The 141,233-nt window shown below is 53.1% G+C and overlaps 2 protein-coding genes across 2 annotated transcripts; one reads left to right on the top strand and one right to left on the bottom strand.

Annotated features, from left to right (window-relative positions):
- Positions 1 to 29,462: 29,462 nt before the first annotated feature.
- PWWP2B (PWWP domain containing 2B) lies at positions 29,463 to 47,364 on the bottom strand. The gene is made up of 3 exons (XM_084210206.1): positions 47,138 to 47,364; positions 40,757 to 42,404; positions 29,463 to 29,936 (listed from the first exon to the last, which is right to left on the bottom strand). The coding sequence occupies exons 1-2, from the start codon at positions 47,302 to 47,304 to the stop codon at positions 40,775 to 40,777; spliced, it is 1,797 nt and encodes a 598-aa protein (XP_084066332.1). The 5' UTR covers positions 47,305 to 47,364; the 3' UTR covers positions 29,463 to 29,936; positions 40,757 to 40,774.
- A 26,475-nt stretch (positions 47,365 to 73,839) lies between these two features.
- On the top strand, positions 73,840 to 139,343 carry STK32C (serine/threonine kinase 32C). Its single transcript, XM_084210438.1, has 12 exons — positions 73,840 to 73,969; positions 113,435 to 113,490; positions 130,933 to 131,084; positions 132,984 to 133,157; positions 133,592 to 133,629; positions 134,312 to 134,401; positions 134,956 to 135,059; positions 135,151 to 135,267; positions 136,657 to 136,782; positions 136,923 to 137,054; positions 137,646 to 137,713; positions 138,515 to 139,343. Exons 1-12 carry the CDS (start codon positions 73,885 to 73,887, stop codon positions 138,636 to 138,638), a joined length of 1,266 nt encoding a protein of 421 aa, XP_084066564.1. The 5' UTR covers positions 73,840 to 73,884; the 3' UTR covers positions 138,639 to 139,343.
- Positions 139,344 to 141,233: the final 1,890 nt, after the last annotated feature.

Genomic DNA, 141,233 nt, shown 5'->3' with positions numbered 1-141,233 from the left:
AGATCCCAGGATCTGCTCCTGGGGTGCCAGTCTCCCTGCAGTGCAGGACAATCTGTCCTGTCTGTGCCGCTCTCCCATCCCTTCCCTCTGCACTGGGACCAAACCATCACCAGTGGAACAGCTCTTTAACAAAGTCCTTGGCATTCCCCTCACTGCTGAGAGCAGGCTGGTGTGTGGGCCTGAAGTGCTTTTTGTGAGGAGCCACAGCTCTCAGGACAGCACATTCCTGAGCACAGGGAACGTTTCAACCCACCAGCCTCTCACAGGTTGGGTATGATGAACCACTGCAGCAGAACTGTGTTTCTTCAGACACTATGGTGTGCAACTCAAATCCAGCAGGATGGACTTGCCAAGGAATCAAAGCTGAGATTGCAGAGAGCCCTGAAGACTTGCTGTGAGATCTGCAATGTGTTGGTGGCAGCTTTGTACCTCTCCTCGCTGGTCCTGGGGAAAGCAGGGTCAGGCAGGTGATGCACAGCCTGGCAGGGCTGTTCTGGCAGCCAGGCACCCAGAGCACTCTGATTTATGCCTTCAGGCCACACCAAAGCAAACCTGAAGCTGAGCAGCCTCCTGTCACTCCAGCATCAAGGAGGAGCCCAGCACAAACGCACCGCAACCCATCCTGCTCCCAGACAGGCTGGAAACCTTCCAGTGATCCAGCTGAAAGGAAAAACAGGATGTTTTTCTGCACCAGAAACCTCTGACTGACCCAAATGAGCTCTGGGAAATGGTGACAGTGACAGAGTGGATGACAGGATTGAAGGGGTTTGCCATGTATCCCATGAGAAAGAGCCTTTTAGTATATTTAGCATTTCACTGCATCAAATTGGAGAGAGAGCCCAATTTGATCCAGGCTTTAATCCCAAGGGCCGGCCTGCCTTCCCAGCCAAAGAGCACCATGAATTTAGGGAGACAAGTTCTCCCTCTACAGATCTTTTTGGTAGTGATAAAAACCTGTAATAACCAGCCATGTGCCTTTGCCACAGTCCCTCAATTTCAGACATCTGCAAAAGCTGAATACCCACAGAAAACTCAAGGAAGAGGCAGGTTCTTCATGATGCCGTAAAAACGGAGTCCTTTCCTTGCACCCTTTATAGAATCCAGCAGTAAAATACCAGCACTAAGCTACTAACAGCTGCTCTGAAATTTTGGGGTGTTTTGGTTTCTTTCTTTGTTTTCCTCCCTCCCATTGTCTCCATCCCATCCTGAGAGCTAAAACACCGCAAAAAGCAGCCCCATTCAGTGTCAGAACATTGTCAGGTGCATGAAACACTAATCCCTGTTTCAGAAAGGTGCCCCTGAAATCCATGGAGTATTTTATCCATCAGTGGCCATTGTCAGCGTTTCACAGTGCAGCAGTCACCCCCGTTGAGGGGAGAGAGGGCTCGGTGCTCAGGAGGTGGGAGCTGGGGGGGGACATTGGCTGCCTCAGGTCACACAGAGCCTCTTGCTGGGACACCGGCCAGGGTTCCAGCACTTTCCAGTTCATCAGCAGATTCAGAATATTCTCCGGCAGGAAGGATATGCAGACAGCAGCACTTCAGGCACGGCACTGCTGCAGCATGAGCTGTGCGCTGGGCGGGGAGCGCCGGCATGCTGGGGCGTGGAGGGGCTGTCCCTGCTCCATCCCAGCACTGCCGTCCCACTGCTCCCTTCCCATCCCATCCCATCCCATCCCATCCCATCCCATCCCATCCCATCCCATCCCATCCCATCCCATCCCATCCCATCCCATCCCATTCCACCTCTCCATCCCACAGCTCCCATCCCACAGCTCCCATCCCACCGCTCCCTTCCCATTCCATCCCATTCCACCTCTCCATCCCACAGCTCCCATCCCACAGCTCCCATCCCACCGCTCCCGTCCCATCCCATCCCATCCCATCCCATCCCATCCCATCCCATCCCATCCCATCCATCCCATCCCATCCCATCCCACTGCTCCATCCCAACCACAGCGACAGGGACCGGGCGTGGCTGAGGGACTGTCCCCACTCCACCTTCCCTGCTCGGGAAGGCCTCAGGTCGCCCAAGGGATTGCTCGGGACACAGGGCCAGTACCACAGAGTGAGCAGTACCACAGCCATGTCCCATCTCTGTCCCATCTGTGTCCCATCCATGTCCCACCCATATCCCACCCATGTCCCATCCATGTCCCACCCATGTCCCATCCATGTCCCACCCATGTCCCACCCATGTCCCACCCATGCCCCATCCATGTCCCACCCATGTCCCATCCATGTCCCACCCATGTCCCATCCATGTCCCATCCATGTCCCATCCGTGCCCCAGCCGTGCCCCATCCATGTCCCATCCATATCCCACCCATGTCCCACCCATGTCCCACCCGTGCCCCATCCATGTCCCATCCATGTCCCATCCATGCCCTACCCATATCCCATCCATGTCCCACCCATATCCCATCCATGCCCCACCCATGTCCCACCCATGTCCCACCCGTGCCCCATCCATGTCCCATCCATGTCCCATCCATGTCCCACCCATGTCCCATCCATGTCCCTGTCCCATCCATGCCCCACCCATGTCCCATCCATGCCCCACCCATGCCCCATCCATGCCGGGAATCGCCCCCAGGGCCGGCAGTCTGGGCTGTGACTCGGGGGGTGCGGGACACACGCGGAGCTGTGCTCGTCCCGCCCGGGGACGGTCAGGACAGTGCCTGTGCAGTGACACGAGGGTGGCACTGGCCCGGGCAGCTCTGTGGATCACTGCCCTCTCCTTTGCCTTCGGCAGGGCAGCTCTGGGCCGTGGTGCCAGCGGCAGGTCCAGCGCAGCTCGGCTGCTCCCTGGGCACTCCCTGGGCAGGCAAACCCAAGGGAGCACCGGGAGGATGAGAAGGGCTCCAGCCTCCCTCGGCAGTGCTGACTCTGAGCAGTGATACCAAGAACCATTGGACCACTTTGATGGAGCTAAAGAAAAGAAAAGTATTTATTAGGTAAACTCAGTCTTCCAGTGGAAAAGCAACGAGCATAGAAACAAAGTAAAAGGAAATGAACACACGTGCAAAAGCTGCTCAGCACCTGCGTCACAGCCTGGCCATGCACAGCCCAGCATTCTTCGTGTTTTCTCTTCTATTCCTAGGAAATAGTTTAAATTTTATTTGGTGATTTTCAGAAATCAATACAGCTGTTCATATGAAGGCTCAGTGTGTTAATAAATAAACCAGACAAAGGAAACCCAAAAATGGGCCTTCTCAGTTGCATAAATTCACCTCTGTAGACCGCACTGGTTCCAGTCCATCCCAACCCCAGGCATGCATTCTGTAACTGGAGTCTGAGCCCTGTTTCCAGAGGTGGCTTCAATTCCTGGGAACCCCTCTGAGATGCCTCCCTGGAAGCCTTAATGATTTCTGAATAGAAACATGCCTCTCAAGAGCTTCCTTATAACCCTGAGCCCTTCCAAGAAGGTGCTGGACTCCAGTGCAGCCTGAAAGCAAAAGGAGATTTTTCTTGTAAGGTTCCAGAGAACTTGAATTCTTGCACTTGTATTTCCTGATTTGTTATTTTCATTATTATTTCGTTAATTTGATGGTAGATAAAGAAGAACCTACCAGCAGCTCTGCCTTCTGCAGCCCAGGTTTTGGAAGGCACAAACCCCTGGATTTACAACCTGTGGTGGGAGTGACCTGCATCTTAAAGGCAGGAGCCATTCTCCAGCAGCACAGACTGCATGCACAGCCAGCAAGAGCTGACACAGCTCAGTGGAAACCAGCCTGGAAACACTGGGATCCCCAGCTGGGCACGGCGGGGACAGATGATAAACTCTGAAGTGCAGCAGTGCTGTGCTCAGCTTACCTGGGTAAAGATGCACCCAACTGCCTGCAGAACCTTGTCTGTGACAGCTGGGTCAGCCACCTCTCGCAGGCTGTGGGACAGAGCCCTGGGCTGGGCTGGATTGGGCTCCTGAGGATGCTGGAGAGGGCCCACGTGGGGCTGGCCAGGGGCATTTGGCTCAGCAGTGCTCACTTCCCCAGGGTCAGGCAGCCTGGAGAGGTTGTTTTACTTCCTGATTATTTCTGCTAATTCAGCCATCAGTGTGTGCTGTGCCTGGTGCTCTCTGGGCAGGGAAGGGTGGGAGTCCTACATGCTGTGCTGGCAGGAGGTGTCACCTGCTTGGGGACACAGGGCCGCCCAAGTGTCTGCTGACATGTGCTGGAGATAGGAGAGGTGCTGGAAGGGCTGGAGGGGTTGGAAGCACTGGAGGATGGACTGGAGGCTGGTGCTGTTGGCCTGCACAGTGCTAAGGGCCCTGCTCCTGCCTCAGTTTCTGTCTGCAGCTGCATTGCTGGAAGGATTACTGTCATTTTCTTCACTGGCATGGTGACTGGCCTTCAGCAGCGTGGCAAGGAATTAACCCAGCCAGAGGGGAATCTCCTGTGGGAAATGCTGCTGTTGTGACCTTCAATTTTATCCAAAATGAGGGTGGGAAGTGGAAACACAGGGCAGTTTCACAAGACTTCAGCTCAACAACAGCTAAACGAGCTGTCCCAGCAGTTGGAAGTCTCAGCATGAAACTCTGATTTAAAATCTTTCATTTCAAATTACTGTTTTAGAAGCACAATTTAGTGAAAGATTCACCCTCCCACTGAAACTATTCCAGGGAGAAATGTTCCACTGACTTTAATACTGAACATAAAGGAGCTTAATATGCAACAACCAACGTGACTGTGCTCGTGTGTGCTGTTCTGCACTGGGAGAGCAGCTATTTCTTACCTGTTTTCCATGAAGTCCTATATAGAATAAAGTAAATTTAAAGGAAATATGGATGGATGTTATCAGAGAAACCCAATGTGAAACTCAGATGGACAACTGACTTTGTCCCTTTAATCAACTCCCATTCCAACCTAATTTGCATTGATCATGAATGTGGAGATGGGTTTTGGACTCACTGTGCTGCTCCTGTTTGCTAACAGCCACTTTGCACTTACAAATTGCTGGATTTTCATGTCCTCCAGGGTAAAAAAAAAAAAAATCTGGGAATAAATTCTGATATATGGATGCTGCAGAATAATCTGGAATAGAATTCTGGAGCAAATAGGCTCCCTACATCCCTCTTGGCTTGGTTTCTTAGTGAGCACCAAACCCACATTTACTACGATTTAAATTGCTGTTCTTTTAAAGCTGATCCAGCATGGAAGCCAATAATTCCTCACATTAGCTTCTCTACCATTTTGTAAAAGTTGTGGTGACAAAACTGTGCCTTAGGATCTTCTCCATGTCAGCCAGAGGGTGGCCAGCAGGTGATAGAAGCCTGGAGAGTGTTGGAAGTGTCCGGAGCACGCCGGGGCTAGCAGGGCATCGTCCACAGGCTGGAGCAGTGCACGGGCAGGAGCTGTGGGGCCGACCCCAAACCCAGGCCATGGGACTGACCCCTGCCTTGGGAAGGCTGTCCCCAGGTGCTGTGCCCTGGCAGTGCCCTCGGGCAAGCTGGGGCCTGGCTCTCCCACCCAGCCGGTTTGCAGCCAGCAGGGCAGTGCTGGAAGTGCTCCTGCAGGTGAGCTCACCTGGCATCCCTTGGAACAACCACTGCCAGTGTTTGATGTTTGCTCCTCACATCCTCACTCCTCAAAGCCGTCCAAAAAAGGGCTATTTGCTTTCTTTATGCTCAAACCCAGCAGAAACAAGAGCACTGAAGCAAAAGGGTGCCCAGACAAACCAATGCCTGCGATCTGCACCAGAGCCCTGAGCTCTCTGCAGGATGGATGGACAGACTGTCCCACCGAGCCTCTGCGGCTGGGGGCTGCAGCTGGGTCACTGTCCTGAGCTCAGGGGCTGTGCCCCCAGGGCTGGGTCACTGTCCTGAGCTCAGGGGCTGCAGCTGGGTCACTCTCCTGAGCTCAGGGGCTGTGCCCCCAGGGCTGGGTCACTGTCCTGAGCTCAGGGGCTGTGCCCCCAGGGCTGGGTCACTGTCCTGAGCTCAGGGAGGCTGTGTTCAGTGCTGAGCCTCAGCCCAGGACATGGCAGGCAGGAATCACAGCCATGGGGATGTGCCACTGTCACACTAATAAGGAGATTTCCACAGTCCACTGGAAATGCAGTCAGACAAGGATCAATCCATCTGCGAGCATGGTGCCATGGGAACCTTGGGCTCTGGGTAAGAAGTCACAACCCATGAGCCAAAGACAGGGCCTGAACCCTCAGGTTTTATTGCCTGTCATGAGGTACCCTGCAGGCCCTGGAGGCAGCAGCACTGATAGCACAGCAGGACAGGGCTCTGACAGGGAGGGGGTCTCTGCAGGGAAAAAGTGGGGCTGTCTGGGGGTGCAGGGACACAACTGTGTCCCCAAAATGGGCACACGCTGCTGGTATGCCACCAAATCACTGTCCTTAAGGCACTTCTCTGGTAAGAGATGTTTCAATAATTCATTACCTGTCATAATTTTAAAACCCCACTCTGAATATGGGGCTGTCTTCCTCTTGTTCAGCTTTTCCACCAAAAGAGAAAAAAAATCACTGTTCTTTTAATTTCAAACACAATCAATATCAGTCTATACAGTCCAAGGTTCATTGCTTTCAGGCAACCACTCATAAATATTCATTAGAGAATTAAAGAGCTATTAACAAGGGTAACTGTTGAGGAGCATTTTTTAACTGTCTCCCGCAAGAAATGAAATTTGCATTTCTCGATGTAGAAACCCACAATGAGCAATGGCTCCTTGCATGACAATAAACCATCAGGTAAAAGCCGGTGGGAAGGCAAGAACCCGCCCTAGTCCTCACAGAGAGGATGGAGCAGATACCTAGATAAGCGGAGGGAGCCGATGGAAGAGCACTCGGGGTGACCGTGGCTCGCTGCATCCCGGCAGCCCCGCAGCGCCCGGCCCTGCCCCCTGTACCTCCGCTCCCTGCGCTGCAGCAGCACAGAACTCATCGCTCCCCGCTCTGATTCATCCTGATTTGCATGTCATGGTCACTGCCTCCACATTCCCTCTAATTAACTCCCCAGGAGGACACTCCACCCTGCCAGCTGTGTGGTGCTAAGTTCTGCTGGTATTTCTGCAGCCCAGGGCTGGTGTCCGTGTGGGACCGGGGCGGCAGTGAGGGGATCAGGCACCTGGCACCCCCAGACGTGGCTTTGCTCTGGGGCTCTGTGCTGCTCCCCCTTGCACACAGGGACCTTTACAATCCCCTCACACTGACCTGGCAGCTCCATCACCTGCCAACACCCCGGGTACCTGGAGTCACCCTGCAGCGGGGTAGGGGCTCCAGGGATTTTAGCTAAGAACCCAGGCGAGGCTTTCTTAGCTAAAACCAGGGGTCTTGGTGGGAGCAGGAGGAAAATGATCATTTTGGGGGCAATGAAGGTGGATCAGCAGGCGGTCTGAGCCGGGGGGCTGCCACCAGCCCCACGAGTGAGAATTCCCCACGTGCTGGTTCTGGGGCTGTGCAGCACCACCGAGGCTGTGGAGCTGCTGGGTTTTCCTGCAGCTGCAGCAAATGGAAATGCATCAGTGAATCCCAGGGGAGGATCTGTTATGTGAAGCAATTACTTCTCAACCTGAAGGACAAGGCAGGAATCACCTCCTTTTGCGTCTCTTATAAAGCACAATTCCATAATTAATATCAGTTCCTTGGCATTTGTAAAGTCAGGGTGTCTGGAAACAGGGAGGTTCCCCTCAGCTAGGGTCATCATGATACTTTAGATTTTCCCCAATGGATGGGCAGTTACTGGATTTTGCTCTGGGATTCCCAGATCCTGTGGGTCCAAGGCTCCCACAAAATGCAGGAGAGTTCTCAGCAGCCTGAATTCATTTGGCTCCAATGGAGAATTTCTAGGGCTCTGCATGAGGGAAGAAATACTGACAACCACCAATAGAAGAAGTGCCCTTGCTTTAGGGGTTATTTGATGCTGCAGCCTGTGGCCTTGGGAAGGAGAGAGACCCTAGGCTGGTGCCCAAGTTCCCACTGGTGATTTCTCCTTTGCAAGTCTGAGCCATCTCAGTGTGGATTGCAGGGGAGGAATAGACCCACTGAGCCAATCTTGACTCCCAGAACTCCTGTAGGAAACTGAAGTCCCATTCTGCTCCCATCAAATTAATCATAAGTTATTTCCTCCATCTCTGAACAGGTATATTTGAAATTGCAAAGTCACTGTGGCCAGGAGCTCTCACATTTTTCTGTAAAACCACAGTGAGCTAGGTATACATGTAGATATGCATACACATGCACACAAACACTGCTGTGTCTATCTGTGTATATATATGTACACACATAAAAATACATGTACAAGTAAGCTCACCCCATGTCTGGCAGTGGGGATCATGCTGAGGTGTGGAGTGCCCAGTGAGTACCTGCTGCTCCACACTGGTGCTGTGCCAACCTCAGCAGCCACGTGGCAGGGCCCTAGGAAATAAGGGGATGGATATTCCTCCCTCTCCCAGACGAGTGACAGGCAAGCAGCAGCACACACATACACTTTGGAAAAAACCCTGTCTCCCCTTGGAGAGTTTTTCAAAGCTAAGCTTTGTGCCTCCATACTCTTGGGGTGACTCTCCCCATGGATCCTGAGTCACAGCCCTGGAACAAAGGCCAGTGGCAAACAGGATGCTGAGGGCTGTCTGAAGTCATACAAGTTAGGAAACATTTTCTGACTTTCAGGAATGATTCATGACTTTTACATTTCTGGGTTGGACATTTTCCTTAGTCACCGGCAGGGTTTCAGTGACAGATGAGCCTCGCAGAGCCTTCAGCTCTCATTTTCACATCCAGATTTTGAAACTTCATCCCTGAATTATATGTTATGCAGCTCCTTTTTTTCCCTCTCTGTGAAGATGTTGGTAATCTGTCTGCTTTTAGCTTGCAGAAAAATCTGAGACTTGCTGTGACTTTCTCCTCTGTCTCAGGAGGTGGCCAGTGGCCCTTGCAGGGATGCTGTGTCAGGGCAGAGAGGCAGCTCCTGCTGCTGGATGCTGGATATTTCCTCCAGGCATTGTCCTCCTGCAGCCCTTCTCCTGCAAGTGAGGTAACTACAAAACACAAAGCTAAAAGTAGAAATTAAATTAAACCCAAGGAAAGGTAACACTTAGAGTTAGCTTGATGAAATATAAAGATTTTAAGAAATATGCATCCAAGAGGTTGAAACTAAAGACTAAATATTTGCAAATGTGAGTCACAACTCCTTCAGTCAGCACAGGGACACTGGGAACCGGAATGGGATTGGGATGGGATTGGGATGGAATTGGGATGGAAGCGGGATGGGATTGGGATGGGATCGGGATGGGATAGGGATAGGATAGGGATGCGATTGGGATGGAAGCAGGATGGGATCGGGATGGGATAGGGATGGGATAGGGATGCGATTGGGATGGAAGCAGGATGGGATCGGGATGGGATAGGGATGGGATCGGGATGGGATTGGGATGGAATCGGGATGGGATTGGGATGGGATTGGGATGGGATCGGGATGGAATTGGGATGGAAGCGGGATGGGATCGGGATGGGATTGGGATGGGATCGGGATGGGATTGGGATAGGGATTAGGATGGAATCGGGATGGAATTGGGATGGGATTGGGATGGAATTGGGATGGGATTGGGATGGGATCGGGATGGGATCGGGATGGGATTGGGATGGGATCGGGATGGGATTGAGATGGAATCGGGATGGGATCGGGATGGAATGGGGATGGGATTGGGATGGAATCGGGATGGGATTGGGATGGGATTGGGATGGGATTGGGATGGGATCGGGATGGGATTGGGATGGGATTGGGATGGGATCGGGATGGGATTGAGATGGAATCGGGATGGGATTGGGATGGGATCGGGATGGGATTGGGATGGGATCGAATTGGGATCGGGATGGGATTGGGATGGGATAGGGATGGGATTGGGATGGGATTGGGATGGAATCGGGATGGGATTGGGATGGAATTGAGATGGAATCGGGATGGGATTGGGATGGGATTGGGATGGAATCGGGATGGGATTGGGATGGGATTGGGATGGAATTGGGATGGGATTGGGATGGAATTGGGATGGAATCGGGATGGAATTGGGATGGAATCGGGATGGGATTGGGATGGGTGCCTGCCCGGTGCCTGCCAGTCCCCAGCAGCATTCGAGCAGGTGGCCCCAGGGCTCGGGAGCACTGACTGTTGCCCTCCTGCCCACCAGTGCCTGCTATGCTCGGAGGGTAAATTTCACATCAAAAGTGACTAAAAACAACCATGGCACAAAACGTGGATTTTGCCACTGTGCTGCGTGGAAATGTGACAGAGCTGTGAGGAGTCAGTGCTGTCATGGGAAGTCAGGGTGCTCAGTGTGAGCTCATCTGCTCTGTGGCTGCACAGGGAGCAATGGCAGGGATAACTCACACTCTCAAGGGCAGGGTACCTGAGAAAGCTGGGTTGGCTGGGCAAATCTGAAGGGATAAATTAAATTATTAAAGAAAAACTCAAGACATCACCAGACAATGCAGACACCAGACAGCCTGAGAGAGCTGTGGCTATTCAGCCTGGAGAGTAGAAGGCTCCAGGGAGACCTTAGAGCTCCTTCTAGTGCTTAAAAAGGGCTCCAAGAGACCAGGAGAACAACTTAAAAATTCCCCCAGGAAACACTTCCTTAGTTTTCCTAAGACTCACCACATTTAAAAGTTTCCATTTCCCCATATGTCACACAGTGTCCCTCAACAAACTCCTGGATGTTAGTAAAGCCAAAGCCTTTATTTGTGAAACATTTGTGCCAAGCTGTAGCCGAACAGATCACCTCTCTTCCTGTGAATAAGTGCGAATGGAAAGCTTTTCAGGGTGACTCATGGCAGGTGTGTTTGACACCACACGTTCAGTGACAGCTGTAGGAATAGGTGGGCCCCTCGGTGGGCCCTGGGGTTTTCTCCTCCCTCGTGCTGCTGGGATTTGCAAAAATGGTTCATGAGTCACGGAGGGAGGGAGGTGGCAGGGAAGTGGCAGGGAGGTGGCAGGGAGGTGGCAGCCAGGTGCAGGTGAGTGCAGTGGGGAGGCAAAGGGCTGGCAGTGCCAGGACGTGCATGCTGAACGTGGGTCTGTTTCCAGGAGGGAGCAGGCAGTGCAAACACATCAGTGGTGCTTACACACACACCCGAGAGGGAGGGGAATATCTCCATTATCAACAGTCATTTCTGCAGACAAAGGAGTCTGTTCACAGAGCCCTAATCCGCCCGTGCCCCCCGCCCCGTCCATAAACGACACTTCCCAAAGATCCACCTCCAGCAGCCCAAGGTTATTTCTTGTCAAGCAGGTTTTCGAGCCAGTGTGCCCGCTCTCCACATTTTCCATGACTCCACCCTTACGTGTTCCTAATCCCCGACAGGGAATTACCCACATGCTAATTCCCTACCCGGGCCTGTCCAAGCGGCTCCCCCGCCCAGCAGCACCGACCAGCCAGAATTCCTCTGCCCTACTCAGGCATGGCCCTATGTGCAGGAATCAGCGTCGGCCTCCTCCGCTCTGGGATTTTTCCATTTCCTCGTGGCACCTCCTGCCCAGTGACCCCACAGTGGCTCCCTCTGTGTGCCAGGGTCTGCACTGTCCAAGCCCTCCCAGGTGCTTGGGGGCAGAGGCCAGCAGGAAGGCAGAAGATGCAGACCAGCAGCCACCAAAGCCACAGCACCTGCTTTCACCTGAGCTCCAGCTGCACCTGCTCAGGGTGGGTTTGTAGCCCCCAGAGCCTCCTGCCTGGGCTGGAGGTCAGAGCAGGTTTGATTCAGCGCTGCAGAGCTGCCAGCGAGCAGTCTGTGTGCCTGGAGGGCCAGCAGTGTCCTGGAGGTGCTGCCAGATGCAGGGACCCTGCACGTCCCATCTGCCACCAGCGGCAATCACGTTACCGTCACAGCCCGCGCTGCCCTGTGCATTGCTGCTGCACAGGGGTTATTTTTAGACACATTTCTACATCTCTCTGTTTAATCTCCGTGTATTTAATCTGGTTTTGCACTCCCTTCTGACACCAGCAATAGGCAAAACCCCATCAGGTTTAAAACCCCATCCCCAAACCCCAACTCTGCCTGTCAGTGACCACAGCGAGAGCAAATGCAGACACGGGAAAACTATTTATAGCTCAGATAAACAAGGCAGAGGCTTTGCTTAATGAGAGGGAATGGAAGAACAGTGCTCACACACAGACCTTGAATGTGCTGCCCTTGCCTGGCTCGGGAGGGCGGATGGGCTCCTGCTGTCCCTGCCAGCCCACGGCGCGGGGCTGGGGATCAGTCCCACCAGTGGGGCTGGAAATGGAGATGTGGTGCAGCCAGCCCCGGGCACCCCATGGGGGCTTGGCTGTCAAGGACAATCCTGGTTTCACACACATCTGACTGGGAATTCTGATTCTGCCCCAAAACAGCCAGGAGTGGAGAGTGATGCCCTGTGCCAGCCCACAGAGGGTGTGTGCTGTGCCCTGGGGCAGGGGGCTTGGGCTGCCCTTGGCAGGGTGTGCAGGGGGATGTGCAGGGGGATGTGCAGGGTGTGCAGGGGGATGTGCAGGGGGATGTGCAGGGTGTGCAGGGGGATGTGCAGGGGGATGTGCAGGGTCTGCAGGGTGTGCAGGGTGTGCAGGGGGATGTGCAGGGGGATGTGCAGGGTCTGCAGGGGGCTCAGGCCGCCCTCGGCAGGGTTTGCCGGGGGATGCTCAGGGCCTGGCTTGGAGCAGTGGTGCATTCGTGATCGCTCTGGTGTTCTGGCCTTGGGGAGCTCTAAGCCAACTACACTCCTGTTTCCTTGGCCTGCTTGAAGCCAGCAGGAATCAGTCAGAGGGTTAATCCCTCATTCCAGGCCCAGGGAGTGGGGCCATGCTAATTCTTTCCTGTAGATTTGCTAATTTGATTTTTCTTTTCCTGAGACATCAAAGCCAACCTCCAGAGGAGAGCTTCCTAATCAGCAAGGAGAGAAGGAAATCACTTATTTAGTGGGAAGGATGTAGATGTACCAAAGGGAAACATTTCCATTTTCTTTTTATAGCTATCAAAAACAACTTTACACAGCAAGTCCCCTAAATTCTATTTTTATTGCAAGGAACTGGAGTTTTGGGACCCTTCCATGCAGCCGTCTTGTCTCTGTACTTGTAAACAACAACTTCACTGAGATGAGGTGAACTGGATCATCTTTTCCTTCTTCAAAAGATTTGATGTTATGGATCGGAAGAGGAGGCAGGAGGCCAGGAGGAAATAGAGTGCAAAGCCAACCCCTCAATCTAATCTGGGCTCTGAGTCCACCCTGCCCTTTCCACGTGGCCCGTGAGCAGTTTTTGCACTCCCTGATTCCACAGAAATGCCGGTTTAGGCCTTCAGCTGGGTGCTTATTGCAAACCCAAAACACAGCCGTATCAATCACACACGATTCATGACTCACAGGACACGCTGGTCGGCGAGGGGTGGCTGAGACAATAAATCAGCAGACTGGAAGCAGCACCCGATGCTCTAGGTGGGAAGCTGAAGGCCCAACACGAACCTCAGCACCCCAGGGCTCCTGCAGGGGTGGGGGGCACTGGCTGTGGGTCTGTGTGTGCTGTGGGGCACAGGCAGCACCAGGGACACTGCAGGGCCCCCTCCGTCCCCTCTGCCACCACCCAGGGCTGGGGGCGCTGCCAGCTGGAGGCACAAGGAGCATTTCACTGTTTGAAGCCCCAAGTGTGTTTAATTTCAGAAATGTTATGCCAGTCTGGCAACAGTGACAGTGCCAGGCTGGGTGTAGGGTAGGGACAGCACTGTGCCCTGTCCTGGTGAGTCCAGCTGGGCACTTGGGCAGCGCTGACCTGGTCACCCTGGGAAGCCTGTGGATTTCCCAAGCTTTTCTTTCTGTTTATCAAAATTTCTTGAAACTTGACATGAGCTGAAGCTTCCTGTGTGCCTTGTGGGTGTCTGTCTCCCCTCACAACAGGGCTAAAGAAACCTGAGAGGCCAAGGAGCTGACAGGGCTGTGGGCAGCCCTCGGATCACCTGTCCTTTCCCAAAGGGGGTTTGATGTGTCACACAGCTCTGGACATGTTAAGCCATATTTTCTTATATATCAGTTGGATATTTTTATGGCATGGACTGTGGGCAAAAGCAGAACAGCAGATTTATTCCTTTTTTTTGTAACAAAACCAATGACTTCACTGAAAGTACCACCCTCCTTGGGGAAGGACCAGTCAGGCTCCCTCCTGCTCCACAGCACTCGATGTACCCGGCAGGAGCGGCTCACGGGGAGGAGGAGGAGGAGAGGAGGAGAGGAGGAGGATCAGGATGGTGAAGATGATGATGCTGATGCTCCCGTGGGCGGGGGCAGAGGCTGTGCTGGGATGTGCTTGGCCGTGCGGCCGTTCCCAGGCTGCAAATGCCACGGAGGTGAGCGACCAGAAATAACGCAGTTGGGTTTTTTCCTTTTTCTCTTTTCACCCTTACCAAAAAGCCATGCCCAACGATTTTCCTGGTCTTTAACCTACACCTTCCCTGTGGATAGGCTGTGTTTCCAAGTGAGCCCATGATCTGAGCTGCCCAGTCAGATTTGGCTCCCTGCCCACCCCGCTCCCATGCCCTGCCCATCCTGTTCGTCCCGGTGTGGACTCTTTGGTTATGCAGATACAACTGGCCAGAGCCTGCACAGCCCCAGATGCTATAAATGGACACATAGTGATCCTGCCAAAGACTTTATTTTCATTCTAGCCAAGCTATGTGCTTAAATCTTCTCTGTACGTGAATTCCAAAGGGATACAATACTCTATGAGAAGAACATTTCTTCTACGAGTTCTAAACATACTGACCCTTCCATTTGTATGTGGCCTTTCAATAAAAACTGCTGGGTACTATTATTATTATTATTATTACTATTACTACTGCCACCAGCACAGATGTGCAGTATGGGGAGGCTGTGCTGGCACAGGCTGCTTCTGCCCCAGCACTGGGTCTCCAGCACTGAGTCTCCAGCACTGAGTCTCCAGCACTGAGTCTCCAGCACTGAGTCTCTGCCCAGACAGGAGGGTCTGGTGCACAACTCTGCCGCACAGCCAGTGTCACATGTGGGTGATCAGCTTCAGGGCTCATAAATACCAACTTCCCATGCCTTTTGGGTTATTCTATAACTTTATGCACACCGGTGGCTTGGCATGAAGCAGATCCCAAGCTGAGTGTGCAGAGCACACGTGTGCTCAGCAGTGGGATGCTCACACTTGTGCAGTGCGTGGCCCAGATGCCTGGTATGTCTGTTTACACATCCTACCAGTATGGAAAACTAATCCTAAGGAAAGCAAACACTCCAGTCTCACATTCCTGGCACTGTGGAGAGGGATGGTTACTCTGGTTTTTAATGCTAGAAAAATCACTCTTTTGATGTCCTTTGAAAGTGTGGCCTTTGAACCCCAGCAGCCAAGCAACATCAGGTCCAGTTCCAGGCTGCTCAGGAATTGCTATGGCAGATCACTGAGCCTCGAGCAAGAGACGTGGAAACTCCCTAGTGAAAGGCAGAGCTGCAGCTTTCCCCCAGACCACAGTATTTCCAATACTCTCATACCTCTCCAGGGTCTGTGGTATTTAGAAACAGTACTTGCCACTGCTGGAAGCAGTAGCCACAGTGTATTTGCCATCACATACGAGTGGCTAAATATAACACCTGGTGGCAAATGGCAACAAACAGGGTGGTTATGGCCTGGGATAAACCCAGGAGACAAATAAACCTCATGTATGAATAAACAAACAACTACATAAAAGACAGTCCCTTTCCCTTTCCAAGTGCCCACAGCCTATTTTGAAATAGACATTTCTGTGTGTGACTGATGGATTTGCAGAGAAAATGAGTCAGACTTCAGGGCCCCTATTCTGCAGCGGAGGGGTGAGCCACGGCTGAGCACCCTGGCCACGCTTCCCATCCTGCCGGGCTCACTGCAGGGCCAGATGGGCAAAGAGCAGAGCACAGGGCAGGGGCTGTGCCCGGGCACCAGGAGGATCCCGTGGGCGCTCAGGGCTCCTTCCAGCAGCCGTCCCTCCATGGGAAACAAAGCACAGGCTGTGCAGCGGGCAGTGCACACGTGTGACAGGCACAAAACTTGTCCCCAGCAGGCCGAACAAGAGATGTCAAAGCTACTCTTGATCTCTGGATGCTGGAGGACGAGTACTGGGAATGGTGGCCTGTCCCCCACTTTTCACAAGTGGCGAAGGAGCAAGCTTGAGTGTCAGTGTGTGGTTTCTCCCTGGACTGCACCCCTGGAGCTGCACAGAATGCAGCTCCTGCTGGATGACTTTGCAGCACTGCAATACAGGCAGTGCTTACAAGCAGCCAAGGGTTTAACCATTAATCTCCTCTGCTTTCCTCGCTCAGCTTTCAGACCCTGTCACAGCTATTTATAGTTTCCATACTGAGTTCCTGGACAGATGAAACCTCAAATCTCAAGAAAAAAAAAACAAGCAGGGGCAAAATAAAAGGACACAGAATATTAAAAAAATCCTTGAATTCTCGAGCTGCCTCATCCAGATGCAGAACAAGCACAGGCTTATTCCTGTCACCCTGGCACTCACCCTGCCTGGTCAGCAAACTCTCCTTTTCTCTCCCCATTCACACAGGGGTTACCACCTCCTGTTTGTCCTTTTAATTCCCTTTGTCTGTTGCAGTGCAGCCATGAGTCACCCAAAGCACACAGGGTGCTGTGAGACAGCCCCAGATAAGAACACCACCAAATAAAAAAACGGGCTCCCTATTCCAGCAGCCCATAGAAGCGTGCTCCATGTGTGAGGGTCAGTCCTGGGGACCCCAGCTGGAAGCAGCAGCATGGCCACTGAGGGGAGAGCTGCTGTGATGGCCCTGAGACCCCCAGCCAGACACGGTGGCCTGCCCTCAGGGTGGTGGTGGGAGCCGTGGGATCTACTGCTTGCTTGACGAAGGAAAACTTCCCTTTCAAAGCAGGAGACAGGCCACTGCCTGGATTCTTTCAAAGGAAAACTTTGCATTGTTGATGCATAGAAATGTCTTTTTTTTTCTTCTCCAATTCCTTTTCTTAAGCCTAAGACCTGTGCTTCCCACAGATGACAGGGAACATAGCACAGCTAGCAATGAACTAGCGGCCAGGAACATATTGCCCATCAGATTCAGATCCAGCAGAGATCAGCTCTCATATGTGGTCCTCAACTTCATGAAACCTCTCCTCTAACGACTCAAGGAACTAAAGAGAGTAACACTTTCCCCCTTGGAAACTTCCAGGCCAAGATTCCCAGGGCCAAGTCCCAAGCAGGAGCATGGACCTTGGTAGATACTGTGTTCTTGGCTAGAGCTTTATGGAGCCTTTAGCTCAGGTGGCTCATCCCTGATCTTCCTGTCACACACAGCTGGTGCTTTTCTGTTCGCCATGAATTCCCTGTTTGTAAACAGTTTGCCTTTCTAGATTAGCTGGTCTCTGCTGAGCTGTGTTCGCTCTGTGGTGCCATTGACTGTTTGGACACAAACTCCCAGGGTTCTTCCCCGTGCCCCTCCCACAGCCCACCTGTCTCCAGCCCCACAGCCAGGGGCCTCTGCTGCAGACCCCGGGGTGCAGCATCCCACCCACCCTGAGGCGAGTGCCCCAACCCGGCTCCCATGGGCACCATTCAGCTGCCTCCAGCCACACAACCCCTTCTCTGCCCTTCTCACTGCCAGTCAGGGCAACAGGACTTGTCTGTGCAAAGCGTGAAGAGGTTAAGACTGGTGGGAGAAGAACTCTGTTCCCTCTGGGTGAGGTTTGATTGCTCTGGGAGGGGTCAGGGCCCAGATCCCAGAGCTGCACCTGGTGTGACTCAGCGGCGACTCCGTGGCTGTGCAGTCTGGCATGAGTGCAGCCACTCCATCCTCCTGTCTAGCCCCACATGTCACCAGTGGGGTTTAAAGCACGGAGATGTCCTGGGGTGCTACCAACCAGTGCTCCCAAGGGGCTCAGACTGACAGAAGAAGAGTGCCCTGGGAGCCAGCTACCAAGGTGTCGTGTGGACACGTGATGGATGGACAGCCACAGCTGCTCAAACCCCACTCATTCCACTTCTCCAGGCTGAAAACCAAGGCCACTATTAGGAGACCCATCCCTGCTAGCAAAGCCAGATTACACTGGAGCAAGTGGATTTCCAATCATGGCACATCAGGAAGGATGTCCTGCTAGCAGCTTATGCACCTCTCATCAGCCTGGCCTATCAGCACGTTCCACCTCATTACTGCTGGAGCAGTGCTCAGGTGGGCCGGACTGAGAGAGGAGATTTTCTTTTCCCTTTCAAAAGACTCCTGTGCCTGCAACACCTGTCATCACTGACTCCATCACAGACTGTGTTCATGTGGGGATTGTGGGGCATTCCTGCTGGAGCTGCCCGAGTTGGTCCAGGACAGCTGCACTGCACCCCTGCGCTGCTGGGTGTGGCACAACCCTCCTGGCCAGAAAACTACCTAGAAAACATGACCAGGTCATGAAACAGATCCTGTGTGTGCTTCAGCTCAAAGACTGCTTGATTCACAGCCCCCAAACCCCGGCCAGCTGCAATCAGCCTGTTCAGCGAGTGGCAAATGAGGCAAAAGAAACAGAAGCACAAGAAAGGCAGGGAATCATTTGCTCAAGCTAAGAAGGTTTCCTGGTTAGGACCTCAGAAAGTGTTGGGACCAAGGTCGAGCTCCCAGCTGGCCTGGAGCACAGCCAGCTGGCAGCCTCATTTGTTAATTCCCGAAACTACACATATACTGTCCGTGTTCCTGGCCAGGGAGAACCACCCAGCCCAGCCCTTGTGCTGGCCCCGCCCGGCCGGCCGCTGCCTGCGGAGCCCGCGGGTCACCGAGAGCGAGCCCGGCACGGGCACGGGCACGGGCACGGGCACGGCACTAGCACGGGCACGGCACTAGCACGGGCACGGGCACGGCACTAGCACGGGCACGGGCACGGCACTAGCACGGGCACGGGCACGGGCACGGGCACGGGCACGGGCACGGGCACGGGCACGGGCACGGGCACGGCACGGACACGGGCACGGCACGGGCACAGGCACGGCACGGGCACAGGCACGGCACGGGCACGGGCACGGGCACGGGCACGGGCACGGGCACGGGCACGGGCACGTCACGGCACGGCACGGGCACGGCACTAGCACGGGCACGGCACTAGCACGGGCACGGCACGGCACGGCACGGGCACAGGCACGGCACGGGCACGGGCACGGGCACGGCACTAGCACGGGCACGGCACTAGCACGGCACGGGCACAGGCACGGCACGGGCACGGGCACGGGCACGGGCACGGGCACGGGCACGGGCACGGGCACGGGCACGTCACGGCACGGCACGGGCACGGCACTAGCACAGGCACGGCACGGCACGGCACGGCACGGCAGCTCCCTGGGCTCTGCTCTCCCTAGCCCCCTGATTCACGGGAGCTCCATCTGGGCCGCCGCTCGTGTCACCCCGACGGTTCCAGCGGGATTTCCCGCTGGCTGCCGGCCGCAGAGCTGCCCCCGGGAGGAGCCCGGCACGGGGTGCACGGGGAGCAGCGGCTCACTGCTGTCATTTACCACGCTCCCCAAGCAACAGCATCTAAATTTAGTTCTCCACCTAATTCCCTCTCTGAGGAAGCGTCAGGTTTCCTTCACCGGGCACAGGTTGCCGCGGCTGGCAGCTCGCTCGGAGCCTGACCGCGGCGCCCTGACGCCCTGCAGCAGCGCCCTGTGCTCGGGCACGTCTCACCGACAGCCTCCCGGGAAGGGGCTCCTGGCCACATCCTTCAGACCTCACAAAAAGATCCGAGGGTCGAGGGGAGCCCAGCTCAGCACCCCGCAGGACCCCTTTCCCTCCCTGCACTCGGAGGAGCTCCAGCAAACAACGCAGGCAAGGGGTTCTGCAGCACAGGTACTTTCTGTGCTGCCTGAGTCCCCTCAGAACGTGACATGAGGGAACCAGCACTGAAGGGGCTCAGAATTCCAATATCTCACTGAATTCTTCCCCTCAGTCCTGGTACCCACAGCAAAACCACCCAGCTAAAACCTGTGTCTCAAAGAGACATTCACTTCCCATCTTCATGCCTGAGAAGGCGAGACAAGTCCATCAAAGGGAAACTCAAAGGGCATATAAAACCCATCATTTGGTCTCCTCCCTGGAGAAGCACACCCTGCTGCCCTCCAGTTTCTCCAGCTCCCTTTTTCTCTCCCTCCACCTATCAGGTCTCCTCTGGGGTGAGATCGAACCTGTGGACAGGGGGCTGTTCTGCCTCTGCAGCTGGACCTGGCCAGAACACTCTGATAGAGACAACTGCAAACATTGCAACAAATTATTGCCAGTACATGGATTTAGTTAACAAGGCCTAATAACTGAAATTGAAAGGCCAAAACAAAGTGTCTGAAATGCCCAATTTTTACAGCATAAACTAGATTTCTAGTTCATTTATTTCCTTTCAGTCAGACATCCTCATCACTGGAACAACAGGCTCCCTGTGTTTGTATGGCTTTTCAGTTCTGCTGCAAACAAATGTTTATTGACCTAAGTGGCACTTCCTCTCCAAGACATCAGGAATGTGATGGCTTGCCGTTGTATTTTGAAGCAATTCAGGGCAAGGAGGGTATGTTGACACTGTAGACATTAATATTTGCAATACTGCAGCATTGCTTTCAATGTCTCAGGGACAAAGAAGTTTCTAAGAGATCCTGTCTGATCCCTTCTGGCAGTGCGTTTTTGCTGAAGATGTGATGTGACACGGCCCCTGTGTGATGTGACACAGCCCCGAATCTGCTGTGGGCTCTCTGGAAAGAGCTGAGGCCCTGAGCTGAGCTCTCCATGCTTCCTGAATTCTGTGCCAGCCCCGGCACAGAGGGCACGGCTGGGACCCGTGCTGGCAGCAGGGACAACGCTCCTGCCAGCCCCAGCAGCGGATGGGAGCAGCAAGAACATATTTTCTAGACAGGAAAACAGCACAATTGGTCAGGGATGTGTCTCGCATGACCTCACTTCTCTTTATGGCCGGTTTCTGCAGCCCAGGCTGCACCTTCGGCTCCGTCAGCCCCAGCCCTTCCCCCGCAGGCCCCGCGGCTGCTGCAGCTCCCGGCCCGTCCGTGTCCCTCCCACCTGGGCTGGCCGCAGCCACCAGCCCTGCCGCTCCCTGTGCACTGACAGCGACAGCGACAGCGACAGCCAGCTGAGCTGGGCACGGGGCTGGGGCTGTGCGTCCCCCTGCCCAGAGCATTGCACATTCCGCGTTCTGCTTCACCAAACCCAGCAGGAACAGCAGTCTGGGTAACCCATTTTGGGGTGAAATGCGTCTGGGTTTTTCTTCTGCAGCAGATGCAAAGTACTTCCAGAAGGAATGATTACTGCGCCCATAAATTCCCAAAGGATGGAGGCTCTGACATCTGGCCACAGCCACTTGAACCCCCACGCAGAGGGCTGCAGGTCCTGTTTTGCAAGGGCAGCACTGGTAAACAGTTTTGTTTGCTGACTTGTAGCAAAGGGAAAAGCCCAAAGCCCTGCACAAAAAATGCTTTTCAAACAGAATGCTGCTCCACACTTCCCAGAGAGACATTGTGGTTCCTAATAAAGGAAACTGGTGGCACCACCAAGAAAGAGCATCCATCACCACCGTGCAGGAGCTGCTCTGAACTGCTGGTCATAATTCAGCCCCAGTATTTGTAGTGGAAGGGGCTGGAAAGCCATTAATTACAGCTGATAATTAACATCTGTCACAGGAAGAAGAGTTTAACCTTGGAACAAAGATGCATTAAATTGGGGTGCGAAGCTGCCCTGGTGAGAGCAGCAGCAGGCTCCTGGCACAGGCATGAGGCTGGGACAGGCACAGCAGGGAACGACGTTATGGAACAGGTTTAATTCAGCCAAGCACCAGCTTCCTCCAGGCCCTTCTGCAGCCTGCTGGAAGGAGGGGACACCAGTTTGTGTGCAGGAGCTGCTGGTGTTCTCCCCACACAGGGAGCACACACAGGGAGCCGGGGCAGGGGGGTTCCCCTGCCTCACTGCCCCTCCCCACTGCAGCACACAGCCAAATTTGGCTCCTCTGCTCCTCTGTGCTGGCTCTGCCTGGCATGGCAGCCTGACCAGAGCCGCCTGGGGCCTGCAGAGCAGAGATGGAGTTGGGCCCTGTCCATGCAGCATGGCCTTCCCTTGGGAATGTCGTGGATTTCAGGTCTCTGAACCCAAGAAACCTGGGGCAGCTACAGCTCCATGACACTCAGAAATTGGTGTTACCAGGCTGCGAGCAGAGGGTGGCAGACACAGGCTGGAGAGTTCTCCTAGAATCCCCGAGGCTGGAAAAGAGCTCCAACACCATCGAGTCCAACCTGTGACCAATGCCCTCGTTGGCACTCAGCCCAAAGCCCTGAGTGCCATGCCCACCCACTCCTTGGACACCTCCAGGGATGGAGACTCCAAACCTCCCTGGGCAGTGCCTGCCAAAGCCTGATCCTCTTCCCACCATTTGCACAGGAGAAGTTGCACTTGCGTAGCTCTCACAGCCATTTGTGAGTCACTCCAAGAATGGGTTATACTGAACAAGCTTTTTTTTTAATTGAAAAGATGCTTTCAGAAAGAGGTCATAGACAGAAAGGTGAAACAGATGTTCCCAAAGGCAATTCCTGCCCAGACCCCTACTCCTGTTTCTTGAAATTGCTGCAATTATCATACCAAGAGCTGTTTCATGTGTCAGGGACCATCCCCTGAGGCTGAGCTGGCAGCACAAATCAGCAGCTGACAGCGTCTGGCACCAGGGAGAAAAATTACCTGTAATAAACTTAGTTAGTTCAAACCATGGTGGAACAACCGCTTGGGAAAATGTTGATGAAATTTTTGGTACACACACACATAAGCCATAATAAAAAGAAAGATAAAAATAATTATAGTAGCAGGAATAATTCCCTGCTGCTCCCCCAGGAAATGCCTCCCACCACCCCAAAGGGTCCTGAAAGGTCCTGCAGTTTGACAGCTGCCCACGGGCATTGCCCTGTGGCTGCCAGAGCCTGGCAGGTGCTGCCCACAGGGACGTGTGCCTGGCCAGGGAGCACTTAGGGATTTCAGGTTCATGATCCCATCATGTTTTCCAGGGAGAACACAGACATTTCACAGAGAACATGTGTGATATTGCTTCCTCAGACACCTTTTTGGGAGACTTTGAAAGAAAACATCAACTCCAGAGAAAAGCTAAAAACTAGAGAATCCATAGAATCATAGAATCTCCTACAGTGGATGGGAGCCACAAGGATCATCGAGTCCATCTCCAGGCCCTGCATAGGACACCCCCACGAATCCCACCCCAAACTCACTTTTGTGCTCCCCCATTACCAACTTCAACATTTAATGTTCCCAGAATAAACCCTGTCCTCTCCAAACCTCTCTCACTAGGGCCATTACCCCAACTACCTGACCCATCTAATTCAGCACGGACTCACAGTGTGTTATTTCCAAATTTAAAACATCCTCACACACTGAAATTCACCCATGGATCTGACTGGAGAAAGCAGCCCAGGCTCTGAGTTTTTAAGTGCTAGGATCCCCTTGGGAGACCAGCATGCACCCACATAATGGCTTTGAACCCCCGCACACTCACACCCTCTCCTGCCAGGGAAGAGACCCAAATTCCAAAATTATCCACTCCAAATGAGCATTTTCTCAGCCTACTCTGTATCAGCAGCCAGTGAGTAATTCACAGTGGCTCTAAGATTAGCTAACGAAGCGCCGTGACTCATCAGCCAAGCCTCCATTTGCCGCTGGGAAAATTCAATTTTTCTTTAGCAACAGAGGTTCAACTGTGGAAATTATAAATAATTAGGGTTTGCAGAGGCTGCAGTAACATGAGGATTCCTATTTAAAACTCGCCAATACAGATATTGGTGCCTGTTGTGCCTGTGTGCCAACAGCACCACGGGTGACCGGTCCCAGGCAGGCTCAGTGGCACAGCTATGGGTCACCTGTCCCAGGCAGGCTCGGTGGCACAGCCATGGGTCACCGGTCCCAGGCAGGCTCGGTGGCACAGCCATGGGTCACCGGTCCCAGGCAGGCTCGGTGGCACAGCCACGGGTCACCGGTCCCAGGCAGGCTGTGCGGGCTCGGTGGCACAGCCATGGGTCACCGGTCCCAGGCAGGCTCGGTGGCACAGCCATGGGTCACCGGTCCCAGGCAGGCTGTGCGGGCTCGGTGGCACAGCCATGGGTCACCTGTCCCAGGCAGGGCTGTGCGGGCTCGGTGGCACAGCCGGGTGCTGCCGCGCGGTGCCGGCGCTCGGACCAGCAGAGCCTGATCCCCAGCTGCTCATTAGCTCACACCCAGCTGCAACCCCAACCACGCAGAGCCATTATAGCTCCTGCAACGACGCCGTGCAGCAAAATGATGGGGTGGGGGAAGAGTCATCAGCAGAATCAAAGCAGGCAGGATCCCCACCCCAGCCAGCCGGGAGCCGCAGAACCAAACCAAGCTCCCCTCTGCAGAGAACCCGAGCTCTGGGGCCTGGTGCCCTGTGCCCGTGAAGGGCCACAGGGTGGGCACCCTTCATGAGACTCTGCTCCCCTGTGCCCGTGTGGGGCCGCAGGGCTGGCACCCCTCACTGTGCCCTGGTCCCTGTGCCCGTGTGGGGCCGCAGGGCTGGCACTCCTCACTGTGCCCTGGTCCCTGTGCCCGTGTAGGGCTGCAGGGCTGGCACCCCTCACTGTGCCCTGGTCCCTGTGCCCGTGTGGGGCCGCAGGGCTGGCACCCCTCACGGTGCCCTGTGCCCGTGTAGGGGCCGCAGGGCTGGCACCCCTCACTCCAGGTCCCACCCCAGGGCTGCCCTGCCTGTCCCCTCCACTCTCCTCCCCACCAGCCCTGCTGCCCAGCCCAAGCCTGTCCAGCAGGAGAGCCACCTTCACCTTCAGCAGCCACCACACGTGGCCCGAGTGAGCCGGTGTCACCATCCCCATGCCGGCTTTGCCAGCAGCAGCAGCGCAGCCCCATTCCAGCCAAGGGTGTGCCAGTGTCCCCCCTGCCTGGCCTGGCAAGCCCCTGGGACACTCCTTCACCGAACGGGGGGCAAAAGCCCACAGGAAGATGCTGCATTTCAGGGGATTTGCCCCCAAAGGGTTCCCGGCTCCAGGCAGACACCGGGAAATCTGGCACAGAGGGATGGGCTCTGCTGGCTGAGCCCTGGCACGGCCGGGCCCCCCGCTCCCCCTCGCCCCTCGGACCCCCTGTGCCACCTCCACCCACTGAAGGTGGCTTCAGCGTTACTGCAGTGGCACCAAGGACTTCCCCAGGGAAAACCAGCCCCTTCCCTGCCTGGGGCTGCTGCACAGGCAGCTCAGCTGCCCTCAGCATTCCTGCTTCAGCTACGTTCTGCTTCAAGCCACACTGGGCCTCACTTATCAAAGCCAAATGCTCCAGGTTTTGGTGTCTAATGCAAACCGGCTTGCAGTTTATGTGCTTTCCCTCAGAAATCTACTTTAAAAACAACTTGCCCAACTTTGTGTTTTATGAGATGCACTTAAGAAAAAAGAATTTAGGAGAAAGGAAATATTTTCCATACACGACAGACGTTTGAGTAGATTAAAGCAAGCTGCCCTTTAATGGTGCTTGTCTGAGCCACCCTGGAGAGGTGGGCAGCCAGACCTAATTCCCTGCAATGCTCGGGGACACATTCCCTGTGTCCAGGCTGGTCTCTCCTGTGCAGCCAGAGCTCAGGTTCAGGCACAGGCACGTGGATCAGCTGGAGCCCGGCAGGACCAGGCAGGGATGGACAGGCTGGGATGAGGGAGCCAGGGCAGTCACAGTCATGGCCACAGACATGGTCCAGGCGCCCTGGCTCGGGCTCCCTGCCGAGGGATGAGAAAGGTGTGGGGCAGGGGACCCCAGGTCCCACCTGGCTACTGCTGCTTGAGGTCGATCCCTGGCCTAACAGCAGAGCTGTAAGTCCTGAGACACAGAGAAAAACACACTGAGGCTGCTTGGATGTCCTCTGCTACAGGCAGGAATAAAAAAATGGACAGTATATAATCTGAAGATCTAGTAAAATAAGAAAATTCACACATTCCAGAAGAGCAGGTTTCTCTTTTGCCAGGATAAAGCTATTTTCACATTTAAAGCGCTATTTCTTCATGAAGGAACACTTCAGCCCCAGGAAGGATTACTGCAGTGAGGCTACAGCCAGGTGAGCAGGACAGATCAATGCAAAACTGCTTCCCAGGACCCCTGGGAAGTGCCCAAAGAGGGAACAGAGAACAGTAATCTTGAAGCTGGAAGAGAGGCAAGGGAAGCTTTAGGGAAACAACACAGGTTAAGACAAGCAGGTTCTACGATGGTTTGCCCACCACAACTCCAAAATTTTATCTATAGATTTAGAATATTAGCAAAAAGCCTTATTACAAAACATCCTGATAGGTTTGAATAATGGTAAGGGACTTTGTACAAGGGCCTGGAGGGACAGGATGAGGGAGAATGGCTTTATACTGACAGAGGGCAGGGTCAGATGGGATACTGGAAATTCTGCCCTGTGAGGGAGGTGAGGCCCTGGCAAGGGCCGCCCAGGGAAACTGTGGCTGCCCCATCCCTGGAAGTGTTCCATGCCAAGCTGATGGGATTTGCAGCAACCTGGTCTAGAGGAAGTGTCCCTGCCCGTGGCAGGGGGTGGGACTGGATGGGAAGCACAGAGAATGCTACAGACCACTCACTATTCCTGAATGTTACATCCAGGTTTTTAACCCTGTGCAGCTTTTACTCTGACACAGTGAAAGAATGAATTAAGCCATTCCAACCTCACATTATTAAAAGTGATATTTAGAATATTCCACATTAGGTTTTCTAAACCAGTTAAGAAATGAAGCATCACTGTACTCTTGGCTTACGCATTTGCACTTGCTGAGAAATTATTTTCATTTATCTGCATAATGGCCAAGGCAAAGAAGCAATTTGCTACGAGATTCATCCTTTCAGCCTTGCCAAAACCTGAGTCATCTTTTCACCGAGGAGCAGTGGGGCAGCTCTGGCAGCCCCCACACAGCCCCACAGCTGGGCTGTGGTTTGGTGCTGTGTAAGGCAGGGGTTTAACCCACCTCTGGCACTGAGCTGCTGAGTCCTGGCAGGACCTGCACTCCCCTGCCTCCCAAGCACCATTTTCTGTTACCATGTTTGTACTGGAACTGTCTGTGGCAGGTCTTAGTCAAGTGTCAAAAATCCAGTGACTCACCTGCAGCACTGAAATGTCACTCCTCTTTTTTATTCTTTAAGCTGGCGTTAGGACAGACAGACAGCTGTCAGACCAATGGGCATCACAAGGGACACAGGAAAACAAGGAGACCTGGCACACCAATTTTCAGTGCTCTCTGGAGGAGGCTGCCTGCCCAGCCCATGGCACAAAGGGCAGCAAACCAGCTTTGGAACCTCCCGTCTGCTGGCACTGGCATTTCACCTCAGCTCTCAGCAGCAGAGCCCAGGGCAGGAACAGCCCATTGTTTGCTCTCCACAGGGCACAGCAATGTCAGGAATGTCACACACCCAGGTGCAAGGACAGCAGGACCCCTGCCTGGCCACAGCAGCCTGAAGGGAGGACAGGGAAGGTTTCTGGCACAGACACAGGCACTCAGTCCCCCTCAGCCGCAGGAGCAGGGCACTGCCAGAGGGCACGAGCTGCCAGTGCCAATCTGCGCCCTTCCATGGGGGAGCGGGCAAGGCTAGCAGCTCCCACCGTGCTGTGACACAGCTGGCAGGGCTGATCTGCACCAGGGGCTTTACTGCAGAGACTGTGGGCAAAGCTGGACATCCCCTAAACAACTCCACCCTGGGGACCACCCCAGCATTTCAGGATGGACACTGGCCCTGAGCAAACCCTCCCAAGCCATCCCGTAACCCAAGCCCAGAGAAAATCAATGGCCCCACGTGTGAGGTATCACACAGTTTGCTCACACCCAGCAGAGAATGAACAGCTGGTCTGAAGAATGCTCCTGCCTGCTCATGAGACCCAAGTGCCGTGGGCTGCCTGCTCAGGAATGTGGCCAGCACTCACCTACTGTCCTTGGCATCTCCTTCAACCTTGGAGTAGCCTTTCCACATGTGTGATGGAGCAGCCCTTCACTGGAGATGGAAGCAGACAAGTGCTTTTCCTGGGAGTAGTGAGGAGTAGGGTTCTGGTTATTCTTGTTTGCATTTTAAAATTATTTTTTAAGTGAACAGAAGGCTGCTTGTACCTCCCTGCAGCTCCCTGCTGTAATGCTACAGCCAAACGCTTGGCAGCACTTTTGGGCAGGAATTTTGTACAGTGCACAACTGTGTGAGCAGAAAACACAAAAACCACCTCACAGCCATCAGGTCAGCCCAGGCCCAGCTCAAGAAGATGCTAGAAAAAACCTCACAAAGAGCCCCTAAGGTCAGACAGGCAGGAGCTAAGAAAGGCAAGGCTGTTCCTCCTGGAGCAGGGGCACTCCCAGCACAGGAGCACCTCTGCCAGCCTGCGTAAACACCCACTGCACAAAGGCTTCACACAAGGTGCAGGAACACATCTCCTGCTAGATACTGCTGTCCTTCTTGCACTTCTTTTTGGAAAACAGGAAGCTTAATGATTTGTTTGCAGAGGTGACCAAAATGGGCCTTGGGAAACAGCTGTCCTGGTTCAACACCTCGTGTTGTACACCACAGCCTGCCCGCGGTTCTGATGCAGATTTCCCCTAGAGAGTGCCGGGCTGAGGCTCAGCAGAAGGGGTTTGGTGCCGAGCTCTCCTTGTCACACTGTTGCTGAAACGGGAAGCTCTGAGCTCTCTTGCTGACAGTCAAAGACCACAGTGTGAAGCAGCACAAACCAGGAAAACACGAGCCTGTGTGATTTCTGACTCGCTGGCTCTAACTCAGCAAGAGTTCATCCCGTGTTTGCTGCAGCAGGTCCAGCTGACAGGAACAGGATCAGTGCAGAGATCCTGCAGCTCCAAGGCAACCTCCCACAGCCAGACACTGCACTGAGCAGGGACACTCTGAACTGTTTTCTCCAGCACCAGAAGCAACTGACCACCTCAAATGAATGTCTCTGGACTGAGGGAATCCAAGGAAAGGGTAGACTAACACAAACCCAAAAAATGAACTGTTACAGTTCCAAAATCCTGTCTGTATGTCACTTCAGTTTGTGAACCGTTTGAATTTGGCAAAAAAAGCTGTTTGGTTGCTGGCTCAGAATCGTGCATCACCTTTTGGTCATAGGTAAGGAGAGGACTCTTCTGTCCAACATGTTCAAAGGACCTTAAATCCCACTCACGGAGTGTGAACATACAACTTCATGCTTATATGCATGTTCATGTTCAGTTCAGAACATGGATTCCCTCCCTGGCTGGAGGGAACCCTCTGCATGCAGCAAGGGCAGGGCCAGGCTGTGCTGCTCCTCCAGGTGACTTGGGAAAGCACAGGAGTAGGACCCGAGGACACCCATGTCCCCAGCACTGCTTTTCATGTACCCGGCACCACTGATTCTCCTGCTCTGCAGTAAATGACACGAGAAAGCTTTAACATGCAATGAGAGCCATACTGTTGTGTGTTGCACATCTTCCAAGGTTTAATAGACACAAAGTGAGTCCATTGTACTTAAGACACTACAACGATTTCATTCTATTGCATGTCCTGACCCAATTACATTTCTCAGGGTACAGTATTGAATAAAAGTTCGGTAGCTTTAAAATTAACAAGTGTGTGAAATCTGTAAGTAAAATAAGCAGCAGCAATAATCTGGGGAGTTTTATCAAGAATAGCTAACTTTTAAGTAATAAATACATTCCGAGTTGTGGTTTTTGCTGTTCTCCTAGTTCATTGCCGTCCGACTGGTCAAATTCTCATTCTAGGGTAAGATATCCTTAAGCCTTCCCTGCCTCACACCAGAAGAGCCTCCCAGCTCTGTGTCCTGTCACCTGTCCCGTGGCACGCGGAGCGCTCTGCCCAGGAGCCTCATCCTCGTGCCGTGCGCACGGCGGCCGCCCCCTTCCTCTGGGAGCACTCGGGCGGGACAGACGTGGTGACCCTCTAGGAGAACAGCTGTGCTCGTCTTCTGTTACCTTGAAGAAAGCCAGAGAGGGAGAGGTTACTGTGACAGAGCGGCAAGGCACACGCTGCGGCTTACCTCTAAATATAGCCAGGAATTCTCCTGCTCCCAGCTGGCCCAGCAGGCGCAACCAGCAGCGGCTGAGCTTGGGAAGAAAGCTGTCAGGCTAACAAACCCAAAGTAAGAGTGGGATTTTCCCCAAGACCGACACGATATGAATTTCAGTGATGATAATAAATCTCTGGTCTGGCTTAAAGACTCTGGAGTCCCTGTTCGGGTGGGTTACTGTAGGTTAATCCGCCACAAGTCCCCATGGAGCACGCCACGTGAAGAACATCTGCCTCCACTTTCTGAACACAATCTACAAAATAGGATTATTCTCCCCTTGAGAGCAGCCATACAGAAGCTTTTCTAAGTACCTGCAAGTGCTCAAGCTGCTGACTGTGACTGCAGTGCCCCAGCCGCAGTGCCCCGCTGCAGTGCCTGGCTGCAGTAACCAAGCTGCAGTGCCTGGCTGCAGTGCCTGGCTGTAGTGCTTGGCTGCAGTAACCCAGCTGCAGTAACCCAGCTGCAGTGCCTGGCCGCAGTAACCCAGCTGCAGTAACCCAGCTGCAGTGCCCTGCTGCAGTGCCCAGCTGCAGTGCCCGGCTGCAGTGCCCAGCTGCAGTAACCCAGCTGCAGTGCCCGGCTGCAGTGCCCAGCTGCAGTAACCCAGCTGCAGTGCCCGGCTGCAGTGCCCAGCTGCAGTAACCCAGCTGCAGTGCCCAGCTGCAGTAACCCAGCCACAGTGCCTGGCTGCAGTAACCCAGCTGCAGTGCCCCGCTGCAGTGCCTGGCCACAGTGCCTGGCTGCAGTACTTGGCTGCAGTAACCCAGCTGCAGTGCCCTGCTGCAGTGCCCTGCTGCAGTGCCTGGCTGCAGTGCCCGGCTGCAGTGCCCAGCTGCAGTAACCCAGCTGCAGTGCCCGGCTGCAGTGCCCAGCTGCAGTAACCCAGCTGCAGTGCCCAGCTGCAGTAACCCAGCCACAGTGCCTGGCTGCAGTAACCCAGCTGCAGTGCCCCGCTGCAGTGCCTGGCCACAGTGCCTGGCTGCAGTACTTGGCTGCAGTAACCCAGCTGCAGTGCCCTGCTGCAGTGCCCTGCTGCAGTGCCTGGCTGTAGTGCTTGGCTGCAGTAACCCATCTGCAGTGCCTGGCTGTAGTGCTTGGCTGCAGTAACCCAGCTGCAGTGCCTGGCCGCAGTAACCCAGATGCAGTGCCCGGCTGCAGTGCCCAGCTGCAGTGCCCAGCTGCAGTGCCTGGCTGCAGTAACCCAGCTGCAGTGCCCAGCTGCAGTGCCCAGCTGCAGTAACCCAGCTGCAGTAACCCAGCCGCAGTGCCCAGCTGCAGTGCCCAGCTGCAGTAACCCAGCTGCAGTGCCCAGCCACAGTGCCCAGCCGCAGTGCCCGGCTGCAGTGCCCAGCCACAGTGCCCGGCTGCAGTGCCTGGCTGCAGTAACCCAGCCGCAGTGCCCAGCTGCAGTACAGAGCAGCTGCCCCTGGCGCTGCTGCCCCATGGGGCCCCACAGCACTGGCCCTTGGGACAGCCAACATCCCTCCCCAGCCTCATGTGCCACACGGCTGGCACCAGCCCTCGCAGCAGCCACCAGTGCCCTGGGCTCAGGGCTGATGACCTGGAAAGGAGCAACTCCTGGAGAACAACATGCCTAACAAAAACTAGGGGTGTCCTAACCTGTACCCCTGCGTGCAGAAGGGACTCATGCTGGCCCTGGAAGCCAGGCTACAGAGTGGAAGCCCTAGAAGAGTTCAAGGGGAAAATCCACTTGCCTTCAAGTGAAGAAGCCAGAAGACACATGGAACAACTCGGTGATACAGACCCAAGGGAGAGAAGGGCACGGACACCTCCACTCACTCTGACCAGCTGCAGAAGCATCACTGCACCTTGGGCCCAGGGCAATGCAGCTCCAGCAGCACAAGAATATGACCAGCCCTAAGGCTGTGCCACACCAACCATGTCACCTCCAGCTGAGTAGGAAGTGCAGGAGACACCAGCTTGGATCTGTGTTCATGTTCCTGATATACAACATTAACACCATAGAAGAGCAGCTCAGAAACCTTCAAACTACCCCCAGCTGAGGTTTGTGACTTAGCACAATGAACCAAGAACACCAAACACAGGAAGAGGATCACATCTCCAAAGCTGCTGATGTGGCAGCAGCACTGCTTCTGCAGGCAGGGGACCCAAAGTGACACTGATTCCCTCAGACTCAGCACCCAGAATGATCCTCAGCATTGCCCACACAATGCAGAATGCAAAGAGCTGATTCAATACCCAGGAACATCTGTCCCAAAAGCTGTATTCCAGAGAAGAGCTGCAATCAGGTTTCACACACTTTCAGTATTTGGCAGAAACTGGGAGGTCTCCCCCCAGGGCTCTGTTACCTGCAGTCAATAGAGTATAAAATTCATACCTAATCTGGCAGGGGAATCTATTTGTCTTCTGATGAACAGAGAGACTTTCAAGAACACACAACAATCTCACTTGCAGGTTTATCACCTTACACTTAGGAAAACCTTAAACCTTCCTGAGGCCCAGGGACCTGGAACAATATCCCTCAAGTGGCTTTGAAAGCACTGACACTTTAGAGACATTACAGAGTGAGAAGATCTTGTCTAAACAGGAAAAAATGCATTTCCTGGCTGAGGAGGTAACAGCAAGCCCTCGGGTGGTTGGATTCTTTGGGATTCCTCACTGGGAGGAAGAAGGAATCACACCAGAAGTACGATGCCAGGGAAGGGTCCTGCCACTGCCAGGGCAGATGGGGCTCCTCCATGGGGACAGGGGCAAAACCTCAGCTGCTCCAGGAACTACTAGAGGGCAAACATCAGGGATTCTGTCCTGTGGGAGCAGAAAGCTGGGGCTGCCAGCAACAGAGCAAGCAGCTTTAAAACAGCTGGATGCTCCTCAGCTTGGAATGCTGGAGCCTTGGCATGCAGCTTGGTCCCTGTGCCTGGGTGGGCACCTGTACCTGCAGAGCTCTGCAGCCAGTCTCGAGGGGCATGGGCACCCCATGACAGAGCCCTGGTGCCTGTGCACGCACAGGAGTTCTCACGTGTCCAAGAGGAGCCACAGTGACAGCCCCTTGTATGCTCTCACTTCATCCATGGAAAGCTTCAGAAATTTATGTTTAAAAACCCACTTCCAGCATGGAGCAGCAGGCTAATGCTGCTGTCTTGGCCCGTGTGTAACTAACACAACACCTGTGGGCTGACTCAGGACAGGCTGGGTGCTAAGATGGATGTCCAAAGGAGGGCCAAGGCAGCTCCCCTGAAGCCAAGTGCTTGTTCATAATTAAAAAATGAAGTTTTGGATCAAATAAAGCCATTCATAAATCCAGATTGAGCAACAGCAGAATGCAGAAGACAATTTATCTTTGGAAGCTGCAGCACCCCAAGTGTGCCCAAGCAGCTTATTCTGAGGATTATTTCTAATCATAAAGCAATTAACAGCAGGCTGTAATTGAGCATCACCAAATCAGTGTTTCTCCAGCCATCTCTCTCCTTGGGAGAAATGCAGAGAGGCTGCTGCTAGCAGCCAGCTGGTAAAATCCTTCCTTCCCGTGCCTTCCTCTCGCAGGAGGAAGGAAAGGGTGGCAGCTGGGATCCCCATCTCTGGCCCGCTGCATGAGCTTTTGGAACTGTCTCCAGCTCTCAAGGCACCAGAATCCAGCTGACTTGAGCAGGCTGGCAGCTACATTCTCCAACACTGGAGCTCTCAAACTCCATCATCCAAGCATCCCTATGACAAATCCTGCACTGAGGGTTTCTGCCTTTGGAAGGGACTGTTTTTCACATGAGTAAATGGCTCAGGTTATTGGCGTGCATCAAAACAGAGCAAGTCATCACTCACATGGGAAGTCACACCAGTAATTTGCTACAATTCATTTCTCTGGGTGCTGAGAGCACACAGGAAATGTACTTCATCAAGAAACCCAGGCTGGCTGATCGTGCACTAGCACGGACTATTGCAGATGAAACAGGAACCGGTAGGTCAGTGAAGGCATTCACTCCTTTAGAAATTCATCAGCTTAATGGGAAGAGCTTCATTACCACCTGCCCAGCTCCTCCCTGCCAGAGCCATGAAGGCAGTGACAGGTCAGGAGGACACAGCTAATGTGGGGCACAACAGGCTCCTGTGGAACAGCTCTGGCACTAGGGAACCTTCCACTCAGATGAGGGCACCTTCACCTGCACGGGCATACCCAGGGAGGAAACCCTTCTGTTGCCCATGGGCACCTTGGGTTGGGTAGAAGCCACAGCCACAACCCTCAGACACCAGAGGGACATTGTCACCTGTGCCCGTGGCAGGGTCCTGCTGCTCCTGCTCCTGCTCAGTCAGAGAAAGCCCCGGGAGAAGCAAGAGAGCACTGGCAGCTGACTGAAGAGCTGCAGCCCTGGGGCACAGGGCAGTAGATGGGAAGAGCACAAGCCCTCCAGGAGCTGAGGTATTAAGCTCCATCTGTGCCCTTGCTGCCGGACACCAGAAACCTATTTCAGCTGCACGTAATCTCAGGATGTGCAGAGTTCATTATCTGGCTAATGCAGAGCCCATGTGTTCTGTACAGGTAGAGACACTACACAGAACAGCTGCAGCAAGCAGATTTAAATAAAAAAAAGCAGGCCCCATGGGGTGGTATAGCCCCATCCAGCAGCCAGGAAACTTGCAGCCGCCTGCTCCCTTCCCAACCAGCAGGACTGGGGAGAGAACTGGAAGCACAAAAGCTGGAGAACTCATGAGTTGAGACAGACAACTTAATAGAGAAGGCAAAAGCTGCACACACAAACAAAGCAAAACAAGAAATTAAATCCCTGCTTCCATGGGCAGGCAGGTGTTCAGCCACCTCCAGGAGAACAGGGCCCTATCACATCTAATCTTGAGTTTGGAAAACAAATGTCATCACCCCAAATGTCCTCCTTTCCCTCTTTTTCCCCCCACTTTATATACTAAGTATGATATCATATGGACTGGAATAGCCCCTGGGCCAGTTGGGGTCTCCTGTCCTACCTGTGTCACCTCCCTACCTCCCACATACCCTCAGCCCCCTCCCCAGCATGGCTGTACAAGGGGCAGGAACAGCCTTGGCTCTGTGCAAGTCCTGTTCAGCAATACTGAAAACATCTCTATTTTATCAACCCTGTGTTAGCACAAATCCAAAACACAGCCCCAAATCAGTCACTGTGGAAAAAGCTAATTGTACCCCGACCAAAACCAGCACATCCCAGCTGGTGCTCACCTCGTCTCACAGGTGAGCAGCTCTGTAAGCCTTCTACAGGCAGGAGCAGAGCTTGTCACTCAGCCCACTCACTCCTGCTCACCTTGGTGCCAGCACCACTGATGGCAACTTACGGATAAAACAGAACACATCAAGGCTGAAAAACAACCTTGTAGGTTTTTCAACATTAAGAGCCATCACATCAGTTTTTGGGATCAAAGTCCTACTTTTCACACCTGAACATGAAAATGAGAAATATTCAATTGTTCAACACCAGGCTGGATGTGGCTTGCAGCAACCTGGGATAGTGGAAGGTGTCCCCAGCCATGGCAGGGGGTGGAAAAAAATGATCTTTAAGGTATCTTGTGATTGTACAATTTGTGTCACCCATTGTGTCAGGCAGCCCCATGAGCCAAGCAGTTGCATGTGCCATTAGCTGTGTGAAGATCCTGTTTGTTCCTCACCTGCAGAGCACAGGCACCCTTCCCTACACAGAGCTACCACAAAGTTTCCCAAAATCCCCTATTCCTTTTAGGCTCGAAGTAGCCTTTCTGTAAATGCACCTTGGAGGTGCTCAATACTGTACAAATACCTGCTTATGAACCACAGGGGCAGGACAAGCTCCAAGCCCTGCCTGGGAGATCAGAGAACTCCCTTGTGTGCCCCTTGGCTCCCACCCTGCTGCTCTCCAAGTTTGCTGGGAAAAGGGGAATTGCAGCTGCAACTTGAACACCTCCACTTGAGTTCAAAAACCAAACAAGTAAATAAACATAATTCAGAAAAACATACAGAAACTCTGTTTTTACTTTATTTGTAAGTTTTCAGAGAAACCAATTTCCAGTTTCTTTGTCCACACATCTCTCCCATTTCCTGCCCTGAGACCCTGGCACAGCCCTTGATCCTGTGTGGCTCCTACAGGCACTGGGTGCACTGTGGGCTGGTGACACTGCTGGGGGACACCCGACGCGCTGCCCACTGCGGGCACGCTAGGCCAGCACAACCAGCACAGGCCTGCAGCTCCAGCTGGAGCTTGGAGACCCTCAGCCCCGGGAGCAGCTCAGGGTGCTCCCAAGGGAGCTGCTAAGCCCTTGGGGAATACAATCTCCTGCAGCAGCTGAAGTTGCAGCTCTGAAAGCCGATCGCATTCCGGGGCACCGGCGCGGCGCAGGTGCAGTTAGAAATAGCACAATGCATGGCCCGCTGGCATTTCCAAAGAATACGTCTGGGAGCAGAGCGGATGGAGAGCGGCCACAGCTCCCAGGACAGGGCAGCACAGGCCTGGGTGTATCCAAAGGCAGCCCCTGGACACAATGGGCAAGTGCTTCTGGAACGGGCACATCAGCAGCATGGCACCCAACGTGCAGCTCCAACCATCAGCGCTGGGCACACAAAAATGCAGCACAGCCTATTCTGGACTTGCTCTCCCACCTTGTATTAGCATGCAGAGACGCTGATGTCCGAGCAGGAAGACTGCGAAACAGTAATTAAGTTGGATGCCTGGTTTTAGTGGACTGAAGCATTTAGAAAGCAGGGCAAGAAAAATCCTAAGCATTCATCTTCTGCGCTGAAATATTCCATGTGACTGGGCAGGTGTGTTAGAAAATACAGCTGTGGAGTGATTTATGCTGTTTCACTGGCAGCAGCACTGGCTGCATGGACACACAGAGCCCTGAACACCTTTGAAGGTGAAGTCACGATGTGATATTCCAGGTTCTACACTGGTGGTTTCTATAGACAGTGAGCATGCAGCCAGCTCTGAGTTTGCTACACACAGGAGCGGGCTGATGGGTGGCTTGATGTACTGACACTGAGGGTCTGTTAAGCTCAGAGCCGTTACAATGAAAGCCTTCAGCATCTGCAAGTTTAATGGTTCCACAGTCACAGCTTGGGGACAGGGGAGAGACAGGAAGAATATAAGATTTTCCAGACTGAAAAAGCAAAGGAATATACATCTTGTAAACTTGTTTTATGCAGAGATGTGGATGAAATCCTACCAGCAGTTTTTACTGGAGGTTTACTGCATGTCTGCGTGCAGGGAGGGGACGTCTGCCATGAGGAGCTGTTCAGGAGGATCACAGAGCAGCAGACCCAGCCCTGCCAAGGGCCTGTCCCTGCAGGGACACCCTTCCCACACAGCAGGGTTGGAGCAACATGTGCTCCTTGTAAAGCCCCTGATCCCCCCACACGATGCATTCCTCGTGCAGGGAAGGGGGGCCTTTGGAAACACAAGTCTCCCTCCCTCCTGTGCCCCAGCCCAAGGCACAGCTGGAGCAGCAGCCACAGCCATGGCTCATTCCCAATAAAATGTGTGTGACACCAGCCCAAGGGTCCTGGCTCCCCTTCCCTCCCTCAGGTGGGCTTTCCTTAAGGGAGAGGCAAGCATCTATCACTCCAAGCCAGGGGCACTGCCTTCCTTGTGCCTTGGGCTGGCTCAATGGTGCCACACACCAGGGAAGCTACAGAGCAGCTCCAGAAGATGGTGAGCAGACATGTCTCTCCTGGCACTACTCTAAACCAAGTCTTACAAGTTTGAGTACCACAGGCTGCTATTCTGCCTGTTGTTTTTCCAGAAACTTGTTTTACTTAATTAAAGCCCTGTCATTACCTGACTAGTACTTTCCTCACAAAGAAACCCCAAGGACAAAGCAGTAACAAGAAGTGATCCTACCAGCTTTTCCAACTCAAACCAAGTTAAAAGAAAAAAAAAAATCAATTTTTTTCAGTTTTGTGCATCCACAAGTGACCTGCAGTGTTGTATATTTTTCCAGTAGCTACCCTCTGCAGAACACATCACATGCCAGAAGACAGAAAGTTTCACAATATAAAGTGTCACCAGTGACAAACTTTTGCTGTGGCCAGGATTAGCATGAGCGGTGTCAGGGTTGAAGCCACTTTATGGACTCCTGATGACAAAAATCTTTGTCCCACTACTGGTGAAGGCCCAGCATGATGGATTTTACAGTGCTCCCATGCAATATTACCAGGTTACCCAGAGAAACTGTGTCCCTGCATCCCTGGAAGTGTCCAAGGCCAGGCTGGATGGGGCTTGGAGCCACCTGGGATAGTGGAAGGTGCACCTCCCCATGGCAGGGGGTGGAATGGGATGGACTTCAGGGTCCCTTCCAACCCAAACCCTTTCATGCCATCCTTCAGGAAAGGACAGTGAAAGAGCAGCTGAAGGAAACATTTCAGGTCTACCTTATGGAAAATCAAGGAAAACAACAAAATTCAATGCTCCTGCAAGGAGAGAATTCGATACAGACAATTCTCTGAAATAATGAGCAGTTTTATAAGTGATGTACCAAAACTCCAGACAGGCTGGTCTAACTGGGAAACTAGGTAAATGTGACATGTGGAACACAGGCAGTTGTGTTGTTCTGCTTTTCTAGTTTTGCAGTTCTTTATCCAACAGTCATGTAGTCTTCAGCTGGGCAGACTGTGCTGGCAGCTCAACTCAGACATGTAAGCAGGAAATCCCTGTGGAAAGCCAGCTGAAGGAGGCTAACAAAACCGTGGTATCTGCTAAATGTATATACCCATATACACATGCAGAGGTTTGGCTGAAGAGCACAGAGGGAAGGAAAGTTTTGGTCTAATCCAGGCCATCCCATCATTTTCTTATCCTCATGTTATCCAGATGTTCATCTTTCCTCCCATTTACAGACCTGCTATGTACCTGTAGCTCAGATCCCATCGTGTCTCTGGAGCAAGGTCTCTTCTCCTCCTGGAGGCCCTGCCCTGCAGCCTGTGCCCCCCTCCTGGCCAGGTCCTTCTGGGGCCAGCAGCCAGCATTCTCCGTGGGCTGCCATGTGGGGGGCAAGCATCCTCCAGCTCTGGGCTTGGGACTCCTCTTGGCCACAGCTTTCCCACTCCCCGTGGGACAGATATAGCCAATCTGTCTGATCTGAGCATTAGGTGCTTCCTCAAGTCGTCCCTTCTGCAGCTGGGCCATGCCAGCCTGCCCAGGACCCACAAGGGCAAGGACAGATGTCAGAAACCATGGTGACATTCCTGACCTTTGTCCCAAACTGCTCACACACACAGTGAAGACAGCTCAGAGGATGAAGTTTGCTGCTCCTTTAACCAGAGCACTGTCCAGACAGGAGCCATGGATTGGCCAGGACTCTTACACTGGCAAGGACAGTACATTCTGGGCAGCAGGTTTATTTATACTCCTGATCTAGCTAATAGGAATTTGGGTCCAATCCAAACACTCCTGATATAATAAAGTCCTTAGCCAGAGTTAAGCAGCAGTTCTACGGGCAAGATCAAGAAGGAAGCTGAAATGTTGCTGCTGCAGTTGTCCCTGAGTACACAGCATGAATATGTCATGCTCTGGTTATTTACTCCCGCCAGGCTTGCTGAGATGGAGTCATAACCCAAGCAAAGCAAGTCCTTCATCACACTCAAGGAAGGAGTGAAGTCCTATGAACAGAGAGTATGAAAAAAATCCCATTTTCCCATCAGGATTACATGAGCACTGACCGTCCCAGTCCCACTGCATTATGACAGTTCAGATAATGAAAAGAGTCCAGAGGAGCAGCCCTGGCTTGCTCACAGAGTCCTTCAAGCATGAAACAGAGCAGAGCATTCAGGGGACAACATAACAATCCACACTGCATAAAGCATGGCCTTTGACACAAGGCTCTTCCCAGTGGTACCTCTGGTTTTTGACAAAAGTTAACCCCCCCCTTGTCTAATACCATCACAGCTGAGGTCTTATCTGGACAGTGACAACTGAAAGGTTGTGAAATGATTTCAGGTTTCGTCCACGTCGCTGGATTTTCCCTGAATTTGTACTGCCAGTCATGTCACATCCTGTATTTTTAGGTACCAAATTTTCATCCCAGGCAGACTGTTTGATGAGAAAGGGAAACTCATCCATTACAAAGAATCAGCTCTCACATTTCCATTCCCACCTAATGTCCTCACACAGACGTGAAGCCCAAAGGAATTTCATTTGATCCAGGCCATTCCCCAGAGAAACACTGAAAATTTAGGTACAAACCAAACCCCAAGTACTGTGAGAGATATTGAAATACTGTTCCACAAAGACAGTTTTTGGTACAATCATTCTGAGGAGCCGTAAAGGACCTTCATAAGAAATCCAAACCAGAGGGATCAGAAGGAGGGGAGCAAAGGGATCCTAGACTGTTAGGGGTAACTGCTGGGCATCAGCACATACATATGATAAATGTCATCTTAATTCCAGTGAAAGTTTTAGTTCTTTGACCCAAGGAAACTGAAAGCCTAGGAGCTGTTAGGCTTCCAGGCACACAGCTACAGATTTATCAGTTCTTTGAACAGGCTGCTTCCTCACAGTGTCCTGCCTGGCCAGCATTTCCCTCTGGGAATAGGGGCTCCAATTCTCATGGTCCCCAAAAGTTTGGAATTAAGCTTCTCACCACCTCTGAAATTACCCCCACCAACTAACAGCCAAGTGTAAATGTCAAAATTGCTAATCTCAGATTTAATGGAAAAACAAATGCAAACAAGTAGTGGAATACAGATTTAAAAAGACCAGGAGGCTTTTCATGGCAAGCGTTAGTGTAGCAATCACTCACCTGATACTGGAGGCAAAGTTATGTCTCAAACTGTGTTAAGAGATCTCGTATTTCTGGAGTCAGGTGCTTGACTGCCTTTGCAGCTTCCGTGATGGCTTTCCGGTACATGCCCTTCTTCTTGCGATTAAACCTCAGTTTGAAAAATTCCGAGAAAGGAGAGAGTTTTGAAACAGATAAGAACGAGGTCGTCGGAGAGCCAAACCATGACACTTTAGCTTCTCGCCACGAAGGTTCCCCGTTTTCCTTCTGGCTGAGGTTTATGTCAAGAACACGTGCTGGCCACCACGGAAACCCGTGAATTTTACCCCAGACAATATCCCCCACTGAAACAGTCCTTCCATCTTCTGTAACACATTTAGACACACTCTGGGTGTGCAGTCTAACTGTCAGTGGTGGCACAATTTTACGCTCATCTTTTGAAGATGAAGAGACAGAGGCATCATCACCAGGCAAAAAGTCACACAGTTCTGGTGATGTCACTTCTGAACTAGAAGACTTGGATTCATCTAGACTGTCATTGCTACACACCGACAAACTAGAAGAATCTGCTTTTCTTTTACGGTAATTCATGAGGAAAGCCAAGTTATCATGTCCATCTTTACCCTGGGGAAACCTTTTGAAGTCATCATCTTCACCTGAACTGCCTGAAGACATCTCAGCTAAACTTCTGTCAGCGGACTCATCATTGTAAAACGCTCTGGGATTGGACTCCCTGCTGTTCTGGAGGACATTGATTTCGTCAATCAGTTCTGCCTTATAGATTGAAACACTCTGACCATCGTTGATGCGATGGGGCTTCAGCCGTATCTTTGGGGGTGGGACATCCACGCTGGAATGCACTGGCCGTGTGAGCTTCAGTTTTGGAATGGAAGCAAGCTGGCTGCCTGCTGACTTGTCCATTAAACATTTGGTTTGTCGACACCGTTCAGAGATCCCGCTCTCCTCTTGGTCCCCGGCTCCATTCTGCAACACTGGCTCCGGACAGAACGGTTTGACTGAGCCATGAACCCGGGAAGGGATTTTTACCACTTCACCTTTCCCTTGCGGAGTACTGTAGGATATTTTTATAACTGGCGTTCGATGCACCAGTTCCCCAGAAAACTTGTCATCCTCCCTCTTCTCTCTTTTGTTTCTTTTCTCCACGTAGTCGGAGTCGCCGTGCTTTTTCTGCTCCTTGTCCTGAATGCTCAGCTTCCTCCTGGTCTTGGCATTCTGCCGCGGCGCGTTCGCGTCCTCGGGGTTCAGCGTGTTCTTGCACTTCTCGCAGAGCACCTGCCGGGGCCGCAGCCTGATGGTGCTCATGATGAGCCTGCCCGGGTCCCTGTTGCGCGACAAACGCCTCCTCGTCCTCTTTATAGTCCGCGGCGGCGGCTGCGGGACCCACTGGTTGTAGGTGTGCCGCAGCCACAGGGGCCGGGGGAACGGGGCTCCCTCGAAGTAGGGCGGGAAGGGCGGGAGGCTGCCCGGCGCCGGCAGCAGCGGCGGCACCGGCTCCTCAGCGCTGCCGTCGGCGGGCGGCCGGGCGGCGGGCCGCGGCTCCGGCTCGCCCTGCGCGGAACCCCCGCCCTCAGCGGCTCCGGGAGCGCAGGCGCCGGCGGGGGGGTCCTCGTGCTTCGGGAAGGAGGATGGCAGACAGAACAATCCAGACCTAAATTGGGGCGAGAAGACAGGGAGGGAAAGAAACAGAGTCAGGAGCTTTGAAAGGTGCTTCTCTGGGAACCCAAAAGATCCTGCCGTCCCACAGCTTCAGTACTGAGAATCCAACACTATGATCAGGCAGACAATTCTGCCACTGAAAAAAATAACAGCAGTGCAGAAATCTGGCAAGGTGTCTTTACTCTCCTCCCAGAAAGGCAGAGGGATCAAAACCTCTATGTCTATGAACTCTTTGCACAAAGTTTTGCTCTAAGAAGTTGTAAGTTTTATCCCACAAAGCAGTTTACTGCATCAGCAGGCTGGCAAGGCCAGAGGATGGATGTGATCTGGATTAGCCTAGGCAGCTATGAAACTGCCCTTCTTCTCACTGTAGATGCATGGCTGATTTTCCAGTTTTTCATTCTAAACCTGAACACCCTGATTTGGGTGGATAATTTGCACAGGTTCAGCAAGACACAGCTCTGCTCCTCTTCCTTGGTCTCTCCATATTCAGCTGTGTTTGGTAACATAAGGCACCCATGGCTCCTCCAGAATGGCAGAGTTAACAATGATGACACTCTGTCCTTCAATGCCAAGTCTCATTACAGCCCACCAAGGCCTGGACAAAGTATCTTGCCTGGATATTGGCAAAAGCAAATCCTGAAATGCTGAAAGTCACAACTGCAATTGGTGTCTCCAAAATGTATGAATTTATGCCCTTGGCCTGGCATTAGAAATATTATGCTAACACAGCACTGGGACAGATTCTGCCCTAAAGCACTGACTCTGACTGGGCAAAGCTCCCTGCCTTGGCTTTCCAGAGACACTTGTGCAGAGAACACACCATCAGTGAAGCATGTGGGCCTTCTTAGTAATAACAAAATGTTGTATAGGAGAGCCACAAAGAGGAGACAAAGGAATGGAGAACAGGTACAGACAAAATACCAGTGGGTTTTGGATGCTACATTCCCATTCCCCTCCTTGCCAGCCATTGCTTTCTTTCCAACCACCAGAAGGAAGGACCCCTCCTGAGGCAAGGGAGGAATGTCTTGGTGGTGTCACAGAGGGGGACACTTTGGTGAGCGCTAGCAGAGTGCACTGAAGAGGAGCTGAAGGCATCCACTTAGTGCCACACCTCTCACCAAGAGCAGCACAAAGCCAGTGCTGTGGGTTTCCTGATAGAGAGGAACCTCCAAAGTCCTTCCCCATTAGTGAAAAAGTGCAACAACCTGCTGCTAAATGATAGTTTAACTGGGAAAGCATTAAGCTGTTGAAATCACATAATTTGGAACAAAATATTTTTGTTCAACGAGGCTTTTTTTAAATAGAGGCAACCAAGAATGTAGGTGTCTTTAAATGACAACCCAGAAAGCCAGCACAGTCTGTACAGCCAGACAGAGATGTCGGCACCATTCATACTCCAAAGTGAGACCATTTCTGAATGAAATGATACTGTAAATTATGGTTATTTTATGCAGTGAGATTGCGTGACTTGGTCACAACAGAAAATTGCTCCAGATATAGACACAAGCCCACTCGCCCTGTTCAGGTCACTGAACCCTCCAGAATGGCATGGAGCTCCTTGCCTGGCAGAAGTGGAGCACCCAAAGGTTCACTCACAGGATGGTTTGTGCGTGTAGCATTAATGTAGCAGCAGCCTGTAAGCCCACTGGGCTGGACACAGCCTCTGTGCCTTGGAACCTGCCTACAGACCCCAGGCCCCTGCCCTCCCCAGCTGTCAGCCTGTGCCAGGCACCAGTTCAGCGGGGAGGCCTGTTAGAAAGACGGGGACAAACTTCTTAGTAGGGCCTGTTGGGACAGGACAGGGGGTGATGGCTTCCACTGCCAGAGGGCAGGGTTAGATGGGAATACTGGGAAGGAATTGTTCCCTGGCAGGGTGGGCAGCCCTGGCACAGGCGCCCAGAGCAGCTGGGGCTGCCCCTGGATCCCTGGCAGTGCCCAAGGCCAGGCTGGACACTGGGGTTCAGAGCAGTCTGGGACAGTGGAAAGTGTCCCTGCCATGGCAGGGGTTGAAACAGGATGAGCTTTAAGGTCCCTTGCAATCCAAGCCATTCTGGGATTCTGTGATTAAAGCAGCAGGAAATACTGCTGATGGGATTTCACCCTGCTTGTAATCCCCCTTTCTGGGGCAGCTGCAGCCAGCTGGACTTGGGTACCTCAATCCAGTCTCTGCTTGGTACAGGAGATGCCATCCTCCTTTACTCATACCCCTGCATAATTAAAACCCAACTTTTAAAGTAAGTTCAATTGCAGCAAAACTACCAAATCTTGTTATCAGAAACACTGTAGCAGCATTTAAATCTATACTTGAGCATGTACACTATGGAGATCACTTTGAGCAGAGACAGTTTATGGGAAGCAAATAACTGCCAGTCACTGGGCAGACCCTGATGCTGCTGCATCGTCCAGGCTGGGGCAGGAAGGGACACGCACAGGAGGGACACGAGCACTTTTTCTGCAAATAATTCCCCAGCAGCTGGAAGGTCAAGCATGACTGCTCCCTACATCCCCTCATTCCTAAAGGTGCAGGGGACAGAAAGGGCACAGGCAGGGCACAGGCACAGGCAGGCACGGGCAGGGGACAGGGACAGGCAGGGCACAGTGCGGGCAGGGCACGGGCATGGCGCAGGCAGTTCGGCTGCCCATGGCCTGAGCCACTGCACACCCAAGCAGGCAGTTTAGGGTTCAAACCTGCACCTGCCTTTTTGGCAAAACACCACAGGTGTCCAGCCGGGACCTGGATGGCCAGGAGTGCCCTGGGTGCTCAGGGTGGCAGGCCTTCCTCCTGCTCAGCTCCCCACAGCAGTCACTACAGCTTAGGAGAAGTAAACAAGGCATTACAGGTTGTGTTGTTAGAAGGGACCTTAAAAATCATCCAGGAGTTCCAATTCTCCTGCCCTGAGCTGGGATGGCATTCATTAGACAAGCTGCTCCAAGCCCTGTCCAAGCTGACCTTGAACACTTTCAGAGACAGAGCAACCACAACTAAGTAAAACAGATTCATCTACTGTGTGATGCTGAAACCACTTTAAACCACAAAAGAAAGCTGAACAATCACCATATAGGCCCTCCTTCCTTTTTGGGGTAATCTCCTCTTTCTATGCAGGTCTAACAACCTGCCCTGGTGGCCCCTCTCCTACCAGTCCCATCTCCCAGGGGGGTACAGGCAGAGCATGGGTGACCCCTGCACAGGGACAAGCTGGTGGGACACAGCTCCATCAGCCAGGCAGCAGCAGGAGGAGAAACAGCTCTGTCACACACCCACTGCAGGCACTCCAAGCTCAGCACCAAGTGGATAAATTCCTGCTGCCTTTGGGACACATCCTGACCTTCACCTTCCAGCCACTGCCAGGCCGACTCCGGGGTTCTGCTGTAGGATGAACAAGATCTCTCCTCCCCTCCACACCCCAAACCTGGGATGACTGCAGTGCTTGCTCCAAGTCCCCAGGGTCCTGCCTCACTCACAGAGTCCCCTCCTGAGAGACACGGGCAGAGGCCGTGGCTCTCCCTTTGCGCTGGCCACCACCCCTCCCTGCCTGCCACGGTCAGCACAGGCCAGCCAGCGCTCGGCACCAACACGGGCAGGATGTGGTGCCAGGGGACGGCCACAGTGCTCAGAGGGCATCCACTGCCTCCCACCCAGCACACATCAGTGCCACCACCCACCACAGAACGAGCACTGACCCTCGGGGACAGCCCCAGTGCTCAGAGGGCATCCACTGCCTCCCACCCAGTGTCACCACCCACAGGGCTGCGGCAGCACCGGGCTGCAGAGCTGCCTTAAAGCCTGGGAAAAACACCCATCTGGTTGTTTCTTGGAGCCACTATGAGCAGAGGGAGAAAGAAGGATGAAAAAAAATAATGGAGAAAGGTTAGGGTGAAAAAAAACAGGTGAAAGAAGTGTTACTGCAGAGGAAACCAACTGAAATGTTAGGGCGCTCAAGGGACACCAGCTGCTCAGGCTGGGACCAGACTCCAGGGTGGGCTTATGGACTCTGCACAGCATTAGGTGCCTGAATGCGTTTGAAAATCTGACTCCAATTTTCCGGGACAGCCATGTAAAACCAAATAAATTACAAAAATGAAGCTCAGAACTCCTGCTCCGCGCATCTCGTGGGATGGATCAGAGAGGTGAGGCTGCTCCCACGCAGCACGGATCTGTCCCTCACCCAGCAAGCAGCACCAAACCTGCTCCTCACAGGAACACGGCCCAGCACCGCGCACAGCCCGGGACAGCCCGGGACAGCCGCCTCCAGAGCCGGGCAGGTGCGAGTGACCACGAGGTGCCCGCGGCGCACAGCCGCAGCCCGCGGCTCGGAGATGCCCCTCTCGGCTCCGCAGAACTCGGGCACCACCGCGGGACCCCCCGGAACCGCCGCCCGTCCCCGGGGCCCTGCCGGGACGTGGGGGGTTCGGCAGGGGGAGCTCGGGGAGCTCCGCGCGGGGAGAGAGGCCGGCGAGGGCAGCAACCGGCGCGGGGGCTGCGGCCGGAAGGGCCGGGGGTCCGGCCCCGGAGCCGGGACGCGCTCCCCGGGGCCACGTGCGGGGCCGCGGCCGGTCCGGCCGGTCCGGGGGCACCGCTCCGCCCCCGCCGCGTGCCCCGGGCCGGTCCCGACCCCGCCGCTTTGTCCCGCCCGGCCGAACAAAGGGCGCGGGGGCGGCGCGGCCCCGCCGCCCTGGGCCCCGCTCCCGCCGCGGTCCCGGTGCCCCCATCCCCGGCCGTACCTCTTGGAGCAGTCCAGCAGCACGCCGGTGAAGCGCCGCTCCCCGCAGCTCAGCGTCACCACCAGCGTGTCGTTCACCATCTGCTCCACCAGCACCGGCACCCACGCGCCCACCCGCGGCGGCGGCGCCCCCGCCGCGTCCCCCGCCGCCGCCCCGGCCTCGGCCATGCTCCCGCCGCTCCCCGCCGGCGGGGCCGCTGGGCCGGGCCGCGCCGTGACCTCACGGAGCGCCCGCCGCCGCCGCGCGTGACGTCACGGCCCCGCCCCGCCGCCGGGCATGACGTCACGGCCCCGCCCCGCTACCGGCCACGTGCGTGGGACGGGGCGGGGCGCGGCCGGGAGGGGCGGGGTCTGTTTGGGAAGGGCGGGGCCGGGCTGGGGGCGGGACCTGCACCTCGCGCCACCTGGCGGTCGAGCCGCGCTCCGGCACCCGCGGGGCGGGGCCGCGCAGGGGGCGGGGTCATGCAGGGGGCGGGGCCGCCAGGTGAGCCCCGCCCCGCCCATGGCCGCCGCTCTCGGCTCGGGGTCCCTCAGAAATGTCTCAGGCACAGCACAGCCGGGCTCGGGGCACCTCTGGGATCACGCAGCCCAACCCTGCCCAGGCAGGGACACAGGAACGTGGCCAGCAGGGCTTGCAATGGCTCTGCAGAGGGAGACCCCAGCCCCTCCCTGGGCGGCTGCTCCAGGGCTCTGCCCCTCCAGGGAAAGAAGTTCTTCCCCACGTTGGGGTGGAACTTGCTGTGGTTCAGCTCCTGGCCAGTGCTCCTTGTCCTGGCACCGGCCTCTGACAGCCCCTGGGGAGATTTGTAGGGCTTGGTGGGGTCCCCTCTCAGCCTTCCCTTCTCCAGCCTGACCAGGCCCAGCTCCCACAGTCTCTCCTCATCTCAGAGATGCTCCAGTCCCAAAATGACCTCTGTGGCCTCTGCCGGACCCTCTCCAGCAGCTCCTTGACTTTCTTCTCCTGGGCAGCCCAGAACTGGGCACGGCACTCTGGATGTGCCTCACTAGGGCTGAGTAGAAGGGGCAGGATCACTCCCTGACCTCTGGCTACGCCCTTCCCCATGCAAATACTGATCCAAATGCATCCCAATGCAAATATTTACAAATAACATGTTTATTTTTACCAATGCTTTCTGGAAAGAGCCTGTGGAAATTTCCCAAATTGCTGACAGACTGACGCATGCCCGATCCAATGGAATCCATACAGTGTCTGCTGTGACTGAAGCTGAATTCTCAGTGTACTCAAAGGGCTGAGACCCAACTGTGTCAAGTAGAGACTTGCCAGAAATGCTGATAAACGACTGCTCCCATGAGCAGCCTTGCTCCTGTTAATCCAAGCAGCAAAACAGCAACAAAAAATCTCAGCGTACTTGGTGTTTGGTATCATTTTCATGGAACTCTGTTGGTGTTTCAGTCACCACATTGAGAGGGGTGCATGAGCCTAAGTCCTGGGCCTGCTTTAGGAAGATGTTGAGGGTAAGACACAGGCACAGAGGGAAGTACTGGTGTCCCCAAGGACAGAGAAATCAGAACTCATTTTCAGAAGGAAAAGGACACTTTGAAGTGTCCTCCCAAAGCTGGCAGTGGTGTTCAGGAAGGTCAGCTGGTGTCCCTGCAGAGCTCCCTGTCACTCTCCAAATCCAGTGGCTCTGTGTGCACCCAGGGCAGCTGGGCCATCTTGGGATACACAGAATAAATCAGCACTCAGCCCCCCGCACAGGGGACAGACACACCCACACCTTACAGACATCCAGAGGAGACCTTTCCAAAGTAAACCCAGCTGGCTTTGATGGGATGTCCTTTTTCATTTCCCCCTCCTGCTTTCTCCATTCCCATGTGCTGTTTGACATGCTGTTCCTGTCTGTTTTCTCTGAGAGAGCTAAATAAACATGGCAAAATTATTATTTCAGTTGCTTTGCTTAATATACTAACTTTCAGTGAACGTCAGACCTGTCTGGCCACAGCCATGGGGTCTGGAGCCGCCTCTCATTATGAGATAGATTAATGCTGTGTATTTTCCCTTAAAGCTGATGGGAATTCCCCTCCATTGTTCAGCAGTCCTGTCCTGAGAGGATCAGCTGGAACACACCTGTACAGTTACCCAAGACAGAGCCTCAAATACAGATACACTAATTTTTAGAAGTGCAAAATGGAGCAAATCCATGCGTCTTGTCTTCAGGAGAGCCAGCAGAGCATGCCCAGCTTTCCCCATGCCCATCTGGGTCACAGAAGGGCCGGTGCTGTGTCCTCCTGCACCTCGGGAAGGCAGCAGGGCCCTGGATGCCCCAGGGCCTCCTGCCAGATGTTCTGACCTCTGGCTGCGCAGACCAGAGGGCAGTGAGTTATTTGTGGAGCACAGCTCTGCTGGGAACCACGGTGGGTGCTGACTCAGGAGCCTCCTGGGGCCATGGTGGCAGCGCCAAGGCAAAGCCCCACCTCCACACTCCTCACATTCCCAGACTTCTGCTCTTTGGCACTCTGCTCCCCTTCCCTCAGCAGTTTCCAAATTAAGCAACAAAAAAATTGCCTTTGTTCTGCCTGGTTGAATGCCTTTAAACCTCAAAAATATTTTGTGAAACAAATTATTTCCTAGACAAATCGCCTTACCCGTGCTTCAAGTTAATAAATCCTAAGGTTTTTCACCAAGAAGAATTACTGTTGTAGATTTGAATCATTTTATAGGCACTTCATTTCTGGCTGTGCCAAGCTCCCCTCTGCACTGCTGACGGGACACCTGCCAAGTCTATTTTAGCTGCAGTGCCTGTGCTGCTGCACCACTCAGCTCCAGAGCGAGAATCCCATGGAACAAACCCATTTCCAGAACTCTCCCTCATGGCAGTGTCCCCAGGGCTGGGGACACAGCAGGGTAGGTGGGCTCACATCCCTCTGACACCCATGGGGAAAGCCAAGGTGTGCCATGGTACCACGGGTACTCACCTGCCCTGCCTTCAGCACAGAAATAGGATTCTAAACCCAAGACAAGCCCTTCATTTTTCTGAAGTATGTTCTAAATTGCATTAAGTAAAAGCAGCTGCCTTGTGTTTTTTCTGCTGTTCCAACAGCTATTTGATAACTGAAATTAGGAATAAATAAAGGAATATTCTCTGTCATGCCTGAGGAATATGAAAACTGCTTCTAACCCATGATAACAGAGCAAAGAAATACACTAAGCATGAGAGCAAAAATGAAACATAATCAGAGAATGAGTATTCGCTGCAAAGTTCTCATTAATGTCAGTGTCGGGCACTGAGGAACCCTACCCCAGGTGTGCGAGGAGACAGCACCTGTCCGGCTGTGCCCAGGACAGCAGCCTCAGCCTCTCCCAGTGCTCCCAGTGGGACCGGCCGGCGATCCTGCCGGGGAACACCAGAGGACAGCATTGCCCTGTGCTGGAAAAGCGCGGGGAGCGCGGTGCTGTGCTGAGAGCGCAGCGAGAGCGCACCGAGAGCACGGCGCTGCTGTACCGAGAGTGCACCGAGAGACCATCGAGAGCACGGCACTGCTGTACCGAGAGTGCACCGAGAGTGCACCGAGAGACCACCGAGAGCGCACCGAGAGCACGGCACTGCTGTACCGAGAGTGCACCGAGAGTGCACCGAGAGACCACCGAGAGCGCACCGAGAGCACGGCACTGCTGTACCGAGAGTGCACCGAGAGTGCACCGAGAGAGCACCGAGAGACCACCGAGAGCACGGCACTGCTGTACCGAGAGCGCACCGAGAGTGCACTGAGAGACCACCGAGAACACGGCTGGCACTGCTCCGTGCTCAGAGCCCACCCAGCTGAACCCGCAGGCCGCCGGGGAGGCTTTGGGAGCGCAGGGAAGGGCACAGCGGCTTCCTCCACCTCAGAGCGGAGTGACTGCTGAGGCCACTGAACCAGGGATCGAAGAGCTGCACGATGATGCAGACACAAAACTTTTAGAAGTGAAAGTACAGAACAGGATTCACAAGATGCAGAACTACAGGCATTACTCAATTTCCCCAGAAATGTTAGTGAATATTGGGGGGGGGGGGGAAACCCTCATTGCAGGTGTGGCAATTATTGACCAAAAAATAAAATTAAGAACAGCTCCAGTGGGTTTATTCTCTCCTTCACACAACCAGGTACTTCCCTGTTTCAGAAAGGATTCACCAATACATTATCTCCAATAGGGTTTGTATTATATGCATAGTGAGAATGTGACACATAAAACATTTATAAAGTGCTTTCTATGCCAATGTAAAGGAACATAACTTCGTGTCTTGTATTAATATATAGTAATTTATCCTATTGCATATACTAGAAATGAAAAAATAAATTACCTGTAGGATTTTATAGTCTACCATATTCGGTATTATAAAATCCTGTTGGTTTTCAGTAGAAGGTATCTGGATATTCAAGGGTACAATTGCCAAAGTAGGAATACAAAAAGTAACAACTGAGAAAATAAAAAAGGCTGACAATGCTTTCAATTCTGGAGAAAAAAGAATAGTTTCAAGAATAGAAAATAGAAAAGTTGGTTTGTATCCTGTAGGCACACAGTTTGTGGTGACTGCTGTGGTGACAGCAATGAGCTATGGAGTGCCCAGGTGTGCTGAGCAACCACCCAGGGAGCAGAGGGCACACAGGGGCAATGTGTGAACAACAGGGGATAAAAGGGTGGGCTGGAGGATGAGGGCAGCTGCTTGTCACCTTCTGAAGTGGTCTGGTGTTACTGCATATGGGTTGAGGCTTTCTGAAATTGTGTGGTAGCACTCTGTGTATTGCGGCCTTCTCAGCTGTGACGTGTGCTGTGACAGCATTCTACACACTTATGTCATAATACCATTCATTCATCAAATACAGATTTGATAATGATGCACATAAAACTGCTTTTATATTTTTCAGTGGAAAAGTGGAGTTTTCCAGCATGATCCTGGTTACACGCCACAGAGGCTTGCTCACCTGCAGAGGAGCTGCCTTGGAGCAGAGCTGTCCTTTCTGTTCCAGTAAAATCCTGGGCTGCACCTCTGCGTTCATCAGCAAGAAATTCTTCTGTTGCATCTTCCGTTGTTTGTTCCTTCAGCTCCTAAACTCTTGGCCTGTCCCCTTCCTTGGGCCGCTGTCCTGCAGGCCCACACAGGACAGACAGTTCACCCAAGGCCAGCTTCCCAGCACGGGCATTTCTGTGCAGTGAGGGGAGGTGGCTGCAGCGCACCCGCCAAACTGCTCGGGCTTCAGGCAGAACAGAGTGTGGTGTCAGTCAGCCCCCCGTGGAAATGGGCTCATTGGTCTGCTTCCTTCTAATGCATGTTTTAGTCCCAAGGATTTTTCACAAAGCAACCTGTGTTCTGGAAGAAATCAGCAAGCCATTGATGAGCATGAGCTCAGCAGTGGCTTCCCTCTGACAGATAATTAATGGATCTCATCATTAATGGATTCACATAGTTAACAGATCTCATCATTTGGCACGCCATTCACCTGGAGTTTATCCATCCCACCACGTAGAAGCTAATCCAATTTACAATCACTTTGGTTAAGTGCTCAGTGTTTCTGGCTCATGCCACGTTTGAGAGGCTCCTGTCCCCAGCAGAAGTGAAGTTCTCAGAACTGTGTCCACAGTCCTGCTGAGGGTCCCTGGTTGCCCTGGCCGTGGGCACATAGGGCTGAGCATGACCCCACCTTGCTGCCTGAGCCTGTGCTCTGGCAGGGTCACCCAACCTTGTGCAAAGTCCACCACAGCCCCCAGCAAGGTTTAAATGTGTCCAATCCACTAATCCTGTTTAACAGCAGGGAATTCTGAAACAGAGCAGGGCATGCCAACGGAAAATCCCAGCTCTGTGCTGGGATCTCTACTTTGGATAAAAAATAGAGTGGAAGCCAAGAATGATGTAATTAATGTGTATATAAGGAGTTAGAGCCACATATAACCCCAACTCCTCTCATTTGCCTGCAGCATTTACAGCCTGCCAGTGCTGACTGGAGTATAAATAAGTATTACATGAGCTGCGTATGACTGAGTTGAAGACAGAGCTCTCTGCATGATGAATAGGAATTAAAAATATGTTCCATGTATCAGAGGAAGCAAAAAGGCAAAGCAAACAGCTACAATAATCATTAACATACTATGAGGGCCCAGATGCAATCTGTGAGTCAAAACAAGAGAGATCTTCTACCATAAGCAATTTAAATGTCAAGGCCAGGTTAGATGGGGCTTGGAGCAACCTGGGCTAGTGGAAGGTGTCCCTGCCCATGGCTTTAGGGTCCCTTCCAACACAAACCCTTCTGTCATCCTGCAATTCTAAATATGTGACATACTGCCATACAATGATGACAGCCACGAAATGAAAACTTTTGCACACCTTGCATTTCATCCCAGCTGGCACCTCAGGCTAAACAAACTTAGTCTTATCTCAAATGACACCTTTAGAGGTACAGAACTGAACTCATCCAGTGATCTTTCATATTTACCTGCTGCTGATTCATTTGAGGGTGCATTTACAGTGTGCTCCAAAGCCTGGCTTACTCACTGGGAGCTGTGTGAGGAATTCTTTGGGTGCCCCTGGAGGTGCCCAGCTCATCAGCTGAGCACCCCAGAGCTCAGCCCCCCTCCCAGGCAGGCCTGTGCCCAGAGCTGCTGCTGCTGCACGGTCCCTGTGCTGCCCAGAGATGGGGAGGTTTGGTCTGTCCAAACGCAGGCTTGGCTCTCTCCGAGCACAGGGGTTCCCGCCCTGGGGTGCTCAGCCTGGAGCAGCAGCAGCATCCCAGCACAGTCTGTCATCCCCTGCACAGCGTGTGGCTGCTGCAGCTCCGCCCGGCGCTCACAGATGGGCCCGTGGGAGGCAGCAGAAAACTCGCCCGTTACAGAAGGTTCCCAAACCTCATGTCCGTGCCCACAGATTCTAAATATTAAGACCATGGGAATGTTTTTCTTTAAATACACACTGTGTAAACTACCATTAAACGTGATCACAGAACTAAGCTACAATGCTGTTCTGATCATCACTTACACTTGGTTTGTCACTCCAACCTGTTTGAGTTAAACAGAGCACAACACAGCTCCATGTACTCATATAGACAAGAATCATCAGGAACAACACTTGATTCGCTGTTTTGAAGAACAGCAATCAAATCCTGAAAACTTTCAAGATTGTACCTCACTGAAGGGGAGTTAAACCCCAAAATCACTAGCTAGAGTGATTCAGGTATGCTGTTTGTTGGAAAGGAAGGCTGCAACAAATGGTGAGGGAGGTTGGGAAAACAACAGGAATAGTCCACTTTACCTCATGAGCAACACACACTTGTCAGCTTTGTTCATTTCCAAACCAAACTCATTAAAATGCCGGTATTTACCAAAACCCCTGAAACACTTAATGAAATTCACCATCTACAGCTGCCTCCTCGGGAGAGGAACCTCTGTTTTATTTCCATGATTAGCAATGGCCTGTTCTGATTCACAGAACCATGAAAGGGTTTGGGTTGGAAGGGACCCCAAATCCCACCCAGTGCCACCCTGCCATGGCAGGGACACCTTCCCCTGTCCCAGTGCTACCCTGCCATGGCAGGGACACCTTCCCCTGTCCCAGCTGCTCCAGCCCCAGTGTCCAGCCTGGCCTTGGGCACTGCCAGGGATGCAGGGGCAGCCCCAGCTGCTCTGGGCATCCTGTGCCAGGGCTGCCCACCCTGCCAGGGAGGAATTCCCAATTCCCAATCTCCCACCCAGCCCTGCCCTCTGGCAGTGGGAGCCATTCCCTGTGTGCTGTCCCTCCATCCCTTGTCCCCAGTCCCTCTCCAGCTCTCTCCTGGAGCCCCCATAGGCGCTGACACATGGACTGTTCTGTGAAACAGGGAACTTTGGAGTTCTAGCTCTATCATTAATACTAGATTTAAAATCGTACTAGGACTGGACTTCTAAAACCACAAATATCTTTAAAAGCACAGAAGTTTCCTTTTAGAGGTCTGTTTAATATATCAGTGGTCTCCTTCCTGGAAAACTCTGTGAAGGTTTCCAGATGATGGACTTACACTAATTTACGCTAATTGTGCTGTGGCTGGAGGCAGGCGTGAGGAACCTTCCTGCAGCCAGGTCTCCTCTCCCAGCCCACTTCAGTGCTGAGCCCTGCTGAGGGAGGTGTGGATGGATGGAGTGTGGAGCTGACAGAGCCTGTGCTCTGAAACAGCCTCAGTTCAGGCATCCTGAGAGAGCAGCTTAACTCCAGGCCCTGAGCTTCCCAACCCTCTGCTCCTGTGCATCAATCTCTCCAGTAGCACTGGAGCTCTCTCCTGGTGGAAAAGCCAGGCCAGGAGGGTCACGCAGAGGGTGCCTTGCTCTGGAGCTCCACTCCAGATCCTGATCACTTCAAATCTAAGTGAGCAGGTTTTTACATACTGTGCATGCTACAATAAATGCTCTCTAACATGGAGAAATGATACAAACATTAAGCACAGTTAAGGCAGATGAAACATGTCTCCTTAGAAAAACGCACTGCTTGATATCAGGCCATGCCAAAATGTGGTAAAATTTGAAGGTGAATAGTGCTAATTAAGAAACATTACTGCCTAATTAAAAAATAACAAGGATTAAAACCAAGGTCTTAAAACACAAAGACAATAATCACGTGTCATTCTGGGAATGCATGTGGTTGCCTTTAATGATACCACACATGGAACTGAGATTTGTTTAAAAAGAGTCATGTGTACATACCACACATGGAACTGAGATTTGTTAAAAAAGAGTCATGTGTACATCAGTATTTTGACTTAGTTTCCAGTCTCATGGTATTTTGAGTTGATATTTTTGTATTTTAATATTTCACCACATGGTTTTGTCCTTCGAGTAGCTTATTTATACCCTAAGTTTACTGCATTTCCTTGAATGATATCACATTTAACACTCCTAATTCCAGTCTGATACTAATGGTACCCACAGTAATTAGCCTTCATTACAGGAAAGCTTAAGTGTGAGAAGAGGCATTCTGTGGGAACATGCCCAGTATTTCCATTATTAATGGCTTCTGGAATCCATCAGACCATAAATAATGCATCTTTCCCTCTCTGCTGACAACTTCTTAATTCTGCCCTCCTAATGTAAATTTATGACTGCAATACTGGGAGGAAAAAAGAGAAAGTGTGAGAAGAGACAAACAGAATTTGCTCTAAGAACATGAGCTCAAACACCTCATGCAAACACAGGTACCACTCAGGCTTCTGGTGTGTGGATGAACAATATTGAGCTGCTTCTAAAAGTGACTTATGGGGAATTCACAGCATACTAAATTATTTTGTTAAAGTAGGTCTGAGCATCAGTTGTACACAACGTGGTGATTGTGTCCCTGGACACACGAGCACACAGAAGGCATTTCCTCCATATGTATCAGCCAGTACTGCATTTCCATTTCCCCCAGAGTCTTCTGCTAACTAACTGTCCTCTTTTCTTCCCTAATATCCTAATTTCCCCTGTCTGCCCTGTATAATGTCAGCTGTCATTCCTGTCTGTGCTGGGTGAGTGCCTGCCACGCCAACTGCCTTTTCCCACCCGGCACTCCAGCCCAGCCTCTGCTCCTGCTCCTGCTCCTGCTCTGCTGCCAGCCTGACTCCCCTGTGCTCCTCTGGCTCGCTCCTGGGTGAGTGCTGCTGCTCTCTCACACACAGCCTCCTCCCCTCCGCTCAGGGCTCTCAGATCCTCCGGCTGAGATTTCACCACACCACTGGGGCATCCTCTCTCCTGATTTCTCCTGGCCCCCAGCGTCCCCCCGGCTGCAGAGCTGGGTGACACTCCTCACTGAAAAGGAAAATTGTCCCTTGGCTCACTCTTTCCTGCCGACAAGCTCCAGTGGAAGCACCCCAGTACACCTCCAACACGCCTGAGGCTCCCTCCAGAGCAGCTGTGCGTTCCCAGAAGAGCCCAAGAGGGATTCATCCCTTTGTGGGAGCCCAGGTGGCAATGCCAGGGGCTCAGTGAGGCTCTCAGGGCAGGGAGGGTTCCTGTGGAGCAGGGACATTGAGCCAGCCCTGGCTGAAGGGACCCGGGGGACCGGGGCTGGGAGAGGTGGGCCAGTGCCCAGGGCCAGGGGCTGGGGTTCCCTGGGTTTCTGACTTCTATGAGAATGACCAGTTCTACTTGGACAGACACTCTATACTACCTTAAATTATTTAGCTGGCCAAGGCAAGTGGTTCTAACTAGTCCAAAACAGACTGTCATGCTTGTAGTGATTGCCTGAACGCTTTTCTTCTTTTTCTTTGTTTTTGGCCTTATATTGCTCTGTTGCTTAATAGCTTTGCAAATTTTCATGGATTTTTAAATTAGTTTTTTAAAAATTTTGACTGTTTCTCTACGCAAATTGTTTGCCCTATTCAAGCTTAGTCAGACAAAATGAACTTTGTCAGCTAAGCCAGTGCTACCACCCACTCATAAATGAATGCATTATTTTGATAAATAATTTTTATGCTGTATTATTTTTCCTCATGTGAAAGAAAAGGAACGGAAGTTTTTAACTGAAGTTTTCCGTGTTTTCTTTCTAGTTCATAGTGACTTTCTGCTGCTGCTGAAATCTTTGGGTCTCTATTGCTTCTCAGTCCCAGCATCACCAGAACCCTCCTTGCCCAGGGAAACCACAAGCACCCATTGTCCCATGAGCAGAAATATGTGCGGGCAGCGCAGGTGGAGAGAAGGTGACAGGTAGGGTGGCAGTCCCCTTCAGGCCTTTCTCACTGCCTGCTGAGGTGGGAACACAGTGCCAAAGATGCCCAATCCATTTCAGAAAACAGGTTTCTGCTGATTACTTATAAACATTTATAAATTATATTTCATAGCAGTAAAACAAAAGAAGCAAAAACAAAAGAAGCAATCTTCCCTGTCAAACTGGATTTTGCAGAATTAAATATTACTTTCCATTATTTTTGATTCAAACAAAAGCACAACAGCTGAAATCTGGTAAATCTTTGAGAAAATAAATTTAAGAGAAAGGTAGCATCATACTTTGTCCTGACATTTATCTTAGATGGACATATGGTTTATAAAGATGTATTTTGGGAGTGCAGCACCAAAAGCCCCACAGCCAATCTCAATCAGGATTTATTTTTCACATTGTACTGCTGGAGTCACTGCAAATCTCCTTTCCCAGCTCAGCTGTACAGTCCGAGCTGCCTCACCTTTGACAGGCTGGCTGCTTAAAATTCTGCCTGTGTCTGTCTGCCTCCCTCATTCCAGTATGAAATAATGTATTTGCCCTTTTTTAGTGTTTCTCTAAAACCTCACTTGCAGAAATGACAAATACATTGCTCATGGCACAGCTCTTTGGTTCTAAATTACCAGTAATTAAAGCTGAAAGGAATGTTACAAAACAAATCTTGCGGTGTGATTAGCAGCTCCATTTGACAGCACTTCCCTGGAAATGTCAACTCCTGCAATATTGACAAGGTAGAGTTGAAAAGAAAAAACAAAACCCAGCACGAGAGGCACCTCAGGCCAGCAGCAGCAGCAGAGGGAGGCACTGGGGCTCTGGGACACTGGGGCGTGCAGGAGTTTTTCCAGGCTCCTGCTGGCAGCTGCATCCCTGATGGCTCCTGCTCTGGGGACAGAGAGCTGGGGTCCAAGGGCAGATGGATCCCTCACAGCAAGGAGGGGGTACCCACTGCAGAGCTCCCCCCCAGCAGTCCTGCTGCTGCCATGGAACGTGGGTTTGTCCCTCTGACACTGAAAGTTGGAGGAAAGTTTAACTGCACTGCACATGTGCCTCATACTGGCTGCAGAACAGGCCTTTTATTTACTGCAGTTAAAGTTTTTGAGGGAACAAGGTGGAATCAGCCTCCAGTGTCTCACAGAATCACAGAACAGGCTGGGCTGGAAGGGACCTTAAAGCTCATCCCATCCCATCCCATCCCATCCCATCCCATCCCATCCCATCCCATCCCATCCCATCCCATCCCATCCCATCCCATCCCATCCCATTGATCCCATCCCATTGATCCCATCCCATTGATCCCATCCTAGCCCCAGTGTCCAGCCTGGCCTGGGCACTGCCAGGGATCCAGGGGCAGCCCCAGCTGCTCTGGGCACCCTGTGCCGGGGCTGCCCACCCTGCCAGGGAACAATTCCTTCCTGATATCTAATCTCAGCTCACTCTCTTTCAGTTTGAAGCCATTCCCCCTTGTCCTGTCCCTACACCCTCTTGTAAAAAGTCCAGGAGCTCTGAAGAGAGGCCAGGAAAGAGGAATTACCTGGGACCACAGAGCAGTGGAAATATTCCAGGCAGGCAAAATGGCCAGGAAAAAACACATAAAGGAAGAATTTGCCTACAAAGCAAAAATCCAGCCCAGAAGGTCCATATGTGTAATTATGGCGCAGAGTAACAAAAGTGGGTAAAACTGAAAATACGTGTTCATTGCACAGACTAAATGTGCTGCTGTGCAATTCCTGCTGCTGGTTTTGTGCATGACAGAGCTCCTGCAGAACCCTGTCTCTGTCAGAGCAGTGAGCATCCCCCGTGCCCTGACCCATCCCTCGGGGGACTGCTCAGCTTTGGGGCTTCAGCACACTGAAGGCATTCCCACCATCCAAACCCAAACCTTTGCTAAGCAGGCACAATTAATTACTAGAACACCTTTCATAATGCCATGAGTCACAAATAAGGAAATGACTTCAAATAATAATAAATTACAAATGCAGAAATGGAAGAGTTGTGCTATTAACAAGCAGAAATGGCTTTGAAAATGCAACTTGTAAAGGACTATTTGGGAATACAATCAGATTTAAAATAGTTTATTACGAAGAAACTGAATCTATTTTTAAACAGAAATGATCAAAATGAGTCACAGATGACTTCACTATTGGAAAAATGCAGTCTCTTTTTATCTAGCTGGAAGCCACTGAGGTTGGAGCACTCTGCTCTGAGTGCAGGGGGAAGTTGCCCAGGCCACTGGCACGCCTTGCGGGCAAACTGTCACTGCACCTCAGCATCCCTTACACAGCCAGGCACTTCAGTTTCAAACCACAGCCCCTCCTGAGCAGCTTTACTCTGGAATTGCTCCTAAATCACTGACAGTTCTGAGGAGCTCTTGGGAAGAGGCAGCCCCACAATTCTCCAGTGCCTGGGTGTTCTTTAGTGGGCTGAAGAGTGACAACTCTATTCTCAGCCCCTTTTGCAGCAGAGGAGGCTGAGGCCCGGGCAGTGAACTTTTCATCTTTGCTATTTAATGACAATTCTACATAAATCAGGTGAAAACCAGATTTAGGAACAGCCACACGTAAATAACAAAAGTGATTTGTCATTTTTCAGCCTTCTGCCTCCCTTCTGAAGGTGTCACATTCATTGAGCGGGTGACTTTTGACAGCAACAGAAAGTTCAATCTACAAAGGTGAACTCTGAGAATTCATTCCAGGTCTACAGGAAAACATGCCCAAGTCTAACAGCTGAGGCAGAATTATCATGGATCGGCCTCCAAACTGACCTCAGATGACCTTGCAGATTTTTGATTGGTATTGATTGGTATATTGATATATTTTAATTGGTACCAGTGCCATTAAGGCTGGTGTTCTACTCACTGGAAGAGAAGACAGCAGTGCAAGGCAATTCCTCTCAGTCACTGCTGCCACTGCACCTCTATCTCCTGTTCTGTCCCCGATCCAGGTGATTCTGATGGCAGGTGTGCAACCTGGGGACAGAGGAGCAGCGGAGGAGGAGTGGGCTAAATCAGCTCACAAAACTTATCTTTTTCAGAAAAAACTGTCTTGTGAAAACGTGTGTTTTGTAAAAATACACTGGGTTTTGCCAACAGCTCCCTGTGTCCCAGGCACAATTGCAGGTGTTCTCCCAGGTTGCAGGTGGGCTGCCTGGCAGTGTCCAGGTGACTGCAGAATGTGCTGCGGGCTGCCCTAGGGCCTGGCAGGCGCAGGGAAACGCCTTCAGTCCTTGCACCGTGCCTCCTTCAGCCAAGGTGAGAGTATTGTGCTGGCCCAGGGCTCACCCAGGCAGGAGCAGAGCTGCAGCAGCCCTGGGGCAGGGGGACAGGGCTCTGTGAACACAGCCTGGGGTGTGACGGGCTGGTGGCTGTGTGCTGTGCCACTGTCCCACGGTGCCACACGCCCTGGGCTCTGCCAAGGCAGAGAGCAGCCAAAGCTGGGCTTTTGGTGGGACGGCAGCACCCTGACCCCGTCCTGCCGGCCTTACCAGTCCCTGGGAGTGCCGACAGTGCCAGGAGGATGTGAGGGACGGTGGGGGCACACCCTGCGGGCAGTGCTGGCCGGGATGGGCGCCTCTGCCGTGCTCGGGAGCCTCGGTGCCATCTGTCACTGCGCTGCTCCCAAAGCCGCCCCGGGTCCCTGCAGGGCTGCCAGCACGGCATTGCTGGACAGAGCCTGCAGCACAGCAGGGGCACCAGCAGCCTTCTGCAGAGCCACAGCAAATGCCACATACGGCAGGAGAGCCCCGAGCTCAGGAGCAGCCTGGGACACCCGCAATCATCAAAGGGTGACAGGGCAGAAACCCAGAGCAGGGCCTGGCCAGAGCAGGGCATTGCAAGGAGCCAGATTCACTGCGGCAAGGCAGCAGGCTGGGGCTCATCTGTTCTGGGGGATACAGAGACGCTTCAATAGTCAAATAATATCTTTTTGATTTGTCACTGCTCAGCTTGGGAAAAGAGCAGAGTTCTTCCAGGAACAGGGTGCTCATGTGAGGCAGGAATGGAGTGTCTGATGGCCCCGGGGCAGCCAGAGGGGCAGCAGGGGCTGTGGGGCCACCAGCCCAGCCCCAGGCCACCCCCTGCTCCCTGACGTGCTTTGATTCCCTGTTCAAAGCTCTGCTGCAAAGGATCCTGCTGGGACACAGAGCCCTGCTCCAGGGTGCTGCAGGAGCAGCTGGCACAGGGGGCTGGAGCGTGGGAGCTGTGTCTGAGAGGGCACTGACCACAGGTGGCACACACTGACCACAGGTGCCATAGTGCCCCACAGGTGCCATAGTGCCCCACAGGTGGCACACAGTGCCCCACAGGTGGTACCACAGTGCCCCGCAGGTACCACAGTGCCCCACAGGTGCCATAGTGCCCCACAGGTGGCACACATTGACCCACAGGTGGCACACATTGACCCACAGGTGGCACACAGTGCCCCACAGGTACCACAGTGCCCCAAAGGTGGCACACACTGACCACAGCTGTTACACACTGTCCCACAGGTGCCACACACCCCAGGTCACCTCCCAGCTCTTGGCAGCCTCTGCACACAGCCTGGGGGCACCAGAACAGGAATGGTTCCCAGTGCCAGAGGGCAGGGCTGGATGGGATACTGGGAACTGGGAATTGTTCCCTGGCAGGTGCCCAGAGCAGGTGGGGCTGCCCCTGGATCCCTGGCAGTGCCCAAGGCCAGGCTGGAGCAGCTGGGACAGGGGAAGGTGTCCCTGCCATGGCAGGGTGGCACTGGGTGGGATTTGGGGTCCCTCCAACCCCAACCAGCCTGGAATTCTGTCATTATAAATAGCATAAATAATTTCCCCCCTCTCTCATAACACATGTTTGCAATAAATTAATCCCATTCTTTTGATAAATATCAAAGTATTTTAAGGTCTAATGACAGAATTCAACACTGAGAGCCAAACAAAGACATCTTCAAACCAGAAGTGAGCGCTCACCAAGCTCAGTGGGAGCTCGTTTATAGGATTCCATTCCAAAAGCAGAGTTTTCAATTGCCTTATCAATAAAACAGAGTAGCAACTGCAAAAGCAAAGTTCACTGAATTAAATAGAAACACAAGAATTTTTTTCCTCTTTATTTTTTTTTCCTGTCTTTGTTTCCTTCAGCAGAAAGGACTAGGAAAGGCACACAAGACAAATCCTAATTTCTCCAGCATTAACATCAATGCTGGAAAGCAGCGCAGCCCAAAGCTTTCCAGCATGACAATCTGAAGTTTGCATTTATGCCCATTCATTATACACTGCTCCAATATTTAGTATTTGATCTTTGCAAATCCTGCTTATCACTTTAAAGTCTGATCCTGACTGTCCCCGTTATGAACACATCATTTGCTGTTGTTTATCATTTTGCTGAGCTTTAGTCTTTGGGTTGCTGAGTGCCTTCCTCTGGCTAAATCTGAGCTAAAGCTGCTCAGCCATTTTTTGTAATAAGATTAGAAAGAAAGATGCCCTGTTTTTATTTAATTTCATCAAGTTCCTTTTCTGAAAGCCCTGGTGTTCCTGTTCTGGGAAGCAGCTCTGCATTGGGCACAGTAGACATCCCTGTCACATAGAATAGTTTTTGGTCTCTCTGAAAACCTGTTAACATTTAGTCAAACCCTGAGCTCCTGAAGCATGCCAGCAGGTCCAGGCTCAGAAAGCAGCTGTGGTTGTTGTTGTTGAGCTGCACCAGGCTCAGGGCTGCTGTGTGTGCCCCAGGACAGGCACACCCCACCCAGCCAGGCAGGGTGACTGTCCCCACAGCCACCAGACAGAGACTGAACACACACCAGCCTCAGCTTCTCCCGAGTCTTCACTGCTTCCCTTTCACCATTCCAATAACATTGCTCTGAGCAGCTTTTATATCCAGCAGCAGATCAGCTCCAATGGAACTCTCCAGACAAAGGGCTGGGTTTATTTCCCAGCATTGCAAATTGACTTGTTTACTGTTAAAACTCAACAAAACAAACACTAAGGAAGCTTGGTAGTTTCAGTCATAATATTTCATTACCTCTAGGAAGGAGAAACAAACATTTTGGCAGCTGTTCAACGCCACATTAACATTTGTGGCAATATTTTAAGACTTTTCAATTCAGTCAAAGCCTGAAAGCACTGTGTTCACATTCACAATTTGAAGTGGGGAATTCAATGGCTTTAAAACAGAAAAAGGAGGGAAAGGATACCCACAGAATTTCCAAATAGCTTGGAATACAGCTTGTGGACCAACATGTAATAAGGACAAAATGCAACTGAGGAATATTCAGTGGGTATTTCTGATGGGCATCTCCTAAAAGCTGAGCTGCTGGTTGAAGTCAGTGGGAAAACACAAACAAGACAAAGCACAACATACAAAGGGACTAATAACTGCCATTAGGTTTGAGGAACCCCTCATACAATGAGGAACACACAACTTAAAACCATATCAAAATACTCTCAGACCTGCCCAATTCAAAAATTGGACATGAGAGCTGCATTGCAAAACCTTGGTATTTTCCAGCTATTTTTGGAGACATAACCTTCATTTGCTGCATTTGTCTAATCATGAGTAGAGTCTGTAATGATTCACAAACAGGAGACCTTAAAATACCTTTAAGCACCTTGTTTCAGTCACAAGATAGAATAGAAAGGCTGGGGTTGGAGGGACCCCAAATCCCCCCAGTGCCACCCAGCCATGGCAGAGACACCTTCCCCTGTCCCAGTGCCACCCTGCCATGGCAGGGACACCTTCCCCTGTCCCAGTGCCACCCTGCCATGGCAGGGACACCTTCCCCTGTCCCAGTGCCACCCCTGCCATGGCAGGGACACCTTCCCCTGTCCCAGTGCCACCCTGCCATGGCAGGGACACCTTCCCCTGTCCCAGTGCCACCCTGCCATGGCAGGGACACCTTCCCCTGTCCCAGTGCCACCCTGCCATGGCAGGGACACCTTCCCCTGTCCCAGTGCCACCCTGCCATGGCAGGGACACCTTCCCCTGTCCCAGTGCCACCCTGCCATGGCAGGGACACCTTCCCCTGTCCCAGTGCCACCCCTGCCATGGCAGGGACACCTTCCCCTGTCCCAGTGCCACCCTGCCATGGCAGGGACACCTTCCCCTGTCCCAGCTGCTCCAGCCCCAGTGTCCAGCCTGGCCTTGGGCACTGCCAGGGATCCAGGGGCAGCCCCAGCTGCTCTGGGCACCCTGTGCCAGCCCTGCCCACCCTGCCAGGGAGGAATGCCTATGGAGAATTTCCCCAGAGGCACCATCATATTGTATTTGATGGTTTGGGTTTTTTCTGCCTCTTTTTCCTCCTCAAGATTCTCACAGAAATGTTTATTTTAGTACCACTGCTGCAATCAAGCTGGTCTGTGCTGGTCTTTTCTTTCCTTCCAGTAAAAAAAAGTCTTTGTTCCAGTTAATTGCCCCATATTGGGACTTCTTGTCTTCCACTTCTAGGGTGAGAAGCTGCCCAAGGACACCCACAAAGCTGGTGAGAAGTTAGTTTGGTGGTCATGGCAAGGTGAGAGCAAGTGTCACTTCTCAGAGTGAGTGTCGTTGTGGTGAACCTTCCTCCCTGCACACCTCCTCTGACCAGGGACAGACAATCAATCCTGCCAAGAGGTGATAAATCCCTTGTCAGACAACCATCAACAGCAGATGGATGGGGAGCTCTGTCTGGCAGAGCTGTCCTTCGCTGCCACCAGCAGAGACTGGTGTTTGTGACCGTGGGTCTGCATTTCCACTTCCCCTACAACACCATCAAAATAGCCACCTCATGAAAATGGTACAAATCCCACATCAAAAAGCAACGGCTCTTACATTTCTGAATTCCTCAGAATTCCTAAAAGAGTTTAGAGATTCACCCTGTAATGTCAGCTGGACCTTTCAGTTCATCTGAGCTTCAGCAAACAACATTAAGCCTCTCTACCATTGCCCTGCACCAAAGCCAGTAGCAAGAAAAAGCCTCTCAAAGTCTGACTGTTGCACTGATGTTCCAGTCAGGCAAGTGGAAGGTAAATACAATCGTTATTAGATTGCCTGTGTGACCAGTGATCTTACTTGTAACCAATTGCATGGGGAAGCTTTAATCCTTTCAGGCTGGAGAACCAGCCAAAGCAGATCTGGCAGCTTCTGAAACAATTTGTCAGGAACTGTTGATAGGACATTTTCTTCTGGATGCCAGTTCTGAGAGAGAAAAACACAAACATGTTTTAAACCCAGAAAGAGGGGCTGGTATTCCTTGGTATATAAAATGTCACACGTGAGCACTGCCAGGGGCTCCACGTTTCTGTGGGAAGAACAACTAAAGGGCATTAAAGAATGCACAGCTACACCAACTGCACATGGAAGTGATTTAGTCTAGGGTTTTTTCTTAAAAAAATAAAATCCAGGAATTAAAGACCATAGTTGAGAATGTGTAGGTTGCCCAGAGAAGCTGTGGCTGCCCCATCCCTGGAAGTGTCCAAGGACAGGGGCTTGCTGGCCTAAATCTCCAAGGGTTTTTATATTGGTTTATGTTGGTTTGTTTGGTTGCTTAGTTTGTTTTGTTTTGGGCACAAGTTCCTAAAAAATCCCCTTGCTGGGACTGAATGAGGCAAGGCACCTGTTCCTCAGCATGGATGCACATCTGCTTTGAACAGACAGATGCTACTAAATAGGCTACTACCTGATTTTAAGAAAAAGCAGGTATGACTACTCATTGCATCATGCTTTTCCTGGAATAGATTTTCTTCGAGGCTACTTAGGTAATTAATCCTAATTACAAGCAGTTTTTGTAGACCAGAGGGCAATATTCATGATGAATACAAATGGATCAATGGCAAGGAAGTGCTGGAAGAAGTATTGCTTTGTATTTGTTTACCCAAAACAAAAAACATTTGAATGTAATTTTATTTAAGGTTACATGAGAAAATACATTAGGATTGAAAGCAATGACATCATTCCATTAATTAAAGCAGGGATTACTTCAGCTGGTTTTGATCTCAGCATTGTGTTTAGAATTTTGTAGCACAATAGTAATGGTGGAACAAGTTCACTGACATTTCAGGGAGAGAAAGTGGATTGGGAAGGATCCATAACTTAGGTAAATCATCTTAAAGCAGGACTTTCAGTGTTGCTTTTTCAAATCTGGAATCTGGTTGTCCACTTCAAGCTCCTCACTGAAGCCTGAGTTCTCTGCAGCATCAGCACAGTAACAGAATACCACTCCTCTAACGTGGCACTGTCTCAGAAGATTTTATCCTAATGAGGCAGAAAGAAATAGCAGAGCAAAAGTCAATAAATATATCCCTCCATAGCTTCATTGACTTTCAGCAAGCCAGAGTCACAAGCTCCAGTCCCAAAGCAGCAGCCAGAACTAAAAGACCGAATTCTCAGAATGTGTCTTACTAAACTGTAGCAGCATATGTCCTTAATTTCTTAGTAAAACACTTGGTTAATCTAAATAAATGAATGGCACAAGGAGAAAAGCAAACAGACGTGTAAATGGAAAGAAAAACAACAACTTAAAGGAGGCAGAAGTCACAAAAAATTTAAAGGCTGAATTGCTCAAGTAGTGCCAGAAATAAAATGGCTCTTTCACACGATTAGGCGAGCATCACAGCGTAGAGAAAATTAAGCAGGATACAGATTTGATACTGCAAAAGGCTAAACCAAAACAAGCGACTGCAGGAGCTGCACTTACCTCAGCAGCGTGGGAGGCGGGAGCCTGGCAGAGGGAGCAGCCTTGGATCCTCCTCGGTTCCAGGGAAAGGCCCCGCGGTGCCCCGGAGCTGCTCCGGCCCCTGCAGGGCTCTGAGGGCAAAGCCTGCCCTGGCACAGCGTCAAACCTGGCATAGGGCTGCTCCAGATCTGCTCCAGGGCTGCTCCAGGGCTGCTCCAGGGCTGCTCCAGGGCTGCTCCAGAGCTGCTCCAGGGCTGCTCCAGGGCTGCTCCAGGGCTGCTCCAGAGCTGCTCCAGGGCTGCCCCAGATCTGCCCCAGGGCTGCTCCAGAGCTGCTCCAGGGCTGCCCCAGATCTGCCCCAGGGCTGCTCCAGGGCTGCCCCAGATCTGCCCCAGGGCTGCTCCAGAGCTGCTCCAGAGCTGCTCCAGGGCTGCCCCAGATCTGCCCCAGGGCTGCTCCAGGGCTGATCCAGGGCTGATCCAGGGCTGCTCCAGAGCTGCTCCAGAGCTGCTCCAGGGCTGCTCCAGATCTGCTCCAGAGCTGCTCCAGGGCTGCACGGGCTCTGCTCCTGCAGGTGAGCACAGAACCACGGAATGGGCTGGCAGGGACCCCAAATCCCACCAGTGCCACCCTGCCATGGCAGGGACACCTTCCCCTGTCCCAGTGCCACCTCTGCCATGTCAGGGACACCTTCCCCTGTCCCAGCTGCTCCAGCCCCAGTGTCCAGCCTGGCCTGGGGCACTGCCAGGGATCCAGGGGCAGCCCCAGCTGCTCTGGGCACCCTGTGCCAGCCCTGCCCACCCTGCCAGGGAACAATTCCCAATTCCCAATCTCCCATCCAGCCCTGCCCTCTGGCACTGGGAGCCATTCCCTGGGTCCTGTCCCTCCATCCTTGTCCCCAGTCCCTCCCCAGCTCTCCTGGAGCCCCTCCAGGCCCTGCCAGGGGCTCTGAGCTCTGCCTGGAGCCTTCTCCTCTCCAGGGGAGCATTCCCAGCTCTCCCAGCCTGGCTCCAGAGCAGGGGGGCTCCAGCCTGCAGCAGCTCCGGGGCCTCCTCTGGAACTCTCCAGCAGCTCCAGGTGCTGCTGCTGTGTCCCCAGGGCTGGGGCAGCTCTGCAGGTGGGCTCTCACCTGGGGGGGCAGAGGGACAGAATCCCCCACCCCACCCTGGGGACCAGCCCAGCAATGGGGGAGTTCTGGGGTGCCAGGGCCGTGTCTGGGCTGTGCCCAGCACCCCCAGGTCCTCCTTCCAGGGCTGCTCACCACCAGCCTGCGGTGATTTGGGCTGGGGACTGCCCTGGCCACGTGCAGGGCTTTGTGCTTGGCCTCGCTGGGCTCCAGGAGGTGCCCAGAGCCCCAGCTCTGCAGCCTGTCTGGGACCCTCTGCGTGCCCCATCCCTTCCCTCCCACACCCTGCTCAGGGTCACTGTCAGTGCCACTGTCCCCATCTCTGGGACATTAAACTGTGCCCATCCCAGCCCCTGAGGGTGCCACTGGGGCACAGGGGCCTCGATCACACCTTTGTGAGTGACCATCCAGCCAATTCCATATCCACTGAGAGCTCCATCCATCAAATCCCTGTCTTCTAACACAGTTTATTACTTAACTGTGGTGGTGTTAAAAGACTTTGAACAGCTGGCTCCGAGTCATTACTATTAGCATCTTTAAAAATAGAATTGGCAGTATTTACAGAAACACTAATGATAGGAAAATATGTGAAATTTCCCTCTTATGTAATGTTTATTGAAAGAATTATGTGTTCTGTTAGAGGGACTTTTAAAAATAAACATAGGCTTTTCTCTGTAGGCTTTCTTCTCGATGAAGAAGGCATGTGAATTTTGGGAATCACAGTAATACTCCTTTCATCATCTTAAACATGTTGCAATTACAGCCATTATTTCCAGGATAGGGCTTTTTAAGGAATTTAATATCATGTTATCTTGCCCCCCTGGTTTCTCTGCCCAAATTAGGAATTTCTCACAGTATTTGCCTCCTTTGCAGTTTTGTGATAATTGTGGTATTTTTGTTTGGAAACCGCTTCATCAGCTCCCTGAGACCAGATAACCATGAAGAACACAATGCTGCTCCAGGCAGTTCTATTTCTATTCACACTGGTTTTATTCAGGATAACTTCACTGATACCAGGGAACCTGATCCTGATTTACAGCAGTGAAAGGAGAAAATTGTAATCATTTTGTGCCACCAGAAACACAACAGAATGGGAACTGTAATAGCTCCCGGTAGGGCACAGCATAACAAGGAAAACTCCAGGATCCGTGCTGCTTAATTGAAATGTGAGATTAACAGTGGAAGTTTAAATATTATCTGCAGTTTCCCTCATACTAATTTTGACATGATGTGAAATCCTCAGCTCACGATGCTTGGAAATGAGAACGATCAGTCATTCCTCAAAGAAGACTCATTCATTTGCAGAATTGAGGCATTTGAGAAAAGTGGGATGAAATAATAACTGATACGAATACTTTGATTAAAATAATAATCTAGGAATTTAATAAAGAATTTATTTTAATAAGGAATTTAATAAAGAATAAAGAATGGCTTTATTGCATCTCCCAGTTAAATGGATGCCCATTGACTTTGCCCACTGAATGTCAGTGGATTTTGATGATGGTTCTGCCTGGACAGAGAGTGAGTTTGGCTCAGCATATGCAATTCTGTAGTGAAGTGAAAGAAAACTCTTATCTCTCTGAATATGTGGGAAAAGGGTGAATACACTAAAGTAAAGGTGGATGGGAAAAGACAAACCGTCCCAAAGGTGCGAGTGGTGGCTGTGCCCTCCGGCAGGCTCTGCTCGCAGCCAGGTGGAGCCCTGCGGTGCCAGCTCCCCTGCCCGGGGCTGCGCTGACCCAGCGCGGGCTGCTTGAACCCAGGGCTGCCCTGACCCACGGCTGCCCTGACCCACGGCTGCCCTGACCCACGGCTGCACTGACCCACGGCTGCACTGACCCACGGCTGCACTGACCCAGCCAGGGCTGCACGAACCCAGGGCTGCCCTGACCCACCTAGGGCTGCCCTGACCCACGGCTGCCCTGACCCACGGCTGCCCTGACCCACGGCTGCACTGACCCACGGCTGCACTGACCCAGGGCTGCACTGACCCACCCACGGCTGCCCTGACCCACCCACGGCTGCACTGACCCACGTCTTTCCTGACCCACGGCTTTCCTGACCCACGGCTGCACTGACCCACCCAGGGCTGCCCTGACCCACCCACGGCTGCCCTGCCCCACGGCTTTCCTGCCCCACGGCTTTCCTGCCCCACGGCTGCCCTGCCCCACGGCTTTCCTGCCCCACGGCTGCCCTGCCCCACGGCTGCCCTGACCCACGGCTGCCCTGCCCCACGGCTGCCCTGCCCCACGGCTGCCCTGCCCCACGGCTTTCCTGCCCCACGCTCTGCTGGCCAGCGCTGGGGCAGCGCCCGGAGGAGCCTCGGAGCGCCCGGAGCTCCCAGCGCGGAGCCGCTGCCGGGCCGCTCCAGCCCTCCCTGCGCACCTGGCACCCGGCAGTGCCCTCGGGCAGGGCTGGGCGCTGCCCACCACGGCAGCTCTGCTTTCCATAAGGCTCCCTCCTGCTTTCCCGAGGAGGAACAGAACCTTCTCGCAGCTATTTGCCTGTTGTGATCTGAGCAAACCACCCAATCTGCTGAATGCTCCCAGCTGCCAGGACTGCCAGACAAGCACAGAGTATCCCCAGGACTTCCACTGGTAAAGTGCCTGATTGTCTCTTCCTAAAATGTAAACCGCTAAACAAGAGTGGAAACAAAGAGGAAAAACTGAAAAAAGGAGTAATGGACTCCAAGTGTTTTCAAGGACAGCCTGTTCCCAGTGACCCTTTGGCCACCCAAATTGCACATTTGCCCCTTAGAGGTGTAGGCACAGCTATGGCCAAAGATGTTTGAAGAATAAATTACTGTGAAAGTCAGCTTTTATTTAAACTCCCTTATTTCAAACACAAAGTGGTTCTCTGTTTCCCTGGAGACCGGGATATGTAAGAAGGCAGAATTTTCTCCCCATTTCCTTTTCCTACACTGGACCACTGTAGAGCAGGTTTTGGATTTTCCTTTTCCCCTCCTGCAGGATTGGCCTCAATTATGACTGGTCCTTTTCCTCAGGTGACTGGAGCTGTGTCAGTGAGGTGGGTGACCTGTGCTGAGACTCCTGACATGCAGGTGCTGCTGAGGGGATAAACATCCTCCACTGCACTCCTTCCCTGGGTTTAAAATTGCTGTCAGACACGAGTGCCCAAGGAACAGAAAGGGAGCCACTTTTTGAGTTCTTGAAGTAGAAAATAAGTACAGTTGAAATGAATGTATTTCTGCTATAATAATGAAGCACTTAAAAAACAAACCAAAAGAAAACGAGATCTTTTATTCTTCTCTGACTCCTGTTTAGGAAGGTAAAACCACTTACCACGCTGCTCAATGAAGAATAAATGGAACAAAACCTGTATTGCACTGCGTGCCTCTGCACAGAGAAAGGAATTAGGAGATGGAGTGGAATGAAACTGCCCTCTGGCATGAGGACAAACACATCCTTAGGTCCAATCTTGAAAGTTCATTGGGAAAAGACTCTCAGTCTGTGCTCTGGATTTGATTGTCCAAATATTAGTGGAGAATGAGAAACTGACAACTGACTGGAGCTGTTACACAGCATCTTTCGTACTTTTCCCACAGAACGTAAAGGCAGGAGAAAGGAAGGAGGAAAGTTGATAGCTCAGAGATTCACAGTATATTTAAACACAAACCTATACCTTAACAAAGCTAAAATTACTGCCTTGTATAAAAGTGTTCTATCTTTTTATTTGAGAGCAAATTCTTTCTGATTTTTCAAAGAAATACTCTGAGAACTATTCTTTGCCTTTGGAAAACTGTTCTTAAATGATACCTTTCCATTGTAATCCTTTTACAACTTCCAGGCTCTTTGAAATAATGATTGCCTCCTCGCACACATTCTGTGAGGAGCACAATAACTGACGTATCCATTTCAAAACATGCTGGGAAAGAAAACAGCATCAATTTAAAATGAAAACTTGGGAAACAGCATCTCAGGAGCCATGAAGTATGGCTGGTGTTACAGCTGTGGTCTACTGTCTCCAGGGCTGTCCCTTGCCGTGACGTTTCTGACATGGTCTGCTGGCACTGAGAGTTATTTCTGAGATGCTTTTCATTAGCCATTCCATGAGACATTCCAGTTCAGCAAGCCACGGAGACCCAAGCCACGGGCATGTCCCAGCTCAACAGTCTCACGAGCTTCAGCAAGACCAAGTGCTGGTGCTACGCCTGGAGTGGGGCAGCCCCTGGTCTCGGTGCAGGCTGGGGACGTCCTGGGAGAAGGAGCTGTGGTGCTGGTGGGTGAGAGATGGCCAGGCCCCAGCTCAGGAGCCAGAACTTGTGCTGGGCTGATCCCCCAGCGTGGGCAGCAGGGCAGGGGGGGATTCTGCCCCGCTCAGGTGAGACCACACCTGCAGAGCTGCCTCCAGCCTGGGGTCGCCAGCACATCGGCTTTTTGGAGCAAGTCCACAGGATGCCATGGAGATGGTTTGAGGGACGGAGCACCTGTCCCATGGGGAAAGGCTGAGAGAGCTGGGATTGGCTAGCATGGAAAATAGAAAGCCTTGTGGCGACCTGATCGCGGCGCTCCAGCGCCCGGAGGGGGCCTACAAAAAGGATGGAGTGAGCCTGTTTACGAGTGCCAGGACAAGGGGGAATGGCTTCTAGTGAGTTCCGATATCGGTAGTGAGCCCCAGGGACCGAGGCAGGATGAGCGGTGTGCGCTGGCAGAGACACCGCCGAGCGCCGGGGAAAGGCTGGGCTGCACCGCAGCACGGCGGCCGCTCCTGCCCGTGCGCTCTGTGCCGTGAGATTCAAACAGCGGGGCCGGGGACACCGGGCCGGGCGGGGCTCAGCGCGGGGAGCCGCGGGGGCCGGCACCGCGCCCCCGGCCCGGAGCGCCGCCCTCGGCACAGCCACAGCCGCGGCCCCGCGCCCGGGGGATGCGGACGGGGCCGGGAGGAGCATCCCGGCCCGCCCCGGTCCCGCCTCCGGCCCCACTCTGCTCCACCCCACTGCCCGCATCCCCCCGCCCGCTCTGCCCGGCCCCGCTCCGCTGACACCGCCCCGCCCGCATCCCCCGGCCCACCCCCGGCTCCCGGTCCCGGTCCCTCTCCACCCCCCTGCCCGCATCCCCCGCCCCCGGCTCCCGGTCCCGCTCTCCCCGCCCCGCTCGCCTCCCCCGGCGCCCCGCTCGGCCCCGCCCGCCTCCCGGCCCCGCTCCGCTCCCGCCGCTCGGTCCCCGCCCCGCCGCGCTGTGGCCGCCGCGGGCAGCGGGCGGGAGGCGGCGGCGCCGGGCGCTGCCATGCGGGCGGGCGGCGCCGGGGCGCGGGGCGGCTGAGGGCGGCGGCGGGGCCGGCCGCGGGAGCCGCCGGGCCGGCGGGGAGAGGCCGCAGGGCATGCCAGCCGCCTGCCCCGATGTTTCACTGGAGCAAGTGGAAGAAGAGGATGGGAGCGAGCGCCTCCTCCTCCAAGAGACCCGTCTTCGACGAGCGAGAGGACGGTGAGTGCGGACCGAGATGCTCCGGGGTGCCCGCCCTGCCCGGGATGCTCTGCTCTGCCCGGCCCGGGATGTCCAGCGCCGGGGCACTCTGCCCTGCCCTGCCCTGCCCTGCCCCGACGGCGGCGTAGTCGCGGTACCCTGTCCCGGGGTGCCCGTCCCGCGGTGCCCTGTCCCGCGGTGCCCTGTCCCAGGATGCCCGTCCTGCAGTGCCCCGTCCCGCGGTGCCCTGTCCCGGGATGCCGAGCTGCCCCGCCCGGCCCTGGGGTCCCCCGGCGGTGCCCCCGGCGGAGCGGGCAGCGGGGGCCGTGTCCGGGTGCGGGGGTCCGGCCGGGCGCTGCCGCCCCGCAGGACGCGGGTACCCTGCCCACGGACGCCCCACGGCCGCGGGGTGGCCGCCGTTCAAACGGGGGGCTGGGGAGGGGGCGGCGAGGGGACAGCTCCGCGGCGAAGTTTCAGTCTGTGCACGGACGGCCCCGCTTGGATCGAGGGAGGGCCAAGTGCCGCCGGCATCAGCACCGAGCGCTCCTGCCAGTGCAGAAAGCTGCTCTGGGGCTTTCCCCAAAGTACAAGCTGGGTGGAAGGTGGGGGGGGTTAGGCATACGCCGTGAAATACCACCATTGCATTAGAAATCTCGGGTGCAGGGTGAAATTTCAGAGGAACAAAGGAAGGAAACTTTGACTGTGGGTGGGGGAAGAGTCAGGAGAGCCATGAGCCAGCAGACGGGCTCCGGGTGGCCGGAGCACTCCTGAATGCTGCGTTGGCCATGTGGCACCAACCGAGCACAGACAAAAATCCCTGTGTGGGGGGGTGCTGGAGTTGTGCACCGGATAAACCTGGAGTTCAGTGTGTTAGTCTGGGTCTGACTGCAGGGAATGTGAGGGTCGGGGTCTGCTGGGATTCCCTCAGTGAGGGGGCCACACCTGTCTGTGCTGCTCTGGCAGCTGACGGGTGGAATCAGGCAAACTTTTCCTGGCACAAGAGCTGGTTGATTTCTCCAACACGTTTTTATTAGCAATTCACACTGAGCAAGCCGAGTAAAGACACTTAAATCAGAGGCTTCGCTGCAATTACATTCTGAAAACAAAATTTCTTTCTGAGAGGCTTTTAATTCTGCCCTGAGCCTGTGTGCAGCCAAGCAGGGTGAGTGAGCTCTGCAGCTGAATGGCTGCTGGCAGCAGCCTGGGAACACCTCTCCAGGTACTCTCAATCAGCGCTTTTGCTCTGTCCCAATTATTGGCACAACACTTCCTTGATGTCTCCTGCTTTTCCATAATTCCTTGTTAGAGTGTGCTCAGAGCAATTACAGTGTTGTTCCAGTGAACTCATATTTACTGTCATGGCACGGTTGCTATGGTGATCTCCTAAGACATCCCAATAACTTCCTTAGATAAAGAAGCCAGTTGATACTTGGGTTTGTGTGTGACATAATGTGGAAGAGTTACTAGTGACAACAATATAATGAGAAATCAATTAAAAATATAAAAAGGAAAAGACCATTTGGTATGTCAAATTTTTCCTGTATGTGGTTCCTTGTGGTGGATCTCTGCACGAGGATGAGCCTGACTGCTGAAATCCAGCAGATAATCCCTGTTAATTTTATCAGGGTGTATGTAACTAGAAGGTTAACGTTTATTGTAGTCACTAGTAACACAACCAGTACTAAGATCACACTCCAAATCGTTGCAGACCTTACAGTCTTTGTCCCTGACTCCCTGGGGACAGGTTTTGGGACTTCACTGAGTCACTGGTTCCTGTCACAGCGCGCGGGGGATGTCCTGGGGGTGAGCAGTGAAGTGTTTGCTCTCTCTAGTGTGAAACACCTGCCTCCGGAGGGTTCTCCGCTGTTTGCCTCTGTTAAGAATGGCCATTTCTCCTCAGCCTGCACTCGTGCAGCCCCAGCTGCTGTTGGATCTCCTGGAGCAGTGCAGGAGCTCGTGTGTCACACCCCTCTCTCTGAGGCCACGGCTGCCGCTGTCCTTGGTGGATGTGTGGGTTGAGCTCTCCGAGTCTGACTCCAAGGGTAAACTTGGAATTCCAGAGTACGTCCTAAGGACCTTCTCTCAACCCTCCCCACTTTTTCAGCATCTTTTCTGGGCTTGTTCTTTGGCAGAGGTGGAAGCTGGCGCTGGTTCAGCCTCTGAGTGGGGCTGGCTCCTGGTCCACCCAGGGCCAGGGCGGTGCAGAGCTGGGCTCTGGGGGCTGTGCCCAAGGGACAGCTGTGCTGCTCCCTCCTTGCTTCCCTTCCTGGCTGCTGTGCTGTCCCCATCCCCTGCAGAGGAGCCTTCCCGTGGCCGTGGTGCCAGGTGAGGCCAGGTGTGCCTGGTGCTGTGTGTTGGGCACAGCACAGCTGCCCAACCCCTCGGGTGCCTGCCTGCTGCAGCGTGCCCACCGTGCTCCCCTGCCTGCGCACAGCCTGCCAGAGATTTCTGGGCGTTTCACAACCGGGGTTCAACTAACAGGGCAGCTGACTGAGAGGACAGTGCCTGTGTGCTTGTGTGTGCTTCCAGGCAGCCCTGGCCTGGGGCAGATGGGTTTCTCTGGCTCTGGGAGCCGCTGCTCCAGCTGGTTCCAGTCCCACAGAAAAGCTGGCGAGCTGCACGTCCATCAGCTGGGAGCGAGCTGCAGCCTGTCCAGCTGGAGATGCTGCCCAGGGATGCCTTTGTGAGAGCTTGGCTCTGGCAAGGTGCATTGCACCCTCTTTGTGAACAGAGAAAGTTAATGAATGGAGGGGAAGGAGGAAAAACAAAGCAAGGAGAAAAGTATGAGAAGAAGAAAACAAGGCAAAAGACCAGAAGGGCTGCAGGGTGGAGCACTCGGAGTTGTGGTGTGCTGGAGTAAGGTGGGCTCAGTGAGCTGGAGTAAATCATAGTGGGCTTGTGGGCTCTGCATTACCACCGTGGGCTGTTTTCCATCAGGAAAAACACACCCTTGTCTGCAGGGACTTTTCAGGGTTTATTATTCATACCTGTAAGGATTTTTTAAAAACTCCTCACTCGAGAAGTGCGTTTGTTCTCCAGCCCAAGGGAAGGGTGGGCACTGCCTGTCTGCTGGCTGAGACACGTCTCTGTGTGCAGGGTACGGGGTACTGGGGTGTCTCACAGAATCATTTGGGTTGGAAAAAACCTCCAGGATCATTGAGTCCAGGCTGCACCCACCAAGGGATCCCCACCCTGTCCCCAGCCCAGAGCCCTGAGTGCCACCTCCAGGGGACACCCGCAGGGATGGGCACTGCAGCCCTCCCTGGGCAGTGCCAGGGCCTGAGCCCCCTTTCCATGGGGAAATTCCTGCTGTGCCCACCCTGAGCTGCCCTGGCCCAGCCTGGGGCCGTTCCCTCTGCTCCTGTCCCTGTTCCCTGGAGCACAGCCCGACCCCCCGGCTGTCCCCTCCTGGCAGGGAGCTGGGGAGCGAGAGGAGGCACAAAAGTCATGAGGCTTGTTTGTCATTTGGGCAGGAATTATATGTTGTTCTGGGAAACAGCCAAGCAGGTTTTTTTGACATCTCCCTCCTTTTTAGAAGAAAACAAAATACTATTTTTCATCTAAATTTATTTTTTATGCCAGGTAAGGAAAGCCTGTAATTGTGAAGCCAATGGGAATGTTTCAACCCAGATATCTGGAAAATGCTTAGCAGAGTTGTTGGACTTGGGCACCAGGGCTGAGCAGGAGGATATACAGGGCACACTTAGTGCTATTAGCATTGCCCACAGTTGTGTTACATGAGAGAGGGGGGAAACCACAGCAAGATTTATCTCTCTATGCAATTATGTCTGAAGAGGAATTTCAAGAGTGCATTTTGGATGTGATTTCTCCTGAATCAAAGTGGTTTACTAAAAAAACTGTGTGTAAATATACATGAGAATCTGTGAAGCCATCTGCTGCTTTGTGCTGTGCCTCCCCTCACTGACACGAGGCGAGTGGTCCAGGGTTCCTGTCTGTGTCCTGATGCTGAATTAGTTTTTTCTGCTGATGCACAAGGTTTTAATGGTGCAGCCCAGTGACTTCCATCATGATTAGTATTTTGCCTCAATCACTTTTCCCCCCATTCCTTGTTCGACTCTGGCAGAATGCAGATGGCGTTTTGTAAGGGGGTCAGGTGCAGGCGCCTGTTTTATCCTACTTGCATCAAAATCAACTTGTAAACGCGTTTCCAGTTCTATAGCTCATGGCTGGAGCTCTCCCATCGAGCAGCCTGACTGTGGGAAGTGTGTGCTCAGGGCCGGCCCGGGTCCGGTCAAGTGTCCGTGGGTGTCGTGTGCTGTGTCCCCTCTCGGGGAGCAAGCTCAGATAGCGCTGGGCAGAGGCACAGGCTGGGCTTTGGGGCCGGAAGGCAGCTGCAGGAGCCGGCAGCAGCAACGCGGGGTGTGCGGGGTGTGCGGGGTGCTCGGAGTGCTCGGGGTGTGCGGGGTGCTCGGCGTGCGGGGTGCTCGGGGTGTGCGGGATGCTCGAGGTGCTCGGGGTGTGCGGGGTGTGCGGGGTGCTCGGGGTGCTCTGTATTCGGGGTGCTCGGGGTGCTCGGGGTGCTCGGGCTGTGCGGGATGCTCCGTATGCGGGGTGTGCGGGCTGTGCGGGGTGCGCGGAATGCGCGGGGTGTGCGGGGTGTGCGGGATGCTCGGGGTGCTCGGGGTGTGCGGGGTGCGCGGGATGCTCGGGGTGCGCGGGGTGTGCGGGATGCTCGGGATGCTCGGGGTGTGCGGGGTGCGCGGAATGCGCGGGGTGCTCGCCGTGTGCGGGGCTGGGCGGGCCCCGAGAGCCGCTCGGCGACCGGGCTCGGAGCTTCCGAGCGGGCAGCTCTGCTCGCTGGTGTGTGCCTGCGTGGAGGGCTCTGAGAGCCTCCCTGGCCGTGCTCCTGCTGAAGGGCCCAGCTCCCGGACACGGGGGCTGCTCGCCCCGCGCTGCCTCCATCGCTCCATCCGCAGAGGAAACCGGCGAGGAGCTGCAAAACCTGCGGAGCTCCTGAAAACAATGTTCATTTTCCCGGAGGCACTCACAGGGAGCGGGGCAGGGACGGAGCGGCCCCGGCCGGGGCAGCTTCGGGCACTCCCGGACCCGCTGTCCTTGTCATCCGTACCCCGTGCCGCTCAGGGCTTCGGTCCTCGCAGCTTGGCCAGCTGTTTGTGTTCCTGCCTTTGCTTCCCCTGTCCTGCTCCCATGGCAGTGAGATGTCCAGCGTTCTCCACTGCTCTCAGCAGCAGTTTTTCAGCTTGGGATTCCTCCCCATAACTTTTTGTTCCAGGGGTTGGGACCTTCAGGGAAACGCGGGCGTGCTGCCAGACATCAGAGGTTTGGGGGAACAGGGGCGTGGAAGGATGGGGAGCAAACCCTGACCTCCCTTGTTCCGTGACCTTCACCTCTGGGGCACCCAAACCCTTCTGGCCAGGTTTGTGACAGGTCTGGGGACATCCTGCTGTGCTGCTGGGAGATGGATCCAAGGATCAGGAGAAGTGTCTGTCTCTCTTCTGAGGTGATCAGAGCCATAAACCACGTGCTGGTCTTGGGGCAGCCGGCATGGCCTGGCTGTGTCCCCTGCTCCCCTAAGCATTGTCCCTGCTGCTGCTGGCCGTGCTCCTCCTGCCCCGGCTGCTCCTCACAGAGCCCGGCTGTCGCCTCAGCTGGGCAGGGCTTGCCAGCCCTGGGCAGGAAACGTTGCCCTTTTATTCGAAATCTATGGTCTAGTGCCCAGTAAGGCAGTTGTAAAATCCCAAATACTACTTTTTTGGGGTCAGATACAGATGTGTTAACTTCCATGCTCTGCCCACCACTGACTAAAGTGTTCCCTGCTCAGACTGCAAGGAGAACTTCTCCCATAGCTTGACTTTCATGGCTGTGGGTTGGGAGCACAGATGCCTTCCCTGATATTTAAACACAAGGGAAAAAAGCCTTTCTGTATTATCAAAGTGGTAGCTAAGTAAGCAAGCGGGGGGAGGAGGGAGTGGGAATTGCAAGGAGGTGTCAGCAAAGCTGTGTTTAGCATCCTCAGTAGGGCTTTGTTCCGGCTGCCGCTGGATCTGGGATGCTTTGCCCAGGGACTGGCTCCTTCCTTCCATGGGCTCTCTGTCCCCAGCAGGGCCACTGCCCCTCATTCCTGCCCAGCATGGAGACTTTCCTGGGCGTGAAGCTTTGCAGTGTGTCATTAGTGCAGAAGTAGGTTAAATCCTGGGAATTCAGCAATTTCAAGCCTTGGAGGTGTGTGGTACCATGGGCAGTATTGGGGTGGCTGGCTCTGAGCTGTTTAATGACTGTGCTGTCCCTCTCCACCCTGCTGGCTGTGGTCCCTTCACAGTAGTGCTGGCTCAAGTGTCAAGAAAAGGCATTCTCGAGGGGCTGATTATCTGGAGGGGATCTTTATCAGGGGAGATCTGAGGAGAGGAGATCGGGGTGGAATGAGTCTTCAGGGCAGCTGAGACTGTTCGCGTGGAGCTGGAGTTGCAAGAAAGAAACAAACACGACGGCAGTTTGAAGGACATTCGATGGCTAGGGAGGGACAAGGGCAATCAAGGAGAAGTCACTGGAAGTACCATTCGAGTGAAATATTAAATCAGATTAATACTTGGTGTATTCTGTGGAGGCCACAGTCCTCATGACTAGCTTGGAATGGGCTTCCTGTGATTTGGGAATAACATGCAGGAGCACGTGGCTGGGGATCTGCCCACCTTCCTGCAGTCCCCAGGGCTGGCGTGGTGACCTTCCCAGCAGGGCTGGCATTCCCAGTGGCTGCAGCTGTGCTTTCTGGGCTGCAGGTCCCAGGACATGGGGCTGGTGGAGAGAGCAGCAGGGCAGCTGTGGCTGGAGAGTCGTGCTGTCAGTGCTGGCTGTGGGGCAGCACAAGGTCACCCACCTCCTGCCCTGCCTGCTGGAAAGGCAGTGAGCAGCACTGGGCAAGGAAACCCTCCCCAGAAGTGAGACAAGCTGCTCTTCTGCAGGGAGTACTCTCACCGTCTGGGGTGCTGAAGGTGGAGCAGCCGGCTGGGCTCTCGGGGTGTCCCGTCAGGGCAGGAGGGGTGAGGAGCTGGGCTGTGCCCACGGGCCCACACGGCCTGGGAGAGCCTGCACTTCCTTCTGATATTGCTTTATTCCTTGTGGGGATGCCTGGAATGGAGCCTGGCTCAGGCAGTGGTGGCGTGCCCTGGGTCAGGGCTGGCTCTGTGGCACAGGGCACTGGGCTCGGACAGGGGCTGAGCCCGTTGTCCATGAGCCCGGGATGTGCAAGCAGGTCTGACTTCTCCCTCTGCTTTCAGGGGAGCTGCTCTCCAGTTTGGAAGGCAGGGTCCCTCAGCAGGCTGTGGATCCTCTCCTGGCTGTGGGGGCTGTGGGGTGCAGTGCCCACGCCTGCCTGCACACCCTGTCCCGAGCGCCCATGGATCACCTCTGGCACTGCCTGTGCGGGCTCTGGGGTCCCAGCGGGGCGCAGGGAGCGTGGCAGGCTCCCAGGGCTGGCACAGGGCTGTGCCAGGGCTGTGCCAGGGAGGGGATCTGCCCTGCCTGGGCCTGCCTTGCTGCTTATCTCCCCAGCTACAGCGTCGGGGCAGCCCGAGAGCGGCTCGGCTTCTCTGCACAAAGGAAGAAATGTCAGTGTCCTCTTTCCCTCTGCCACTGTTCTTCAGGAATTAAATTGCTTTCAGTGACAGTTATGGAAAATTAAAAGTGCTTGGGATGTGTGGGAACAGCCGTCTCTGAGCGCTGCCAGGCAATGAGGTGTGACAGTGTGCCACTGTGCCAGTGTTGATGTGTTCATTTACATCTCAGGTGCTGTTCAGGGCTCTCCCAGTACCTGGGAGTGCTGAGGACATGCAGGCACTGAATGATATTCAGAATTATGTGGCTTGCTGGTTTGACTGTGCCCATGAATCCTTACAGGCCCCTGGTTAGCCCTGCTGTGTAATTAAATTAAATGAAATTAAACTGCAATGTAATGTCTTTATAGCTTTGCTGATGTTTCTGGAAGCTGATCAATTTCACCTATTAGTCCTGAAAATATTTTTACTTGGTTCTAGTGGCTCCAGCAGAGAGCTGGTGGGCTCCTAAGGCTGATGATGCCTGAGTGACTTTCAGGGTAACCTGCAAAGGGCTGTCCCAGCACAGAGTTACCTTATTGTCCAAATTTGCATTTGGTTACAAGCTGAGCTGTCCAAAGACACAAGTGGTGTTTTGTATTTCCATGGATAATGTGTGCATTGGAGCCCTGAGGAAGTGCCCAGCGTGGCTCTGAAGCAGAGTGGGGAGGGCAGGAGTGAGGCTGTGGGAGCACTGCAGGTTCTGCTGTGTTACTTTGGGTCTCCTTTCCTGCCTCAGATGTCTTTGTCAGGAAAAAAGAGTTCTTTCTCCTTTTCATTGTTCTCCTGACCATAACCCTGTCCTACCCTCTGACAGAGAAAATGCACAACTCAGCAAAAGTTGCCATCGCTGCCTAAAATTCTGAGGTGTGATTTGTGTCCCAGGATTTTAGAGGGATCACGTGGTGGCCACAAAAGGCCATCATATGAGTATTTCAGATATCCAGGGTGGGAAAAAAAAAGCAAGGGAAAAGGGAAACTCAGTAGAAACTGGGAAGAAACTTAGACTGAGAATAACCTGTTGGAGTGTTTGGGAACCCAAGAGCTGAGACACTTCCAGCAGCAGCAGAGAATAGTGTTGGTGTGTAGGCACGGCAGTTTGCAGAAGGCACATGCTGGTTCCTTACAGAATTCCTGTATTAATTCTGGAGTCTGACAAAGATCAGAAAGGTGGGATGGGCAGGTATGGGCTAAAGCTCAGGTTCCTGCTCTGAGCAGCCACATCTCTGTGAGGATTAGGAGAAACATTTCTGGGTGAGGGTGAATCTGCTCTGGGCCCTGCTGCTGGCTGGACACCACTTCACCCCCACACTCAGTGTTTCACTGTCAGAAGGATATAGGATATAGGATATAGGATATAGGTCACCTCCTGTGTGGGAGATGTGGCACGTTAGACTGCCCTGTGAAACAAGTGTCAGAGTCCACGGGAGAGCCACTCACTGCACCTTGGCTTTTTGTGCACTGGTTCCAGTCTTAATGGGAACTGGCAGGCAAGACCAGCCAGCAGGGAACACAGAAAATGATATGCATTATGGTTGGATTGTTTGCACTGTTGGAAAACGTGCTTTATGCTTCACAGAAAATAGGGCCAAAGCTTGGTCCCAAATAATTTGCACTCTAAAGGCTCAATGCTGCATATGGTGAGCGCATGAATAATTCATACTCATGCTAACAGACCCCATGATTTCATATTCAAGCCTGATTCTAGATTTGCTCAGAACTTTGAACTGGCGTGGGTTGGTGGCTCTTCCAGCGCAGAAGAGGCTTGGCAGGACCTTGAGCACAGGATGAAACCACCCCCTGTCCTGGCAGTGCTGTCTGTGCGCCTCCCTGCCAGCCCTGCTGGGTGGGCTGGCCAGGGGCTCTGTCAGAGTGCAGAGCCGGGTGCCTCGGGTGCCTGCTGAGCCTGGCTGGGGTCCTGCCGTGCCCTGCTCCTCCTCACCCAGCCCCAGAGGTTTGGGGAGCGCTGCTGTGGGTGCAGGCTGTGGCTGTGAGCCCGCACAGAGCTCTGAGCTCCCTGCAGGCAGAGCCAAGGGGCGGCTGCAGGAGCTGTCAGCTCTGCTCCAGCACCAGCACGGGGCTTTGCTGGGATCCCTGCCCTGAGAGCCGGGATCTCTGGATCAGGCTCTCTGGCCCAGGAGCTCTCTGCCCACTCTGGTGCAGTGTGGGATGAGCTGCTCTGCTCCACTGGGTTTTATTCCATGGGAAATGCCACAGCAGGAGCATCGCAAGCAGGTGTCAAAACAAGCACAGCTGCGGCGAGGCAAACTTAGGGATTGATTAATGAATAGTTTCAGCCTGTTGTGTGTTCCTCTGCATGGCTTTCTGATGTAAAGATCAATCTGTGAATTTATTTTTAAAATAGCAGGTTTCTTTTAACTAGAACAAATTGCCTCTGTTTATCCAAAGCCTGAGCAACATCAACAAACAGTTCAGTCTGTGTTGTCCCTCAGCACTGCTTGGGAAATCATTTTAGGTAGTGCTTCTTCTGGCCTTGGTTTGGATTTTTCCATGCTCTTAGCGTGGCATCTCCGAAGGCACCCCTGCCTCCCCCGCTGCTCTCCAGAGGCCTCTCTGCTCCTCCTGCTCTCTGCTGAGCGGGGTTTTTCCACTGCCAGCTCTGCTCCCGCTCTCCTGCCGAGGCTGCCCGGGGCCATTCCCTGGGGTGGCTCTGTGGGTGTCCCACTGGGTGGCAGGGGGCAGCTGGGTGCCCTGGTGCCCGGGGTCAGCGCTGGATGCGGAGCTGGCACAGCCCCGTCGGTGCAGGGGGAGCAGGGGCTCTGCCAAGGCCAGCCCTGTCCCCTGCAGCCCCCACGGTGCCCGGGCCAGGGGAGGGGGCAATGCCCCTGCTCCCTGTGCTGCTGCCAGGCCTGCCTCCCCCTCCCTGGGGGTGATCTCTGCCAGGAGATGTTCCCTCTCTCCAGAGCGAGAGCGCATCGCTGTGCTCCAGAGAATTTCTGTCACAGAAGGAGGATGTCTGCCTTCCCCAGAGAATTTGGGCTTGGTGAATAATTCTGTTTGACATCTGCTGTGAATTTGGGTCTGCTCTCTTCTGGTGGAGTTGAAATGAATCCTGGGTGGTTGTGGCCACCCATCCTGCAGGTGCAGGTGGGCCAGCCCAGTCCCTGTGAGCTTGGGTGAGGGCTGCCCAAGGAGTGAATTTGTTCTGACACCTCCAGAAGAAAGAACGAGCTTGTTGTTCACTACAGGGAGCACCACAGGGGATCACTGCTCCCACCTGGGCTCAAGCAAAATATCTTCAGGTACTCACACTCTCTTTTGGTGCTTTTGTCCTCCCCAGATTTGCTGTCATTGCCAGCATGTGTCAGTGATACCCTCTCATTCACACTGTCTTGCTCCTAATTTTTTCTTCTTTGCTGAAAAGAGCCTCTTCCATGGACAGAGCTTTGGGAAATGCCTGCCCAGCGCAATGAGTGGCAGAGGACAGACCTGCATGCGGGGACATTGGTGTCCCAGAGACACCACAGCCCCGCTGGTGCTGCCTTGGTGTTGGTGCTCAGCAGCCGTGGGCCCTGCAGTTCCTGGGGCTGCTGGTGGTGCTCAGCCTGCCCCGGGGTCCCTCCTGAGCCTGCTGCCCCCGTGCCTGCCCTCGTCGGCTGAGTTGGTGACAGGAGGGAGGGCCAGGGCAGAGCAGCACTTCCACAGCCCTTCAGCTGCTGCTGCAGCAGCTCTGCCCAGCAGCACAGCCCCTGGGCCCAGCCAGAGGTATTTTGGGAGCGTGTCTGCTGCTCACGAGCCTCTGGGACAAAGATAGGACCGTGTGCCTGAAATAGCACCCTGAGCCTGCACACCCCACCAGTGGCTGCTCTCGAGAGGGAAATCCAGAGTTTGTTTTCAAGCCATCATCACTGTGTTGACAAGGCTGTCGTGAGGAGAACGGTCTCAGCTGGGAATGTCTGAATTAACTCCAGTACACACACTCAGTGCACACTGCTCCCCGCCAGAGCGGGCAGAAAGGACTCTGCCTGTTGGAACAGGACTTCCACACAGAATCCCAGAACCTTCAAGGCTGGCAAAGCCCTCCCAGCCCTGGAGCCCCAGCTGTGCCCATCCCCAGCCTGTGCCAGCCCTGAGTGCCACCTCCAGGGGACACCTGCAGGGACGGGCACTGCAGCCCCTTTCCAGCCATGGAGGAGCCATGGAGGGTGTGCAGTCATCAACGTGCACATGTGGAAAACCACAACCCCAAATCAGCCATCCCTTTATTTTCATGGTGCTGATCCACCCAGTTGCCAAGAAATGAGCCTAGCTGCCAGTTCAGCTCTTTTTCAGGAGATTTTTTTCGGTTCTTTTTGATTTGCTCTTTGGTGCTCCAGTGGTGTGAAATGCTGCAGCAGAGACCATCCTTCAGTGCAGTGTGTGCAGCAGTGCTGGAGTGCTAGAAAACAAGGAAATGGCATTTCCAAATGAAATGTCTCTGCTGTTGCATCTCTTCCAGCTCAAATGCAACATGGCTGGTGCACACTTTTACTTTTTGGTGTATTTTCCCAGTGTTCTGGTAGCTGTCACGAGCCCCAGCAGGAGGAACAAGACTGTCTTTCATGACCCACAATGAATTTGCTGGTGTGGCAAATAGTAAAAGCCTCTTTTGATGGAAAACCAGAAGCAGCTGATTGTAGAAAATATTCTTGGGCTCTCTATGTTACAAAGAGTTGTTGTCCTGGGACTGTTACATATTGTAGGAAACTGCAGTGATTCTGGATAGATTTGGGAAAAGCAGTGATGATCAGGAGACATAAAAGAAATGATATCAAAGAGAATGAGGTGGGTTGTTCCCCAAAAGACCTGTGTTTGTCTCAGACCTCTTAAACCCTGCCGTGTGATTTAAAAAAAAAAAAAAGAGAATGCTGATTTCTGTCTTGTTATCAATGGTTTTTAAGTTCTCACTTAAAGATGCGTGTGTGTGATCCATCACACACCAGTTGTTGCTGTGAGCCCAGCAGTTTTGTCACAATACCTTGCTGTTTGTTGCTGCCTAGAACACAAAGTTAAACAAGATGTGGGTGGCTCCTTTTCCTCTCTGCCCTGAGCAGTTTTTGTGACTCTCCTTGGGTGCACAGAAAAAACCTGCCAGGTCTGGGGGCTTCAGTTACCTGTGGTGACTGGATTTAATGTGGCTCTTTCCTGGAAAAGTGTTCTTAATTATTAATATGGCTGGTTTTGCTATTAATTAACGTTGTAAGTCTTCCAAGTACAGGGTCAGAGCCTTTCCAAGCGCTGTGGTACTGAAGTTAGCCATGGTCTGTCTGCTTTGAGTGTCCTTGTGAGCTGTTTCCTGATCTTTCAGTACAAAGCCCTGTTGTTTTCCCTTCTCCCTTCTCTGCAGGACGCAGGAGGCTGGGATAAGGTTACAGCATGAAAAAGTGCATTGGATTTCACGTTAGCAACTGGTGCATCTGTAGGACGACTCGTGCTGCTCGTTATTCTCTGTTTTTCCATGGCAACAGGAAGGGCTGGTCGGGGCTGAGGGCAGGGTCCCCTCTGCCACCCCAGCCCTGGCCCTGGGGACAGGCTGGGCTGTCCCTCAGGGAGCTCCAGCACAGCTCTGCCCGTCTGTGCACAGCTCCTTCTGCTCTCGTTTTCTCTGAGCAGATGCAGCCCTCCTTCACTTGTGTGCCTCACCTGCTCCAGGTGAGGTCCCTGAGCCAGCCCAGCCCCATCTCCAGGTGCCACTCCTGCTGTGCTGGTGTCACCGTGAGCAGGTGGGATTGTCCCCTGTCAGCCTGGCAGCCCTGGGACCCCGCTGGGAGTCTGCTCTCCTGCAGTCCTGGGGCGCTCACTTCCACAGCTTGGCTGTTGCTATATAAAGAAATATCTGCTGTTCCCAAATTTACGCTGTGAGTGTCACCGAGCATAAAGGAAACGGCAGGAGGAGCTGCCTTCAGGCAGGGAGCGGTGCAGGAGCTGGCAGGGAGGCTGTGCCCAGCGGGCTGGGGCTCTGCTGCTCCTCTCTGTGCTCAGCACCCCGGGCTGCCAGCTCACCCGGTGTGTTTGAGCCTGCCTGCACCCCAGACACCCTGCCCTGGTTGCCTGGCCGGGCTTGGAGCAAAGCACAGCGTGGTCAGGGTTTGTAAAGGAGCAAGAAGGTGGGCGAGGCTGTGACATTGCAGTGGGGATGGATGTGGCCCTGCCACAGGCAGGCAGGAGCAGAGCCGTGTGACAGGGGGAGCTGACAGCCCCAGCCAGGTTTTGGGGAAGCCACCCTCGGGTTTCATTAGCACACAGATCGTGCCAATCTCCTTGGCCTTGGCCAAAGCTGGATACAGGCATCATTCTGCCCAGAGCTGTGGGTGTGCCTGACCAGAGAGCCTCCTCTCTGCCCCCAGCCACAGCCTTCTCACTGCTGGGGAAGGGTCACATCTGTAACTGAGCCAGGGATGAATGCTAAACACAGGACACTGCCTGTGGTGCCCCAATTACAGACATATTTGCAGAAGAAGCGATTCTCTCTTTAGGATGGGGATGTGCCATGGATGTACCTATGCAGACAGGTTCCTTTCTGGCCCTCAGGTGCCCCAGCATGTCCCATGCTGGTGTTCTCTCGAGGATCTGCTGTCAGGAGTGGGACTGGGGCTGTTCTGACAGACACAAGGTCAGGTTTCCCATGCACGACCCAATGGGAGCCCATTCCCCAGGAGTGTTTTTAAACCTTTCAGTGAAGCCCCGCTGCTTGCAAGTCCTTTGTGTCTCGGCACGATGCAAATGCAGCACAGGGCTTGCTGCAAAGTAGGTCTGTACTCTGGGTGTTTGGGCTGGAGTGGAGCTGTGCTGTGTTGTCAGATCCGTGCCCTACATACCTCAGTTCCTCCCCGCAGGTGCTTCCAGGGGTGTGTTTGGTCCATCAGGACCAGGGTGGTTGGTACACCTCTGCCTGCAGGTGAACTCTTGATTGTTGCATTGTCTCTGAGCACAGAGGTGTTTGCCCAGGTGGTCCCAGCACAGCCCAGCAGCGATGCTCTTGTTGGCTTGTCCTTGGTCCTGAGTGTCCCTTTGGGTCACGGTGTCCTCTCTCAGGCACGTGGGTGTCCGGGTGTTACAGATGCCAGTCTGACTGATGTTGAAGTGACCATTCCTCTGTGCAGGGACACCTGCTGCTCTGGGCTGGGAGCTGTGCTGTGCCCCCACGCTGGGCTCGTGCTGCCCACGCCTGGCACCAGGAGCATGTGGGTGTCCTGGCAGGTGCCCCTGCAGCCCGTGTGCTGGGACATGAGCCGGGGGAAGAGGCAGAGGGAACGGGAAAATGGTCCCTGGTTCTGCTCTTGGAGCTTCTGCTTCTTTTAGCCTGATCCCTCACGAGGTTTGAAACTCGTCCCCTCCGTGGGTCCCTCTGACACCAGGGCTCTCCCAGTGCAGTGCCGTGGTGCCCCCTGCATCTCAAACCTCTGTGAGTGCCCAGCCTGCGTGGAAGGAGCTGCCTTGGGTGGTGTTAAGGGATCAGTGTGCCCCAGGAGGGAGCGACACAAATCCTCCACCGGTTCCCCCTCTGGGAGCCCAGTGGCTGCCCTGGCACAGCGTGACCAGCGGGTCAGCACCAGGGAGGTGGGTTTGGGGCCACACAGACCCAACAGCCTGGCTGGGATCACTCCTAATTAATGCACACTGTGTTTGGAGGGCAGCAAGGTGCCTTTGAGAGGCACTCTGCTGAGGCTGCTTGGTGACACTAATTACTGGCAGTTAATTAAAAAGCAGTTGAGAGGAGAGCTCTTTGAGGGACAGTAGTGGGGGCACAGGGTGCTTGTTGGGCTGATCTCGTTACCATGTCTGTGTGACTCCTCTGGCTCCTCCATGCCCCATGGAGCTCGGGATGTGCCAGAGGAGCTGGCAGCTGCTCCCAGTGCCCATCATCCCTGGTCACCCATCCCCACCCCCCCTGCCTCCTCCTCTGGGCCACATCCACCCCAACACCTGCATTCTGCCATGCCCACTGCAAATCTGTATCGGCAAATGAGCAAAATAGACGTTGCTTGTTTGTTTTGACAATTACACAGAGATTTAATTACACTCCTTCCTCATATACTGCCGAATGTCATGTGGTGTGTTAGGCGTAAACAAAGATGTTCTGCTGCCGTGAGATATGGTTATTAAAGACACACTGGCAGCCTGCAGCCCAGCTCTGGAACTGGTGTCAGCTGGAGCAGCTTCCAGCCTCTGCATCCTGGGTCTGTGTGCTGTGTGAGGAGCAGGCAGGTGCTGGGCAGAGATGTCACCCAGAGTGGCTGAGGGAGCTAGGAAACAGAAATGTAAGAAAAGAGAGAGAACCACGTCTGTGTCTTCAATGGTTCTGAGGCAGCAGCTTTGGTGTCATAGCAGGAATACAATATTTCAGTCTCTGAGTAAGTTCTCTGTTCAAAACAGTGGGGATCCTCAATTGCCACCATGAAAAGGGCCCGATTTTCCTGCCCATCACTTACTGCCTTTGAGGAATCTGTCTTAAAGCCTGAGCCTATTGTGTCGTGTGAAAGCAGCTGTAGCATTGTCTGGCAATGGTAAATTGGCAATGACTTTGCATTTCATAATTAGTTAACAAGGAATCATTTACCATGAGCACGTCTCTCAAGCCCCATTGAAATGTGCAGCACACGTTTGACGTTATTAATTAAAAATAGGAACTTCAAACGCTCTCTGGCAACATTTCCTATTTCCCCTCACTCCGTGGGGCCGTTGCAGGGACGAGGCCAGATTAAGGCAAGGGTTTGAAATTCTTTCTGAAAAAAATACTTTGGAACTCCAGGGTTATCCAGGAGGGTGTAAGAGACCACTGACTGTGTTTCAGATCCCCCAACCCTTATCCTAAAGCTCCTGAGCAGGGCTCTGTGAGCTGCCCCCGCTCCCAGTGAAGGTCAGTGTCTCAATTACATCTTGTCAGAAAATCTGTCAAAGAGGTAATCCAAGGGAGAAATTATTTCTAGAGATTCTTGTCAAATTACAGAGAGCCTTTAATTAAATGAGCATCCATTACTTAATGGCAATTATGGAGAGAAAATCCTTATTTCTGAAAGAGGCAAACCTCCACTTTCCTATGGAAAATTTACTTTAAAAAATAATAATAAAAAGGTGGCTTATTCTGCTCCAGAACTGAAGCCTGAAAGAAATGAATGTGCATCCTTGGAGGGGTTTGATCTGGAAAGGGAAGAGCCCTGGCAGTATCTCCATGTGCTGGGGGAGCAGCCCCACTGCAGGCCAGCCCTCGCAGCTCCCCACTGCCCTGGCACAGAGCTGGGGCCCATCAGTGCTCTTGGGGCCCCATCAGTGCTCTTGGGGCCCATCAGTGCTCTTGGGACCCCATCAGTGCTTTTGGGGGCCCATCAGTGCTCTTGGGGGCCCATCAGTGCTCTTGGGGCCCCATCAGTGCTTTTGGGGGCCCATCAGTGCTCTTGGGGGCCCATCAGTGCTCTTGGGACCCCATCAGTGCTTTTGGGGGCCCATCAGTGCTCTTGGGGGCCCATCAGTGCTCTTGGGGCCCCATCAGTGCTCTTGGGGGGCCATCAATGCTCTTGGGGCCCCATCAGTGCTCTTGGTGCCCATCAGTGCTCTGGGGGGCCATCAGTGCTCTGGGGGGCCCATCAGTGCTCTGGGGGGCCCATCAGTGCTCTGGGGGGCCATCAGTGCTCTTGGGGCCCATCAGTGCTCTTGGGGCCCATCAGTGCTTTTGGGATCCCATCAATGCTTTTGGGGGCCCATCAGTGCTCTTGGGGGTCCCATCAGTGCTTTTGGGGTCCATCAATTCTCTTGGGCCCTATCAGTGCTCTTGGGGGCCCATGAGTGCTCTTGGGGCTCATCAGTTCTCTTGGGGGGCCCATCAGTGCTCTTGGTGCCCATCAGTGCTCTTGGTGCCCATCAGTGCTTTTGGGGGTCCCATCAGTGCTCTTGGGGGCCCATCAGTGCTCTTGGGGGCCCATCAGTTCTCTTGGGGGGCCCATCAATTCTCTTGGTGCCCATCAGTTCTCTTGGGGCCCATCAATGCTCTTGGGGGGCCCATCAGTGCTCTGGGGGGGCCCATCAGTGCTCTTGGGGGCCCATCAGTGCTCTGGGGGGCCATCAATTCTCTTGGTGCCCATCAGTGCTCTTGGGGGGCCCATCAGTGCTTTTGGGATCCCATCAATGCTCTTGGTGCCCATCAGTACTCTTGGGGGCCCATCAGTGCTTTTGGGGGCCATCAATTCTCTTGGGCCCCATCAGTGCTCTTGGGGGCCCATCAGTGCTCTTGGGGCTCATCAGTTCTCTTGGTGCCCATCAGTGCTTTTGGGGGGCCCATCAGTGCTTTTGGGGGGCCCATCAGTGCTCTGGGGGGCCATCAGTACTCTTGGTGCCCATCAGTGCTCTTGGGGGGCCCATCAGTGCTCTGGGGGGCCATCAGTACTCTTGGTGCCCATCAGTGCTCTTGGGCCCATCAGTGCTCTTGGGGCCCATCAGTGCTTTTGGGGCCCATCAGTGCTTTTGGGGGTCCCATCAGTGCTCTTGGGGCCCATCAGTGCTTTTGGTGCCCATCAGTTCTCTTGGTGCCCATCAGTGCTCTTGGGGGTCCCATCAGTGCTTTTGGGGGGCCCATCAGTGCTCTTGGGGGTCCCATCAGTGCTCTTGGGGGGCCCATCAGTGCTCTTGGGGGCCCATCAGTGCTCTTGGGGCTCATCAGTGCTCTGGGGGGCCATCAGTACTCTTGGTGCCCATCAGTGCTCTTGGGGCCCATCAGTGCTTTTGGGGGTCCCATCAGTGCTCTTGGGGGGCCCATCAATTCTCTTGGTGCCCATCAGTGCTCTTGGTGCCCATCAGTGCTTTTGGGGGGCCCATCAATGCTCTGGGGGGCCCATCAGTGCTCTGGGGGGCCAGCCCCCGGGCTGTCTCTGGCTTGCAGTCCCTCCCCGTGCCCAGAGCAGCCCCAGCAGTGCCTGCCAGCCCTGGCAGGAGCTGTGCCCCGCGGGGCCAGCCGGGCGGCGGTGGGAGCCTGCAGAGCCCTGGGGCTGAGCCCCGCTGGCCACCCCAGCCCTGTCCCTGCCTCGCTGCAGAGCTGGGCTCGGCAGTGAGTGAGGAAACACGGCCCAGCCGTGCTGGTTCAGAACCAAAGGAGTGTTTTTGAGATTTGCCTTACGTCTGTGGGGTATTTTTATCGTCTGCCTCATTCGAACGGTCTCAACTGAGTCATCTCATCCCTAGTTTAGATTTATGCTCCCTCTACGCCTACTCCGGCAGGACCCAAATCCTGCTGGCACAGCCTGCTGCTGGCCTCGCTGGAGTCATGGAAGTCTGGCATTAAATTATGTGGGCACTAGGTCAGGGAGTTCTGAATGTTGATACATTTTATTTAGCAGCCTTCTGGATTTAATGAGTGTCCATAATACAGTAATTCATAATTTATCTTAAATTAAGACAGTAGATTAGGTGGCAGTTTAATTATTGCTTATTTTTGTAGCTGTTTTGGGGTTTGTGTAACAAAATACAGTCAGGAAAAGCCACCTTCCCTAAATTCCAGCCCTTCCTTTGTGCAGGATGAGGGGAATAGCTGTACCCCTTCCAGTGGCAATGCTCGTGGGATGCAATGACAGGACTCTGGCTGAGCAGGAGTCTTGTCTGGTTTTGGAACTCCAATAACCATTATTCCGATTCCTTGGTAATAGAGAATCAGGGGTTCACTGGCACATTTTCTGTGCTTGCACTGACTGCAGGCTGTGACAGGAGCAGAGGGAACGGCCCCAGGCTGGGCCAGGGCAGCTCAGGGTGGGCACAGCAGGAATTTCCCCATGGAAAGGGGGCTCAGGCCCTGGCACTGCCCAGGGAGGGCTGCAGTGCCCGTCCCTGCAGGTGTCCCCTGGAGGTGGCACTCAGGGCTGGGGACAGGGTGGGGATGGGCACAGCTGGGGCTCCAGGGCTGGGAGGGCTTTGCCAGTCCCAGTGACTCTGGGATTCTGTGAGTTTCATTTCACAGACACCTGGCTTCTGCTTATTTGATGAACAAAACCCCTCCAAGTGGGACAATGGACAGCTGCTCCTCTCGTTTAATTCCAAATGGTGAATCTTGTATTTATGAGAGAGAGATCCAAATATGGTCCATCTGGTGCAAGTTCCTCAGCTGTTCACTTCACGGAGAAGAGAACGTTTCCTGTCTCTGCCATGATGTTCACATGAGGAGCTGAGTCTTTTAAAGCTGTTCAATGTTTTTCTTTGCTGAAGGGTTGTGTACACGTGAGAAATTCCTCTAAATCTCACACCTTGTGTTCCCAAAGGAGCAGGGCTGCCCAGGTGTGTGGCCCAGGCTCCCACAGGTGGCTCAGGTGACCTCGCTGTCCCACGTGCCTGTGACCAGCCCGCTCTGCTGGCAGCCCCGTCCGGCGCTTCTTTTCCAGTGCCCAGGCTGTGGTGTGAAGGTGCCAGATGTGCTCAGTTGGGCAGAATCAGGCAGAGCCAGGGTGCTGTGAGTGCACAGGGCTCAGGGCAGCTGTGGAGGTGGGTGCTGGTGCTGGTGCTGGTGCTGGTGCTGGTGCTGCCCGGGGAGCTGAGGGCTGATCCAGGGGGTGCTGGGGGAGCCGCCCCGTTCCCCCGGTGTCTCCTGGGCTGGCTCCGGCGCCTGGCAGCTCCTCTGGGGTCAGCTGAAGTTCCAGTGCTGGATGCCACGGTTAGAGATGGATCTACAAAAAGCTTTAGGATGTGCAGGAGGAGTTTCTTGCCAGAGATTTTAATTTTGCATTGAGCGTAAGGGGAGCGGAAGGAGTCAGACATAGTCAGGAGAGAGCAGGGAGCTGTCCAGAAATAATCTGCTGTCTTTGCCCCTGAAAGCTCTGAGCGTTTCTGATTGATTTCAGGGGAAGCAGCACTGGAGACTGAAATGAAGGAAAGTTGCAGAAGATGTGGTAGGTCAGAGATGAGATGGTTTCAAGGGTTGGTGATCTGAGAGTTGCTAAGAATAGAGCATGGCAGAGACAGAGCAGTGTCAGGCAGTCTGGGGGACGGCTGCTCCTGCAGCTGGTGATGGCAGCAGCAGCAGTGATCAGGGGTTGGGAGGAAACTGGTTAGACAGCAGCTCTGCAAGAATAAAAGTTGTGCCTGGAACTGGGGGGTGTGATCCATAATAAAGCCTTGACATGGCAGCAGCCTGGGGAGGGACTGGAGGTGCACTCTGCCCAGGGACCTTGAGCTGAAGGTTGGCCTTTGGTCTGGGACCAGGTGACAGTGCCAGAGGGAGGGAGGCGCCTTTTGCTGCATCTCCATCAGCAGCAAGACAGGCACTCGCTGATTTAATAAACAGGAAGGTTGGAGTGGTGTTGGAGTGTTTAATAAGCAGTGGTTGGAGGCTGTGGAAGGTTTGCTGGTGGCATGGACAGCCAGCTCCATGGGGCAGGCTCCCAGGGCCAGCTCCACAGGAGGAGCTGTGGGGACCTCAGGATCTCCTCATGCCCAGCTAGGTAAACAAAACCCTCTGCAGGTGTATCTGCAACTTAATGCTTTTCCATAAAATATTCATTATTCCATTTTAGAAACAAATTTTTGCTGAAAATTATTTCTTAAGAATTCCTGATCGCCTCAATTAGAAAGAAGAACAATTCCAGCACACTCAGAAATGCACTGGCATAAATGGGAATAAAAGCTTTTGGTTTCCTGTGCTGCCTGGCAGTCGGGGTGTGCTGCGAGCAACTGCTGCAGTTGCCATTTCCATAACACACACACGCACACACATTAAATTTTGATTCACATCTCTGACATCTAGAAAATTGCTCCTTAACAAAAGGAACATTATAGGCATGCTACAAAATACAGGCTTGGTCTGGCCACACTTTGGATAACTCTACCCTATTCTTTAGAAAATTGGTTTTATTGCTGATAATTGGGCTAAAAGGAAGACTATTTAATCCTGACCAACCCAACTTTCTGGGACATTAAGTTCTAATAGGCAGATGTAAACTGGTCTTAATAGATGAATCTGACATCATCTGGCTGCTTATTAACTATTAAACCTTGTTTCAGTAATTCTCTTGGCAGCTCTGTGTGTGTTGCCATAGTTTCTTTGTTAACAGAGCAAGACATTAATGCATTTTGAGTACTTCTTGCCCAAAAGACATGAAAAAACACCTTATGTTTAAAGCTGCAAACCGGGGCCTGTTCCGTGGCTCTGCAGCTGGTGGCACTCGGGGTGTGGCGGTGCACCAGGAGCCTCCCTCGTGTCACCTGGGCTCTGTCACCTCGGGCAGCCTTCTCGGAGATGCCTTGTTAGCAGTGGCCAGCCCACCAGAGGGGAGTGAGGTGTGTCTGGCTGGGGACACCTGGGGACCCTCGGGGACAGCGTCCCCAGGGCTGGGCGGGATGGGGCTCAGCAGGCTCCTGTCTCAGGGAGCATTGCCCAGCTCTCCCCTGGGAGATGGGCTGTGCCCTTTCCTTTCCATTCCCTCTCCCCTGGGAGATGGGCTGTGCCCTTTCCATTGCCCAGCTCTCCCCTGGGAGATGGGCTGTGCCCTTTCCTCTCCCCTGGGACATGGGCTGTGCCCTTTCCATTGCCCCGGGAGATGGGCTGTGCCCTTTCCATTCCATTCCCTCTCCCCTGGGACATGGGCTGTGCCCTTTCCTTTCCTTTCCCTCTCCCCTGGGAGATGGGCTGTGCCCTTTCCTTTCCTTTCCCTCTCCCCTGGGACATGGGCTGTGCCCTTTCCATTGCCCTGGGAGATGGGCTGTGCCCTTTCCTCTCCCCTGGGAGATGGGCTGTGCCCTTTCCATTGCTCTGGGAGATGGGCTGTGCCCTTTCCATTGCCCAGCTCTCCCCTGGGAGATGGGCTGTGCCCTTTCCTTTCCTTTCCCTCTCCCCTGGGAGATGGGCTGTGCCCTTTCCTCTCCCCTGGGAGATGGGCTGTCCCCTTGCCATTCCCTCTCTGTGTTGGCACCTGGCATCCCTGTGAGAGCCATCACTGGAGGGCACCTGGGCAGTGTGACCTCCATGGCCACGCCAGCCTGGGCTGGAGCTCTTGGAGGGCTTTCAGTAAACATGAATAACATCCAATTGGTTTCTTCTCCTCGTCTGTGGATAGATCAGTCTGGAGGATAAATAGGCTGAAATCAACTCCTGTCTTTCAGCTGACAGTCATCAGCTTTAGCCTGAACTTACCGAGAGAAATCTGTGGGAGATCTGTACAGTAGTGAAAGGCTTTTCTAAGTAATTACAGGCTTAAGGGAAGTTGTAGCATTGGATAGTGACAAGTGGTATTTATTCCATATTTTGCTCAATATTGTAAATTACATATTTATTTTAAAAAAATAACAGGCATCAGCTGGACCAGCATCCTCTCCTGCACTGGGGATGGAGCAGCAGCTGCCTCTGGACTCCCCAGCTCCTGCCAGAGCCAGTGGAGTCAGCCAGCAGTTAACACGGCAGTTTTTAAAGGAAAAACAAATGCCTACGTATATGCAAAGTCAACCTTGGGTTGCCTGAAGCAGCTGGGAAGGGCCTTCTGTGGAGAGGTTCCTGTCTGGGGATGATTCAGTGCCAGCTCTGGGTTCCGTTTCCCTTGGAGATGCTTTGTAGGAATTGGAAACAGGTAGCTGAGACACTGGCATTGTTTACAGGCAAGGCTGCAGTGCTGCTTTGGGTGGGATCTGGGCTCTGTGCTGAGGGTGAGCAGGCTCTGGGGCTGAGGGTGAGCAGGCTCTGGGGCAGCTGTGTGGCCATGGCACAGAAGGGTGGGGATTTGGGCTCTGGGGCTGAGGGTGAGCAGGCTCTGGGGCAGTTGGGTGGCCATGGCACAGAAGAGTGGGGAGCTCTCGGGGCAGGGAGGTTCTTCCCTGCTCAGTGGTGTGGTGAAGCTCTGATTGCACAGGCTGTTCTGTTCCTGTTGGAATTCTGTCCCTGAGGTGCAGCTGGGTGGGGAATGGCTCAGCAGGGCCCGGGGGGTGGGAGGGGAGCACGATTCTCCCGGCACTCAGAGCCTGGTTGTGCTCCCCAGCACCAGGCACTGACAGGCTTCATTCTGTGCTGGGTAAGCACAGCTCAAGGGCTAGCAGCTTAAATACCTCCTGGAAAACTGCCACACAAAGGGGAGGAAAAGGCAAGAGAAAGAGGAATTTTTGGAAAGGCAGAACTTTTTTTTCCCGTGTTTTTTTCCCTATGGCCCCACAAGTATCATTTGTGCTGGGATGAGGCTGTGGTGGGACACTGATTTCCCAGCTGGAAGGGACAAGCAGGTTGTGTTCTCAGCTTTCCCAGGAAGGGTGTATCTGTGTGCCTGTCAGGCACTGGAGCTCCATCCTTACCAGGAGCACAGCACGTGGCCCTCCTCTGGCAGTAAATGTACATATTCTCCTTTGTATGAAGATATATATGTATCCATTATAATGGCTTTTTGATATTTCTGGATACTAGTAGGCTAATTTAAGAAACATTTAGTCTTTTTCTCTCTGTTTCTTGATCAAAAGGAAGTAGATTTTGAACAATTTTTTCCCCAGGTGGTAGAAAATAGTATTTGCCTTCAGGGAATAAAAAAGAGAACACTTTCTGTTCATTAAATCTAACTGGAAAATGCTCGAGATGTCAAGTGTGAAAACAGAGGCTGAGAGAAGGGGAAGGTTTTGATTTCATTCAATTGATTCTACAGTTTATCAGGAATTTGTTGAATTTGACATTTCTCACTGCTGTTCACAGTGAGATGTGTGACAAAAGATGTGACCCAGCTGTAGGGAAAGCAGATGGAATGTGAGGAGATGGGGGAGGGATCTGGGGCAGTTCACAGGCAGGTGAGAGGATGGGATGGCCCCCAGTGTTGTCCCCACCTGCTTGTTGAGAATGTCTCCTCCCCTTCTTTTTTCTTTGGGCTTATTTGCACTAGTTTGAGCAAAGACAGGGCTTCAGTGGCTTATCTTGGGTATTTCAAAGTTATATTTATGGGGTTTCATAGGAGTTTATTCCCTTGCCTGTTTACTTGAGTGCTTTTGGCATCAGTTGGATGCTGGGTTTGAGGTCTTTCCTGTTTTGGGGTGACTCATGGTGTGGCTTCACTGTGCACTCTCCTGGCAGGCAGACGGGGTTCCTGCCTCCGGACCGGGCTGAGAGGCTGCTGGGCGATAAGAGAGCCCGCGAGCTGCCAGCGGGGTGCGTTTAATCGCTCTGGTGCGCTGATAGCCAGGACAGGACAGCGAGTGCCAGGAGCACGGCCAGCAGTCCCCGGCTCAAGGGCTGCCCCGCTTCTGTGAAAATCTGCGATTTGTGTGCAGGCTGTGGGTGTGCAGCTGCTGCACGGGACACCGTCCCGTCATGGGGGAGCCGCTGTAAATCCAGCGCATCGGCGGCCGCATCACCGGGAGGATAAATCGCGGTGACATGTGCCGGGAGCTCCAGATGACACCGTCCGCTCGTCCGTCACACTGATCCTGGGCTTTCCTAACGCAGCTTCACTTCGGCTCCCCGTGGCCTCCCTGCCTCGCCGGGAGCGCTGGGAGGAGGGTCCCGGTGCCTTTCTGACCGGCTCCCGCCGTGCCGGCACCGGGCACCGGCTCTGCCGGCCGGGGCGGCCTGGAGGAGCGCTCCTGCCCGGAGCTGGGCACCGTGACCCCGGGCTTCTGCTCCCTCCCGTGGCCACGGCCGCAGCTGGACATGGGCACGGGGACCTGGGCATCTCCTCCCTCCCGTGGCCACGGCCGCAGCTGGACATGGGCACCGTGACCCCGGGCTTCTCCTCCCTCACACGGCCATGGTTCCCCCCGGGCATGGTGAGCCCAGCATCTCCTCCCTCACACGGCCATGCTCCACCTGGACATGGACAGGCTGATCCGTGGGCTGGCTGAGGAGCAGCACAGGAGCCTACTGCTGCTTTTCTGCTCGTGTGCAGGAGCTGGGCTGTGGCTGGGATCCAGAGGGGTGCACAGCTGCTAGGGAGGTCCCCTGAGTCTGGAGTCATCCTTTAATCAGCAGTATCTTGATAGCAGTTTAGTGGTTTGAAGTATTTCTTTTTGCAGACTCGTGAGGCAGGTGAGCAGTTTCTCAGAGCAGGGTTCCCTGAGGCTGCCCAGTGTTTAACAGAGAGCTCCAGCAGCTCTTGGGCACACACAGCTCCTGCCTTGCTTTCCTCAGTGGCTTCAGCCTTGCAGATATTTGTTCCCGTGGGCTGTTGGTCCATGATCAGAGGTGTCTGCTGAGCTTCCAGGAGCTCTGCAGTCCTGCCTGCCAGGCCATGCCCCCTGTGTGCCCACTGTCTGCTCCTCCTGTCTGGTGTGCCTGGCTGGGACAAACCTTGGGGTACAGGTACTCAGAGCCGTCCCAGCCCTGCCTGCTCCAGAGTGCTGCTGTGCCTGCACTCCTGCCTCTGCTGCCCAGGGCAGAAAGGTCTCACAAGGTGCTGGAATGCCCACGGAAATACTGCGTGGGCTTTAACACCAGTATGGAGACCTTATATTGGCTGTCAGGGAAAATTCCTCCCTGGAAAGGGCTGTCCAGCCCTGGCACAGGCTGCCCAGGGCAGCGCTGGAGTCCCCATCCCTGGGGGGATTTGAAAACCGTGTGGGTGTGGCACTTGGGGACATGGGTTGCTGGTGGCCTTGGCAGTGCTGGAGGTGCGATTGGACTCGATGGTCTCAGGGGACTTTTCCAACCTAAACAATTCTGTGATTCTGTGAGCAGCACTTTTCTGAGCTTTTTTCCTTTCTCCCAGCAAACACCGTCGGGTTTTGCAGACTCACGGGAGCGAGCTGTCTCGCAGAGCCTGGGTGCGCAGCGTGGCTTCTGGAACATTTTGTTTTCAGTTTAGACAACACTGGAAAAGTTGCACTTGGCCCCCCAGGAGTCCTAATTAGCTCCATCAGCAAATGTACACAGGAATCATTAAATGTGTGTGGTTGGGTTTAGCTGAGGAGGAAGGAACATCAAGAGCCACCTGACTGCACGTAATTAAGTTGAAAGCATGAAGAGTTAATCCTGCTGTGAATTAGAATTTGTGCCGTTTGAGTGTGAACTTCTCAAGACACGGGTGTTAAAAGTTGGTGGGAATTAGTGTAAGCTGTTATTGAGCCGAACAATTGGAACAAGCTGAATGCTGGAATATGGTTGGGAGCAATACTATTATTAGCACTCGTGTTCCTGAGTTGGTAATGATCTCTTTGACCTGCCATGGGAACAAATGATACAGTAATTAATCCGCTGCATATGGCAGGGCAGCTGCTCTCTGTGATCAGCACCCCTCTCTCGTGGTGTGAATCACAAACAAACAGCATCCCGAGCACAGAGTCAGGCTGCAGGGACTGGGCTCTGCACCCTGCTGGAAGGTGCTGGGCTCTCACTGGGGCTGGCTTAAGGCAGGTCCCTGTGCTAAGCCAGACCGAGCACCCAGCTGCTGCTGTGGGCTGGCACTTCCCAGAGCCTTACTGGGAGAATCTGTGTCTCTTTAAAGTCAGTCAGAAAAGTCTCCTGAGGATTCCATGCTTGCAAAACATTCCCAAGCTCTGCCTCTGCCTTTGTGCTAGGGGACCTCTCCTCATTGTTTTTGCCTTCTCTTTCCCTGTGACCTGCAGCCTCTCCATCTGGAGATGATTCTGCTCCACTGTCTTTGCACAGTTCCTGTGGGCAACAAGATCCCCTGTGTTGGTCCGGTGGGTGGCACAGCTCGGGGACCCTTGGCACTGCAGAATGGGCTGTTCAACGAGCAGCACAGGGAGACAGGCAGTGCAATTCACTCTGGATCAGAGGTGGCACCAGCAACAGAGCACAGGGCTGGTGGCTGTCCATGTCCTCGGCGGCATTGTTGAGGTGCTGTGGTGCTCTCCATCCTCCCTTGCACCTGCCACACTCAGTTTCCTTCCCTCCTCTGCCTTCAGGATGGACTTAGTCTTGATTTTCCTCTGTCTCATCAGTTCTGGTGATGGTATTGCACATTCCCGACCCTGGAAATATCCAAGGCCGGGTTGGATGGGGCTTGGAGCAACCTCTTCTAGTGGAAGGTGTCCCTGCCCATGGCAGGGGATTGGAACTGGATGAGCTTTAAAGTCCCTTCCAAGAGAAACCAGTCTGTGAGTCTTTGATGCTGTTTGAGGTCTCCTGCTTTGTACTTTGGTTTCATGTGCCACTTGTGTCCCCTGGGCTGAACCTCTGGAGGCTGCAGGCACCAGTGTGGTCTCCAGGTAATCCAGCGCTGGCACCGCCTGTGCAAAGCACAAGAGGGGCACAAAGCCTGAACTGGAGCCTTGTTCTGTGTTCCCAGCAAGGAGAAATTCCTGTGGACCCAACAGACAGCAGCAGTCTGGGCATATCCTGGCTGGCAGCTTGCTAAGAACAGGCCTCAGCCAATTGCATTTTGTTTGGGGATGTGTAAAACCAGAAAGTTAAATGTGCCAGCAAGAAGTTCTCTCTCTTTTTTTTTTTAATGTCACATTAAAATCTGTTTATTTTGGCGATATTTAGGTAGCAAAAATGAAAAGAAGGCAAACTACAACCTGTTCCCCCTTTCAAGGCAGGTGCAAACCCTACTTGGCCAAGGGCAGTGGTTGGCAGCATCCTGGCTGGGCTCCAGCAGGATGGAATTTTCCCAAGCCAGGGTGGTGGCATTGGAAAACTGGGGTTATTTCCTTTGCAGTTGTCATCAAAGCTTTGCTCGGGTCTACAGGAACACCCGACAGAAGCTGGTCTGTTAATATTTTTGCTGGGTACAGTTTATTAAAAATGGAAAGTCAGGGCACATGGTGGAGACAGTGGGAGTAGCATGAAAAATGCAGACTGTTTAAATTTGGCCCATCCTCACGTGGAGCAGAGCTTAAAAATGGAAACTGGGGAGGGGAGCACATGAAGTGTATGGTAATTCTTCTATGGGATGAGCATGACCTATTTCTGTAAGTCATTCTTGGCTGCCAGCTCCAAGAAATGAAAATGTATTTTCTGAGCAGTGAATAATTTAGCAACTTTGAAGTGATTAACATAGAGGAGAGGCTGGATCATGGAAGGTGGAGTGAGACACGCTCCTGGGCAGGATGGCAGCACAAACCCTTTGCATCCTTTCAGTTTGTGAATTCACTCCAAGAAGGTTCCTGCTGAGAGAGGGGCCAAGATTTAGGCTTGTGTCATCATCAGGGCACAGGTGGACCGAAGACCTGGGCGTGGGGAGCAGTTTGTGTGTCAGACCCTCAGAGGGGGCTTTGTTATGGAACAGCTTTTCTTTAAACTGTGAATTGAAATGATTTAAAGAATTAACTTCTTGTTTAATGGTTTCCCTTGTACAGTCAGGACCACAGGGTAAGTCAAGCTCATGGAAATAAGCAGATTTATTTCTGATATAATCCCTGTATTTATTACACTGCAAGTTGGGGACAGTCAGTGGAACTATTACCATGCCATAAATGTTAAAAAAATCTGTCCTTGTTGTATTAGGCAGAACTGAACTGTGGTTAATGCTTTAAAATGGTGCCAGAACAGCACAGCTCAATCTGCCCCTCACCCAGGCAGTGTGACTTTCATTGGCACAGGGAGAGTTAAACCTTACAGCAAACACTGAAGCAGGGGATGGAGGGATGGAGGGATGGATGGATGGATGGATGGATGGATGGATGGATGGATGGATGATGGATGGATAGATGGATGGATGGATGGATGGATGGATGGATGGACGGAAGGATGGGATGGATAGATGATGGATGGATGGATGGATGGATGGATGGATGGATGGATGGATGGATGGATGGATGGAGGGATGGATGATGGATGGATGGATGGATGGATGGATGGATGGATGATGGATGGATGGATGGATGGATGGATGGATGGATGGATGGATGATGGATGGATGGAGGGAGAGAGGGATGGATGGATGGATGGATGGATGGATGGATGGATGGATGGATGGGATGGATGGATGGTGGATGGATGGATGGATGGATGGATGGATGGATGGATGGATGGATGGAGGGATGGATGGATGGATGATGGATGGAGGGAGAGAGGGATGGATGGATGGATGGATGGGGGGATGGATGGATGGATGGATGGATGGATGGATGGATGGATGGACGGAGGGATGGATGGATGGATGGTGGAGGGATGGATGGATGGATGGATGGATGGATGGATGGATGGATGGAGTAAGATGGAGCTCAGTGGCTCAGTAGCCAGAGGCTCCTGCACCACTGCCTTTCAGTGCTGTGCTTTCTGGAAATTTCAGACAAGACATTTGAGTTTGGCTGGTGAAATTGCTTCCCCACAGCAATAAAACCTGCCATTAATTGTTTTCCTGCTTGTGTTTAGAAGAGAACCCAGCAGAGCTCCTGCTGTGTGTGCCCAGGGTTAGGTGAACCACATGGGCCGGCAGGTCCCTGTCATCACTTTTGCCCCTGCAGCACAGGCTGTGGGATGCTGATCCTTCCCTTCCTCTTGGGGATTCCATCCCACATCCCACTGGGGTGGCTGCCAAAAGCAAAGCCAAAAGGACAGTGGCTGTTGGCCAGGCTGCCATAAGAGCAGCTGGCTCTGCTCCTCCTGGCTGTAGGGCCTCTCTCCCTGTCGGCAGGAGAACGGCGCTGCTGGTGTCCTCAGCATGGGAGTCCAGAGGAACCAGCTCTCCAGCAGGTCTTCAGACACATCCTCCTTCCACCTAAATTTGGGTTTGCATAAGCTCAGCTGCCAGCCCTGCTGGTGTTCCGCCTCCAGAATTCATCCAGCATCTCTGGATGGGCTTAAATATTTCAGAGTTCAGCTGCAGCTCGAGGGTGTAGGGCAGGTTTCCTGCTCCAGTGTGGAGGCTGAGGAGTGCTGCAGTATCCATATTTTATGAGTGACGGGTCTGGTGAGGACGGTTCTGATGAAGGAATGAGTCGAGGGGCCAATCCAGCCTCTGCAGAGCCCGGGCCAGGAGGGGAGTGCTGAGGACTTGGGCATCTTCAGTTTCCACCCCTTGTGTGTTCTGGGGGCTGTGGTAAAATACAAGGGTGTACTTGTTCAGAAGGGAGGACTGCTCTGAGAGGGTTGCAGTAACATAAACCTTCTCTTGCTAAAAAACATTTATTGGAGTTAAATTTAAGGACATGCACTGTTGAACTGAGGTCCCATGAGGCTACACACACATCCCATAAAAGGGGAAAAATCCTGCCTCAAAGGGATTTCTAATTTAATTACTTTCTTTGATTTTAAAAGATTTAACTAACAGAGGTTAAATTTAGTTTGGATATACTGGAGGGTTGCTTCCCTGTGAGGGAGGCGAGGTCCTGGCACAGGTGCCCAGAGCAGCTGTGGCTGCCCCTGGTCCCTGGCAGGATCCAGGCTGGACACTGGGGCTGGGAGCACCTGGGACAGGGGAAGGTATCCCTGCCATGGCAGGGGTGGCACTGGGTGGGATTTAGGGTCCCTTCTTACCCAGTCCAGTCTGGGAAGCTGTGACTTTATTATCCATCTCTGCCACATTTAATATCGGAGATGCTTCTTGAATTTCCACATCCTGAATTTTATTACAAATTTCAACAATATTTTCTTCATTTCTTCCTTCTCAAGCTTTCTGCTTCATCACCAGGGTCCCCTGTGGACTTCTGCTTCATCAGATGTTAGTAGCCATTGTCTCATAGACCTGGGAGAACTCAGCTGGCTTAGAATAGTAGTGATGAGTTTCTTCCTGGAAACGGTGTATGTCTGCTGGCTGGATTTTATTTCTGATTACTAAAGGCTTTTACATCCCTATGAGAATTCCCTAATTGTATTTAAGCTGGGCTTGCTCAGCAAACCTGGACACTGAAAGGCCAGAACATGCAGAACCTGCATAAAACCATGGATGTTTTCCCAGGGATGGGGCTGAGCCCAGGCTGATGAACCCCAAACCTCCTGTTGTGCTGAGCAAAACTGGTTGTCAGCTTTTAGTTTTGAATGGAAATGGCAAAGACACTCCAACCTTTGTTCTCTGCCTATTATTTGGCATTGAGGGCCTGGAGTGTGCCGAGAAGGGAACAGAGCTGGGAAGGGGCTGGAGCCCCAGGAGGGGCTGAGGGAGCTGGGCAGGGGCTGGAGAATCCCTGGGGAGCTGGGAAGGGGCTGGAGAATCCCTGAGGAGCTGGGCAGGGGCTGGAGAATCCCTGAGGAGCTGGGCAGGGGCTGGAGAATCCCTGAGGAGCTGGGCAGGGGCTGGAGAATCCCTGAGGAGCTGGGCAGGGGCTGGAGAATCCCTGAGGAGCTGGGCAGGGCTCAGGCTGGAGCAGAGGAGGCTCAGGGGCCCTTGTGGCTCTGCACAGCTCCTGGCAGGAGGGGACAGCCGGGGGGTCGGGCTGTGCTCCAGGGAACAGGGACAGGAGCAGAGGGAACGGCCCCAGGCTGGGCCAGGGCAGCTCAGGGTGGATTTTGGGAAAGTTACCCATGGAAAGGGCTGTTACCACAGCTGCCCAGGACAGGGATGGAGTCCCCATCCCTGGAAGTGTTCAAAATCCAAGTGGATGTGGCAGCTGAGGTTTTATGGTGACCATGGTGGTGCTGGGGATGGTTGGACTGGGTGAACTTAAAGGTCTTTTCCAACCTTAATGATTCTGTGATTCTATGACTAAGCTTTTTCTTTTTAATGAGTTTTCCCCCAAATCAAAGTGTGTTCCCTGTGGCCTGTGGGGAGTGCTGGCCAGGGCTGGGGAGTCCCTGCCTGCATGGTCAGGATGTGGAGCTGGGTGAGGAGCTGAGAGCACTCCACAGAAGCAGTGAACAATACCCAGTTTGGATATTTCACCTGAAATTCAGATTTTTTCATAGGAGAAATGAAGACTTCATTTGAGCTCAATCATTTAATTTTGTATAACTCTTTATTCTTTTTATACCTTTAAAAATAAAACTGCAAAAGAGTCTTTATTGTCCTAAAAAGTACTGGCATGGCCAGTATTGAAAACACTCCAGAAGAGACAATTTTACATGTTGTCAACAAATAAATGGAGGCAATTGATTCAGTGTCCTGTTCCAGCCAACTTTACAAACCTGGTTGGAATTAATTTGTCTAAAATTAATTTTAACGTAGCTTTACAAAGGTGCTTCTGTTCACTTTGGGGATTTTAGCAGTCCCAGCCGAGCCCTGAACGTGGTACAGCCTCAATCTTTCATGAGGCACCGAAACTCAGCCATTTATCATTCCTAACATATGCTGCAGAAACATTAAGGAACATCCAGCAGCTGTTTATTGCTAACATTATGCTACTAAAAACATGTGCTATAAAGGCTTTCTAATTTTTTTTTCCCTAAATCAATTATAGTTCCTTGAAATAAAATTTTCTTATTGATAGAAGGAAAAAAGCAACAACCCAAGAAGTGCAGTGCTGGGACTGCTGATGTGAGGCAGCAGCTGCTGGTGCTGCTGTGGCACTGCCTGCAGGCGTTCTGGGGACAGCCTGGGCTCTGGCACTGCAGCACAGCCGAGGAGCTGCCCTGCAGCTGGGCTCTGTCCTCCTGGGGAGCTCCAGTGGGCAATCCTTCCAGCCAGACCATGGATGGCTCTGGCACTGCAGCACAGCCGAGGAGCTGCCCTGCAGCTGGGCTCTGTCCTCCTGGGACACTCCAGTGGGCAATCCTTCCAGCCAGACCATGGATGGCTCTGGCACTGCAGCACAGCCAAGGAGCTGGCTGCAGCTGGGCTCTGTCCTTCTGGGGAGCTCCAGTGGGCAATCCTTCCAGCCAGACCCTGGCTCTGGCACTGCAGCACAGCCAAGGAGCTGCCCTGCAGCTGGGCTCTGTCCTCCTGGGGCGCTCCAGTGGGCAATCCTTCCAGCCAGACCCATGGATGGCTCTGGCACTGCAGCACAGCCGAGGAGCTGGCTGCAGCTGGGCTCTGTCCTCCTGGGGGGCTCCAGTGGGCAATCCTTCCAGCCAGACCATGGCTCTGTGGTCAAACGGCTTCAGCTCTGCTGTGCTCCAGGCTCAGCGTGCCAGAGGGGTTTGGTTATCTGCCAGGGAGGGTTTATTCCAGCTGCAGAGGAACTTTCCAATCCCAGATCCGTGCTGGCTCTGGCCCAGGATGCTGGCAGCGGCTGCTCCTGGGAGCAGAAGGAAGGTGTGTGCAGGTGTGCAGTGGCTGCTCCTGGGAGCAGAAGGAAGGTGTGTGCAGGTGTGCAGTGGCTGCTCCTGGGAGCAGCAGAAGGAAGGTGTGTGCAGGTGTGCAGTGGCTGCTCCCAGGAGCAGGTGAAGGAAGGTGTGTGCAGGTGTGCAGTGGCTGCTCCTGGGAGCAGCAGAAGGAAGGTGTGTGCAGGTGTGCAGTGGCTGCTCCTGGGAGCAGCAGAAGGAAGGTGTGTGCAGGTGTGCAGTGGCTGCTCCTGGGAGCAGGTGAAGGAAGGTGTGTGCAGGTGTGCAGTGGCTGCTCCTGGGAGCAGCAGAAGGAAGGTGTGTGCAGGTGTGCAGTGGCTGCTCCTGGGAGCAGAAGGAAGGTGTGTGCAGGTGTGCAGTGGCTGCTCCTGGGAACAGGTGAAGGAAGGTGTGTGCAGGTGTGCAGTGGCCCTGTGGAAACACCAGCCAGACATGTGGCAGCACGGGGAAACAGACCTGTCCTGGTGCTGGCCTTGGGGCATTGGGCACTCTTTTTGGGTGGCCCAGGGCTCTGGAGCTGCCCTGCAGCCAGCCCCAGAACATGCTGACCCTGAGGCCTGACTGCTGTGAGGGCAGCCCTGCTCACCCTGCCTGTGTGTGTGAACACCTCTCCCGTGCTTTTGGGACCACTGTGAGCTCATTTAGTGCTCGTTAAGCTGCACCAGCCAGGGCTCAGCTGGTCAATGAGTGCCCTGCTGGCCTCCCTGGGTTGCTGTTGCACAGTAACACGTGTTCTTCTAACAGAAATAGCCCTGGTCAGGGACACGGAGCACAAGGAATGAGGTGCTGGGCTTCCTTCTCCATCTCCAGCGCCTCCTGAGCTCGCTCATGGAGATCAGGTGAATGCAACGTGCTCACACTCTTTGGAAGGGCTCTGGACAATGCAAAGGGTATTTTTTTGCTGTTTAGGAATGGTTTCTGGCCAATGCAAACATTTCTGTATTGCATATCCATTACCAGTCTTCCTGAACTGACTTAGCAGTTGCTTTGCATGGTGCAGTTGATTCCTTACGAAGTTGCAGGGACTCAGTTTTAATTATACTAAAAGTCTCTGTTTTACACGACTTTAGAGTTGCTTCCCAATAGTAGGTTTGAGTCTGTGGTTCCTAAAGGGGCTCATTTACAGCACTGGGCTGGCATTGTACCGTTAATTTCTTCCATTATCTACTAGCATTCCCTGGATCCCTGGGTAGTGAAGGCTCACTTGAGGTTCCTGACAGCCATATTACACTGTATTTCCATTTTCCTCACCGGTGCTATCTTCTCTGTGGCTATGAATGGGCAAAACATGTAGGCCCCAGATGCTGGAGACCAAACCTGCTGCTTGTGCTTTCTCCAGGGACAGCAGGGGAAGCAGTGGTGTCCTGCACTGCATGGGCCCTCTGGCTGGAGCAAATGGGATGCCTTGTGTTCCAAGGGTTTCAGGCTGGGGAGGGACTGCTGGCATCTCTCCCCAAGGCCCTTTGCTCCCTCTCTCCATCAATAGCTCTGTGTTTGAACACAAATCTCACCTTTCTTCCTCACCTTCCAGTTCACCCAGGCCGATCCTCCGGTGTGAACGCTTTTCAAACAAGTCCTCCCATCCCTCCCATCCCTCCCTTGTCCTGCCCCTCTCCCTGCTGCTCCTGGCAGCTCATGCCATCCTTGGGGATGCTCTCTGTCTGCCATGGTGCTGCTGCTCCCCATGTGGGCTCTGCCTCCTTCCCTTCTGTGCCCATGCCCTGCCCAGGCCCCTGTGGCTCCAGAGCTGCCCCAAATCCCCCATCTCTGCATCCTGCTGGGTTCCTGTCCTGACCTCTTGCCCTGCTTGCCGTGCCCCGTGCAGGTCCCCATGCCCCTGTCCTGATGCCCCCTCTGTCCCTGCCCGGGGTGGCCTCACCTCCCGTGTCACCCTGTGTGTGGTGGCTTTGCAGCAAAGCTGGAACTCTCCTTCCTGACAGATGGAACTCACAGCATTTTGTGGCAGCAAACTTGTGGTTTCTGTGGCCACAATTCAATGTTTCTACATCGGTTACTGGGGTGCTTCTTCCAAGCTACATTGCAGAAAGACAGTGGGTAGAGAAATGCTATTTATTATGCCAATGTCTACAAATACATTGATAGAAAGTGGATCATGTCATACTACCCTGACACATTTGCTGTTACAAGATTAAAAAAATTATTTCTTAGGCCTTTAGTATTGAAGAGAATCATTCTTGGAGTTAAAAGTCCCTGTTGGTGTTAATGATGCTGGAAAACATGCAGCTGAAGAGTAAAAGGTTGACTTGAACCTTAACATGTGATTTATTTTGCTGGCTTCCCCAGATTTGGACGTGCTGTAGACCAGGTTTACTAACTGCATCCTACTATATTGTTCTCCTGCTGCTGGAGATTAATACCAGGTCCTGATGTTGAACACTTGCTGGGAGTCTGCTGTATCTCTGAAGTGTTACTTTTAGGTATCTTGCAAATAAATGCAGAAAAAACAGCAAAAAATAATGAAAACATTAATAATTTTAAAATAGTGAAGACAAAGCTCTTTTTTTTTTTTTTTTTTTTTTTGCATCCCTCCTTCTGTGCAATGAATATTTGCAGGGAAATGTACTCCTCATTCTCTCTATTTCACTGGCAAGTGGAAGCTGTGAATCCAGCCTGCTTTATCCCACAGTACATCTTGTGATTACAATGAGATCTTAATTACAGGGATGTCAGAGCAGCACCTGGCACTCTGTTGTGCAGTGGGCAGGGCTGGGCTGCGTGAGGTTTGGGGAGGTCCTGTGGGCACGTGGAGCCCTGCCATCCCTGCCATCCCTGCCATCCCTGCCATCCCTGCCCTCCTGCTCGTCACGCATTCCTGGAACTGCCTGGAACTGGAGAACAGAGCCACAGCAAAGCCAGGCTATGGTATTTATCTCTGTCTGTGATTCATGGTTTGTCACTCGGTGCCAGGGAGAGCCGGGAAGCAGCACATGGCAAATGCCAACATCTCCTGTCCCGTGGTTCCCCTCCCCTGCCGAGGTGCCACGGTGACAAGGAGCTGCTGCAAGGGAGTGTCCTGTTCCTGTGAGGAGCTGAGGGAACACCCCTGGGGCATTGCACCCATCAGAGGGCACGGGCTGGGTGTGGTGGGCAAGTCAGCTCCTCCTGTTTGCACATTGCAGGTGGCTTTGGGATGGGATGGGATGGGATGGGATGGGATGGGATGGGATGGGATGGGATGGGATGGGATGGAAGAACAGAATATTTTCAGTCCTAAGGCACCTACTAGTCCCACTCACCTAGACTGATCTAGTCCCTGGGTTTGGTGCTTCAGGACTGCCCAAAGCCAAAGCATGCCATTAAGGACGTTGTGCAAGTGCCTCCTGAGCCCTGACGGGCTTGGATCATGACCATGTCTGCAGGAAGCCTGGTCCAGGCTTGAGCAGCCTCTGTACAGAAATGCTTCCTAAAGCCCCCAGGTTTCCAGGTCCCTGTCCCCCTCTCGTGAGGGACTCTGGCTCCTCCTCAAGCCAGGGCCGTTTCTGCCCTTCCAGCCTGCAGCTGGAGCCGTGCAGAGCCAGAGCAGAGGGTGACAGGTTCTGGCAGAGGCAGCAGCTGTCCCCTCCTGCTCCTGCCACAAAGCCTCTGCTGGTGTCTGTGACTCAGGCTCGTAGCAGTCCCCCCAGAGAGGCAGTCAGCTCTGCTGGCTGTGGGTGAATGACAGCTTTCTCCTGTCAGCGTGGAGAGCAGAGCCTCTGGAGCATATGCAGTTGTTCCAGGCAGGTTCAGGATTTCTATTTTAGGGATAATCACGTATTCCGTAGTGATAAGTTAACATTCTTAGTAATCCACTGTGCTGTGCACAAAAAGCAGCACACTGCTACTATGATTTTCTTCTTCACATGCTGAGAGTGCTTTTGCTTTATTGGGATCATGTAATCATAGAATCGTTTACTTCCACAGAATTATCAGATTGCCTACTGAATCCTGCAGAAAATACTGGAACTGGGAAACCAGGCAGTGCATCATTCGAACTTCCCATCAGCAGAACTCTGTATTAATTTATTAAAAGTGACATCTCTTCTGATGGGTTCAAGGGCCTGGTGAATATTCATATCTAGGTTTGTTTCCTGCCTGCTGACTCGAGCAGGCTTCCCAGATCAGTTGTAGTCATGGATACATAGAAATGACACTTTGGGGTTTGTTTTCTCAGTGGCAATGCCTTTTAACACAATATTCCAAACATTACAACAAAGAATTATCAAAAGCTCTCTTCCTGAGTGGAGGCAGTGATGGCAGATCCTGAGCACTTGCACGTGGTTTAATTGTCAAGAAAACGCTGCCCCTCCAAGGGGCTCCCTCTAGCTGGGCATCCTCTTGGTGACGGGAGGTCAGCCCGTGGATTTGGCTGCACGTGGAAAACATTTGATCCGTTGCTCCAAATGCTTCAGCCAGAAGATTTCATACAGAATATTTATGAAGCTAAAGCTGCAGTTTTGCATTGCTCACTGCAGCCCCTCTGGTGGGGTGGTAGGAAAATCCTCAGTAAAATCACTGATGAGGAGGTGGCACAGCACCTGTGGAGCTGAGCCCTTCCCCTGGAGGTGTGGGAGGCTGTCAGAAGGTTGTGGGGACACTGGTGTCCCCATGGGCTCTGTTTTGGGGTCTCCTGGAGAGATCTCAGGCAGATCACAGAGTCATTAAGGGTGGAATAAGATCCTTCTCCAAGAACAAGGAGTGCTGCCTTGGGCCGATCAGCACACAGTCAGCTAAGCCAACTAAACCAGCTAAACATGGAGCAGTCATGGTGCTTCTGCCCTTCAGCATCCCCGAGGGAGGGAACTGGGAGTGCAGGGACACACGGAGTATGAGCTGGCCCAGATTCTGTTCTCAGTTTCATTTGGCAAAGTTCTCTGAGCTCTCCTGCAGAAAACGTCCCACAAAAGTGACAATAACAATATTTTGGATATAAGCCTAGCACAAAAGGGTAATAGGAACTCCATGGGCACGCGTGGGCTCTTGATTCATCCTCAGAGATGACAGATGTGCATTTATTTAAGATCTGGGAGTGGGACTCGTAATATTTATAGTGAATTCTTTGTTCCCACTCCTCCTGAATGATTTTGGTCTCTGTGGCCAGCCAACAGGCTCAGTGATCATTGTTGACCATCTTATGCTGCAAACCCCCAAGCCCATGCCAAGCATTTCTTTTCATCCAGACATGTGGCAAGGAATGCTGAGGGTCCCCTGCATGGGGAGGGTCTCATGGTACAGCTGGCAAGGGCTGACAGCTGTATCTGACAGGTGGGCTCAGTCCATCAGCAAACTCCTCCTCACCTTCTCTTCTTTATTTAAAACTGATATTAAATTAGATCACAGCAGTACTTTGGTATAAAAATAATGTTGTTTGCAGCAGCAGCTGATGGAGTCAGTGGCTGAGTGTTACAGCTGCATGATCATCTCTTGTCATTGCTCCTCATGCTGGCTCTGGAAAAAACTATGGATCTCTTCCTGATGGGTCTGCACGTGAAGGGAGTGGAGGGCTGTCCCTGTCCTCTAATGCTGTCCTTCGGCAGCACCAACAGCAGCACACCCAGCGCTGGCTGAGCGCAGGGGGCAGTGGGCAGAGGGCAGGGCAGAGTGTGGGGCAGGGTCTCACCACACTCTCCACTCTGCCATACTCACAATTTGCCCCTGAGCTCTGTGAAGCTCCCCCAGGATCCACATAGGTCGAAGCTGTATTTTACTTTGTGCTAAACCACTATTTTAGTAACCTCACCCAACCCTCTGCCAGCTCGTGAAGAGACTTGAAAGGAAAGCAGCTGCTGTCCTGCAGCTTCCCCAAAGGAAAACTTTTAATAAAAGCTTGGCCAACGCTCTGTAGTTGTCTCCCTGCCTTCTTTAAAATGCAAGCTTATGTGTAGTAAAGCATTTACAAATGTAAATTCTTTTTTCTTTACCTTGTAGTGAACTTTGACCACTTCCAGATTCTCCGGGCCATTGGGAAGGGAAGCTTTGGCAAGGTAGGCTGGAGCTCTCAGTCTTGCATGGTTTATCAGGTGTCTGCTGTTATGTACTTTATGTACTTTTGGTTTATTGGAACAGTAACGGGGCCGAAATTGGCTATTTTTCTATTTTTTTTATGATGGCTGCTCAGTCAACAGAGGAAAATGTTCAGGAAAATACCTTGTTGCCATTTGGCTTTGCTGTAATTCTTGGCATCTTGGTGCAACAGATGTGTTGTAAGTTACCAGCACAATTGTGACCATTTTACAGCAAACATTCTCTATGTTTTCAGTTTCCTGTGGGGATGTCTGGGTTGGGGGGGGGGGGGGGGCAGTGAGGCAGGAAGGTGCTGGAAGTTGTCCTTGGTGCTTGACTGAGCTGGCACACAGGTCAGGAGGGTTCTGTGAAGTCCTGGGCTGTTTTCCCAATCAGAAATCAGTTATGCTGAAGAGGTTTTGTTGTTTATTTTTAACTGGCTTTTCTTGCCAAGCATGTGGGAGGATGTGGGAGGCGATGATCAAAAAGCTGTGTATCTCTGGGAGTCGGTTACAGTTGGTTTGCTAGTGTCAGTCCTTTTCCATTCCCTGTTCCTCTGGCTGGGCCTCTGCCCCTGTGCAGGTGGCTCTGGCGTTTGCCCCGGTCTGGCGGTGCCAGCACGGTGCCCATGGGATGTCACATGAGCACAGGGCTGCACTGGGAGCTCTGCAGTGCTTCTGTCACTGTGTTCTGCCGCCAGCCAACCGCAGGGGTGCCCCCCGTGCAGCCTCACCCACCTGTGTGTGGTGGGTGAGAGCAGGGAGTGACAGTGCCAGCGCTGACCCCGGACACTGCTGGGCCAGGTGTGTCACCTGCCCGGTGACACTCGGGTGGCTGGGGCCGTGTGCCAGCACTGGGGCTTTGAGGGGAGACATGGCCGTGGAAGTAGTGTGAAACGTGCAGTGTCAAAGCTGTGGAAGGGCCCAGCCTGGCTCAGCGGGTGGCACATGTCCCCTGCACTGGGGACATACACAGGACAGCTGAGTGGTGGGGCAAGCTGCACCTGCTCACGTTTCCCTCCGGTCAGGTCATCGTGGCTGGTTTCTCCCATCACACTTTGATCAAAAGCTGATGCCACAAGGTGAGAACATCCAGATCGGGCTCTGAAGATGACCCGCACTGTCCTTTGCCTTCTCCCTCTGTGGTAGAGCCTGACGAACTCTTGTTCCACTGGGCCATGGCCTGGGGAGCAGCCTGGCCTGCTATACTTGGATGGCTGGAAGATGGAAAATTTGCAAAAGCAGAAATTTCCCAGGAGATCTGAGACCTGTTTGGTTAGAAGAACCCAAATTTTTACCAATCACCAAAATCTCTTTTTGAATACTTTACATGTATTAATCAGTTTTGGTGCTGTGTAACAGTGGCAGCACAAAATCAGCAGTGGTCTGTATGGGGAGGGTCCAGCTGTTTTGAGAGGCAGGACAGGGGACACTCAGTGCCAGTGCTGCCATCATTGCTTCTTTCTAGAGAAGATGTTTCCATACAGCCTCAGTTCCCTGATGAACACCAGGAGATCGATTACCCTGCTCTGGCACAACCTGCCCACGTGAATTCCTGCTGGGCTTCCAATATGAGAGTCTGCCTGGGACTTCCAGGGTAATGGAAATGGATTGCCAGCAGTGTGCAAGTCACTGTGACGGTTTGAGGGGGTGGTTTGAAACACTCACCCCTCTTTGCAGCCACATCCCTTGAGCAAGGAGAGGCGAAAGTGTGCAGCAGAGCTCTGTCACATTTCTGGGCTTCTGTGGAATGATGGCGAATGATTAAATACCAGCTCAGCCCTTGTGCTGTGAGGATAAGGGAAACAGCAGAAGAAAGTCTCCCCAGACGCTGCTGGTGAGAACAGAAACACTCAAGGTCTTGTGTCTTCAGCTCACAATCAAAGGCCAAACACTAACTCCAAACCTCAGTGAAAAAGAGCAGCTTGTTTTAAGCTGATAGGAGAAGATTCATACTTCACATATAAACTTTCCGGACAAGGAGGTTTTATTCTTTTAAGGAGCAGCACCTGGCAAATTAATTGCTCAGGACCTGAAACAGAGAAAAAGCAATTCCAGGGCAGGAGTCCCTTGGCTCTGCAGACAGCTGCTCCCTGTGGCTGCTCCCTGCAGCTGCTCGCTCTGTGTTACACAAAGGTTAAGTCTAGCACATAGCAGTCTATCAGGCATCAGAACTGTACACACACTTCCAACAAAATGCTGAAATGATTCATCTGTCATCTTTCTGGATGAGTTTGTCAATATGCTGAATTTCCTCTGACACTGAGAAAAGCTTTTTGCGTTTACCAAGTCATTTACAACTCACATTTAATTACAGAAAACATGAAACTACCTATCTGGCAAGTGTTACTAAAAGTTTAGGGGTGACTTGTTTGCTTGCTTGATTAAACTCTCTGGCCACGTTCAGGAAGATATTTAGGAGCCAGTGTGCGAGTAGACCCTCAGTGCGTGCGTGACCTGTGGGAGCCGTGGCACCGTGTGATCTCATGGTGACAGGACCCAGGGCCAGCTCCTGGGGTGGCCTTGGGCACAGCATTTCCTTCCAGGTGACTTTGTGCACCTCTCAGGACACATGGTGACGTCCTCAGTGTGGGAACTGTAGGAAAGGAAGGGAAAAGGAACTCAGAAATCCCTTTTGAAGAGCCTGAGAGCCCCAGAGCTGTGGCTCTGGCATATCTGCAATAAATAGCCAATTTCTGTTTTCTAGAGATGGGTTTAATCAGCTTTAAGATACAATTAATCAAATGAAGGTCAAGTTCAATTCCATATTTATGCCAATTAGCAAGTGTGGAATATTTTCCACACATAGTAGAGGTGATATTATTTGATTTTCAGTGATTTAATATCAGCATAGTGTTCCTCCTCCTCCTTTCCAGGCTCCTTTCCAAGCAGCAGCAGCAGTTGCTCTGGTTTTGGCTGCTCTGATGCCATTTCCCAAGGAGCAGCAGCCAGGGGTTTCTGGAATGGGGTGCATTTTGGGGCCCTGTTTTCATGGGAAATATGCTCTGAGGTTCATTGTGCTTCACGAGAGCCAGCATGAGACCCAGAGGTATCCAAAGGCAGTGGTGGCATTGCAGCACTGGGACCTCTGCCTGTTTTAGTTGGCCTCTTGGGGCTTCAGTCCCCGTGAGGCAGCTGGGGCTGTTTGCTCCTGACCTCCTCCTCCCACCTGGGTTCCCTGGCGGTTCTGCAGCCCCAGCTGCCTTTTCCAAGCAATAAGGAGCTGGATGGGGCTGTGGGAATTCATTATTTACACTTCACTGCTGAGAAGAAATAAGAAGACATCTGAAGTTTTTCAGTGTGGATTTGTGCCTTTGTGTGCCATTGGAAATAGGGGATTAAACCAGGGCTGGGACTGGAATGAACAACAGCAGAAAATGGAATCTTCCAGAAGGAACCAGTATACCTGGGGTGGGAGCCTGTGGGGGCCTGCTTTCAGTTTGCTCCAGAGGAGCTGGGGGTCCTGCTCCCTGTGCCCAGCTCCACTGACCCTCCCAGAGAGGGCTGGCTGTGTCTGGGTTTCTTTGTACAAGTACTTCAGCTTCATGATTTTGTTGCTTTAATAATTCAGGCAGCCTGGAGCTGGGTATAGAGAGGCTTTAATCCATTTTCTAAAGGTCACAGATGCCCACCCAGTAGCTGCACCATAAATAAAATTCCCTTCAAGTCTATTCTCAACTGAATCCCTCTTTGACATCAACACTAGCTTGATCCATTTTCTTTTTTTCCAGCTTTATAAATGTTGGATTTTTCCCCCTAAAGAAAGGCTGGAAACTTAATCCCTTGGTATTTAGCTGCTGCACATATTTTTTGCCTTTGATTTTTCCTTTATTGTCCTTGATCTCACCTGAGGCTGAGGGTTTGCTGGAACCACCGGCAGGGCTAGACAGAGGCTGTCCCTGCTGGACACTGCTCCTGTCACTCGATCACACCCCATGTCACTGGCAGGCTCTGGAGCCAGGGCTGCCTTGGCTTTGTCAAAGGGCAGCCTGGTTACGGAGAGGGCACAGTCTGAGGGGAGTCTGTGGGTCCTGGGGCGCTGGAGAGCTGCTGCTGTGGGGCCATCCAGCGCTGGTCAGGCCCCATCCTGCCCCCCGAGGCTGTCCAGGGCATCCTGCAGGATGCAGGGGATGGGGACCTGCAGCAGGAGTGATGAGAAGGACATTAACACTAGGCACAGGTTCATCCCCAGAGGGTGCTGGCGCTGCCCAGGCTCCCCAGAGAATGGGCACAGCCCCGAGGCCGCCAGAGCTCCAGGGGCATTTGGACCCCGCTCCCGGGGATCCCAGGGTGGGATTGTTGGGGGGTCTGACAGGGACAGGAGCTGGACTCCTTCTGGGTGTTTTCCAGCTCAGAATATTCCATGATTATGGCATTCTCTGATTCCACAGCGTGCTCCACCATTGCGTCCTGCACAGGAGCAGCTGCCTGGGCTGGGGACAGTGACCAAGAGCAGGGGGTGAGAAAGCCCCAGAGCTCCCACAGAGGGATCTGATACCTTCTCCCCAGGAGTATCAAGGGATTTTTCTTCTTTCCTGGATGTTGCTAAGCTGTGAGCATGTCATCAGTAAAAGCCATGGGAGAGAATAGCAGAGCATGAAAGTGGTGGTGGGGTCCAGCACCTCCTCACTGTCTGGACCTCAGGCTGTGGGGGCAGCAGCAGGAAAATTACAGAGTGGGAAGTGCCACTGAAGGGTCTGCAGTGACTGGGTGAGCAGTGAGCTCAGCTGGAAGGGGCTGGGGATTATCCTGCACTGCCCCACTGGGGACCTGTTTGGGGTTTCTGAAAGATCAGACTTCAAAAGACCATGATTTATCAAACAAGCTGTCCACCTTTGTTATTATTGTACACCCAGTGCCTCATTAACATTTGCATTAGAAGCTGCCTGGGGTTTTTTGAGCCCACATCATTCCCTGTGGGTGAGTCACGCTGGTGTGGGAGTGTAGGTGGGTTGGGAGGTGGGATGGACCCTCACTCCAGCAGCCAGGGACCTGTGGACAGGAAGGAGGGTAAGAGAGCAGAGGGCAGAAGCCTCGTCCCCCACCCGAACTCGCACTGATGGCCCTGGGCCCCCCCCAGGTCTCCCCGGGGGCTGGCCCTGCTGGCAGCGGGTGCTGGAGCGTGGCTCGGGGCAGGTGGGGACGCGGTGGTTGATGTCCCCAAGGGGGCTGGCTGTGGCACAGGTGGTTGATGCCCTGTTGATGCCTGCTGGCTGCACGGGCTGCAGCCTCAGCAGCGGCTCTGCTCAGGCTGGGGGCAGGAGCGTGTCCACAGCTGGACCACAGGCAGAGAGCTCGCTGTGCCTTGTGCCAGCAGCAGTGTTTTTGTGAATTCCTGTGTGTGCACCGAGCCTCGACAGCAGCTGGCTGCTCAGGTTCTTCCTGGCTCTTAGATGCGAGTTTTTCAGCATTAGGTTTGCAACAAAATCCACCCACACCCTCCCAGCTCCCCCTCCTCTCCTGAACCCGAAGAGATCTCATTCTGAGGTCTTTGATTAAAGAAACCTTTTCATGGATCAACATATGCTGCCTGCTGAGTGGCAGATGTGTCTGAATCCAGCCCTGACCCTTTGTGAGAAGGGCCAGCCTTGCAGAGGGGTAAGGGACAGAGAGCTACAGGAGGAGAGGAGCTGCAGAGGAAGCAGGGGAGGATGGAGCTGGGTCAGGGTGACCTGGCTTTGGAGAAACATTGGAATGGGCTACCCAGGGAGTGCCCATCCTTGCCTGGTGGTGTTTGAGGAATGATAGGATGTGGCATTCTGTGCTCTGCTCTGGTTAGCAGGGTGGTATTTGGTCAAATACTGGATCTCAAGCTTGGAGGTCTTTTTTAACTCTGCTGAAAGGATTCTGGGATTCTATGAGAATCTTCTACAGCCTAAGTGCATCACAGAATTCTGTAAACATTCACCCACCTGAAAGGACAGAGAGCAGAATGTTTTGGCATTGATCAGGTTAATGATTGCAAATGTGATGGTAGTTCTGTTAGGGCTGCTCTCAGGAGAATCTCCTGTTCCCCTGTGTGCTGCTGGCAGAGGCTCCTCCTGCCCTCAGCAGGGCCCACACGACCACACCAGACTGCAGCTCTCACATGGCCAACATGAAAACCTCTTACTTTTAAAGTAAGAAAAATCCATCCTTTGTCACTAATGATAATTACAATTTTCTCAGAGGCTGAAATGTGGCCAGCATTTGGATCTTGTTTTTGATCTGACAAGCCATCAAAGCCCACACCCCCACCAGCTCGTAAATGGAGCTGAGAGATGGAAGGTTCCAGCGTCAGATGCAGCTTTTGGCAACAATAAAATTGAAGCTGTGTTGGACATCGAGGTCATCTACAGGTCCTTGGAAGCTGCAGCTTGTGAGCTTGGGATGTTGTGTTAATGCTCATGGTTGGACAATCCAATTACAAACCACTTAATGTCAAAAATGATAGGGAGCAGTGTCCTCCCTTCCTATGAAATTATGGGTACATCAGCATGATACAGCAAATAGAGTTTATTAGGGAAAATACTGCCTGGGTTTGTCCAGAGCATTAGGGGTGTACCCTGTTACTCTGGGCAGGGGAGTCTGTGAAAGGAGCCTTTGTCCTCTTCCTCACAGGATACATTTCTTCTTGTGGGTCTAAGTTCATGAATTCTTATTGAAGTGTCTGTGTGCTGCTCAGAAACTGGTCTGAATCTCGTGGGAGTTGTATGGACACAGCTCCAAAAGGCTGCATACAGTTCTGCTCTGGTTTTTCTGCGGTGAAGGCAGAGCTGCCCACAAGCCACTACAAGGCCGCTGGGATTTCCTGTGTCTCAGCAATGAATTAAAGATGGAACATGAAAAATAGAAGCAGAAACCGATGCAACTGGTGCACAACTCACAATAGGAGCAGCGTTGCGACGAGGGATTTGAGGTGATTTTGCTGAGGCTGAGGCACCCGCGGCCTGAGCGGGCGCCCGGAGCCGGCGGCAGTGCCACGGGACAGGGCCGTGGTGTGGGCCCGGCTGGCCGGGCCGCGTCCTTGCCAGGATGAGCACAGCAGGTGCTTTACCCCTCCCAGCCCTCCTGACAGCCCTGCTCCTTCGGAATCCCCCCTGCTCCTGCCCTCTCAGGCGGATTAGCCTTGTTCCCAGAGGAAGGATGCTGCCGGACTGTGGAGAGGGCCGAGAAGGGGATGTGGGAAGAGCTGTTGTGGGACAGACCGTGGAGGAGGGTCAGAACCGTGGTGGGGAGGGCTGGGGGCTCGTCCCGCTGGGGGGTCCCTCGCAGGGAGCCCCCAGGGCCCGGGGGGCTCAGGGGTTGTGGGGCCCTGTTTGGGAGCGGGGCGGGCGGGCGCTGCCCCACGGCCGGGAGAGCCCTGCTCTGCAGAGCCAGAGCCAGAGCCAGAGCCAGAGCCAGAGCCAGAGCCAGAGCCAGAGCCCTCCTGGGAGCTGTGTCCGGGCTGCCCCACACGGCCTTCCCTGCCCGCACCGAGGGAGGGACAGGGACGGGAAATGCCCCTGGCTCCTGTCTGTCTGTCTGTCTGTCTGTCTGTCTGTCTGTCTGTCTGTCTGTCTTGGGGTGTCTGTGCCCATGGCACCTGCCTGTCTGTCTGTGCCGGGGTGTCTGTGCCCATGGCACCTGTCTGTGCTGGGGTGTCTGTGCCCATGGCACCTGTCTGTCTGTCTGTCTGTCTGTGCTGGGGTGTCTGTGTGCCCAGCGCCAGTGTCAGCAGGGGAGTGGGGCATGGAGGATGGGCCACCGAGGGTCAGTCTGCACAGGCTGTCGCTGCAAAGGGCTCCTGAGAACACAGCCAGGAAACACAGGCAGGTTTGGGAGCAGCATGGCTACTGGGCTGTGATTTTTGGTGGGTTTTCCTCCTTCCCCCCCTTCTTTCCATCCGTGATGCTGTTGCCAAGCCTGGGTGAGGGGTGAGGGGCCCTCAGGTGCAACCCAGCGAGGGTCACAATAACAAAATAACAATGCCTGGGCATTGTTATTTATGTCATGTGCACAGTAAAATCACGTCTGTTTCAATAGTTCCATAAAATTAAAATACCAGGAGGGAAAATGTTGACAAATTCTAAATTTAGTGCTTTCCATTTTTGTACCAACTGGCCATTTTCTTCTCTGAAATGAAACTGTAAGTACAGGATCACTTTGACAATTGCAAATTGGCTTTTCTTATTTTTTTGTAATAACTTTTTATTCTTACTGACCTGTCACATTTGAGATAGACTATATTTTATCTGTATGATCAGGGATTCTACCTCCCTTTGGAAAGCACTCTGGAGTGTAAGTCCATGAGAATTTTTAAAGAAAGAAGAGCATGGAAAGAAACCATGTTTATTGAAGAGAAGCCTTTTGTGTCTCTGCTTTCCACCCTCACCTCCCGTTTACTTACTATTTATGTCCAAAATTCATCGAGATTCCTTCTGTTCCTGTCGTTTTCTCAAGGAGTTGCAGTAAGATTGTTGTGCCAAATTATTACTTTTGATCTAAAAATTGTTTTTAAAAGTAAGTGCTAAAAATTCCTCTCAACAAAGGGCAGTGCAGTATGAAATACTTATCTGTTCATGTGCAGCTAGTGGTGCAGTGAAACCAAGCCACGCTGAGGATTGCCCAGCACCAACCCAGCCGGGGCAGTGCTGTTTGCCAGGAGGCAGGAGCTGCAGCCAGCCCTCACCCCATGGTGGGATGGTGCCCCCTGTGTGCCCATGCAGAGCTCTGGGGGGCTGCTGCATGCTCAGGCTCTCAGATCAGCTCTGCTCTGGAACTCGCTTTTAGCCCCTGCTGCTATCATTGGGCTTGTCAGGGTAAGATTGTTGTCCAGAGCAGCTGTGGCTGCCCCTGCATCCCTGGCAGTGCCCAGGCCAGACTGGACACTGGGGCTGGAGCACCTGGGGCAGTGGGAGGTGTGCCTGCCATGGCAGGGTGGCACTGGTGGGATTTGGGGTCCCTGCCAACACAAGGCATTCTGTGATTCTGTGATGCTGAGATTGGCAGGGTGTTCCTGGGCAGAGGAGTCCCATCCCTGGAAACGTGGAGGAATATAGAGCGCGTTTCTTTATCTTAGTAACTTGAGGTAATGGACCTGTTTGGTGGGTTTGATAGAAAGGCTTGTGAGGCTTGTGAAGGCTCCTTGGGGACAGGCAGTGACTGCTGGGGCTTGGCCGGTGGGTGGCTGCAGTGCAGGGGAAGGAGAGCAGCCAGGAGGGGCAGGGGGTTTGTTTTCCAGGCCCACCACAGCCCTGTGCCCTCCCTCTGGCAGGGAACTCCATCTGCCCAGCCTCCACAGCTGCCCTTCCAGGGCTGATCCCTTTGTGCAGCCTGGTGCTAAACACCAGCTCAATGGAGCGAGCTTCTGCCAAGGGAAAAGCAAGCATTTGGCTGCAAGTGGCATTGATTCCTCCTGAGGGTTTTGCACTGTGAAACACGAGTATCCCCTCCTTTCCTGGCTGAAAAGAAAGATCTGTGTTTATTTCCTTCAGCTTTGGTGCCTGGGGGTGTGTTGTGGCAGCAGCACAGACGAGGACATTGGGGCCACTTAGACCTTGATGCCAGTGCCCGTCAGGGCCGGGTCAGGATGAGTGATGAGGCTTTTCAAAATAGCACAGCGAGTGTTCTTGCCTTGGGGTCAGGGAACTTCAACATCAATTTACGTTCAGAGATTAAATAAGGCCCTCCAATCTTCATTGGAAGTAATTAGATTTCTTTCTGTTCCCAATATCTGTCAAATATGTAGCTAAAAAAAAATAATTTTGCCTCTTTAACCAGCCTATCACTGAATGTAGTCATGGCCATAAGGAGAGATGGCTCCAAATACTAGACATAACTCAAAATGCGTGTCGCCCACAGGAAAACATTGCACGACTTATTCAGACAATGCTCGTTAACTGTGGCTGTGCACAGGGGTCCAGGTGCTCGTATAAATCTATGGAGTGCTGCTGAGCTGGAGGAAATGCTGGATCCAGGTTTGGATCCACCCAAAAGGCAGAAAGATGGGTCACAGTGTCTTCAGGGATCTCTGCAGGTTGGTCTGAGTTTTCATCATTCTACTTTAATTATTGAAAAAGAAAAGCCCAGCAGAGATCTCTGAGCAGTGATTAAAGCCAGACAGAAATGTAGATGCCTAACAGCCTTTCTGTAGGCAGTGTGACAGCTCCAGAACACATCTCCTGGGCTGTGCTCCTCCCTGCACTCCACACAGTGCCAGCACAGCCCCTGTCACCTTCAGGGCCTCCCCAGGGGCTGCTCCATGGCCTGGAGGTCAGCACATCACGCCGTGCCCCACCAGAGATGTGCTCGGGGCTGTGGCCAAAGGGGGATCCCAAATGTGTACATTTGTGTTTGAACCCTGAGTGAAGACACCAGGTTTGGGGTGGCTGGCAGGTGATGGGGCTGCTCAGATGGTGTGCAGGGGGAGAGGTGGAGAACCAGGACAAGTAAAAGCAAAGAAAAACTCTTTCCTTTTTGTTCTTTAGGGCTCTCTGCTGTCACTTCTTCAGTTTCTCCTTGTTTATTTGGATTAGTGTCTCTCCTGAGGAAAAGAAATCTACACGTGTTTTGGAGCTTCAAGTCAAATAATCCCCCATATCCAAACTCAATTACAGAAACATCTGCTTAATGTCTGATGGGACCTTATTTTCTCAGCGTGACATTAAAGGGAAATGCTTACTCTGAACCACCTTAAATTGCGTTAAGTCACATGGCCCCGACCCTCTAGATATCATTCTGCAGCCCCCTTCAATGATTTCTTGCAGGGAAATGAGGAAATGTTCCCTGATAGATACCAACTGGAAGGCCCCAGCCCCATTTGCAGGGTACCAATGAGGAGAGCTTGTCCTGACAGTTTCAGTGTGCTGGCTGCCCTATTTGTGTGAGTGAGACAGAATAAGGCTCATTCTGGGAAAAAAAAAAATCAAAAAACATGGAGAAGCTTAGCTTTGCCCATGTTTTGAGCCACTCCAGCTGCACCTGCACACGTGGTTTCCTTTGCCTGCACACAGAGTGCTGGGCACACCCAGAGGGGATGCAGATCCACAGGGGTCTGCTGGGCCTCAGGGAGGGCTGTGGACCTGCACAGAAGCACAGGAACACATTCTCAGGACTGTAGATTGAGATTACCCAGAGCAGCTGGGGCTGCCCCTGGACCCCTGGCAGTGCCCAAGGCCAGGCTGGATGGGGCTGGGAGCACCTGGGACAGGGGAAGGTGTCCCTGCCCTGGCAGGGGTGATCTTTAAGGTCCCTTCCAACCCAGACCACTCTGGGATTCTGTGATCCTCTGATACACAGCACACTGAAGTGCTGTTTGGAACAGCAGGTGTTATTTTGGGTCAGAAGACTTTTTTGGCTCTAGCATAAGCAACTGAGAAAGAGATTTTTTATGGAAGTGTTGACACGACCTGGAAACACCAACAGGCTTGCTGTGAATAAAAGTTTCATCAGCTGCTGTTACAACTTGGCTGCAGCAAACAGCAGTGCTGCATAAAAGAGATTTTAATGATTTATGGTGTTCTGACAAACGAGTCCATCAATCTTGTGGAAAAGCACAGCTTTTCAGCAGGGAAAAACTAAAGTTGTAAGGCTCCATGAAAAATATCTTAAGGAGTGAAACATGGCAAGGTGTCTGGAAATGGAAACAAAATCAGCACTTAAAGATGTGAAGGCAGATTTGTCGAGCTGATAACCTTGTACTTAGAGCATGGCTCCTGAGGGTCCCACTTGTTTGGCTACCACTGCAACTTTAGAGGTTTAATGGGATATTGGGCAGGAATTGTTCCCTGGCAGGGTGGGCAGCCCTGGCACAGGATGCCCAGAGCAGCTGGGGCTGCCCCTGCATCTCTGGCAGTGCCCAAGGTCAGGCTGGACACTGGGGCTGGAACAGCCTGGGGCAGGGGAAGGTGTCCCTGCCATGGCAGGGGTGGCACTGGGTGGGATTTGGGGTCCCTCCCAAACCCTTCTGTGAGTCTGTGCTTCTGTGAGCTGGATGGGAAGACTGAGGGGTGCTGTTGCCACAGCCAGCAGCCCTCTCATGTCCCCTGGGCTGGGTCACTGGCACATGGAGGTGGCTGTGGCAATGGCAGCAGATGTCCTGGTCCTGCAAACGGGTCTCTGTGTGCTGGAGACGATGGCTGAGAGAACGCTGCCAGAGACACTGCTGTCAGAGCTGTTCCAGGACAAGGTGCTGCTTCAATAATCTCTGCAGTCAAGCAGTGAAGGGTTTGGATTGATTCAGAGTAAGTTTTTATTCAGGGTCAGACAGTTACAGTTCCGTGTCCCCGCTGAGCGTGGGGCGAGTGTCACTGTCACAGGCAGGTTGTGTGCAGCTGCAGCCCCAGGCCAGGACTCGGTGCCACAGTCCCTCTGGGTGTTACTGGGCCCCTTGCCCACTAAGGGTAGGTGTGAAAGGATCTGCTGTGCCCAGAGCTCCCTCCCAGGACCAGCCCTGAGGGGATGGAGAGGGGCTGCAGGTGCTGGCAGCCTTCAGTGTTTCCATCTCTCTTGGTGCTCATGGCATCAAGCTCTGGGTCAGCATTGTGGAGAGGGAGCCCCTCTGAGGGACCAGCAGCATCCTTGAGGGGCTGCCTGCCCATTCTGGGCCTGCTGGTATAGGGGAGCTGCCCCTGGGAGCATGTGGGAGATGCTTCCAGCAAGCTTCATCCAGCTCTTCCCGTGGCTCATGTGCTGGGTGAATCCCTGACACTGAATTATGCCCTGCAGATACGCCTGTGAGGCAGCTGTAGCCTTCGTTCTCTTGGCTATGCCTAAAAAAAATTTGATTAGCTCATTTTATCCTTGATATTTGTGAGGAATGTAGAACAAATTGTTATGAAGTTTTTGATTACCAGTGTTACACAGATGCTAATTACCAAAGAAGGGTTGTATTTTAATTGCCAACAGCACCATCATAATACAATATGGATACCAAGATGCATTTGAATGCCAGGGGAAGTAGTTCTGTGCAGCTGTGGCCATGCCCAGAACAGTGATCCCTGTTTGCTGCTTTCCTGATAGCATCTGAGAGTTTTTGGGGTTTTTTTTAATAGATAATTGGCAAGATTCTGCCTGCAGCTCTTGGTAAAAGAGCAAAGCAGAGGGGACCTGAGGATGCTAGGTGACAGGGATCTCCCTCCCGCCACTTTCTAAAGGATGAAAACCCTGGAAAAAGTGAACGATATCTTGGTGTAAGAGCTAAGCCATTCGAGAGAGCTTGGCTAAAGGAGATGAACTTGTTAGAAGTCAGTTTTGACGTTATCCTTTCAGCAGTGCACAGGTGCAATAAAGCCCTTCTCACCTGCTTTACTCTTTGCTCAACAAGCTCAGGAAACCAGTGAACACAAGTGTCCAGCCTCTCCTTGCCCTTGCAGTCTGTCTCCAAAGTAAAATTTAGTGCTCAAAATGAAATCTGTCTTCAAAAAAGCTTGAGCTGTTTCTACATCATGCTAAGTGCCTTCTCACTGCTTCTGGTCCTTCAGGATGAAAGACTTCATTCTTCCTGCTCCAGAGGCTGCAAATCTCCCGTGTCCCCAGCACCCCGAGGCTGCTGCTGTGCTTCCCCCACAGCAGAGACTTCTCTCCCCACGCAGTCCCAGAGCCTGCTGGTGCTTCTGGGTGCCATGGGCAATTTAATGTTAATGCTCCTCATTTCAAATTTCAGCCTTTCTGGTAAATGGCAGTTCTGTAGATATTGGAGAAAACAGGGAGGGATAAATACCCAGCAGAAGCTGGAGGAGAAATCAATATATGTGGGCAAGGTGCAACCACTGCAAAGAAGCATTTTTATAAACTAGAGCAGTGGCCACAGCTCAGAACTGGGTGGAATTAAAGTGTTTGATGTAGGTGCGTAGTGTTGGCTGACTGTAAGCCTTGCCTCTGCTCTGAAAACAGAAAGAGTGAAATCCAGGTTGTACGCTGAAATGTCCCCGTGGCTCAGCTGCAGTCAACAGTGTCTGTGTGTGGGAGGATTACAGGGCATCGCTCTCGTCTTACAGAGGCAGAAGCCAAAGGAGCAGAAATTCAAGAAGGAAACCCAGTGCTCCCAGTTCAGACCCAAAGACGGATCCCTGAGTCAGCTGTGGGTTTGTCACCAGCCATGATGGTGATGTCCCTCAGGGGCCACAAGTACCTTCGCTTTGGGTGACCTCAGCATATGCAGGAGGAAACAAGATCTTTGTGCAGCCGAGTTAGAGCCATCGCCAGTGTTTACCAGCTGCATGGATCCTGTCCAGAATGGCTTTGTTTGAGCCCAGGAAAACTCTGCTGTCCCTGGATAACAAGGCTAAGTCAGGATATGCTGTCAAATGATTAGGTGACCTCTCATCTGAGTGGGGATTTCAGTCTGATGAATCCCTTCAGAATCAGCAGGGCAAAAAGTTATTGGATTTCTAAAGGGGAACAAGCAGAGCCCGCTGGAGGCAGCGTGCCAGGCTGGGAAGGGTAGGGATTCAGCTGAGCTGCCAGCTGGGGTGATACACAGGTGTTGTCGCTGTGACAGCACAGGTATTGTCACTATCTCTGCCCGGGGGGAGAAGTGGGCCTGGGAGGTGTCACCTGCCCCTGTCCTGGCTGGAATCGTGGGTGGGGGCTCCAGCCGTCCCTGCGGGATGGGCAGCTGCACACATGCCCGGGTGTCTGGGGCTCTGTGAAAGCTTTTATGTGCCGTGTCTTGAGCAATCCACTCCCAGCTGCTGCCTGCCTTCTGCCTCGCAGGGCTGGCTCCGTTCCACTCGTTTTCCTAATGGCTGTATTTAACCACCAAACACTCCTTTTGTGTGGCTGCAATGTGCAGAACGAGGACAGAGTCATTTCTGCTTCTTGCCTTGCTCCACATTGTAGACTTGCCTGAAAATGGATTAATTTAAAAAACGCAGTCTTGACTTGTGACCAAATAGATGTTTATTCCTTCTCCAGGAACAGATACATGAACAGAGGAGCACAAAAAGAAAAAGATACGTTTTGTGTCACTGCCATTTTGGGGGACAAAAACACATTGATGCATTTCTGTTAGCAGGGGCACCTTAGGAATGGTTGCTGCCTGTGGCAGGGGCACCAAGTGGCTGAGCCCAGGCAGGCAGGACCAGCACTGGTCCTGGTGTTGCCTTGACCCAAGTTAGACTCTGACCAAGAGTGGTGTGATGTGATCAGTACCTGGTGGTGGCTGCGCTGCAGACACAGTGCCCTGCCCAGCTGTCCATGGGCTGTGGGGCTCACTGTGCCCTGCCCAGCTGTCCATGGGGCTCACTGTGCCCTGCCCAGCTGTCCATGGGCTGTGGGGCTCGCTGTGCCCTGCCCAGCTGTCCATGGGGCTCGCTGTGCCCTGCCCAGCTGACCATGGGGCTCGCTGTGCCCTGCCCAGCTGTCCATGGGGCTCGCTGTGCCCTGCCCAGCTGACCATCTGCTGTGGGGCTCATTGTGCCCTCAGGCAGCCCTGTGGGCACAGGGCAGCCCCGCTCACACCACGGGCTCAGCTGCAGGCAGCCTCTCCACTGACATCCGCTTTTCCCACAGAAATCAGAGAACAAACATTCCCAGACCGCCCGGAACTGCTGCTGCTCTGCGTGGAGGTGATGCTGTTCCATTGCAGAAAACTGTTTATCATAATTACAGAGTACATGAAGTTTTCATCATTTTCTCATTTATTATGCTGGGCTCCCATTTTCACTGTGGAGAAACAAGAGACAAATGATATCAGAATAACATGTAATACTCATTAAGGTACAGCAAGTCACAACCTAAAAAATAAAGGACCTAGAAATTAATGAGCTTCCAGCAATAATATGGAATAAGCTGACATCAGGAGAGAACGTTGCTCAGCGCCTTGATTGCTGTTACCCAGAGGACTGGATTGTTTTCAGAGCAGTTCTACAGCAATGACCAGGTTTTAAAGGAAAATTGTTAGGGCTTTGCTGCTCAAAGAATTTATAAAATATATTTTTGCCTGGTTTATTGAATGTACAACCAATTCAGCCTGCTCTAGGCAGGGGCTGGATCCTGCTGGTGGTGTGCATTGTGGTAGGTCGTTTATTATTATTATTAAGTTTGCATGAAGAAGGTTTTCCCTTATGTTTTGTACCTGGAACAGTCCTTGGCAGGTGGAGTTGAAGGGCTCTGCTCACCCATGGGCACCGGAGGGGTCCAGACGCAGGGAAACAGCTCAGGTCACTCTGCCCACGAAGTGCCCTTATCGTGAGCTCTGAGGTGTGCAGAGAGTTATGGCAACAGCTGATTTTCAGCTCTCACCGCAGTTGTAATGACGGCGCAAAATAATCGCCGTAATTCCTGTGCATCAGTAATTAGGGGGTATATCAGGCTAACGATAACCACCCATTATTTTGTCACCTCCTTGCGGCAGCGTGTCCTTGATGATATTATACCGAGCACCATTAGTACTTGCACATGGTTATTAGTGCAGCGTTTAGAGGCGCGGAGTGTTCGCGGCTCCCACCTGTCTCGGCTCCCTGCCACCCACAGAAATTCCCTTCCCTTGTTCCACTCGGTGTGAGCGGGACCCGCTCTCTGCCTGCAGCCGCCCCGGCCGAGCCAGCGGCCGAGCTGCCCGGGGAGCGTATCCAGCTCATCCTAATTACTGCCACGGCTGATAATTAACAGAGGGCAGGCATAATTATAGCAGATGTAGACATGCCATTAGTAATTTAAAAAGAGTTACCGTGATTGCTAATTAGCTCTTTGGAAAGCAGTCACCTTGGTAATGAAGGTGTCATTAGCGGAGCTGAGGGAGGCGGCAGGGCCAGCCCGGGGGCTCGGTGCCCGCCCGGGGGCTCGGTGCCCGCCCGGGGGCTCGGTACCGGCCGGGGGCTCGGTGCCGGCCGGGGGGCTTGGGGCTCGGTGCCCGCCCGGGGGCTCGGCGCCGGCCGGGGGTCGGTGCCCGCCCGGGGGTCGGTGCCGCCCGGGGGCTCTGGGGACAGGCCCGGGGTATCTCTCGGAGCCACGTCTTTGTTGTTGTGACCAGTTTGCATTTTGGTCGCTTCCTGCTGCCCCGAAGGGATTATTTTCCCCTTTGGGAGCCCAGCGATGTGTGGGCAGGTGAGAGCCGCCCTGCGGAGCAGCGCCGTGAGCCGCGGGGCGGCGAGGCTGGCAGGGAGCCCTGTGGCTGCCTGACGCCGCTTGCCATCCAGGCACACGAGCCCAGAGGTCTCTCGCACAGCTCCCATACAGTTGTTGGAAGCGCTGTCCCTTTGGAAAGCTCTCTGGAGCCGGCCATCGTGCCCTGGAGGCAGCTGCAGTGTCCGATGGGCAGTGGGCTGGAGCAGAGCCCGCGCACTCCCCAGTCGGGCACGGCGCTGGGAGCAGGGATGCTGCTGTCCGTAGGCCCAAGTCTCAGCCTAGGGATCAGGGATGTTTGAGGGGTGAGGTGCTGAGCAGAGTGGGTCTCAGCTCCCAAAGCAGCAGATGAAGATGTGGAACATGCTCCCGGCCCGTTTTCTCCTCCTGGCCCAGGTGTGCATCGTGCAGAAGAGGGACACAGAGAAGATGTACGCTATGAAGTACATGAACAAGCAGCAGTGCATCGAGAGGGACGAGGTGCGCAACGTGTTCCGGGAGCTGGAGATCCTGCAGGAGATCGAGCACGTGTTCCTGGTGAATCTCTGGTGAGCAGCTCCCTCCCCAGCCTCCAGGGCTCGCAGAGCCGCACACCTGATAATCCCAGGGGCTCTCCTAACTTTTCCAGCAGCACATCTCTAGAAATAGTGGCATTTCAAGTTGCTCAGTAATGACTTCACTCTGTGTGCACTGGCAGAAATATCCTCATTACCGAGCAACATCTAATTTTAAAAAACACTCTTAAAACCAGGTTGAAGTCTAACAAATAGCTTGAGTTGGCAGTGCCAAAGGCTACAGTCTGTCTTATCTGCCCTAAAACCACATCGACCCCCTCAGCCCACCAGCATCCCTCAGCATACTTTGCACCACCCTCACTGGCCAAATAAAACACTTTCCTTTGGAGCTCAGACACATCATTATCAAATTTTGCAGGAAAAACTAATTTACAGTTTTAGAAAGTAAAGCATTATATCTTAGTGTTGTTGATTAGTTTGGGGTGAGACCTGGGCAGAGGCCTTGGAACCCCCTGCTCCAGTGATCTGTCCTTTCTCAGCCATTCTGCCCAGTGAAGGGTCCCCTCTCCTCCAGCAGTGTTGGATGTGTGCCAGGCTGATGGGGAGGGGGAGATTTCTAAAAATCGAGCAAGTTTTGTACCCAAAGTGATGGAAGTGGCTGATGTGTCACATTTTGTTGATCCATTGCTCCAGAATAGCCAATTGAGTTAATATTGATATTTTCCAGTTTCTTAGCAATTGCAAATGTTTTTCCCAACAAGCAACGAAACTCTGCTCTTGTAGCAAACCCTTTCAGCTCATAGTTTTAGAATAAACCTTCATTTAAGATGGGAGCAGAAGTGAGTGATTCATAAGTATTATACAATCCCACATACTCTTTCCTTGGAAGTGGAGTCACCAAATATAACAATGAGTGTTGTTTTGGTGTATCCCCACTGCTGTCAGTCTCCCGTGGGACCCACAGCAGATTTAGAGAGGCGGTTTACTCCACAGTAAATATAAATCTCTTTTTCTGGTTTATCTAGTTAAATTAGCAGTTGTGTTTTCCAATTCATCTTCAAGATAGGCTGAGATATTTTAAGTAGGTTTTATGAGATTGTTTGTAGTTGAAAATGTGAAGTTTCTGTGAAGTGTCTGGCTGGCAGAGCCTGAGCTCTGTGCTGGTGGGCTGACATGGCACAGCTGCTCAGGGACAGTGACGGCTTGAGCAGGGGGACATTACCTGGGATACTCATCTCTTTCAGGGAAACATTGTTTAGTGTAGGAATTGATTTTAAAAACAAGCAAGCATCTTGAGCTGGATGTGCTTGATTGGGAAGGTGCAAGCAGCAAAGTTGCATCTTCAGTTTTGGGCCCAACACTGCAAGGACCTTGAGGGGCTGAAGCATGTACAGGGAAGGGAACAGAGCTGGGGAAGTAGCTGGAGCCCCAGGAGGGCTGGGTGAGCTGGGCAGGGGCTCAGCCTGGAGCAGAGGAGGCTCAGGGGACCCTTGTGGCTCTGCACAGCTCCTGGCAGGAGGGGACAGCCGGGGGGGTCAGGCTGTGCTCCAGGGAACAGGGACAGGAGGAGAGGGAACAGCCTCAGGCTGGGCCAGGGCAGGCTCAGGATAGAAATTAGGGAAAATTTTCCATCCAAAAGGGCTGCCGAGCTCTGGCACAGCTGCCTGGGGCAGTGGTGGAGTGCCTATCCCTGTAAGGATTTAAAAGCCATGTGGTTGTGGCAGCTGGGGACATGATCATTGGTGGCTTTGGCAGCGCTGGGAATGGTTGGACTCAAAGGTCTGAGAGAGCTTTTCCAGCACAAACGATTCTGGGATTCTGTGCCCACGGTGGGGCCACGTGCAGCTCTCCCTGGAGCTGTGTGATGGGGAGAGGGGAAAAGCCTGGCTGGGTTTGAGCCCCAGGAGGCTCAGCTGCTCTCTGGTCCTTCAGGTATTCCTTCCAGGATGAGGAGGACATGTTCATGGTGGTGGACCTGCTCCTGGGAGGTGACCTGCGCTACCACCTGCAGCAGAACGTGCAGTTCACTGAGGAGATGGTCAAACTCTACATCTGTGAGATGGCGCTGGCCCTCGACTACCTGCGGAGCCAGCACATCATCCACAGGTAACTCCACAGCTCTGCTGGGCCTGCTGCACCTGCCCTGCTGGCCTGGGGTGGCTCATGGGGCTGCTCCTGGCCACCCCCTGGCTGCTGGTCCTGCTCCCACCACCCAGAGGGAGTCTGGTGCTTCACTGGGCACTGAACATTTCAGGGCAGGTGTTAAAGCCATCCAGGGCTTCACACAAATATCCCCTACTGTAATTCCTTTTCCTTGGGAATTCCTTCCTGAACAAGTCTAATCCTTCCAGTTTTTCACCAAGTTGCCCAGGAAAAGCGTATTTCTAGTCCATTGTAAAGGGGCTTGTCTCATGTTAGAATATTTTTGTTTAATTTGTTCCTAATTTTTGATAGATAAACAATTACAGGATTTTTGTCATTGAGTCTCATCCCTGGTCTGACTGAGATTCCATTTGCTGTAATCTTCCTTCTTTCCCCAGAGATGTAAAACCAGACAACATCCTCCTTGATGAACAAGGTAGGATCACTCTGCTCCTCTTTGCTTGCTCCCTCATTCATTCCAGGGACAAATTCCTTATAGTCCCGGGTACTGGATATCTTTTTACCTGGGGAAATGTGCGGGAAAAGCTGCTCTGGTTTTACTGGATCATGTTTGGCTAAACATCCCTTTGCTTTTTAACGTGGGGAGGGTCACCCAGCTGGCCTGTCCAGTGTGCTGTGGTCAGCCTGACTTCAGCCCTGGAAATTTGGAGTCACTGCAGTTCAACGGCTTCAGTGGCTTGGAACACCCATGCCTAGTGGAAGCTCCATGGCAGGAGCTTGGAACGAGATGATCTTTAATTGCCTTCCAACCCAAGCATTCTGTGGTTCTATGACAGTGTTTCCCAGGTGTCTTTTTCCCTCCTGTAGCTTCTGGCTAGAGCTATTTGGCCCGTGCTAAAACTGCTGGGGGTTACTGGTTAGCTCCAAGGGTGATTTAAAATCAAAACCCAAAGCTCCCTAACCTTTAATCACCTGGCCAGCCCAAATCCTGGGAAACCTTTGGGATCTCCCATGGCCATGCCATGGGATCTGACCCTGACCTGCCTGTGTCTCTGCTACCCTGTCTGAGGGCAGAAGCTTATGAAACAAATGTGTTCTGACTCTGCATTGCCACTGCACTGCCATTAATTCCTTCTTAAAATGTGTCTTTATTTAAGGTCATGCCCATTTAACAGATTTTAATATTGCAACCATCATTAGGGACGGTGAAAGAGCGACAGCATTGGCTGGGACAAAGCCGTACATGGGTAAGAGACAATGGCTGCTCTCGTGCCTGTGTCCCGTTCTGCGGGCTCAGCACATGCTGCCCCAGCCAGGGCCCTCCAGTTAGTTTACGAGTCGGTGCTCCTGTCCAAGTCACTCAGCAGAGCCTGATTGTTTGAGGAGGGGAACTCCCAGTGTGAAAGCATAGGGGCTGGCATGTCACCCCATCCCATCCTGTCCTGTCCTGCCTTCTGCATTGCATCCTGTCCAGTTCCCTCCATCCTGCCCTCCATCCTCATCCCATCCAGCCTCCTCCTCCTGCACTCCCCATCCCTCTCTGGCTTCAGCCTTGCACTTGGTGTCTCCCAGGGCCCCGTGGTTGTGCTGTCCTGTGTTGGGAGGGCTGTCCCTGCAGGTGGCTGACATCCCAGTTCCCAGTGAAGGCAGGCATCTGGCTGTTGCTGTTGCTCTCCAGCCTCACACAGCATCCCCTGGGACAGCCGTGCAGAAAAATCCCCGTAAACGTGCACTGACTTACATGAAACACTGGAGTAGAGAACAACGAATAACCTGTTGTGTGTTATGCCTTTCTGCTCAGCCCCAGAGATTTTCCATTCCTTCCTGAGCGGCGGGACGGGCTATTCCTTCGAGGTGGACTGGTGGTCCCTGGGAATCATGGCCTACGAGCTGCTGCGGGGCTGGGTAGGGCTCCGGCCGTCCCGGCCGTCGGACCGTGTGCTCTGGCTGGCCCAGAGGGACAGGCCACTCCTCACCCTTGTGCTCTTGTCCCCAGAGGCCGTACGACATCCATTCCAACAACCCCGTGGAGTCCCTGGTGCAGCTCTTCAGCACCGTCAGCGTCCAGTACTCCTCAGCCTGGTCCAAGGAAATGGTTGCGCTGCTGCGGAAGGTGAGTGGCCCTTCTGGGGTGGAGCAGGATGGATTGTTGGATGAATTGTCCTTCTGGGGTGGGTTTGGGTTGGATGGCAGCTACTGTGCAGGCAGGACTAGCTGGAAAGTTATCAGCGTATTAATAAACAATGAATAATAAGAGTAATTATAGTAATTTACAAAGGACAGACTGGGAAAGTTAGGGATGTTAAGGCCTGAGAAGAGAAGCTCCAGGGAGACCTTGTGGGAGTGCCCAAAGGGGCTCCAGGAGAAGCCGGAGTGGGACTAGGGACAAGGGATGGAGGGACAGGACACAGGGAATGGCTCCCAGTGCCAGAGGGCAGGGCTGGATGGGAGATTGGGAATTGGGAATTGTTCCCTGGCACAGTGGGCAGGCCCTGGCACAGGGTGCCCAGAGCAGCTGGGGCTGCCCCTGGATCCCTGGCAGTGCCCAAGGCCAGGCTGGACACTGGGGCTGGAGCAGCTGGGACAGGGGAAGGTGTCCCTGCCATGGCTGGGGTGGCACTGGGTGAGCTTCCAGCCCAATCCAGTCTGGGACCCTATGATTAATTACATGTGTTTATTATCCCTGTAATAGGATGCATGATGTTTGACAGCAAGGGAAGCAAAAAGGCTGGTTTTGGTGTGACAGTCAGATTCCCAGCTTGGCTGGAATTGTACCTTCCAGCATCCCATTCTCTCCATGGTCAGTGTCACCTAAAGGCAGCACCTCTGGCTGGGATGGCAGCTGAGGTGGAGCTGCACTGCAGCACTGGCTGCTCCCTCTCGTTTGTTCTTTGGGGCTGAAGGGTCTGACGGGGTTCTGAGAGCTGTTGGGGGTTCCAGCTCTGTGGAATGCTCTGCTACTTTCCTGCTGCTGCTGGAGAAAGTTGGGATGTGTAGGGGCATCTGGTTTAGCTCTGGCTTGCTTGAGAACTCTGAAAAGTAGCTGGTGAGTTTGTTGTAGGAAAGATACAGCCGATGCCGGCAGCAAATAAGTGCCTCTGATGTGAGTTAATGTTGGGTGGGCAATTTGCATAATTAGATTCAATTTAATGAGGAGCTGCTGGCAGAGGCTGGGACGTGCATTCGGTGGGTTCGTATTGCCATCTGCTGGGCAGCTGGGCTGCCAGGGAATCCAGCCTCTCACCAGGTGTGTGCCAGCAGCCCCCTCAGCCGGGAGGAGAGCCCCATGTCCCCCCGAGCGCTGGGGGGGGGGACCTGCAGAACATTTTCTTAGGTGTTTTTCCTGCAGTAAGTTCTCTATTTCCCCCAGCAGAAACGCTCCTTGGCGTGGCTGAGCCCTGCAGCTGGCCCAGGCAGGCTGCTGCTGGCTGCCTTGCCTTCCTGCTCTGGCAGGAATGCTCTTCTCTCCAGCACTGTATCAGCAATGCTTTTCCCTCCCCAGCTGCTGACAGTGAACCCTGAGCATCGCTTCTCCTGCCTGGCGCACATCCAGGCCTCGGCTCAGCTGTCGGGCGTGGTGTGGAGCGACGTGAGCGAGAAGCGCGTTGAGCCAGCCTTCGTCCCCAACGTGAGTAGGGACCCGTCCCATCTGAGCAGGGGCTGCTCCCCACGCTGCAGGAGCCACTGTGAGAGCAGAGCTTTTCTGCGGGGGAAGGGGTTCCTGGGTCTCTGCTGTACCTGACGTGAGTGTGCCGTGTGTCCTGGCAGAAGGGCCGCCTGCACTGCGATCCCACCTTCGAGCTGGAGGAGATGATTCTGGAGTCAAGGCCCCTGCACAAGAAGAAGAAGAGGCTTGCAAAGAACAAGTCAAGGGATAACAGCAAAGACAGCTCCCAGTCTGTATGTGCTCCCTGGGGTAACATGAGGCTGGATCTGGGCGGGTATCGCAGCTGTCACTGCCATGGGTTTGTTTTGATGAAAACATTTGCCCATTGGAGTCGTTTCAACAACCACGTATTCCTCTTGTGGGAGTTTGACCAAACTTTTGCAGTAGTGGGTACTTTGGGAAGTGAGATGAGCAGGAGAGGTCTGGTGTTTTCAGCCTCTGTCCCTGCACAGCCCCAGGCTGGGCACAAGGCAGCAGCTCCCTGTGTGCCTTGGCAGGGACTCCCACACATGGGCTGCTTGCTGGGCTCTCCCCACGCTGCCTGAGCTCCCTTTGGGCTGACAGCACTCCCAAAATACAGGATGCATGGAGAAATGTGTTATGTTTATGTCAGGAATGGTGTGATCTCTGTTTTATGGAAAATGCTGCTATGGATGGCACTAGCCCCTGGTGAAAGCCACATGGCAGCAGCCCTGCTGCCTCCAGCTGTTGGGCTGAGGTTCAGGGGCTGGAGGCTCCTGCACACAGCTGGGAATGCAGGGGGCTGCAGGCAGCAATAAGATGCAAATGGGGCTGCTTATGCATATTTTGTTTTTCTTCAATAGGAAAATGACTATCTCCAGGAATGCCTTGAAGCTATCCAGCAGGACTTTGTCATCTTCAACAGAGAGAAGTGAGTGTGTGGGGTGCTTTTTTTAGGGAAAAATACTCCTTTTTCTGACTTCCCTTAGGAGTCAGTGCCAGTGCCTGACAGCCAGGAGCACCTTGCTGCCGGCTTAGCCCCAGGTGACTGGTGTCAGCAGAGAAGCTCAGGTCTGCCTGTGTATGAAAAATGGCTCTAGCCACAATGGGAGGCAAGATCAAGGATTATTAACTGCCATTAAATAAAATATGCTGTAGAGAGACTTCTGGGATTTAACATGTGTGTGTGACACTGCCTCCGTTCCCCTGTGGCACCTCCTCACCATCCTGCTTTTAGCAGATGATGTTTTGGGAAATGAAGGTGAGGAAGGTTGGACTCGATGATTGTGGAGACCTTTAACACATAGAATATAGATTCATAGGATCATTCAGGTTGGAGAAATCCCTGGTGGGGATCAGCAGGCAGTGACAGTGCTGGATTAAAGCCTCTGCTTCCCCAGGCTTGGGGCTGTTTGGTCCGTAAGCAGAGCGTGAGGCAGGCTCTGTGGAGGAGGGCTTGGCAGGCCGTGCTGTGGGTACTCGTGGCCGAGGTCTGGGGGGCCTGAAGCCTCACAGGCTGTTTTGGGGCGTTTCAGAGCAGTTCAGCGTGGTTTGCTGATACGCTGGGCTCTGTCATGACCCGTTTGTGAGCTCCAGGGGCACTCCTCATTCTCTGTGGCTCTGGTGCAGGCACCTCTCCAGCAGGGAGTGGGCACGGGGCCCAGACCCCCTGCCCGCTGTTCGGGTTTGCTTGGGGGACGGCTCTGTGACTCCTGTTCCTCCCCTCCCACAGGCTAAAGAAGAGCCAAGAGCAGCCCAGCGAGTCCGTGTCTGCCTCTGAGGCCACCGAGGAGGCCGAGGCCGAGGCCGAGCCCCTGCACATGTGCAGCTCCGTGTGCTCCTCGGGCAGCAGCTAGGCCGGGGCCGGGCCGCCCCCCTCACCTGCCCTCAGGTGCGCTGAGCACCCGAGCCCGCCCCGCTGCCGCCGGACAGCACCGGCAGCTGCCCCTGAGAGCTGCAGCGAGCCAGATTCCCACAGGACTGCCCCGGGCCATGGATGGCCGGCCCAGCTGCCCCTGAGAGCTGCAGCGAGCCATTTCCCACAGGACTGCCCCGGGCCATGGATGGCCGGCCCAGCTGCCCCTGAGAGCTGCAGCGAGCCAATTCCCACAGGACTGCCCCGGGCCCCACACCATGGCTGCCTGTCGGGGAAGATACCGGCTATGCAACTTGTCAGGGGAGGAGATAACTTATTTAGTCTGTTTTAATGTCAGGTTGCTGATCTACATGTTTTTAATGCAGTGAGAGGACAGGGAATGAAGCCATGTCCTCGGGCCCCACGGGGAGAGACAAGGAGCAGGGAGACACGGAGCAGGGAGGAAGGCCAAAGAGGTGGTGTGAGCTTGACTTTGGCACTCCCCGTTCACAAATGCTGCTCTGGGGATGGGCAATCCCTGTGCAAACCAGAGCAGCCCCGGGGCTCTCTGGCACCAGCTCCTGGGAGCCTCCAGCTGCTTGGGTCCTGCAGCACAAGGGTGTCCCAGGCACCTCCTTTTCCCCATGTCACCTGTCAGTTCCTTTCCTGATTCAAGGCAAATAAATGTTTTGTGTGCACTCCATGGATTCTTCAGGGACTGGGTAATGGTTCAATGCATATTTGAGATGCAGAATGCATTTAACATGTTTTCTTCCTTGACGTGGCTGCTGCAGGCAGTGAGGAGCTGTGGGATGGGTTGGAGGGTCTGGCTCCATGTGCCCAGGTTCGGAGGACACAGTTTATCACAGGCTGAGGTTTTGTTGGAGGCAGAGTGGGTGGCCTTGCAAAGCTGCTTGGTTATGAAAGACAGGAATATCATATTTCACCCTTCCATTTACTTTATTTTCAGTGTAAAGTACAAGTACTGTATATAATTTGCCAATACCTGTCTTAACTTCTTAATAAGATGGGAAATCTTCCCTTGCTCCAGCTGTGGGTGTTGCCTTTCTTGTTGCAGGGGCCTTCACTGTATTGGTTGTTGAACCGGCTGCAGAGGGGTTTTTGGTTGCTGTGAACCCGAGCCCTGCGGTGCCACACGATTGCTCCAGGTGCGTGGTGGGACCACAGTCACCATCAACCATCAGCAGCTGTTTGCTGCCAGACACTGACAGGCTGCAGTGTTTGCATCCCTGCTGGGTATTCCTAGTGCAGAAATGGAGGGGAGATGTGTTTAACAGATCAAATTCTGTCAGGACCAGTTTTGCGGTGTTTTTTGTTTCCATGAACAAACCAGAAAGGCAGAATGGTACAAAAGGATCTTCCACAGGCAAGGGCACAGCGTGTGTGTCTCCCACAGTTTTATGTGGGAATCGGTGTGTGGCTGCACTTGTGCAGAGATGTGTTTTCCTGGTGTCAGCCATGGGTCCTGCAGACCCCATGCCTCGTTAGGAGCTGTGTTAATGATGGCTCAGGGGCTGTGGCTAGTCATTGAGTGAGTGCTGAAATCACCCCTGCTCCTTCTCCCAGCTACAGGAGGGCACCTACCCTGGCTCTGATCCCAGACTGTGCTGGGGGAACCTGCCCTCTCTGCCCCCAGTAACTTCCAGTCTCTTTACTGGGCACCAGGGAGGCTTAATTACCTTCTCTCACCTGTCAGAGCTTACCTTTGTGTGCAGGCCTCGTGCTCTGGCCCCTTTGCTGTGCTGAGCAGCCCCTGCTCTCCACACGGGCAGCATGGTCCTCTCCCCGGGGCTCTGTGCTCACCTTGTGTCTCCATCCCATATCTCTCAGCTGGAACACTAGCCCTATCCTGGCACAGCAGATGAGGCTCAAGCCATGTATTTATTCAGGAGTTATGAATTACAGGTGATTTACTCCAGCAGTGTGGGTAGGATTTTACAGTGAATTCCGGTGCGCTATTTAGAAACTTCCTGTAAATAACAGCAAAATTTTGGACTACTGGAATGACAAGGAGTGGTGCTGATTTTTTAACCAAACCATCCCACAGATGAGTGATGAAGATACATCCTCTTCAGCCAGGAGGGGTGTTGGCAGTCACAGGACATGTGTAATTGATGTTTTCATCGCCTTCCTTAGGACAAGAGATAAGTGGTGGGGGTTGGTGTGTGTGGGGAGGAGCTGGCTTGCTTCTGAAACTGAGCCTTCTCAGCCCAAGCCCTCTGTGTCAGTCCCCTGTTCCCCTTGCAGAACTCCTCCTGTGCATTGTGTAAAACAGCTCAGCAGCACCTGGCAGAAACCAGGAGGGCTTCTGGGGGGATGCCAGGGAATGGTCCTTCCAAGGGAAACAGTCTGGGTGGATCCTTGCTGCCTGGGCAGCACCCCTGGAATCCAGCAGTGCATCTCTAGGGATGTGCTGGGGACACTGTTAAACCTGAATCCCTGAGAACAGCACCAGGGCACAGAGCTGTGGGGTCACTGTGCTGAGTGGGAGAGACACCATGGACACACCACTGAAGTGCTTGGTTTTGGTGGTAAATAATGTTTGGGGATAATCTCACCAGAGCCCATAGGGGAC

Source organism: Fringilla coelebs (assembly GCF_963513975.1).
Source record: "Fringilla coelebs genome assembly, chromosome: 8".
In the NCBI taxonomy this organism is placed as follows: Eukaryota; Metazoa; Chordata; class Aves; order Passeriformes; family Fringillidae; genus Fringilla; species Fringilla coelebs.
The sequence above is the reverse complement of the archived record's forward strand: the minus strand, read 5'-3'. Positions and strand labels throughout refer to the sequence as shown.

Bases quoted from the DNA above. Each gene is read 5' to 3' on its own strand.
- PWWP2B (XM_084210206.1), bottom strand. From the start codon at position 47,304: ATGGCCGAGGCCGGGGCGGCGGCGGGGGACGCGGCGGGGGCGCCGCCG. The intron at 42,405-47,137 runs GTACGGCCGGGG...GCCCCAATTTAG, and splicing joins CTGCTGGACTGCTCCAAGAG to GTCTGGATTGTTCTGTCTGC.
- STK32C (XM_084210438.1), top strand. From the start codon at position 73,885: ATGTTTCACTGGAGCAAGTGGAAGAAGAGGATGGGAGCGAGCGCCTCC. The intron at 113,491-130,932 runs GTAGGCTGGAGC...CTCCTGGCCCAG, and splicing joins GGAAGGGAAGCTTTGGCAAG to GTGTGCATCGTGCAGAAGAG. The intron at 135,268-136,656 runs GTGAGTGGCCCT...TTCCCTCCCCAG, and splicing joins TGGTTGCGCTGCTGCGGAAG to CTGCTGACAGTGAACCCTGA.